Source organism: Oncorhynchus tshawytscha, linkage group LG21 (assembly GCF_018296145.1).
Source record: "Oncorhynchus tshawytscha isolate Ot180627B linkage group LG21, Otsh_v2.0, whole genome shotgun sequence".
In the NCBI taxonomy this organism is placed as follows: domain Eukaryota; kingdom Metazoa; phylum Chordata; class Actinopteri; order Salmoniformes; family Salmonidae; genus Oncorhynchus; species Oncorhynchus tshawytscha.
Genome location: NC_056449.1, coordinates 10,016,001 through 10,160,179, shown reverse-complemented (window position 1 = coordinate 10,160,179; position 144,179 = coordinate 10,016,001). Strand labels below are relative to the sequence as shown.

The 144,179-nt window shown below is 45.2% G+C and overlaps 4 protein-coding genes and 1 long non-coding RNA gene across 8 annotated transcripts in view; 4 read left to right on the top strand and 1 right to left on the bottom strand.

Annotated features, from left to right (window-relative positions):
• The window catches only part of arr3b (arrestin 3b, retinal (X-arrestin)), a 7,507-nt gene extending 3,958 nt beyond the window's left edge, over positions 1 to 3,549 (bottom strand). For 2 of the 3 annotated variants that reach the window (XM_024382824.2, XM_024382822.2), the window contains exons 1-8: positions 3,439 to 3,549; positions 2,360 to 2,393; positions 1,289 to 1,319; positions 994 to 1,054; positions 848 to 892; positions 543 to 736; positions 245 to 304; positions 83 to 159 (exon numbers count right to left, since the gene is read on the bottom strand). In XM_024382824.2, the coding sequence (XP_024238592.1) occupies positions 83 to 159; positions 245 to 304; positions 543 to 736; positions 848 to 892; positions 994 to 1,054; positions 1,289 to 1,319; positions 2,360 to 2,367 (476 nt within the window). In that variant the 5' untranslated portion in view covers positions 2,368 to 2,393; positions 3,439 to 3,549. Of the gene's footprint in view, positions 1 to 82; positions 160 to 244; positions 305 to 542; positions 737 to 847; positions 893 to 993; positions 1,055 to 1,288; positions 1,320 to 2,359; positions 2,394 to 3,287; positions 3,391 to 3,438 lie in introns of those variants that run through there. The other variant, XM_024382823.1, reaches the window with a different exon arrangement.
• Positions 3,550 to 13,642: 10,093 nt separating this feature from the next.
• LOC112220882 (phosphatidylinositol 3,4,5-trisphosphate 5-phosphatase 2B-like) lies at positions 13,643 to 39,901 on the top strand. Its single transcript, XM_024382821.2, has 26 exons — positions 13,643 to 14,955; positions 21,999 to 22,062; positions 24,221 to 24,501; positions 24,866 to 25,006; positions 25,128 to 25,215; positions 25,871 to 25,960; positions 26,059 to 26,325; positions 26,450 to 26,564; positions 26,663 to 26,763; positions 26,850 to 26,952; positions 27,177 to 27,373; positions 28,566 to 28,683; positions 29,257 to 29,353; positions 29,784 to 29,922; positions 30,071 to 30,170; positions 30,329 to 30,417; positions 30,962 to 31,043; positions 34,397 to 34,486; positions 34,590 to 34,703; positions 34,807 to 34,895; positions 34,985 to 35,072; positions 35,337 to 35,489; positions 35,931 to 36,012; positions 36,167 to 36,953; positions 38,419 to 38,528; positions 38,615 to 39,901. Exons 1-26 carry the CDS (start codon positions 14,822 to 14,824, stop codon positions 38,712 to 38,714), a joined length of 3,819 nt encoding a protein of 1,272 aa, XP_024238589.2. The 5' UTR covers positions 13,643 to 14,821; the 3' UTR covers positions 38,715 to 39,901.
• Positions 39,902 to 46,085: 6,184 nt separating this feature from the next.
• On the top strand, positions 46,086 to 49,059 carry LOC112220631 (P2Y purinoceptor 4). Of its 2 annotated transcripts, none has more exons than XM_024382471.2 (2): positions 46,086 to 46,201; positions 47,317 to 49,059. In XM_024382471.2, exon 2 carries the CDS (start codon positions 47,360 to 47,362, stop codon positions 48,458 to 48,460), a length of 1,101 nt encoding a protein of 366 aa, XP_024238239.1. In that variant the 5' UTR covers positions 46,086 to 46,201; positions 47,317 to 47,359; the 3' UTR covers positions 48,461 to 49,059. The 2 variants fall into 2 exon arrangements, with proteins under 2 accessions (XP_024238239.1, XP_024238240.1); XM_024382472.2 differs by having other exon boundaries at positions 46,107 to 46,197.
• A 19,248-nt stretch (positions 49,060 to 68,307) lies between these two features.
• LOC121840365 lies at positions 68,308 to 140,375 on the top strand. The gene is made up of 3 exons (XR_006079552.1): positions 68,308 to 68,612; positions 96,528 to 96,648; positions 137,577 to 140,375. It is a non-coding gene; the product is annotated as an uncharacterized LOC121840365 (long non-coding RNA).
• Positions 81,847 to 83,659, top strand: sox3 (SRY-box transcription factor 3). Its single transcript, XM_024382819.2, has one exon. The coding sequence runs from the start codon at positions 82,071 to 82,073 to the stop codon at positions 82,971 to 82,973; it is 903 nt and encodes a 300-aa protein (XP_024238587.1). The 5' UTR covers positions 81,847 to 82,070; the 3' UTR covers positions 82,974 to 83,659.
• Positions 140,376 to 144,179: the final 3,804 nt, after the last annotated feature.

Genomic DNA, 144,179 nt, shown 5'->3' with positions numbered 1-144,179 from the left:
CACAATAATCTGATTCCTAGCCACAGCAAATGGCATGTACTGTACAGTTGTGTGAAATTGGTAGCATTCCACTAATACATACTTCTTGCTAATTTTCTCATCAGGGTCATCTGCCTCATTGGCGATGTATGCTTTCACCTCATAGTCAACACCACAAGACTGCAGGGGTAGAAAACATTTGCCTTTAATGAAAGGTTTAAAACGAGAGATTGAAAGAGCGAGAAAAAGAGAGAAACTAACGTACCTTGCCAGCATCCTCTGGTGCGGGCTGAAGGCCAACTGAGCATGGCAGGTTGGTATCAATCTGAAATGGACAGGAAGGAAGAGGTGATGAGATGTGAATATATACAAACCAACAGTCTAGTATGTGCATTCCCTGAATGGGAATGTCCATGGTGACAAAGTCTCTGATGTGGTTTCCAACACCGTCTAAGAGAGTGGACTGTAATCACACATTGTGTGGCTGAACAGTGAGCTCTGCACTGACATATTGTGGGATGCCATGTGAAGGATGAGATGGAAGGCAACACAGTGAGACTCACAGTGAAAGTGAAGGGATGGCCTTGGTCCCCACATTTCTTCAGGAGGGCCTCCTGCATGGGGGTGTTGGCTGGATTGGTGCCAACAACAGGGTAGATCTGAATCCTTTTAACCCAGATGTCTTTTCTGAATGACAGCCCGATCACATCCAGGTCGTCACTACCATAACGGAAGGCGCATGCCAGATACACCCATACTGCAGAAAGATATAGGGCTTCGGTATTAAGACTGAACCTCGATTGGTTGAATGTGACTTCATGCATGTTTTCAGGGTTCAATAGATACAGTGAAATCAACTGATTGTTACCTTTCCTGCCTTCAAGTTCAGCGGGGTCCACCTTGATCACCCCATCTGCAAGAGAAGATGTAGATATAACACACACACACTCACATGTGCACTACTCTGTAAAGAGCAGTAACGCCTAAAGATATTCAGAAAACTTTATAACACACCGACGATGTCAACACTCTCCACATGGTCCACAAAGTCTCTCTTCCCCAGGTAGAGAGCAATCTAGGAAAAAGGGAAAAGGAAAGCGAGAGGTTACTTCCTGCCTGACATCAACACCATATGGATAGGCCTAATCTAAGTTATCTTGATGGAGCCAGAAGAATCGCAGTGCTGTATACATATAGGTTGGCTCTGTTGAAGAAAGCCTATGGATTCCTGCTCTGTTATGTGATAAGTGCATCAGAGCAGGCCCTGACCAGTGTGTCCCTCAGTGATGATGTCAAAGTGGGTTCTTACTGATTCGTTGCCGCTGGTCTTCTTGTAGACTCTACAGAGGGAGGGTGATAGGAAGAGTCAGGAGTTTAGATTCTAGATTGGATTCAACAAATCTGTGTCATAGCCGGACATCCCAGTACGTTGCTTGATTTATAGTGACCTACCTTAACTGACCTGTTGTCAGCTCCAGTTAAAGGATGAGGCCTATACTCCCCCCCCTCCCACTGAGGCTCTGGATGGATTAGGACCCAGGGTGGCATGGTGGCCGCTGGCATTACTGGTACAACCACCTAACTTTACGTAATACTTATGCAACCATAGATCTGTCTGAAGGGGAACCTGACCTACACTTTGCTTTGATCTGGTTACAACAGAAACACTACTGAGGAGTTGTTGACAATTACTTGGTTTGCATATTCATTTTCTCATATATGTTGTTTTCCAACGATATCTCATAATGTCTCCCGAGTAGCACAACGGTCTATGGCACTGCATCTCAAGGCAAGAGGCGTCACTACAGTCCCTGGTTTGAATCCAGGCTAAATCACATCCGGATGTGTGATTGGGAGTTCCATAGGGCGGCGCACAATTGGCCCAGTGTCGTTTGGCCGGGGTAGGCCGTCATTGTAAATAAGAATTTGTTCTTAAATTATTTTTTTATATAAATAATAGAATCCTATCTATTCCTTTTCTCCTATTTTTATATCAGTTTAAACATCAATATAATGTGCATTGCTTGCCTATTTACTTGCGTCTTTCCTTGCGTATGCTAGGCTCTGGGCTGTTAATTCTAAACTGCTCTATTCCGGATCTAATCCAGAGATGATCCATCCTAATCAGGATTTATCTGGATCCTCTTAACATAAAGCCCCAGAGGTGTCACACAGCCCTGATAGCCTTAGGCAATGTGCTATAGGTTAGGTGTCAGGGAGAGTTGGGATGTGCAAAAAAAACTAATTTCCAATTCGCACATCCGTATTAATACACACTTGTACATGTGTGAAATAGGACAAATATAAGCACCCACCTAATTATTATTATTATAAATTAGCCATCGTTGTTAGTTGATGGGTAAATTTAAAAGATACTCACTTTGCCATGTCTGTGGTGAATTGGATGAGGTTGTCTGTAGAGGTAGAAAAGAGTGGTTAATAAGCCAATAAGGGACAGCATTACAATACAATAACAAGTACAGTACAGCTCAACACAACAGAAAAGGCACTGTAACATTTTCCTAACTGAGATCGCAAGGAAGTTATATGGTGAAGCTGGACAAAGGGAGTAGAAAACAAACAAATTAGTCTTTGATTTGTCTAAACCAGTGTAGCTAATCACTAGGAGGGGAGATTAACATAACGATCCACTGGTCCCCTAATCTGAGTTGAGGTCAGATTAATCCCCCAAATGGCTGTCGTAACAAATTCAAGTCAACTTCAGAGAAACACTGTTCAAGATGCTAACCCTCCCGGGTTGTCTGAAGTTCTCCATAAGTGGCCTTAACCTATCAGCAAGTATTAAAGCTGTTCAAATCTGAGCTGGTCCGATTTAACTCTGTACACTGTCTAAACCTGTCCGAGGCTGCCAATGTAAACATGCTACAATGATTGCCAATACAGGTGATGGATGAATATATTTCAAATGGGCACATCACATGCCCTGTCTATTCAAAGGTGGTAGAAGTTGGTCAAATCCTTCCTAGTCTACAATAAATAAAACATTATACTCTGTGCCTAGTGTCAGTTCTAAAAACATGACATAGATACAGTATATCTGCAATGAAAAATTGAGCCAAAATGTTCATTCCATCCCAAGACAATAAGGCAAGGTGAGCAATTCCATCCCTAGGCAGCCCCAGAGTATAGGTTATTGTTCTAGTGCATCCCTAACCTGAGCACGATTAGAGCTAAAGCTTGCTCAAACTGAAAACTATTTTCCATCCTTGCAGTGAAGGCTACACTGCACACCCATCTATATATTCTAGTCAGTCATTCCTAAAATCAGCATTATAGTTATCACTTACGATACAGGTTAAATGCAGATACAGTTCTCTGAGATGTATACAAGATATGGTGTCATGCACGATATAATCCTCCATGCATGATGTCATCTTTCCCCATTAGGCTATGCTGTGGATGTAAAGCAGGGTCAGCCGGGGCTTGCAGTGTACTCACCTCCTCAGTGTCCTGACTGTGTCTTTTGTCTGAGCGTTTGTGAGCGTCCTTCACCTCCCGTCCTCCGGTCTTATAACTCGACCTCTCAACCTCGCCACCCTCCCCTCAGCTTCCCCGGCACGTTATAGGACACTACATTTAGGCCCAATCCTATTAATTAATTAGCTGGCTGCTGTTTTGGAGAGACAACAGGGTTAAAAATAAGCAGAGTAGGTGACTTAAAGGGATCAGCTCCTGAGTAATGTGTTGTTGAATGAGTGGGTGTGAAGAGTAGAGGGCATTTGGTTGGATTACAGGAAATGTATTGTAACAAGGGTCTTGCCCTTTGTCAGTCTACATCTCTGTGGGAGAGTTATGCTGTCTGGGTCCACTTTGGGCTTGTATTCTCTGTGGTTCTTTGGCTTGCACTATAAGTCAGAAGAGAAGCATACAAATACCATTGGCGATGCCACCGCCCAAAAGGGTACCAGCCTTTCCCCCTAGTGTGTGTATTTGTGGCATACAGGCCATGTGTCTTTCTTTCTGTCTGTGTCTTCCTGTCTGTTTTTCTGTGTCTGTTTGTCTGTCTTTATCTGTCTGTGTCTGTCTGTGTGTGTGTCTGTTTAAGATCTTATCATGAACCACTAAGTAAACAATTATGTACCAAATAGTGTTTTTTTTACTTAACCTTTTCATGTGGTTATGTCACTAAAACTCTTTCATGTGGTTATGTTACTTAACTCTCTCATGTGGTTATGTTAATACAACTATTTAATGTGGTTATGTTACTAAAACTCTTAAATGTGGTTATGTTACTAAAACTCTTAAATGTGGTTATGTTACTTAATAACTATCTCATGTGGTTATGTTAATAAAACTCTTTCATGTGGTTATGTTACTTAACTTTTTCCTATTTTTTTACCCCTTTTTCACCCCAATTTCGTGGTATCAAATTGGTAGATACAGTCTTGTCTCATCACTGCAACTCCAGTACAGACTAGGGAGAGGCAAAGGTCGAGAGCTGTGCGTCCTCCGAAACACCACCCAACCAAGCCGCAATGCTTCTTGACACAATGCCCACTTACCTCGGAAGCCAGCCACACCAATGTGTCGGAGGAAACACTGTACACATTGGCTGGGCCAATTGTGCGCCGCCCCAAGGGTCTCCCGATCGCGGTCTGCTGCGACAGAGCCTGGACTAGAATCCAGAATCTCTAGTGGCACAGCTAGCACTGCGATGCACTCGAAGCCCCACTAACACTCTTTCATGTGGTTATGTTACTTAACTCTTTCATTGTGCACAGTCCTGTCTCCACAAAGAAATGGCTCACCAGTGTTTCAAAGGGGAACTAAGAAAAAGCACGGTCTGGATTGCTATTTCTGATTGGCTGGTAAAGCCAACCAGGAACAATGTTCTCTCAAGTGGATGGTCTGTTTATTCCACCAAAAGGTGGACTAATGTTCAGTCTGGTTTTGTTTAACCTAATAGAAGCAAAGCTTTGAACCTATATTATCATATAAAAGTTATCAATGCATCAAGAATGTGGGCAGATGTATGTGTTTGTTTATTAAGACAGTAATAATAAATAAAAATGTCCCTCTTGTATGGGTTAGACATGGTGTAAAGTGGTATTAGGGCTTGTGTTTTGGTTTGTGTTGTTGCCAGGACGACAGATGGTTGTTCAGCCCAAGTCTTGTGCAGATGGCTGGCACAGCGAAATGTGAATTGATCTGTTGACTCCAATGGTGCAGCCCTCAACGTGACAAGGAGATTATGGGGTCTCTCCAAATTATCCCTCTGACTCTTGATGGTGTAGGTAGGTCAACATGAGGTCAACAAGTGAAAGGTATCTCTATTGTATTCTTACATGTTTGACACCATTGATATAATGGTTGACATCAGTGATACAATGGTTGTCAGATAGGGTTTAAAGCAGTACTGATATCCTCTCCACTATTATGTGGAGACCCCTACTTTTATGATCTTTCCTTGTATTGGTTGTCATTTCCACTTAAATGCACAGTCTGTAATAGCAATCTCTGTCCGAATTCACACAACACAGATGGTGACACTCAGGTAGCTAGATTGAATTATATCTGGCCTCAACAAGCTCTCACAGTCTCTCTGCAGAGTCAGACATCCAAACCCTTGTCCCTAAAGGTCAATCAACTCCATGGCGAACTGAATGGTTAAGGGTTCAGGTTTGGGATAGGGTTCAAAGAAAACCAGCACCTTGCACTGGGATTGAACACGCAAGCCTTGGAGCTGGAGCATGTGGCTTACACATATTTACCATTCACATCCACAACGCCCTAATAAAACCCAAGCAACAATGACAAGCTACTGGGGACTGACAATCTGGATGGAAAATTACTGAGGATAGTAGCAGACGATATTCCCACTCCTATTTGCCATATCTTCAATTTAAGCCTACTAGAAAGTGTGTGCCCTCAGGCCTGGAGGGAAGCTGAAGTCATTCCTCTACCCAAGAATAGTAAAGCCCCCTTTACTGGCTCAAATAGCCAACCAAACAGCATGCTACCAACCCTTAGAAAACTTCTGGAAAAAATTGTGTTTGACCAGATACTATTTGTTTGACAGATGCTATTTTACGGTAAACAAATTGACAACAGAATTTTAGTATGCTTATAGGGAAGGACACTCAACAAGCACTTACACAAATGACTGATGATTGGCTGAGAGAAATTGATGATAAAATGATTGTGAGGACTGTCTTGTTAGACTTCAGTGCAGCTTTTGACATTATAGATCATAGTCTGCTGTTGGAAAAATGTATGTGTTATGGCTTTACACCCCCTGCTATAATGTGGATAAAGAGTTACTAGTCTAACAGAACTCAAATATAATCCAGTTAGAATCAGGAATTCCCCAGGGTAGCTGTTTAGGCCCCTTGCTTTTATACATTTTTACTAATGACATGCCACTGACTTTGAGTAAAGCCAGAGTGTCTATGTATGCGGATGACTCTACACTATACACGTCAGCTACTACAGTGACTGAAATGTCTGCAACACTCAACAAAGAGCTGCAGTTAGTTTCAGAGTGGGTGGAAAGGAATAAGTTAGCCCTAAATATTTCTAAAACCTAAAGCATTTTATTTGGAACAAAACACTCACTAAACCCTAAACCTCAACTAAATCTTGTAATAAATCATGTGGAAATTGAGCAAGTTGAGATGACTAAACTGCTTGGAGTAACCCTAGATTGTAAACTGTCCTGTTCAAAACATATTGATGCAGTAGAACCTAAGATGGGCAGAAGTCTGTCTATAATAAAGCGATGCTCTGTCTTCTTAACAACACTATCAACAAGGCAGGTCCTACAGGCCCTAGTTTTGTGGAACCTTGACTACTGTTCAGTCTTGGTGTCAGGTGCGACAAAAAAGGACTTAGGAAATTTGCAATTGGCTCAGAACAGGGCAAGCGGGCTAGCCCTTGGATGTACACAGAGAGCTAATATTAATAATATGCATGTCAATCTCTCCTGGCTGAAAGTGGAGGAGAGATTGACTTCATCACTACTTTTATTTAAGAGAGGTATTGACATGTTGAATGTACGGAGCTGTCTGTCTAAACTACTGGCACACAGCTTGGACATCAATGCATACCCCACAAGACATGCCACAAGAGGTCTCTTCATAGTCCCCAAGTCCAGAACAGACTATGGGTGGCACACAGTACTACATAGAGCCATGACTACATGGAACTCTATTCCACATCAAGTAACTGATGCAAGCAGTAAAATTAGATTTAAAAAACAGATTAAAAAAACACCTTATGGAACAGCGGGGACTGTGAAACAACACAAAAATTGACACAGACACATGATAACATACGCACTATACATTCACATGGATTTAGTACTGTAGATATGTGGTAGTGGTGGAGTAGGGGCCTGAGGGCACACAGTGTGTTGTGAAATCTGTGAATGTATTGTAATGTTCTTAAAATGGTATAAATTGCCTTCATTTTGCTGGACCTCAGGAAGAGTAGCTGCTACTTTGGCAGCAGCTAATGGGGATCCATAATAAATACAAATATAAATGTTAATAGCGCTCACTGTTGCCCCTAGTGGCCATTTTGACATCATCTCCTGACGTCCTGCTTACCTGGAGGGACATCTAATTTCGCAGTGGATCTTGACCGATGCCTCTGCTGGCACCGTGGCACGGCCCTGCCTGCTGCCATTCATGTGCCAGAAAGAGTGGGATCTCCTTTAAGCGTACCCAGGCAGAGGCGCCGACCAGATTACATCTCCAGATCATGAGATGTTCAAGAGAAGGCCGGCCGAGGGTTAACCAAGGGTAACTGGGAACGTTAATACCTGTCTCCTGTACTCCTCCTCAGTGGCCTCACTACCTCTTCTGCTACTACACATATCACTGTAGCACAAAAATAGAATGATTCTATTTATATGTACTGTACACTTCCTTGAAAGACACCTGGTACTCCAGGAAAGATGATGTGGCAATGTGCACTGCAGCAGAGAAAGGCACATCTTTAGTTTCATTCAGGTGTTCCGTTTACACAACACAAACAATGAAGATTATTCCTCTAAAAAAAGTTCATTTTGGGTTCCACTGTGTCTGCAGTGAGCATGATTAGGTTATTTTCTCCATTGATTTGAGTATGACTCTAGTGTAGCTTATACGGCCATCCATATAAGGGGGATTCTATCTTATTGTAACGTCTGCCTTATAGTCATTCTGATAGTACACCGTATTGCTCTACTGATCAAAGATGCTAAATGACAAAAATGTCAAATGTAAATATAATGTGGCGGAACAATGAACATCTGCTCTGTGTACACTACCTAAAAGGAACCAACACTTCCTCATTCCTGTATCTCAGTGTTTATTGGTCAGGTCTGTGGTAAAGTGAATACTGTTTTAGGAATGATATATTTTTGACTAATATTGATACCATAATATAAATCTAAAGCAGTGTATACATTTAAACCAGTGTATACATCTAAAGCAATGTATACATCTAAACCAGTGTATAAATCTAAACCAGTGTAGCTAATCACTGGGAGAGGAGATTAACATAACAATGTACTGGTCCCCTAATCTGAGTTGAGGTCAGATTAACACATGCCACTTCTGCCTCTGTCCTCTCCCCTGTATTCAATGGCTGTCCTAACAAATTCAAGACAACTTCATGTACATAGACACACTGTTATACATGCTAAACCTCCCGTTTTCTTCTGAAGTTCACTCCATAAGTGGCAAGTAGTAAAGCTATTGTAGGAGATTTTTGCTAATGCCTAAATTAAATTGGATAGTGCAATGTAAACAGGTTCAAATCTGCATGAAATGAGCTGGTCCGAGTACACTGTCTAGACCTGACCGAGGCTGCCATTGTAAACATACTACAGCACATCGATTGCCAATAGAGAGCAATGGTAATGGCATATTACTGTAGCCACTAACTCCGCTATAGTTCATTCAAGCCTATAGCGAAATGAATGGAGTTTTTGTAGGAGTTTTGAATCAACTCTGAAAAGAAAGTCTGTGGTAAACACAGGCTTAGGAGATCTTAAATGTTTTGTTCTGAGATAATCTTAATCAGTTAGTCACTTTTTATGAATTTTAAAGCATTTATGTAATCAGAAAAAGCACATAAAGGCTTCATAATTCATAAAGTTCATGTTAACTGATATTATCTCATAGAACAAAAGGTATAAGATCTCCTAAGCATGTGTTTACCTCAGACCTTATTTTTGGCACTTATTCCAAAAACAAACCAGAGGCAACTCATTTCTGTTTTTTAGGACTACAAGTTGGCGAGCTCTGTACAGGTGACAGATTAATGTATTTCAAATGGGCACATCACATGTCCTGTCCATTCAAAGAAGTTGGTGAAATCCTTGCTATTCTACAATAGTTTTTTGGGATTATACTCAGTCCCTCGTGTCAGTTCTAAAGATCCCTGATAAATAATATCTGGAATGAAAGGTTAAAGCAAATGTTCCTTGCGTCCCATGACAATAAAGCAAGATAGGCAATTCCAAATATTGATATCCTATCCAGTGTGTGACTTCTTTATCGATGAGATACATTGTTTGGACTCAGGTCACATGAGAAGCCAGGACAACAGTGTCTGTGTGCAATCATTAGATGTGTCTCATCAGTAAGCCTCTTATGCCTTGCTCTTCTGGCAACCTGATTCTCCACTCCTCAAGGAAAGCCTAAGATGCTATAAGTGTATAGCAAATCACTTCTCTTCACACATTCACACTGGGTTTAACTGGGCTTAGCCCTGCTTTTAGACACTGTGAATCTAAGAACAGTCAGTGGGTGGACTGGGATGAAATCGCCATGTGCTTTTGGTACTGTATGGTCCATACTTTGCATTGTAAGTATGCATTACACCAATCAATTCAATCAATATGTATTTCATATTTATCTCCTATTTTTAGCAGGTGACAAAAGATGTATGTCGCGTGACTACGGTAAAACAAATATAAGCTTTGTCCAGGGTTAATTAATTCCATCTATTTCCAGGCCTCTTCCTTTGGTATTCAATTACTTTCCTGGGTGTTCATCTGACAGTTTCAGCTGAAGGATGAGATCACAAAATAGCTTATGTCTTCATCTAATCCCCTTACAGCTAAGCTCTCTCCCATTTAGCCCCCATGTGGCTGAAACTATATATAGATACACAATAAATAACTGAATCATTGTCCCAGACCAGTGGCGAAACCGGTACCAGTTATAACGCACCAGTACTGCACCATGCAGGGTTATAAAAGCCACAACAAGTGACGTGGAGAGTCAGAGACACTGAGGGGGAGATGGACATCGATATGAAAGGAGACTAACGTGTCTGGCTGAAGCAGAAATATGGGATTTTAGAAAATATTATCATCTACAAAAGGACCAGTTCAAACAGTTGTGGTGCAGCGCTCTGTGTTGACTGTATATTGAGCTATACGCTATATTGATACACTGTATAGTCACCCAACTAAAGTAAGAAACTTAATCAGCCATGATGTTCATATGTTCGTGTCCTCACATGGTTTCTCAGTGGTGATGGGCAGGCACATAGAAACGATTTACTTCCTGGCATGGGTACACTCAAAATGGCTGGCATTCCACCCATCACACCATCATTGACCATATTTCTATGGGCAGGCAGGTATTAGCTATGTGCTATACGGTGTCGCTAAATGATCAGATTAAAGATGAAGAATACCAGGCTTGGAGAAGTGACAGGGCAAAAAAAAGTCTGATGCCTCTATTTTATTATGTACACAGCTGCCTTGAGATAGCTAGGCTCCCAGCATCAGTGTAGAACTGAGAGACAGCAGAGAAGTGAAAGCAGATAACTAAGTTACCAGAAAGGGAAGGTTTTCTGTCAGATATTTCTGTGTAATTCAGCGCTTGCATAAACATAGCAGCCCTGGTAATTGAATGGACAGCAACAGTAATGGGATGAGCCCAGGGTTATAATAAGACAGGGTCAGACAGGAGCAGAGCATGCTGTCTGTGTGTTCGGGAATGAACCTTTATTTTTTACACCAATTGAAATGACCACATACAAAATGCTAATGATGTGCTGAACCCAACTCCAAATGTCAGTGAAATTGTTAGCAAAAATGAGCACAAACAAAACCTGGCCTGTCCCAAATTTAAACTGTATGATCAATTAGTATTAAACAATATTATACAGTATACATATGATTCTAAGCAAATATCTCCTTACTATACCTGCAGTATAGAAGGAGGCAGTACAGAGTCTGCAAGGGCCATAGGATTGATAGGAGTCTGTGTGCTAAATCACTACCCAGCAAACATGTCCACATTGGCACGAGGTGGGCCTAATGCGGGTTAAAACCCTGGACCCATGTAGCCTACCCACATTGGTACGATGTTGGCCCAATGCGGGTTAAAACACTGGACCATGTATTCTGCCCACATTGGCACGATGTTGGCCCAATGCGGGTTAAAACACTGGACCATGGATACTGCCCACATTGGCACGATGTTGGCCCAATGCGGGTTAAAACACTGGACCATGTATACTGCCCACATTGGTACGATGTTGGCCCAATGCGGGTTAAAACACTGGACCATGTATACTGCCCACATTGGTACGATGTTGGCCCAATGCGGGTTAAAACACTGGACCATGGATACTGCCCACATTGGCACGATGTTGGCCCAATGCGGGTTAAAACACTGGACCATGTATTCTGCCCACATTGGCACGATGTTGGCTCAATGCGGGTTAAAACACTGGACCATGTATTCTGCCCACATTGGTACGATGTTGGCCCAATGCGGGTTAAAACACTGGACCATGTATTCTGCCCACATTGGCACGATGTTGGCCCAATGCGGGTTAAAACACTGGACCATGTATTCTGCCCACATTGGCACGATGTTGGCCCAATGCGGGTTAAAACACTGAACCATGTATTCTGCCCACATTGGCACGATGTTGGCCCAATGCGGGTTAAAACACTGGACCATGTATTCTGCCCACATTGGTACGATGTTGGCCCAATGCGGGTTAAAACACTGGACCATGTATTCTGCCCACATTGGTATGATGTTGGCCCAATGCGGGTTAAAACACTGGACCATGTATTCTGCCCACATTGGCACGATGTTGGCCCAATGCGGGTTAAAACACTGGACCATGTATTCTGCCCACATTGGCACGATGTTGGCCCAATGCGGGTTAAAACACTGGACCATGTATTCTGCCCACATTGGCACGATGTTGGCCCAATGCGGGTTAAAACACTGGACCATGTATTCTGCCCACATTGGCACGATGTTGGCCCAATGCGGGTTAAAACACTGGACCATGTATTCTGCCCACATTGGCACGATGTTGGCCCAATGCGGGTTAACTTAAAACGTTCTCATATGTCACATGCGCTTATCTAAGCCTTTTTACAGACTGTGTACAAGATAAACGTTTATGTTGACATCACACAATAGAACACTTAAACTGGAACGACACTGGGCTGGTGTGGGATTGCTGCGGGCTAGCCCCTATCTACCTTGCCCACCAAATACCCAAACGGGGCCATGTTTGCTGTGTACCCTCTTCTGACCCACTTACATCTGTTGAGAAACACAACAGAGCTGTAAGAACAGACTACCTCAGGGACAGCAGTAAGGTTTTAGATTTGGGGGTGGGTGAGGGTTTGGGATGGGTGAGTCAGCAGTCACTGACCTCCTATAAGAAAAAGCTACAGGGAGCAACAACAATGACTGGTTTGTGGCCTTTGGAAAGTCGTGAGATGGGATTAGGCCTGTAATAAACAGAGGAATTGAGAGGGCGGGTAATGGAATGGGCTTGTACTGACGTCAGCTTGTTTGTGTATGTTATGGGTTTGTGTGGTGGGGGTGGTGGGCAATGGATTTCTGCTGAGTTGTAAGAGGCAGCACAGCAAAGCTGGAGCCAAACAGCTGCCCACAAACACAGTTCCACCCACTGGGTGAAGAGAGGAGGGGAAGAAGAGGAGGAAGAGGGGCGTTGTTTGCATGCCAAAAATAAGCCTCCATATCCATTTGGAGGCTGCTTTTCTGCCGGGAGAGAAAGGAGGGATAGAAAGGAGGGAGAGAAACGAGAGAGAGAAAGGAGGGAGAGAAAGGAGAGAGAGAAAGGAGGGATAGAAAGAAGAGAGAGAAAGGAGGGAGAGAAAGGAAGGTGGAGAAAAAAAGGAGAGAAAGGAGGGAGAGAAAGGAGAGAGAGAAAGGAGGGAGAGAAAGGAGGGAGAGAAAGGAAGGTGGAGAAAAAAGGGAGACAAAGGAGAGAGAGAAAGGAGGGAGAGAAAGGAGGGAGAGAAAGGAGGGAGAGAAAGGAGAGAGAGAAAGGAGGGAGAGAAAGCAGGGAGAGAAAGGAGGGAGAGAAAGGAGGGAGAGAAGGCAAGGAGAGCAAGGAGAGAGAGAAAGGGATGTTAGGGAGAGTAACAAAAGAAAAGGGCGGGGAACGGAGAAAGCGAGAGGGGAAAAAGCTAGCCAGCACAGTGGAAAAAAGGCTGGAAAAGAGGACAAGAACGCAGGAGTGAGACAGACAGAGGCTGTGCCAAGCCTCCCACCTGAGTGTGCACGGCGCGGCTGTGTTTTGTGTTTGGGATTTCAGGGAAAAGGAGGAGGAGAAGGAGGGGAGGAGGATGGAGCGTGGGGTGGGCCAGAGAAAGGAAGAGTCTGCTGGCAGCGTTGGTTTCACACACCAGTGATGAAGTGAAGCCCCTCGCAGGAATTCTTTCTGCTGCTGCGTCAGTTTTTTTCTCTGCCCTCGCTTTTCCTTCTTACTCACATCTGGAGCGGGGAGTCACTTCCTCTGTCTGTGCTGCCCCGCGTTGTGTTGCGCTTTAACAGGGCTAGTCCTCTCATCCTCTAGCCCCCCTTCACCTCCTCTTTTGACGACACTCTAGGGAGATACGGAACACACCACGCCAGGGGGACGGGACGCTCCCAACACACTCTCTGCACGGGACCGACCAGGGACCCTTGACACCCCCCACCAACACCCCCGACCCACCCTCTGTAATCTACGTCTGACAACAGAGAGGAAGAGAGAGACTGTGGAATCTGGAGAGAACTGCAACCATCAGCTGAACTTTCTGCAGGGTGTTTGCCCTTTCCCTTATATGGCAAAACAACTGGAAAATCATTTGAATTGTCTGATATCTATCCACCACAGCAGGCTGTGCAGCAGGGTTTCTTTGTATGGCTGACTGACTTCTCTTGGTTCTTCTTTCCTGTGTTGTTTGCATGCAGGGCTTTTATTGAGGGGACAGCAGCATTGTCGGTCTTTGGGGTGAGACTGCAGGCACTACCCCCAGGGGTGGTTGGCTATATGCATCATTGCTCCTCCCTCTCTTTCTCTCTCTTTCTCTCTATCTCTGTCTGTCTGCCTGAGAGGAACATCCAGCTGTCTGTCTACCTGAGAGGAACATCCGGCTGGCAGCAACCTGCACACAGACACTGAGACAGTTGTTCTCTGTGGGGGAACTAACAGCAAGGTGAGCCAGAGTTCAGCAACTGTAGTTCTGGATTCTGGACACAGAGAAATCGGTGGGAGGGATATTGACTCTGACTCTACAACGACAACAATCCTCAAAGGCAACAGGATGTGTAACCCAGTAGGACCCTGGAAGGCGTGCCTGTCTTAAATGAGGAGGACTATTGTTGTTGTCCTGTGTCGACCTTACTAATGAGGACGAGGATGCTGGAGAAGCCGTGAACACTCAAAAGGACTGAACAACGAGAGCTGGAGGGTCTCGTGGTGCCATGACACAGGTGTGGGACAGACTGTGTGTGTGTCATCTCTGACCGTACACCTTGTTGTGGATTACCCCGTTGGACGGACAGACACTCCACTGACTGACAGGTGGACAACAACAGCATCGGTTGTCATGGCGGTGGCGTGGTACCACCGCGACATCAGCCGCGTGCATGCGGAGGACTTGCTGGCCCGGGCTGGGAGGGACGGCAGCTTCCTGGTCAGGGACAGTGAGTCTGTGCCTGGAGCCTACGCCCTCTGTCTGCTGTGAGTAGCCTTCCACCACACACACACACACACACACACACACACACACACACACACACACACACACACACACACACACACACACACACACACACACACACACACACACACACACACACGCACGCATAAAATTCCTTTCCATCTCTGAGTGTGTATGGTCAATATCAACTCAGTGATGCTCACAGTCAGTGGAAAGGGAACTAACCTCACATTCACAAGTGCTATAGCGTGTCTCAATTTCTGCATTGTAAATAGATTCAGCAGCCTGTCTCTCTGTCATCTTTATCATTGTCACTCTGACCTGGGACAGCGGGCAGGGAGAAGGCTGTGGCTCACAGGGCTGCTGGAAGTCTATAGCTCCTGAACACTCAGGTTGCCCAGTCCCGATACAGCCCAACCAAGCCTGGCCAGTGTCCGTCTAACCCTGGCTTAGGGCTCCTGGTCCCCCACTCTCCTCTCCTCCCCCCTCCATTCAGTCTTCCCTGGGGCCCCTGGAAGAGGGCGGGAGCTACAGTGACCACACGGCTCTCTGTGCACAGCGGCCCGAGCCAGACACATTCCTGAAAGCTGAGCCCCACTGCTGCTCATGCTGCCCCCCTCCCTCCCTCTTAGCTGTCTCATTCTCTCTCCCTCTTAGCTGTCTCATTCTCTCTTTCCTCATTCTCTTTTCCCTCTCTTTTGCTGTTGTTTTCTATTCCGTGTTTTTTCTGTCCCTCTGTCTCTGTTCCTCTTCCTCCTCTCTATGTTGTATGTAGGCCTAGTGTATACTAATCTAATCTCCACATCAATACAGGTCTGCTGTCATTACAGGGAAATATGAATTCATTCTAGATGAATGATACCTATGATTCTCTACCAGGCATCACAAGGCCATGCTTTCAGCAGGGGGCTTTCAACTGGTGTCTTTTCAACAGGGGGGTTACAGGCATTTACTGTACTGTGTTAAGAGATAAAGTAGAGATAAAAGTTAGCCATCTATTGGATACTTGACACAGACTAGTGGTATGGTTTTGCTACCAAGTGATTATTATCGAACATGAAGCCCACATGCGGTCCAGATGAGTCACACCCCTCTGTCTAGTTTGTGTAGGTTGTGTAAATAGTGGTGTGTAAAAATGTGAGATGTGTGGGTAGGTTCTTTATGAGCACCAACATGTGACATTAATGGGATCATGTCAAAATGGGTGGCAAAAGAATACTAATTAAGAGTTTCTATATTTTTTTAATTAAAGCATATATACATTTTACAAGACTTTTCCATCCTTAGAATATGGAATAAGCATAGGCTTTAATTCCTTGTCAAACAGATGGAAAAGGAGTCTGAGAAAACATCTATCAGAATAAGTCTTAAAAGGTATTAGAAAATACATCTAAACACAATAATGCTGAAGTAAAAACCCCTGCCAACTAATATCAACACTTGTATTTAGGTTAGGAAAACATTTTCTGCTTTCTGTAAGTTGAAGAAACATTGCCTTGTGCCTTGAAATTCTGTTACCAAAAACCCACATATTTTAAATATATTTTTATGTGGAGGGAGAGTAATGAAAGTTCACAGAAGTAACCAGTAAAGGTAGACATATCAATTAGTTATAGAGTTTTTACCAATATCAATTATGTTAATGAATTGGCAACAGAATTTCTGAAAAATCTGCCACAGAATTTCTTCCTCCCTTCCACTGTCATGTTGATAACTGTTTTCTTTCACTTTCTGTCATCTGATGGTCAAAGCTAATGTGTCTGGACAACCCCTCCCCCAGGTCTATTTATTTCTGCAACAACATACTAACTCATCACAATTTGTGAGCAAGCTGGTTACAGTGCCTCCTATAGACATGATTGACATCGGGAAAAGGGGGTGGGCTTGCTGATCAATAGGTGCCTTTCTTTGCGAGGCATTGGAAAACCTCCCTGATCTTCGTTGTTGAATCTGTGTTTGAAATTCACTGCTCAACTAAGGGACCTTACAGATAATTGTATATGTGGGGTACAGAGATGAGGTGGTCATTCAAAAAAATCATGTTGAAACACTATTATATCACACAGAGTGAGTCCATGCAACTTATTATGTGAGTTGTTAAGGACATTTTTTACATTTTTACAGAACTTATTTAGGCTTGCCATAACAAAGGGGTTGAATACTTACGTATTTACTCAAGACATTTTACCTTTTCATTTTTTATTAATTTGTAAAAATTTCGAAAATCATACTTCCACTTTGACATTATGGGGTATTGTGTGTAGTCCAGTGACACAAAATCTAAACCTCCCAGTAAAGCAATAAAAACAATTAAGCATCCCAGAAAAGTGCAAAAAATAGCCCACGTTAACATATGTAGGTTAAGAAACAAGGTTCATGAAATCAATCATTTGCTAGTAACAGATGACATTCATATTCTGACAATCTCTGAAACTCACTTAGATAATAGATTTGATGATACAGTGGTAGCAATACATGGTTATAAAATCTACAGAAAAGACCCAAATGCCAAAGGTGGTGTGGCCGTTTTCTATTCAGATACACATTTCTGTAAGGCTTAGAGAGGATCTCATGTTTGTCACGGATCCCTCCGGAACTGTCATTACGCACACCTGGTCCCTATTCCCATTGATTAGTAATTTAATGAATGTGCCCTTTGATCACCATTATTCGGTCGATTATTGTTACAATGTCCGTTGGTCGTGTGAGTACCTGTGCTATGTTGTTTTGGCTTTCGTGCCGCACATATGGCGCAGATTATTACGGGTCTCATCCCGTATGGTATCATTGTGCGCTTGTGTATTTATTTGAGGTACTCCTCGCTCTTTTGTTTGGGTCTCAACCCTGTGTTTTGTATACGTCTTTGTTTGGTAGAAATTTGGGTCAATTACGGGTTTACAATTACGCATTCCTGCACCTGTCTCCTTAACAGTTATACCAGTGTGACAATGTTAAATACTGTTGAAGTAAGATGGCTACAGGTTCATCTGCCTCACCTAAAGCCCATTCTGGTGGGAAGCAGCTGTGGACCACCAAGTGCTAGTCAGTATCTGGCTAACATGTGTGAAATGCTCGATAACGTATGTGATATCAACAGAGGTATATTATCTGGGTGATTTAAAAATTGACTGGCTTTCATCAGGCTGCCCACTCAAGAAAAATGAAGGAAAATAAATTGTGTATATATGTATTTTTTCTAAGTAAACAAAGCAAAAACAGAAATGTCCCTTTTTCAGGGCCCTGTCTTTCAAAGATCATTTGTAAAAATGTCAAATCATTTCACAGATCTTTATTATAAAAGGTTTAAACACTGTTTCCCATGCTTGTTCAATGAACCATAAACAATTAATAAACATGCACCTGTGGAACGGTCGTTAAGACACTAACAGCTTACAGACGGTAGGCAATTACGGTCACAGTTATGAAAACTTAGGACACTAAAGAGGCCTTTCTACTGACTCTGTAAAAACACCAAAAGAAAGATTCTCAGGGTCCCTGCTCATCTGCGTGAACGTGCCTTAGGCATGCTGCATGGAGGCATGAGGACTGCAGATATGGAGAGGCATGAGGACTGCAGATACGCCTATGGGCACAAACTCACCGTCGCTGGACCAGACACGACTGGCAAGAAGTGCTCTTCACTGACGAGTCGTGGTTTTGTCTCACCAAAGGTGATGGTCGGATTTACGTTTATCGTTGAAGGAATGAGCGTTACACCGAGGCCTGTACTCTGGAGCGGGATCGATTTGAAGGTGGAGGGTCCATCATGGTCTGGGGCGGTGTATCACAGCATCATCAGACTGAGCTTGTTGTCATTACAGGCAATCTCAATGCTGTGCGTTACAGGGAAGATATCCTCCTCCCTCATGTGGTACCCTTCTTGCAGGCTCATCCTGACATGACCCTCCAGCATGACAATGCCACCAGCCATACTGCTCGTTCTGTGCCTGATTTCCTGCAAGACCCCCTCTTTGTTCAGGGACACATTATTCCATTTCTGTTTGTCACAATCTGTGGAACTTGTTCAGTTTATGTCTCAGTTGTTGAATCTTGTTATGTTCATACAAATATTTACACGAATAAACACAATTGACAGTGAGAGGACGTTTCTTTTTTTGCTGAGTTTATTTTTGTGCCACAAAAGCCAAGTAGATATACATGTTTATAAACACAGGGTCGCTACAATTATTGTAATACAGTACATTTCGATCTATCCCTTGAAGATGTCATGACGAACATGCGGGCAATGGGTTTAGAACAACAATAACAAAACTTAATACAAAAAAATATCTATACCACCCCCCAAAACGGCACATGGTGAGTGGAAGGGCAAAGGGGCATGTACTAGGCACAGGTTGACTCCTTTCTGTGCCCCTACCTACCAACACCTACCCATGAGCCCCCTCTCTTTCTTTCATGGATGTTGAAGAATTGTTGAAAACTGGTCAGTCCACCCTGGCCTTGATTTCAATGTCCACATATGCCATTTTTTGGTACGGCCTGGACCGGCTTTAATTTCAATGTCCACAAATGTTGATTTTTGGTCTGTTCCGGACGGGCCATGATTTGACTGAAACAAACGTGTCTGATTGGTTAAGATTTGGTCCACACCGAACAAATGAACCAATCATAGACGTCTATTTCTCACAAGTTTGGAGAGCGCATTACAGTATGGTAAAGTTTTTAAAAAATTGAGTAGAATATACAGTGGGGCAAAAAAGTATTTAGTCAGCCACCAGTTCTCCCACTTAAAAAGATGAGAGAGGCCTGTAATTTTCATCATAGGTAGACTTCAACTATGACAGACAAAATTAGAAGAAAAAAATCCAGAAAATCACATTGTAGGATTTTTTATGAATTTATATGCAAATTATGGTGGGAAATAAGTATTTGGTCACCTACAAACAAGCAAGATTTCTGGCTCTCACAGACCTGTAACTTCTTCTGCAATAGGTAAGCAGCTTGGTTTGAAGAAATCAACTGTGGGAGCAATTATTAGGAAATGGAAGACATACAAGACCACTGATAATCTCCCTCGATCTGGGACTCCAAGCAAGATCTCACCCCGTGGGGTTAAAATGATCGCAAAAATCCCAGAACCACACGGGGGGACCTAGTGAATGGCCTGCAGAGAGCTGGGACCAAAGTAACAAAGCCTACCATCAGTAACACACTACGCCGCCAGGGACTCAAATCCTGCTGTGCCAGACGTGTCCCACTGCTTAAGCCAGTACATGTCCAGGGCCGTCTGAAGTTTGCTAGAGAGCATTTGGATGATCCAGAAGAAGATTGGGAGAATGTCATATGGTCAGATGAAAGCAAAATATAACATTTTGGTAAAAACTCAACTCGTCGTGTTTGGAGGACAAAGAATGCTGAGTTGCATCCAAAGAACACCATACCTACTGTGGAGCATGGGGGTGGAAACATCACACGTTGGGGCTGTTTTTCTGCAAAGGGACCAGGACGACTGATCCGTGTAAAGGAAAGAATGAATGGGGCCATGTATCGTGAGATTTTGAGTGAAAAACATCATTCCATCAGCAAGGGCATTGAAGATGAAACGTGGCTGGGTCTTTCAGCATGACAATGATCCCAAACACACCGCCCGGGCAATGAAGGAGTGGCTTCGTAAGAAGCATTTCAAGGTCCTAGAGTGGCCTAGCCAGTCTCCAGATCTCACCCCCATAGAAAATCTTTGGAGGGAGTTGAAAGTCTGTGTTGCCCAGCAACAGCCCCAAAACATCACTGCTCTAGAGGAGATCTGTATGGAGGAATGGGCCAAAATACCAGCAACGAGTGTGTGAAAACCTTGTGAAGACCTACAGAAAACATTTGACCTCTGTCATTGCCAACAAAGGGTATATAACAAAGTATTGAGATAAACTTTTGTTATTGACCAAATACTTATTTTCCACCATAATTTGCAAATCAATTCACTAAAAATCCTACAATGTGATTTTCTGGAGAAAAAAAAAATCATTTTTTCTGTCATAGTTAGTGTACCTATGATGAAAATTACAGGCCTCTCTCATCTTTTTAAGTGGGAGAACTTGCACAATTGGTGGCTGACTAAATACTTTTTTGCCCCACTGTAGCTCAGTACAGTAGATTAGTATAGAGTAGAGTTCAGTACAGTACAGTAGAGCACACGAGTTGAGTACACTATACTGTACTCTACTGAGCTCTACTGTGCTGTACTTTGATGTCAAAACTTATAAAACATAGATGTAGATGATTGGTTCAGATTTGGTTTTGCTAAGTGGAGGAGCTCATTCAAATAATAGCCAGTGTGTAGAATAATAACCAAATATGCAAAGGAGGATTTTGCATATTAATACCTGAGTGTACCTATTTAGGATACAATGCCATGAAGATAATGACATTAATATCTATAATTATGCATTTCTGTGTAGTACAGATCAGGGACCCATGAAAGAATTCTGTTACCGCAATCCCGCCACTTACTGTGGCTCAATAACCAAAATAGATTTTGTTCAGAGTCAAGGTGTCATGGCATAGCTAACTTCCCATTCTTTCGGTAGACATCTTTTAACCATGAAAAACGTGGTCACGTGAAAAACGGAGGGAGATTTTACCGAAATCTTTTCACTAAACTTTGCATCTGCACAGTTCTTCCAGTAAATGTTTCTGGAAACTGTTCTGTGTAAATTGTTAAAAGCAGTCATTGTACATGGAGTTGTATGGTTTGTTTAACTTTGAAATCAATGGTTTTTGTTTGGCATACATTTTAAGTGAAAAATCTGAGTCTCGGCGCAGTTCCGTTTCCATGGAATTACCCAGTAGTAGTCATGTAATCCCACGCTGTGCAGTGGACCATGAAGTTGCTAAAATAACCATCTAACTGAGTCACACCATCAACAAATTAGCGTCTTGTTTATCTTTAACAAGGGCAGCACATCTGCTCATCCTTATTTCATTGTTACTTTAAAGCGTGTTTTGCCTTTGAATGTTTAATTCTGCCCATGACAGTCGTATAGTTATGTGTAGTGCTGTCTTGGGGTATACAGTACATTTGTAAATGTTATTTTCCCCTTTTCAGGTACCAACGGCACGTTCACACTTATCGTATTCTTCCTGATGCAGACGGCCTGTTGGCTGTACAGGTGAGTGACCATCATCAGTTTAACTTTCCAAACCCCCCCCCTCACATACACACATGACCTAATCCTGACAGTAACTAGGCTAATACTGTAGCATATCCTACATGTGCAAGCATGATATTATCCTCTTGTAGCAACCACTTTCGAGAAAGAATGGACTGTACAATACTGTAGTTGTTATCATTACAAAAGAGTTGTGTTGTTGTATGTTGTAAGGGAAACAGGAAGTGTCTTGTGTTCATATACTAGGCTCATTCTGTCTTAGGCCTTTTAGTTTCAATGGCATCTCTGCCATGCGGCTGCATGCTTGGAGAATGACAATTGCACAGAGGAGAAATTGCGTGTGTGTCTCACAGATTCCTGACCTACCCACTCATTGACCAGTGCTCTAAGGAGGATGGGTCTGTTTGTGCTTTGTGTGTGAATGTGCCGTGGACAAGGATGTGTGTGTTGAGGGTTAGTTGGGTGGGGGATAGGGATGGTTCGGATTAGTTTGTGTGTGGCGGTTGTATGGGTGTGTTTTAGATAGTGACTATAGGGGACGACTCCTTTCAAAAGCCACAGCTCCTGGTCCTAATTATCAGGAATGAGGAAAAAAACACAGTAACAAAAAACATTTGAGGCAGCCCGCAAACCAGCCTGTGCATTCCTTTACCATATCTGGTGCAAAACCAGCTGAATAACAATTGTCTCATAGAGACAGTCATTTAATGAGTCTTTGATTTGAAAACACCATGTAAACCTTCTTTTCAGATGAGGGCTGTGCTCCATGTACTGTATTGCTGCCTCGCTTGTTTTCCATGGAAGTCAGTAAAGTCCCCAATAAGCAGATTGTCTCACTGGCTTTGCTATTAAAAAACATTACCACATAGGGATTGCGTGGTTGCTTTCTTGTTTTTCTGAGGGGGCTATTTTATAGAAGGGATATTTTGAGCTAAAAGACAGGCCGTTTTTGTCTCCCTGAGTCGTTTAGTCTGTATTTTCTTTGTAATTACTTCTCAAGAGTTCCTCGAAAAAATGCATAAACCATTAGAGGAGTCCCTGGCAACTGGGGCAGGTAATGTCTGCCAAAAATGGTTTTTCAAACCACACAATGAAAACAAACGTTTCTAAAATAAGACGTACAGGAAAGGGGCTTTTAGTTTGCAGTGTTTCTGTGTGCGCCCTTTGGGTCCTGTGTCTGAGAGTGTGTCCGTGGCATCTAATATGTCTATGCCCGCGGTGTGTGTGTGTGTGTGACTGGCACTTAATGCGTTTGTCGATGGCTGTTGAATATGTGTTTCCCCTCCATGTTTACTGTACGTATCTGAGACAGCTGGCTGTTGGAGTGTTGTTTATAGCAGGCAGCGTTTGTGCGTGTGTACGGTAGACTGGCTCAGAACACAGAGGTTGGCTAGTAAACTGCTGGAACACTGTGACTCATGGCACCCAACCTTGCCAGTGACCAGAATTTGGGGGGTAGGTTTGTGACATCATCTCCTGTCCTGTGGCTGATTAGCAGTGGTTTCTGCAGCCTGCTTGGCAATGAGTGTTTGATGTGGTTCTTGTTCTGGCTATGCAAACAGAGGTGAGTGGTTGTGGCTTCTGTTTGGCACCTCCAGGGCCCAAGAGACCGCTCCTCTACTCCAAGGGATCCCCCTGAGTATATCCAGGTCCATTTTGTTTTGGTGGACACTGTTCGAACAACACATGCGTATCCTGAACAGGTTCATATGGATTTGAGACATTTGTACGGTCTTCCAAGCTTTAGGAACTTTAGAGAAACAGTTTATAAACATTACCTTGATGGACGGTTTGCAGCTCATTGTGGCATCAGTTCAGGGAATTTGTTCATCTATCCTGTACATAAAGGAAACTCTCATGAAGATCACTTGTGTTGTGTAGGTTCTGTATCATGTGTCTATGGTATTTTTGACCTTTCTGGTTAACCACAGCCCATGTATGTATAACCACAGCCCATGTATGTATAACCACAGCCCATGTATGTATAACCACAGCCCATGTATGTATAACCACAGCCCATGTATGTATAACCACAGCCCATGTATGTATAACCACAGCCCATGTATGTTCATTCTTACATGTTTGAGCAAATCGCTATGTCTATGAATGTCTATTTATATTATAATTCTGTCTATGCTGTATGTGTGTTTCCCCACAGACGTCTCAAGGGGTGCAGGTGAACTGTTTCCGTACACTGGGGGACCTGGTGTTGGGGTACCAGCACCCTCATAAGGGTCTGGTCATCCCCCTGCTCTACCCTGTGGGGAGGGACACAGATACTGGTGAGGAGAGCTCAGGTGATGATGAGAAGCCAGGGCTGGTGTGGAGTCCCAGCCCAGCCCCAGTCTCAGTCAGTACATCTCCCCCAGAAGGACCCCCAGTCACCCCATCCCCCCATCTCCTCTTCCTCCACAGGCTGCAGGAGCTCAACACACCCAGGTACACACTCCCTAACACCAATCACACATCAGGAGAATGCAGATATACTTCCAGTTCCACACATAAATAGGGAAAAATGTGCACTATTGGTCTGGGGCTATTTGGGGTACTTTAGCACTGTAGTATTTTCCTGTGGCATCTAGGTATCCCCTTTCCCTTCCTCGTCAGCTTGCCTGAGTGCTGCTTTCAACAAGGCTTACGTTTGCGAACACTCACGATAAACTGTGTTTCTTTTTAAGAGTGTGTTGAATTTTATTTATTTTTTTACACAAAGATTCCATTCCGTTAGTTTTATCTACTCTTTCTGGTAAAAATGATGGATAAACCACATAAATGTAGATTTTTTTTTACTGTGGTTTCACAGCATGGCAGGTGAGGTGGTTGGGCTGCTCAGTGAGTATCTGTGCAGTGAGCTGCCTCTGGATGTGGAGGGTCTGCGTAGAGGAGCAAAAGGCCTACTCCATCTACACCACACCCTGGGCACAGCATGCCAGGGACTCAACAGGTGGGTTTCAGCATTTTGCTACTGCTACTACAGTTAGTGCTGTATGTCATTTAGTGTTTGTGATGTGATAGATTTGTTAGTTATCACAGTGAGAAAACGAAACTGATTGTCTGATCCACAGTGAGATTGATCTGACCATGTCCAGTTTGGAGACGCTGGCCAAAGTGTTTGACCATCCCACCTGCCCTTTAACCTCCACCAAGTCACAGGTACATCCCATCTGTGATATACCCTGTCTGTCCTACCCGTTCTGTCTGTCCTTTTTTTTTACCCTGTTTTCTCCCCAATTTCGTGCCATCCAATTGGTAGTTACAGTCTTGTCTCGTTGCTGCAACTCCAGTACGGACTCAGAGGTGGCGAAAGTCAAGAGCCGTGCGTCCTCCGAAACACAACCCAACCAAGCTAAACCGCACTGCTTCTTGACACAACGGCCACTTAACCCGGAAGCCAGCCACACCAACGCGTCGGAGGAAACACCGTGCACCTGGCGACCGTGTCATCGGACACAAACCCTCCTCTAACTTGGACGACGCTGGGCCAATTGTGAGCCGCCCCATTGGTCTCCCTGTCACGGCCAGCTGCGACAGAGCCTGGTCTCGAACCTAGGATCTCTGGTGGCACAGCTAGCACTGCAATGCAGTGCCTTAGACCATTGCGCCACTTGGAAGGCCCCTACCCGGTGATGTCCTACCCTGTCTGTCTTACCCTGTCTACTCTACTATGGTCCACAATGGACCCACAAACAAAGAAGACAGAAAATGAATGGAAATCTGATCTGCTGCGCCCTCTAGTGCACTAATTGAGAAAAATAACTTTCACAGCGCATCACTACTTAATAATTAATATTACTGTCCCTCCTTTTAGAATATGGGTAGAGGTCCAGACATGGAGTTGGACAGCCTGCTGTGTAAAATCTCTGCCCTGGTCAGCCTGCTGTCCTCCCTGGAGAAGAGGGTTTGTACCCACATACATACACACACACTACCCCATGCAAACTAGTCTGATATTAATTTACTTTCCAGTCTAAAGCTCTCTCTGCTCTTACTGTGCAGGTGCTGAAAGCTCTTCAAGATGCTGTGACCAATCACAACCTGGCTGTGCAGCCTGCCCCTCTCCGTGAACCCGCCCCTGTCTCAGCTCCAGTCCCTGCTCCTGCCCCATCTCCAGTCCCAGTCTCTGCTCCAGCCCCAGTCCCTGCTCCATCCCCTGCTCCTGCCCATGCTCCAGCTCCAGCCCCTTCTCCAGCCCCAGTCCCTGCTCCAGCACTTGTCCCTGTAGCCAAGAACAGTGCCAGGCCCATACCTGTCCACTCCTTTCAGGTGACAGAGAGAGACAAAGGGCACTTCATACTTTTAAGGGGGCATACCAGCTGTTTAGTCATATTTGGATCATTTTTGTGGTACAGTATTGTATATCTTGTCTCATCTGTGTGTGTGTGTCTAGATTAAGATGGTGCGTTACGGCAGACAGACCGTGTCAGTGGACTTGGACACAGGAGTGCTGCTGTTTGACAGGAAGGCCGGGTCATTCGGAGCGGAGACAGTCTCACACGACCGGAGTAAGAGAATAACATCAACATCTGACATTACTTGACCGAGTTCGATGAAGAAGTGTTCAATGATCCTAACGATTCCCCTCTTTTCCCGCGCGTGTCAGTTCTGCAGCTAGTCAAGTTCCAGAGCAGTCCAGCCAAGCTGCGCATGGTAGTGGACAGTCATCACAACACCCCACGAGAGCTCATGTTTGAGAGTGCAAGGGTAGATACAGGTCTACATTCGTCTGTGTATGTTGCCACCTATTGGATTCCATTGTATTGACTGAGAACACTCTCTCTTCCCTCCAGAAACGGGAGGCGTTCTGCCAGCTGCTGCAGCTGATGAAGACCAGACACTCCCATCTGAGTGAACCTGATGTCATCTCTGTGTTTGTGGGCAGCTGGAATATGGGTAACTACGACATCAATAGAACCTCACTGTCCTAGAGTAATATGTCTTCCGCTGTCACTGTCTGACATCAGTACTTTTCCTGGTATGGCTACGGTTATTACAGGGTTATTACACTGGAAAGCAACAATTTTCTTATTAGAAACACTTTTTTATATTTGCAGCACTAGATAGTGGTCTATGCTGAGTTGGACCCTCACTAATGATCTTATTGGCTGTGTGTCCAGGTGGCTCCCCTCCCCCTCGCAGTCTGCAGTCCTGGGTGACGTGCTGTGGTCTGGGGCGAACCCCAGATGAGTCCACAGCTCTGCTGCCTCACGACATCTACGCCCTGGGTACCCAGGAGAACTCTCAGGGGGAGAAGGAGTGGACCGAGCACGTCAAGGCTACCCTACACAGCTACACTCATATAGAGTACAAACAGGTGAGCATCACTTTTTCCTCTATTGTCCTCCATTTAACTCAAAACAAATTTGGGACACGGACAATGTACAACAAAAACATACGTTTTAGAACACGGAGAAAGGAAATGTTGCACCAGATTTAGCAAACAGCTCATTTCCATCTGTTGTCCCCCAGTCCTCTTTTTCCATCTCTCTCTGCTTCTTTTTCTCCATCGCCATGTCCCTCTTTTCCTCCATCTCTACTCTATGTGCCGCTCTTTCGCCATCTTTCCATCTGTCTCTTTCTTTCTGTCCCTGTACCTTATTGGCCCTTTCTCCCAGCTTTCAGTGTCTCCGATTGTCATGTGTTTGCATTAAGTCATTATGTCCTTGCTCACCTTATAGGATATCTGTTCTGATGTACTTTTTCTTTTACCATTCATCCTAAAGCAATGATAGCTGTTTATCTCTCTGTGACAGTGACTTTACATGCTCGTTGTATTTGCACAAAGAGGTCATAAAAAAGGGTGTATAAACCAATGACGTATATAAACCCTGGATTGCCGATGCTATGTATTGGCCAATGAGAGGATTTGAAACCACCAGTGGGCCATATTGGCACTCCCTAGGAGAGAGGGTTCTCCATAGTAATGAATGGAATTCTAAAGTATTTCAATTAAATGTTTTAAGGACAAAATGACATCAATTTCAGTATTTTGTTGTTGTAGTGGGGACAGTAACATTCAGACTTTCAAAAAGTATTCTTTAAGGAAAATAATTGTATATATTTTACACTTTTTATTTGTATGTTTAGCTCAGATAATATAATGAAAAGTTTGCATTAATGTGTCTGTAATGGAATAAACGCGGCAAAAACTATGCATTTCTATAGCTTCCCCCCCAAAATTTTACAACAGTGGAGTGCCAAGATGGGGTGCGGTGGCTTCAAAACAGCTTCCCCTGTTAGTCATCTAGTGTATATATAAATTGTTGGCATAAACTGGAAGTCTAGAGCATCTTAAGGTTTATTGCTCATGAATTTACCTGATACTCACTGGAGTTAGCCTAGCAATAAAATGTCTAAAAACAATTGCTTATGTCTATGATTATGATAATTCCATGAGAAATCAAGACATTTATGTTATCATTACTTTAGCTTTTTTCATTCAGCAATACTGTAGGCCGATGTCTTGATTGCTCTGTTACAGTGTTCTGTGGTTATGTGTCCTGCAGGTGGCAGTACAGTCACTGTGGAACATGAGGCTGGCAGTGTTCGTGAAGCCGGAGCACGAGAGTCGCATCAGCCATGTAAACACAGCCAGTGTGAAGACTGGCCTGGGGAACACACTGGGTATGATACCAGGCCCCTACTTGGGTCATCTATGGGTCGGCTACCCATAACAACACACCCTCCTCCTCGTCTCAGAAAGGAATGCGTGGTATACACATACACACCAGTGGAGGCTGCTGAGGGGAGGACGGCTCATAGTAATGGATGGAAGGGAGTCAATAGAATGTCAAGGAAACCACATGTTTGATACCATTCCATTGACTCTATTCCAGGCATTATTATGAGCCGTCCTCCCGTCAGCAGCCTCCACGGACACATCCTGTATCTTTGGCATAGCCTACAGCCAAAGACACGTGTCAAACTCATTCCACGGAGGACCTATGGGTTTTTGCTCCTCCCTTGTACTTGATTGATTAATTAACGTTGCTAATTAGTAAATAACACCCCTCACGTGGTTGTCTAGGTCTTAATTGGAAGGAAAAAAACAAAAACCTGCAGATACTCGGCCCTCCGTGGAATGAGTTCTACATCCCTGATCTATGATATCAGAGCATGATCAACAGGAACGAGATGTTGTGTTTTATCAACTAAATGAGGTTAAAACCTTTAAATGTGAAATCTGTTTGTTTCCAGGAAATAAAGGTGCTGTTGGGGTTTCCTTACTCTTCAACAGTACTTCTTTTGGATTTGTTAACTGCCATCTGACCTCTGGCAGTGAGAAAGTAGTCAGGTATGTACATATTGTATACACCAGTGGAGGCTACTGAGGGGAGGACGGCTCATAATAATGGCCCGGAACGAAGCGAATGGCATCAAACTACGTGTTTGATGCATTTGATACCATTCCGCTAATTCCGCTCCAGCCATTACCACGAGTCCGTCCTCCCCAATTAAGGTGCCACCAGCCACCTGTGGTATACACAACTGTATACACACCTATTTCCAATGTTCAGCTCTTTGGTATATCATTTGGGTGTTAGTTGACAGATTAAACATTAGGGTAATGTTCAACACAACTATCATCAGATTGATGTCCACTGTGTCCGTTCTATATAAGGACATGCCAGGGCTGTAGAGTGTATACGTTTCCAATGTATGTACGCAGCATGTCTATGTGTGTGAGTTGATGTTGTCACTCCCTGTGCTTGTGGTCCTGTCAGGAGGAACCAGAACTGTGCGGACATCCTCAGACTGTTGTCCCTGGGGGACCGGCAACTCAGTGCCTTTGACGTCAGCCTGCGCTTCACACATCTCTTCTGGTGTGGAGACCTCAACTACAGACTAGATCTGGACGTACAGGTCAGACAAACCCTGTCTGCTCTCCGCTCTCTGTTTCGTTGTTCCCCAGCAAATAGATCAAATGTAGTTTTAACCCGAAATCAAGAATCTCCATAGATCCAGAGCGGTACCTTGAATTCTCTCATACTGAATTGGTATTGCTTTACAGGACATTCTGAAACATGTTTCCAAGCGGGAGTTTGATGAGCTCATGTGTGCTGACCAGCTGACGCGAGAACGACACAAGAGGAAGGCCTTCCTCAATTTCAGTGAGTAGCATCCTACTGACGTCATGTCCAACTGTGTGTTCCTGTGCGGGTGAAAATACCTGTGTTATTTATTCTTGTCAATCATTTCTCCTCTTTGTTGCTTTTGTCTCTGAATCTACCCCTTCTCTCTCCCTTTCTCTCACTTTGTCCTGGTTAAGAGGAAGAGAAGATTGCGTTTCCGCCCACCTATCGGTACGAGAGGGGGTCCAGGGACAGTTACCTGTGGCAGAAGTACAAGACCTCTGGCGTGAGTCTATCTCCTTGTGACACTCTCTGACACAACCTCTCAAAGCTACATTGTGTCCAAATCAGCGTGTTGTCTGAATTACATTCAAGCATAAATAATAATAATAAATAATAATAAATAATAATGATAAATAATCCACACAAAGCATCATTGTGAGCCTTGTGAAAGCAGTCAGCAAATAAGGGAATTGCATAATGCTAGGTTGGAAACGTTCGCTTTTGCAACTAATGTAACCTGCCCCCCTAAACATTCTACACAAAGAAGTATAGCTCACGACTGGATTTACTGTATGTGTAACCCAATCAGTCTCTATTGGGGTCACGGGGGGTGGGTGCTTTGACGGCAGCTGTCATCACGACTACTAAAACTACCTCAGAGTGAAATGGCTTGTATGATTGGAATGCAGTGTTCCCTACATTATATAATACAATTTTTCTAAATCAATTCTTTGTTCAATGTGTCCGCATCGAACACACACACACACACACACACACACACACAAACACACAATAAATATAGCCATTCTTCTATTCTGTGTCTACAGGTGCGTGTCAATGTGCCATCATGGTGTGACCGGATTCTGTGGAAGTCTTACTCAGAGACCCATATCACCTGCAACTCCTATGGTGGGTTTAGGTTTTACGACATGGATGATTTTGATGGGGCTGGGGGCCACAAAAACTCATCATGTGGGGCCGCAGTGGCTCATGGGTCTGCGTACCCCCCCCAACCCCATCCCCTTGTGAGAAAACATTTTAGCGGCCCCACTCATGACAGCCATGACCAATATTTACATTTGAAGGTGAATTTCCGGCAATTCAACACATTTTGCCACAGGGTGCAGGCAAATGTTTGCAGTTTTTTATGTGATAACTGATGATCAATGGGCCCCACCTCGGTTGGTAAAACTTGCTTACTACAAGTTTAGATAGCTGGCCACGAGACTAACTTACCAATCCTAAAAAAAATGCTGACGTGCTAATTGAGTGACTGCTGATGCACACCCAAATTTCTAAGTTGCACACTGTGGATTCTATTATTCCAACGCTCAACAGAAAGTTGAGACCCCGATTGAGTTCCAACAAAAATAGTATTTTTGTTATTATTATTATTGGGCCACAGGCCTACAAAAGGGGGGCTGTGGGCAGCTAGTTGCCCATCCCTGGTTTAGAATATAAACTCAGCAAAAAAAGAAACCGCCCTTTTTCAGGACCCTGTCTTTAAAGATAATTAGTAAAAATCCCAAAAAATTCACAGATCTTCCTTGTAAAGGGTTTAAACACTGTTTCCCATGCTTGTTCAATTAACCATAAACAATTCATGAACATACACTAAGACATTAAGACACTAACAGCTTACAGACGGTAGGCAATTAAGGTCACAGTTATGAAAACTTAGGACACTAAAGAGGCCTTTCTACGGACTCTGAAAAACACCAAAAGAAAGATGCCCAGGGTCCCTGCTCATCTGCGTGAACATGCCTTAGGCATGCTGCAAGGAAGCATGAGGACTGCAGATGTGGCCAGGGCAATAATTTGCAATGTCCGTACTGTGAGACGCCTAAGACAGCACTACAGGGGACAGGACGGACAGCTGATCGTCCTCGCAGTGGCAGACCACGTGTAACAACACCTGCACAGGATCGGCACATCTGAACATCACACAAGCGGGACAGGTACAGGATGGCAACAACAACTGCCCGAGTTACACCAGGAACGCACAATCCCTCCATCAGTGCTCAGATTGTCCTGAGCCGAGAGAGGCTGGACTGTGGAACTCAGTTTGATGTCTCAGTTGTTGAATCTTATGTTCATACAAATATTTACACACGTTAAGTTTGCTAAAAAATAAACACAGTTGACAGTGAGAGGACATTTCTTTTTTTGCTGAGTTTCTTTTTTGTTGGCTCATAACATTATCCTCATACATAGTGCCTTTGGAAAGTTTTCAGACCCCTTGACTTTTTCCACATTTTGTTACATTACAGCCTTACTCTAAATGGATTAAAGAAATAAAAATAGTCAGCAATACCACGTGATAAAAAAGCCAAATCTGGTTTTTAGACATTTTTGCTCATTTATTAATAAAATAAAAAAAACAGAAATACCTTATTTCCTTAAGTATTCAGACCCCTTTGCTATGAGATTCGAAATTGAGCTCAGGTACATTCTGTTTCCATTGATCATCCGGGAAATGTTTCTACAACTTGATTGGAGTCCACCTGCGATAGATTATATTGATTGAACATGATTTGTAAAGGCACACACCTGTCTATATAAGGTCCCACAGTTGACAGTGCTTGTCAGAGCAAAAGCCAAGCCATGAGGTCAAAGGAATTGCCCGTAGAGCTCAAAGAGACAGGATTGTGTCGAGGCACAGATCTGGGGAAGGGTACCAAAACATTTCTGCAGCTTTGAAGGTCCCCAAGAACACAGTGGCTTCCAACATTCTTAAATGGAAGAAGTTTGGAACCACCAAGACTCTTCCTAGAGCTGGCCGCCCGGGCAAATTGAGCAATTGGGGGAGAAGGGCCTTGGTCAGGGAGGTGACTTGGTCAGTCTGACAGAGCTCTTGAGTACCTCTGTGGAGATGGGAGAACCTTCCAGAAGGACTACCTTCTCTGCAGCACTACCAATCAAGCCTTTATGGTAGAGTGGCCAGATGGAAGCCACTCCTCAGTAAAAGGCACATGACCGCCTGCTTGGAGTTTGCCAAAAGGCACCTAAAGACTCAAGAGCATGAGAAACAAGATTCTCTGGTCTGATGAAACCAAGTTTGAACTCTTTGGCCTGAATGCCAAGCATAACGTCTAGAAGAAACCTGGCACCATCCCTACAGTGAAGCTTGGTGGTTGCAGCATTATTCTATGGGGAGGTTTCTCAGTGGCAGGGACTGGGAGACTAGTCAGGATTGAGGCAAAGATGAAAGGAGCATAGTACAGAGATCCTTGATGAATACCTGCTCCAGAGCGATGAAGACCTTCGAATGGGCCGAAGGTTCACCTTCCAACAGGACAACGACCTTAAGCACACAGCCAAGACAACGCAGGAGTGACTTCAGGAAAGTCTCTAAATGTCCTTGAGTGGCCCAGCCAGAGCCTGGATTTGACCTCAATCGAACATCTCTGGAGAGACCTGAAAATACCTGTGCAGCAACGCTCCCCATCCAACCTGACAGAGCTTGAGAGGATCTGCAGAGAAGAATGGGAGAAACTCCCCAAATACAGGTGTGCCAAGCTTGTAGCGTCATACCCAAAAGACTCGAGGCTGTAATCGCTGCCAAAGGTGCTTCAACAAAGTACTGAGCAAATGGTCTGAATGCTTAGGTAAATGTGATATTTCCATTTTAAATTTTTAATAAATTAGCAAACGTTTCTAAAATCCTGTTTTTGCTTTGTAATTATGGGGTGTTGTGTGTAGATGAGGTGAAAAAACAACTTAATACATTTTAAAATAAGGCTGTAACCATAACAAAATGTGGAAAAAGTCTAGGGGCCTGAATTCTTTCAGAAGGCACTCTAACAGCGTTGTAGTTTAGCATTCAGGCACAGCAAATTGGATATCATAGTATTATTTCTCGTGGCGTTCCTAAATTAGATATTTTGTGGCCATTTCTTTGATTGTTTTCCTGTAAAATGCGAGAGTCCCTGTTTAAGGTATGATTGGCAACTCCTACGTCCTCTGGTCTGTGGTCCTCAGACGAACAGTCACTTCCTCACTGTGGCCCTGACTCCAGGGCACTGCTTTTGACCTCCTTCAGCAAATACTCACCATACAGCATACCATACAGCATACTCCGTCATAGCCATTAGAGGATCATTAGTTTAGTCTATGCCGCAGGTTTTGACGAAAAGGTTGAATAGCATAGAGTGCTGAAGTGATCATTAGTGACATAAGAATGCTTGTATGATGGTACAGTTAACAGAATAAGGATAATGGACAAGGTTGTATCATTACGACTGAGATCTCTCTGTCTCCAGGTTGTACAGATGACATCTTCACCAGCGACCACTCGCCTGTTTTTGCCACATTCCATGTAGGGGTGACGTCACAGTTCATTTCCAAAACAGGTGATTGTGGTTATTTTGACATAAGAATTTGGATTAATATACGTTGTATAATATAACTGTGATACTTGCTTGTGAGCCTTGATTTCTTTGCACTACAAAACAGACCCAAACTCGAGCATGGAGAGGGCCTGGATGGAGTTGGAAGGTGTTGAGGCCATTGTGAAGACAGCCAGCAAAGCCAAGTTCTTCATTGAGTTTCACTCATCCTGCCTTGAAGGTGCTTTGTCCTTAACCCTTTCTCACCTAGTTCATCTAAAGTTCAATAACAAACTCTGTGACTTATGTGATGAATTATTTAAGTCGACATCTGTTTTGAGCAGAGATCCGCCGTTCCGTAGAGAATGACTCACAGAGCTGTGACGTGCCTGGCTTCCTCAAACTGGGCTGGTCCCCCAAGCAGCTGCCCAAGGTAAATACATCAATCTGGAGCTAGATGAGCAAACTCATACCAAAGACTCATAGCTAACCTGTTTGTGTGTGTGTGTCTACATATCATAGCTTCTCCCGATCGTCTCAGACATGGAGTACCTTCAGGATCAGCACCTCCTGCTGTCTGTCAAGTCATGTGACGGGTTTGAGTCATACGGTTGGTCATTACTCCCCTTCCTGTTCGTAACCACCACCATTCACTATTTCCCCTCTCATCAGTCACTTAGTCAATCAATGCCCTTTGACCGTAGTCATTGAGATGTTTAGATTTTTAAAGTGTATTTTAGGCACAGATGAAAGACCAGTGTACAGTCTTCAAATCTTAACTATTAGGAGAGAAAAAAGCTAAATTGACCAGAGATCAGTGTCTAGGCCAGGATCAGTGTCCACTCCATTGTTGATCCTACTGTTGACTCTGTAGGTGAGTGCTGTGTGGCACTGCGCTCCCTTATCGGCGCGGCAGAGCAGTTTGAGACGTTTCTGACCCACCGGGGTGAGGAGATGGGCTCCATACGTGGGCGGGTCAGGGTCCATGTGCCCAAAGACCGGCGAGGAACACGGGAGAAGATCTACGGTGGGTTCGCCTGGCTGCCCTCCCACCAACCTCATCACTGCTCTCCTCTCCTTCCTCTGCTCACACTATCACTTCCCGCTGGGCTTCTGTTGCGACAGTCAATATGCCCTCTGGTTCTCCTGTGTATCTCTCATTGCTTCCTCTATTTGGTTCCTGATTGATCCAAGGCTTGGCTTTCTCTCTCTGTGGTCTCTGCCCTGGCTTCCTCTTTTGGCTCCTCGCTGACTGACCCTGACCAGATGCATCCTGAGACATTCAAAAGACACACAGTGTGAGTGGGTGCCATTTGCCCTATAGGTCAGGCATTATGCATTGCCATGACAACACACATAAACACTGCCACCACACGCCACGGGCAACCTTTACCCCAGACAACACCGGACATATGGAGAAGACATTAGTTAGATGGTGTCCAATAAACATCTGTTTTGTCTTTTTCAGAATGGTTCTGCTTTGAGAAGGATGAGAAGGGTCTGGTGAGGGGATGCTTGTCTCCTCCGTCCACTCGGGCACCTATCAGCCGGTGAGGATCTTTTTGGTGTTTTTCAAGCCACTCATTGTAAAACTAGCCAACATACATTGTCAGCATATGATTCCGAGATATAATTAGTGATGGGAGTTTATAGTATGGTTTGTCATTTAGCCTACTTTCATTATTATCTGTCCACCCATTTCAGATCCTCACCGCCTCCACCCAAGCCAGCCCCTAGCAGTTACACAAACCCTGCCTACTTCATATTTGAAGGTGTGTCTGTCCTGGGAAGAGTAGAGGAGTCTCCACCCCCTCGCAGGGACCCTCAGGTGGTCTGGGCTGGCGACTCCGCGCTGCAGTTACCCAAACTCTTCGGGGGGCGTGGCTGTGACAGGAAGTCCCCTCGCAGGTCTGACTTCACTGAAATCGAGATTCCAGGGATCCTGCCCCACTATCCTTCCACCAATGACCATCATCCACCCCAGACTAACTCCTCCTATCAGCTCTTCCCAGCAAAGGACCCATCGCCAATCCCCCTTGCCCCAAGCCCCACCTCTCACTATCATGAACAACCCATACAACCACGACCAAGCAAAAACAATGTTGTCCAGGACTCCATCCTGCCTGCCAAGAACCTGAGGAACATGTACATGAACCACTCCGCCATCATCAGAGAGACCCCCAGGAGAGAACAGCCTAGGGTGCACCAACAGGAACAAGCCATCCCTGTACAGAGCAGCAAACTCCCAGCCTTCTACCCATATGTGTCCACCTGTGTACCCCACACCCAGGCCTCAGCACCGTGGGTGGTGGAGCAGCCAGTTGGGCCCCTTGGGGACCACTCCCTCACAGCCCTGCAGATAGCCAAGTCACTCAGCGAGGTAGACTTCTTCCCATTGGACCTTGAGGCTCCATCTACCCCATGCCAGAGACCGGCCCAGAGGAATGACCTGGCCATAGCTGCAGAAAGAGGATACTGCTGGGAGAAAGAGGTGGGTAGATATAAAATGTTTATTTTATTTTCTATTTCACCTTTATTTAACTAGGTAGGCCAGTTGAGAACAAGTTCTCATTTACAACTGCGACCTGGCCAAGATAAAGCAAAGCAGTGCGACAAAAACAACAGAGTTACACATGGGATAAACAAATGTACAGACAATAACACAATAGAAAAAATAAAAATCTATATACAGTGTGTGCAAATGTACTAAGATTAGGGAGGTAAGGCAATAAATAGGCCACAGTGGCGAAATAATTACAATTTAGCATTAACACTGGAGTGATAGATGTGTAGATGCTGATGTGCAAGTAGATACTGGGGTGAATTAGTTGGTTGGGCTAGTTACAGATGGGCTGTGTACAGGTGCTGTGATCGGTAAGCTGCTCTGACAGCTGATGCTTTAATTTAGTGAGAGATATATGTCTTCAGCTTCAGTGATTTTTGCAATTCGTTCCAGTCATTGGCAGCAGAGAACTGGAAGGAAAGGAGGCCAAATGAGGAGTTGGCTTTGGGGATGACCAGTGAAATATACCTGCTGGAGCGAGTGTTATGGGTGGGTGCTGCTATGGTGACCAATGAGATGAGATAAGGCGGGGCTTTACCTAGCAAAGACTTATAGATGGGGCGGCAGGGTAGCCTAGTGGTTAGAGCGCTGGACTAGTAACCGGAAGGTTGCAAGTTCAAATCCCTGAGATGAAGAGGTACAAATCTGTCATTCTAACCCACTGTTCCTAGGCCATCACTGAAAATAATAATTTGTTCTTAACTGACTTGCCGAGTTAAATAAAGGTAAAAAAAAAAAAATAGATGACCTGGAGCCAGTGGGTTTGGTGACAAATATGAAGCAAGGGCCAGCCAACGAGAGCCTACAGGTGGTGGGTAGTATATGGGGCTTTGGTGACAAAACGGATGGCACTGTGATAGACTACATATAAATTGGTGAGTAGAGTGTTGGAGGCTATTTTGTAAATGACATCGCCAAAGTCAAGAATCGGTAGGATAGTCAGTTTTATGGTGAGTGAGGTGGTGGTGAGGAAAGCACTTTGAAAGAATAACCGGGCATCCTCTACTGAAGGGATAAGGTCAATATCCTTCCAGGATACCCGGGCCAGGTCGATTAGATAGACCTGCTCGCTGAAGTGTTTTAGGGAGCGTTTGACAGTGATGAGGGGTGGTTGTTTGACCGCGTGCCCATTACGGACGCAGGCAATGAGGCTGTGATCGCTGAGATCCTGGTTGAAGACAGCAGAGGTATATTTGGAGGGCAGGTTGGTCAGGATGATATCTATGAGGGTGCCCGTGTTTACGGATTTGGGGTTGTACCTGGTACGTTCCTTGATAATTTGTGTGAGATTGAGGGAATCTATCTTAGATTGTAGGTGCCTAGTAATTGGCCCAGACCTAAGGCTTTATCATTCCGTTTTTTGACTAGACATTTGTTTTGGTGTTTGATACAGGTCCTCTATGGCGCTCCAGAGACAGTGCGAGAACTACTCAGCACCCTGGGTCTACAGAAGTACACTCTGGGACTCAGCCTCAACGGCTGGGACGACCTGGACTACTTCAGGTGAGAGGAGGAATAACGGTGGATGGAACCTGATTTGTTTGGTCTCGGTGGTTTGGATACCTAAATGACCTTTGCTCTCTCCACAGTGGCATCACAGAGGAGGACCTGCGTGCAGCCGGAGTGTCGAACCCGTCGCATCGCCGGAGGATCCTGGAGAACCTACCCAGGATCTGGGATTCACTATAGACCTACTCACTCTGTTTGAGTTCTCAAACTGAACCCAATAGACGTCGGTGACAGATGCCTGCCCTAATGGACAACTCGTCATCTCTTCCACTCACGTCCTTTTATATACAGTAAAAAAATAGTTTCTAGTAAGCACACACACACAGACATGGTGCCTGTCCCATGAAATCCTCATCTCATATCCGTTTCCATTCACGTGTCCACCTTAAAATGGTCAAACATTTTTTATATCCAATTTTAGATCCACATAGCTAAATATTGATTTTATGTCTCCCCAGCAGTCACCAGAGGAGAGTGTTTACTGAGCATTCACACGCATCACCTCCTCCCCTGCCCTTTCCACTGCTCTGCCGTTTATAAAGAACAACGCAGAGCTTGTAAAATCACTCAATAAGGGCCATGGAGGATGAAATGTACAGCTGTACATATTTACCAGTACACATTTTAACATGGCCTGGAAAGTTAATGATAAGGCCTCGCTTTCTGTTTACTGTCCGATGGTATTATTATCTTGTCACTGTGGTGTAGCTGTTAGTGATAAGAGGGGAATCCGGTGGGAGGAAAATGCGAACCCTGGGCTGGTTTATTTACATTCTTACTATTACATTGTACATGTTTCTCTATTCTCTCCCTTATCCCATAACTCTCGTGAGCTCACAAGATAATAAAGTGGCCCCCACCCATTTAAGATGAACATTACAGTCACTTAATCAATGCTTCTGTGAACTTAGCATTTTTTTTTACTGCCTTTTTAAAACGTTATTGTATAAAACTAACTGTTGACATATGTGGGTTCTTAGACACTGCTACTGTGGGAAGATTGAGTGCATAAAACTTGTGCTTGACGCCTGTGGTTCTATGCCAGTGGCGCTACTTTGGTCATCATCTGAGTTTTAGATATACATTTAACTGTGGATCATAGAACTTTTACTACTTTATTTGCTGAAGGTTGTTGAATTAAAGGTAATGAAGTGTTACATGCAGGTGATGTTAAATTCTTTCAACCAAATGGGACACCACGTGAATAAAACAATTGTTGTGTCAACATTATGAAATAAACTCTATATATTTATTAGGACATTTGGGACCATATAATCCAAAGGAGATTGAGCATGGGGAGGTTTCATATCCCAGACTGTACTATGGAATTATGTTTGTTTTGTCTTCATATAAAACTATAAACTAGCCACACTCTTAATGGTGCAGGCCTTGCTGGCACAAAAATACAATAGCGGAAAAACACATCGACCATGCCTTGATTTAACCATCAACCTAAAATGGTATACCTAGATACAGCATATAAACACAATGATATTGCAATCTTTATAGAAATGACAGAAATTCAATTGAATAGCTGTCTTAATTTGCAAAATTATAACAGGTTTAGTTATTATCTTTGCTAATTGTTATTTTTTCTTGAAGCCTTTGTTGGATATCTTCCCCAAAACTTCCTGTGTCTGGTTTCACACTATATTGCCAGTTACACCCACAAAAACCACACTACTCTGTCTCTTTGCTGTACTCACTTGTTCCCCTGACATGATTTGGGTCTTTTACATAATGAATGTCAATGTCAGTACCACACACTAGCTCAGTGGATGTTATCAAGGCCTGCATGTTTGAACAGGAGAAATACTTTTACTCTTATGAAAATTCCAATGTGAAGTGTACCCATGGAGCGACAGTCATTATGGGAAAATAAAAGGCATTTGTCCTTTCAGCAAATGTTCTATAACTACGAGCTGTATGTGGGTCTGATATAACTTCGGAACCCAGAACCATTTCCTGTCTGCGCTGGCCATGTAAGTTCTACTCGTTCTAACACAGGCAAGAATGGAGGACGCGTGTCCATGTGAGATTCTGAGAAATCTGTTGATATTATCGGCCTGTGTGTTTGCGTCCTGTGGTGGTGCATACGTACAAGTTAGTCATTCAAAAATGAGCCAACACATCCCTCTGTATCCCCTGACAGCAGGTATGTGTCAGTGACCCCCTGGCTGACCGTAGAGGCAAATGTGTACTGGTCTCCCCTCCTGGACTGATAAGACCCCCGGTCAGACTGGCTCCGGTGGAACTCTCATGATGTCATCACAGGACATCCCCAGGGGATTCTGGGACTTTTAGCAGAACGTCAACAGAGTGATCCTGTCTGCTCCTCTATAAACCCAACAGCCTTTGTCCACTACAGTAGGTTAGTTTAAAGCCAGGAACAAGATGACAGTGTGTCTGTGATTCCTTTCAAATCATTCTAATCCAACTTCTACTACTAATAGTAATAAGGCTGTGACTGCGGAGCTGACTTTTCCCTGACCTTTTTTTCCTGAGTGCATGTGTTTCTTTACCTCTACGTTATGCACATATTTTTCTGGTCTCCTTCCCTTCACATTTCTCGCTGCCAGGTGTGAATGATAATTCACGACTGGCAGCGTTTTACTGGTGAAACGTCCATGCAGCTTCTGCATACCAACCATTTGATCTCAAATCAGTTTCATTGGGATATGCGCTTAGATCTTCTTTAGTTATACTATACAGTGTGGTTTCGTAGTAGCCTACAGAACCAACCTTTTTATTTTGCCTAGCGGAATGACCTGTTGAGTTTTAGCCACATGAGAGGAAAATGTGGTGGTGTTTGTTGTCTTACAGTAACGCAATGCTATTTTATTAGTTTATGTAGAGTACTATCCTCATGGGATCTTGCAGACATTGATTCATCTTTCATCTTTTCTTTATTAAACAAGCACCATTCACAAGTTCTCTAAAAGTAGAGCACGGAGAGCACATAAGGAGAGAATTAACACATGCGCAGGAGCTTGGGGACCTTTAACGTTAGAGAAAAAAACGTCTGGGAAAAGTTGGATCCTCAGCCACTCCATAATAATAATACCCTGAATGTATAATGCACAGTGAGTGCGTTAAAATAAATCAAATAAAAAAACACAAAATAAGGGCACAAGTAGACAGGGTACCTGAAACAAAGAACAAAGGGACAAACAACAAAAAGCAGAGCTGACGCTACAAACACAACAAGGAACACGTCTACAGTGAGCGTCAAAATGATTGGGACAGTGACACATATTTTGTTGTTTTGGCTCTGTACTCCAGCACTTTGGATTTGAAATGATACAATGGACCTGTGAGGGGTAGAGCCTCGGTTTTGCGGCTATTAAGTTGAAGGGAGTTTTTCTTCATCCAAGCTCTTATCTCCTTAAGGCAGGTGTTTCGACGAGCACAGGCAGCAGAGAGACTTGGGGCAGTCTTCACCAGTGGGCGATCAGGGTTGTTTAAGATGAGGGAGGATGATACACATTTTTTATATATTTTTTTATTATGGGCATGGCCTTATTTCTATTACAGCATATTGGGTGACTGTCATTTATATTACATTCACCCAGCTCAATGTAACATCGATAAGTTTAGGCTACTACATGATACTCTAGTTTTCCCTATACGCTTCGTGAGGTTGAAAGTTTTTCAACGTAGATGCACAGGTCGAGATACATTTTGTAGTCAAGGTGACAGACATTGGCACATTCAATACCACCTTGCACACTTTTGCCTGAATCTAGCTGATCTAGGGTGTAATCATTAGTCTAACAGTTTCAAATGAGTTTCTATTGGACAAATTCAGGTTATGTTTATCCCCGTTTTGTTCTGTTTGCTTCCGTTTAAGAAACGTTTTTCAACAGAATCGGCGGGATGAATACACCCCTGATCACATGCAAACACAGTTCACTTTCATAGGAGCCACATAGAAACAGCATGATCCCTTGATCATTGTATAATTCCTTCTCGCATCCAGATGCTCTCCTCCTCTCACCTTTTCCCTTCGCTTGTGGACTTCAGTGTTCAAAACGTCAGCGGGCTGTCATGTGCCTTTTACTGAGGAGTGGCTTCCGTCTGGCCAATCTACCATAAAAGCCTGATTGGTGGAGTGCTATGGCCCTGACCAAGACCCTAATTCCCCGATTGCTCAGTTTAGCCAAGCGGCCAGCTCTAGGAAGAGACTTGGTGGTCCAAACCTCTCCCATTTAAGAATGATGGAGCCCACTGTGTTCTAGGGGATGTTCAATGCTGCAGAAATGTTTTGTTACCTTTTCCCAGATCTGTGCCTCGACACAACCCTGTCTTGGTGCTCTACGGACAATTTATTTGACCTCGTGGCTTTGCTTTTGCTCTGACATGCACTGTCAACTGTGGGACCTTATATAGACATGTGTGTGCCTTTCCAAATCATGCCCAATAAATGTAATTTAACACAGGTGGTCTCCAATCCAGTTGTAGAAACATCTCAAGGATGATCAATGGAAACAGGATGCACCTGAGCTCAATTTCCAGTCTCATAGCAAAGGGTTTAAATACTAATGTAAATAAGGTATTTCTGATTTGGATTTTGAATACATTTTCAAACATTTATAAAAACGTGTTTTCGCTTTGTCATTATGGCAAATTTTGTTTAGTGTAGATTTTATAATAAGCCTGTAACATAACAGAATGTTGAAAAAGGGAACGGGTATGAATACTTTCCGAATGCGCTGTATTTGGTGACGTGAATACGTATATTTGGTATAGATTTATCTAAGAAGGTTCACTTTTAAAAATATTTTCCTTTTTTTTTTATCACAGAGGGGGATGGTCCTCCCCTTCCTTCTCTGAGGAGCCTCCACTGGTTTTCACATATAGCTGGGTGTCATCAGCAGAGGAATATCATTGATATTATCTGTATGAGTGCTCATCTGATGCTAACTCATCACCCTGGTAGTCTACTACAGATGGTATTGGATTTGATCATTTAAAACAAAATACAATACACTGACTCTCTGTCATATAAAGCAAGTCAGCCTGTCCTTTGATTGGTACTGAGTGGGTTTCTGACTTCTCCATGAGTCAGAGGTCAGGGTTTAAAGGGGCTGCACTGACCCCAGGATATGAGCAGTAGAACTGCCGGCCGAACAGAAGAAATGCATAGTAAATTAGCACCATGACACCATGATACTGCAATGAGCCTTATTTGTTTGAAGAACCAAAGAAGCACAATTACCCTAAATAGTCACTTACAGTATAAATCCTCAATAGCAATTGTTCACACGTGAAAGTTATGTTGTTTTAACAAGGGCATCTGAAAGGGTAAAGGAAAATTCTATTCAAAAGCCTTTGGTATTTGTTTAATTACTCCACTTTTGATACAGTCCCAAAATGTTTTGTCAGTGATCAAGTTTTCAAGATGTAGAACAGTCAAAATACAGAAAGTGTAACAGTGTGCTGCGTTTGAAAACTTGAGCCATAGATATTCAAATATACAATCCCAACAGGGCCACACACATGGGCTCGTACACACACAGTCTGCATACCACAAGCTACAGTACAGGAATCAGGTCCCGTCTCAGAGTAGGAGCGCTGATTTAAGTTCAGGTCCCCCCTGTCCATGTAATCTTATTCAATGTGATCTAAAAGGCAAAGCTGATTCTAGATCAGCACTCCTACTCTGAGATGCTTTGTGAATACGGGCCCAGATCTGATGCATGCTATATGGAACTAAAAGCATAAATGTTGTAGTTTCTGACCGTCCTGTTTGGAGTCACGTGAAAACTGACATTCCCTGATAGATAACACCTGGACTATGCATCTCTGCCAACATTAGCTTAATGCTCATCCTGCCCACATTTATTTCTTTATGATCATGTTTTATCATTTTATCACTCACGTTTCCGGCAAATTATGACGATGACGTGGAAAGGTGGCCAGAGTCATTAGTACATTTCTCCTGTCATGCCAGGATCAACCGCTGTGTAAATGTGCTACTTTGAGACAACCATTTACAGAACTGTCTAAATATTAACCTTAAAGCTGTAGCAATGACCCACCGATATCAGGCTTGACTGGCAGTAGAGTAACATGAGAATGATGACAAGCAGGACAGAGTTGAAGAGAAACAGTAGCATACTTTTTGGTAGAATACAGTCTGATTAAACACTTTCACGGTATATTAACCTTAACACTCATTTGGAAAATCAAATACATAAACAAAGGCTATTTACAGTAGCGAGTGCATATATTTTCTTGGTGCCCTGTGGGATTAGAACCCACAACACTAGTGTTGCAAGGACCATGGGCTATCATCTGAGCTTCACAGGAATGGTATAAAAGTATCGCATTACTCTGCATATTGATACAGCTGCCCTGGTCAATTAGTAGGCTAGTGCAGTAGGCCCTACTGTAGGTCATTATACAACTAATCGCAGTTCATGTTAGTTCCACTTTGATTTATTACAGATTGTTTCCAATTTCATACACAGTGGGTCGCCGACGGTGTTGAGTCATAAGATTTTCGGCGCTTTTGGTTATGTGCCAGTTCTCATGAAATTGTTAGGGTTGATTCCTCTTCTATTGAAAGGAAGTTGCAGACTTAGGAGGTCAGACATGCACGCAGTGTCAACACATCTCATCAATTTTACTTCCCAATTTGGTCCCCGACACATCTCCATACGCCGCTTTGTTTGTGTTTTTCTACTTGATATGATATTTGTGGTTGCAGTTATATGTGAATAATTTATTTTTGAGAAATCACCAATTCCTGCAAATACACTGAGTGTACAAAACATTAAGGACACCTTCCTAATATTGAGTTGCACCCACTTTTGCCATCATAACTGCCTCAGTTTGCCGGGGCATGGACTCTACAAGGCGTCGAAAGAGTTCTACAGGAATGTTGGCCCATGTTGACTCCAATGCTTCCCACAGTTGTGTCAAGTTGTCTGGATGTCCCTTGGGTGGTGGATCATTCTTGATACACACGAGAAACTGTTGAGCGTGAAAAACCCAGCAGTGTTGCAGTTCTTAACACAGACCGGTGCTCCTGGCACCTACTTCCATACCCCGTTCAAAGGCACTTAAATATTTTTGTCTTTCCCATTCACTCTCTGAATGTCACACACGCACAATCCATGTCTCAATTGACGTAAGGGTTCAAACTTTTTTTAAATTAAAAAAAAAAAATCTGTCTTCTCCCCTTCATCTGCACTGATTGAAGTGGATTTAACAAGTGACATCAATACGGGATGACAGATTTCACCTGGATTCACCTGGTCAGTCTATTTAATGGAAAGAGCAGGTGTTCTTAATGTTTTGTACACTCTGTGTACATGAAGCAATATTGTGAAAATTATGCTACATCACTTCAAAAGGCACAAACTAGAAGTAATCAAAAAGTTAATATTGAGCACTATTTGAAATCAGTGTTATTATCATGCTAAAATATTGATTGAATATCGGGTTTAAAACGAATAACTTGCCTCAGTAATATCGGAGTTGTATTTCAGGGGGAAGGATGAGAAGAACCTGGCATATTTCCTTTAGACCAGACAGTCAGTCAGACGCATGCATATCCCATTTCTATCCAAGCCGTTTGCAGAGATAGTGCACTCACTGCGCTGAGAGCAGCGGTCACAAATCAAGTCCGTCTCGGCAAGTCAATTTTGTATCTACGGTGGGTAAGTTGTACATCTCAGTTCAACGTTGAAGTTAACCCTTATGTCCGGGTTATTAGCTATATTACAATTATTAAGACGAGTCACATTGCTTTGCCAGGTTTTCTAGAAGTGCGCATCCTCGTCAGTTTTTAAAATATATTTTTTAAATCATGCGCGCATTTCTCTGTAATCTTCCGCCGAACTATTTAGATTACAGATTTAGATACAATACCAATGTTCTCAGTTTATGGTTATAGCTCGATATTTGGGGTTCATTTCAGGATAGACTTTGTAGGAAATTAAAACTCTTTTTTTAGGTTAGGCAGAGCAGAACAGGCTCTCCTTTTCGGTTGGGGTGGCACACCAAACGGGCCTAATCTTTTAGTGGAACTCTTTTGACAGCTGAGAGAAAAATGTACATTTGAAAATGTATTTCATGCAGTTCTACACATAAAATGATCAACTGTTGCCATGTTATTTTCAATTTCTGCAATTATACCCATCTTGCCATGGGGTGGGGTGAAGTGTTTTTGCCGTTTAAAACGAATTTAAAGATATCTGAGCGAGAGTGACTAACAAAATCAATGTGCCCTGCGTGCCCGGTTAGTATTCAGCCATGATTACAACACGTTTAGATAACTGGCAGACTAACATATTAACATACCAAATTCTTAGCTGACATGGCTAATTGAGTGATAGTCAGTGACTGAAAAAACAAGAGAAAAACTGCTAATGCACAACCAAAATTCGAACTTGCACCTGGTCTATTCTATTATTCTAACTCTCAACAAGTTGCGACCCCGACTGAGTTCCTAAAAAAAGGCTATTGCTTATATTGCTTATGCCTGGAGCCGGCCCTGGCTATATGCAGTGCAGTAAACTTTTATGAGCATGTTGAACTTCAGTTCATTCTTCAAATATGTCAACAAGACATTTGTATTTCTAACACAACATGCTGTTAATATTTTTCTTTCCAGAATTTTTTTTATCAGGGACTGCTTCAAAATTAGAATTCATACTATATATATATATATATATATATATATATATATATATATATATATATTATTATTGGTGAAACTGTCATTTTCAGAGTCATGCCATGTCGATTCCAAATGTTTTCAATGTCTCCACAGATATTACAATCCAAGCCTTAGCTCTCTGCTGAAGAGACAGAAGATGGACTCAGCCATTAACAGCCACCTTGTGCAGAACCTGTCCATTCTTCTGAGTGCTGGTTATTCCAACGAGACCTGTCGCTTTGATGAGGAGTTTAAGTACATCCTACTGCCTGTTTCCTATAGCCTGGTGTGTGTTCTGGGTCTGGTGCTGAACTCTGTGGCTCTGTGGATGTTCCTGACCAAGATGCGACCGTGGAACACCAGCACCGTCTACATGTTCCACCTGGCCCTCTCAGACTTCCTGTACGTTCTCTCGCTGCCCACCCTCATCTACTACTACGCTAACCGCAGCCACTGGCCCTTCGGCGTGGCCGCCTGCAAAATCGTCCGCTTCTTGTTCTACGCCAACCTCTACAGCAGCATCCTCTTCCTCACCTGCATCAGCGTCCACCGCTACCTGGGCATCTGCCACCCCATCAAGGCCCTGACCATGGTGAAGCCACGCCATGCCCACGCCGTGTGTGGAATGGTGTGGGCTGCTGTCACGGCGTGTCTGGTGCCCAACCTCATCTTTGTCACCACCAGCCAGAGGGACAACGACACGGTGTGTCACGATACGACCAATCCCGAGCAGTTTGAGGAGTATGTGGACTACAGCTCTGCGGTCATGGTCCTGCTGTTCGGCGTCCCCTTCATGGTTATCATGGTCTGCTACAGTCTGATGGCACTGGCTCTGTGTCGGCCCAGACGGGGGCTCTCGTCCAGCCAGCAGAACTCACCCTCCCGCACCAAGTCCATCAAGCTAATTGTGGTGGTGCTGGTGGTGTTCGCCGTGTGTTTTGTACCCTTCCATATCACACGCACCCTCTACTATACCTACCGTGTACTGAATGCCAAATGTGAATTCCTGAACATCGTCAACTTTGCCTATAAGATCACCAGGCCTCTGGCCAGTGTGAACAGTTGTATTGATCCCCTCCTGTATTTCCTGGCTGGGGATCACTACCGCTCTAAGCTGGTCAAAGCTCTCACTGGAAATAGACCGACAACCACCAGCCTCTCTGCTGCCTGCCTGAAAAAGCGCCCCAAAAAGAACCATGAGATCATGCTGGTCTATAAGAACCCAGAGCCTAAAGCCAGCGTTGAACCTATGAGATAGTGGGTTATACATATGGACAACTATGGGGCATCATATAGATATGCCTAACCTCCATAATATAAACAGGAAGGAAACAGTTAATAGCCCTAGGCTGGCCACTACACAGCTGTACTTTCTTTGGATGCTGTTCTGTCATTTCAGACACGGATGACTACTGTCCAGGGTGAACGAAGGGGCCTCTTGCCAGAGCTCAGACCTGAGTGAGAAATTCAGTTCCTATAAGGCTGTTCGGTCAATGTCATGTTTAAGAGAATGAAGAAGTGGGAGTACGGTTGAGTTCAGAAAACAGTGGTGAAAAAGTACCCAATTACCATACTTGAGTGAAGTAAAAATGAAAGTCACCCAGTAAAATACTACTTGAGTAAAAGTCTAAAAGCATTTGGTTTTAAAAATACTTAAGTATCAAAAGTAAATGTAATTGCTAAAATATACTTAAGTATCAAAAGTAAAAGTAAAACTATACATTATTTTCAATTCCTCATATTAAGCAAACCAGACGACATCTTTTTCTTGCTTTTTTATTTATGTGTGTTTAGTGAGTCCGTCAGATCAGATGCAGTAGGGATGACCAGGGATGTTCTCTTGATAAGTGCGTGAATTGGACCATTTCCCTGTCCTGCTAAGCATTCAAAATGTAATGAGTACTTTTGGGTGTCAGGGAAAATGTATAGAGTAAAAAGTACATTATTTTCTTTAGGAAGTAAAAGTTGTCAAAAATATAAATAGTAAAGTACAGATACCCCCCCAAAAACGACTTAAGTAGTACTTTAAAGTTCTTTACACCGCACAGCCTCCTTATCACCACTAACACTTTAAAACAGTGTTATAAGTATGTAGTACCGTGAGACATCTACATTCCCCCTTGTTACCAAGAAGCTATGGCAGGTAGCCTAGTGGATAAGAGTAACTGAAAGGTTGCTGGTTCAAATCCCCGAGCCGACTAGGTGAAAAATCTGTTGAGCAAGGCACTTCACCCTTAATTGCTACGATAAGTTGCTCTGGATAAGAGCTTCTGCAAAAATGTAAAAGCCAAGTCTGTTTTTTACATGTACTGTACAGTCTCTTCCTACTTTGAATACTTGTCTATTAATTTAATTATGCCGGTTGCTGTGCTTGTAAGACAAGAGTTCAAATCCTTTCAACCAGGGGAACAAAACCGTTTATGTGCCTCTGTCTGAGCCAGACTGTAGTCTCATAGAATAAAATCTTAACTGGCTTGCCTAGTTAATTAAAGGTTAAATAAATAAAATGAAATAAAAATATTACCACAGACTGTTATGCAAAGCCTGTTATGCACAGTAGCTACAGGACTCTGAAGAGCAGGAGGAAATGTATGTAATCTGTCATCTGTCATCTGTTTGTTCAGATTTGTGTTATTATGGTAGCACATACTCAGAGAGAGGCTCTGTGGATGGGTATAACAGATTGGATTATTATGGATTATCGGTGAGTTACTGTGATCATCAAAAGCATCTCTTCCTATAACATTTTTTTAATATGATCCAAGGAGTTTGGCTGGTAAAAATGTCTTCCTGTCACGCCCTGACCTAAGTTATCTCTGTTTTTCTATATATTTTGGTTAGGTCAGGGTGTGACTAGGGTGGGTACTCTAGTTTTTGTATGTCTAGGGTTTTTGTATGTCTAGGGTTTTTTGTATGTCTATGTTGGCCTGATATGGTTCCCAATCAGAGACAGCTGTTTATCGTTGTCTCTGATTGAGGATCATATTTAGGTAGCCATTTTCCTCATTTGTGTTGTGGGATCTTGTCTATGTTTGGTTGCCTTAGTGCACATCAGTAGCGGCACATTTAGGTAGGTAGGTAGGTAGGTAGGTAGGTAGGTAGGTAGGTAGGTCGGTTGTTTTGTTCAGTGAGTTTCGATTTATTAAAATTATGTGGAACTCTAATCACGCTGCGCCTTGGTCCGATCCTTACGACGATTGTGACACTTCCAGTCAGAGTGGAGGTGACGTTACAATAATCAAAAAAACTCAAAGGTTGAGGCAAGCTGAAACAGTTCAACAGAAACAGTGTGTGGTATCCAAAAAATGTGTGGTAGCTAAAGCACTAGTCCTCTCCCAGCTGTTTGTGTCCTTCAGCACAGTCCCCACAGCTGTCTATCTGTCTGTGTCTGCTGTGAGGAAACCAGGGGAGGGACTGAATGGGTGTGTAGGCTGGAGTATCAACTCCATCCAACAACCCACATTTTGGATGAAGAGGAGATTTTCCTGCATTACTCAATTTGGATTCATTACTTGACCCAACATGGTCTTTTTCCGCATTAGTTTTGGTTGTTGTTGCTCTCAGAAAGACTGCCTTACTTTCCATGTGAAAGCAGATGTCTCTGTAAAGCAGATTGCAGGTCAGAGGTTTATTCCTAAGGGTATTTGAAGTACTATACTGCTGTACTTCATATTAAAGCTACTGGTCGTGTTTATAAAAGGCATTATAACTCAGGTTCAAGGTATGATAGGAAGGCACATGGTTCAATAGGTTTATAACAATATAATGCCATTAAATCTATTTTTATAAATCCACATTTGCTTACTGTCATTTGGTTATAATTTTATTTTGTTATGTGTTTTGTCAATATTTATCCATGACATTGGTTGATTAATAACCAAAATCTAAGTTGTGTGCGTATATCGAATTGAACTCCTTCATGCTGCAGTGTCTTGCAGACTTGATTGGGGTTATGATAGAGGGAGAGTGTGGGAAAGTAATGGTTGGTTGCGTGTCTCATCCAAACATGAGGCGTTATCGGATGTAGGTCCTCCATGAATCAGACATGGGTGAAAGTGAGGAGACCTGAGGAAGTGGGAGGACAGGATGGATGGAGAAACAAGAGCAGGAAGTGAGCTGGTCATGGTACTGGACTGTTTGGGTTTTTCCTTCCCTGGTCCGTGCCAAGAAAACCAAGCTGGCCCCACCAACACCCCATGGAAAAGATCTTGTGTTTCCACTTTCCAGCCAAGGCTCCATATTGATCATCCATCGTAATCATCCATAAACAAACTGATATTGACATCTGAAATAGGGGCCACAATAAGACCAACTCTCCAAAAAGCAAGAGATGGTGTTAAAATAGTCACAGTACACAGCAGGTGTATTCTCCATATTTCTGTAGAGCATTGTTAGTTGTTGTCAATGACAACTTTTACATCATTACATTCCTAAAGTAAATAATGTACTTTTTACTCCATACATTTTCCCTGACAACAAAAAGTACTTGTTATATTTTGAATGCTTAGCAGGACAGGAAAATGGTCAAATTCACACAATTATCAAGAGAACATTCCTGGTAATCCATATTGCCTCTGATCTGGCAGACTTACTAAAAACGCATGCTTCGTTTGTAAATTATGTCTGACTGTTGGAGTGTGCCCCTGGCTATCAGTATATAATTTTTAAAAAGCAAGAAAAAGGTGCCGTCTGGTTAGCTTAATAAAAGGAATTAGAAATAATTTCCACTTTTAGTTTTGATGTATGTATATTTTAGCAATTACATTTACTTATGCATTGTTTGTTGTACGCCTTCAGTTATTGGTTGTCCATTGTCATAAACTAGTCAAACTAATGTTCAACTAATTGTCTGCAAATTCAGTGTTTTGCAATGATTTAGTTGTTTTGTATTCCCCACTACCTTCATGCCTCTGCTCTCCTTTCAAACCAGGGTGCATTAAAGGGCATATTTAAATCCAGATGTTATGCTCAAAGAGACCAGCTAGTTGCTAAAGCCGTACACTGATGTAATAGCAAGCCCCAGGAAGAATATGATTCCCATGGATATTTATCTGAAGATTTGTAGTCTGGTCAGATTTGGAATCCCATGAGCACTAGCGCCACTCTGTGGGCTGACTGTGACAAAGCCGATTAGTGGTGTGCATTGGTGCCTCTAAGTATCTAAAATGGAATACAAATTATATCTAGGCTTAAATGTAGATGTTTAGTACTGATGTACCTATGCATAAAAAAAAACATTTCATTTGAATGACTTTTCATATACAAAATAATTTGTCACATAAGTCTTAGGCCCAACAGAAAAATGTACAGTCATGGCCAAAGGTTTTGAGAATGACACAAATATTAATTTTCACAAAGTCTGCTGCCTCAGTTTGTATGATGTCAATTTGCATATACTCCAGAATATTATGAAGAGTCATCAGATGAATTGCAATTAATTGCAAAGTCCCTCTTTGCCATGCAAATGAACTGAATCTCCCAAAAACATTTCCACTGCATTTCAGCCCTGCCACGAAAGGACCAGCTGACATCATGTCAGTGATTCTATTGTTAACAGAGGTGTGAGTGTTGACGAGGACAAGGCTGCAGATCACTCTGTCATGCTGATTGAGTTCGAATAACAGACTGGAAGCTTCAAAAGGAGGGTGGTGCTTGGAATCATTGTTCTTCCTCTGTCAACCATGCTTACCTGCAAGGAAACATGTGCCGTCATCATTGCTGTGCACAAAAAGGGCTTCACAGGCAAGGATATTGCTGCCAGGCAGGTTGCACCTAAATCAACCATTTATCAGATCATCAAGAACTTCAAGGAGAGCGGTTCAATTGTTGTGAAGAGGCTTCAGGGTGCCCAAGAAAGTCCAGCAAGCGCCAGGACCGTCTCCTAAAGTTGATTCAGTTGCGGGATCGGGGCATTAACAATACAGAGCTTGTTCAGGAATGGCAGCAGGCAGGTGTGAGTGTATCTGCACGCACAGTGAGGCAAAGACTTTTGGAAGATGGCCTGGTGTCAAGAAGGGCAGCAAAGACACCACTTCTCTCCAGGAAAAACATCAGGGACAGACTGATATTCTGCAAAAGGTACTGGGAATGGAATGCTGAGGATTGGGGTAAAGTCATTTTCTCTGATGAATCCCCTTTCTGATTGTTTGGGGCATCCGGAAAAAAGCTTGTCCAGAGTAGACAAGGTGAGCGCTACCATCAGTTCTGTGTCATGCCAACAGTAAAGCATCCTGAGACCATTCATGTGTGGGGTTGCTTCTCAGCCATGGGAGTGGGCTCACTCACAATTTTGCCTTGAATAAACAATGGTACCAACACATTCTCCGAGAGCAACTTTTCCCAACCATCCAGGAACAGTTTGTTGATGAACAATGCCTTTTCCAGCATGATGGAGCACCTTTCCATAAGGCAAAAGTGATAACTAAGTGGCCAGGGAACAAAACATCGATATTTTTGGTCCATGGTCAGGAAACTCCCCAGACCTTAATCCCATTGAGAACTCAAGAGGCGGGTGGACAAACAAAATCCCACAAATTCTGACCAACTCCAAGCATTGATTATGGAAGGATGGGCTGCCATCAGTGGCCCAGAAGTTAATTGACAGCATTCCAGGGCCGATTGCAGAGGTCTTGAATAAGAAGGGTCAACACTGCAAATATTGACTCTTTGCATCAACTTCATGTAATTGTCAATAAAAGCCTTTGACACTTATGAAATGCTTGTAATTATACTTCAGTATTCCATAGTAACATCTGACAAAAATATCTAAAGACACTGAAGCAGCAAACTTTGGAAATTAATATTTGTGTCATTCTCAAAACTTTTGGCCACGACTGTACTCTGTTGTTAGGATATATAACGTTGTATAAACCAACCATATACAATATAATTACCAATAGTATATACCACTGCACATCTTTACAGAAGATTCAATCTCATGTAGGATGTTCTCAGCTTGGCCAGTAGGTGGCCCCATCGGTTTCTTTACTAAATCATGGGCATCATGTGAAACTATATCAGTTAATGACCTATGGGCTTATCGCGTTTATTGAGATATAGGTTGAGATTGTTACGAGTGATGTTGAGTTGAAAATAATCTTAACCCAAAATAAAAGAGGGGAAGTTTGGCAAGGAGTTTCTTCGACTATATTTTTTTTCAGTGAAGTCAGTACCAAGTCAATTTAATTGTTATAGACATTTACTATATGAAGGGCCTCAATATTTTCTATAATAGCTAAACATTATGAATTTATACATTTTCATTGGTATAGTATAAACAGGCAAGTAAACAGGCATTGTATAGCTCACTGCAGAAGGTGTAATAAAAGCATAATGTTTATCATAAAGCAAGTTTAAGTAGCCTAGTCTCAGCAATTCATTTACAGCAGACGATATTTTAATGCTAGAACTTGGTCTAAAAAGAAGCTAAATACAAACATTATTTTTTTGAAACTTCTATTCAGTAAATATATGGGAACATATTGTCTCTTGATATAGGGTAACATTTGGGTAAAATATTGTTGTTCCTTTCAGACCTCAGTAATGAGAACATTTATTAATGCCATAAGTTCTCTGACATTTATGAATGCTGTTGGACTTGTAAAATGCAATGGACTTATAAAATAACTTTTGTAATTTGCAAATTGCATATTTTTATAGATGTAAATAGGTCTTATGTAAGTATTATATTGAGCATAGCACATGCATATGGAAACTATGCATTGAAAGCCAACATGCGTTTTAAAAGCTTGATGAGTTTCATAAATGCTAACTTATCAGCAGCCTATTTCATATATTTTCTTCAAAATACATAAATACGTTGAAATTGTACTGATTTAATTGAAAATGTATATTCCTTAAATAAACACAGGAAAGATTACAAATTGTCAGTTTTTTCCTGAATGTTTTCATTTTTCCCCACGTTTTTTGGGGGGGTAATCAAAAGTTATTTTTGACAATGCATGCAGTGTTTCAAAGTAATGCATGATACATATCGCTGTATTTAACTCTATATTGTACTGTAATCTATGTATTACTCTTCATACACTTATTAATTACACCATTAGAAAAAAGAGGGATCCGTGCGCCCCCCTCCCCCTCCCCTCCCCTCCCCTCCTCCCAACCTCTGTCGTCGATGCACACACATCGCGCACGCCTCATGAAAGGCGCCGCTGCTTCAAGGACATGGCTCTGCGCAGGTGAAGAACATCTGTGCTGAATACTCAGGGTCACAATATTGTAGACACCAGTCTATGTAAAAAATAAAATAAAAAAAAATACCCAACGGATAATACGTTTCTAATAATTTCTTGAAGTTACTCTGAGGACTGAGTAGTGTATTATATCAAGTATGAAAGGAAAGAGACGCATTCTGCACTGATTTGAGTTCTGCGGTTGAAGCAAATTATATTCTCCCCCCAAAAATTGTTGGCCGAGGAACAATGTAATTTTGTTACCCAACGTTTGTGGAGTCTCTCCCACTCTCGTCGTGTGAGATTATAACCTCTCACGATCTACGTCAGGGGTGGGAAACTCCTGTCCTCGGGGGCCTGATTGGCGCCACACATTTTCCCTAGCTCCAGCTAACACACCTGACTAATCATGATCTTCAGTTTAGAACGCAATTAGTTTAATCAGCTGTGTCTGCTAGGGATGAGGAACAAGTGTGACACCACTCCGGCGGGAACGTATATTTCAATAGAAAGGTACATATGTTTTATTTAAATAAGAATATATTACTAATAACAGGTTCACATTTTAGGCCTATGGAGGCTATAAAAAAGGGAATCTACCATAGGCTATCCATCGAACTCCACCCCCACCCTCAATGACAAAGGTAGCATCCAAATTAAAGGAGGTCTGAACTGACTGATTTAGGCTTGGTTTCAAGCCTCCTTATTAGGAAATGAGACTGAAAACGAGATTTGGGTCTTGGAGGTGTGATGGGTGTCATTATGTGTGTGTTTACATGTGGGAAGTTTTAGTTCATTCAGTCTGCCAAAACAGTACACAGTTAAATACATTTAAACAGTCTAACCAGATCTTGGGTTTGGAAGTAGCCTAGGCTAGCTAAGCAAACTAGCCAACTCCTTTGCAAATTTCCAAAGTTGGTTTGACTTTGGATAGTGGGGCTAGTTAGGGACAGTCAATAAATTACATAATGTAAATAGGACAATATATTCATATTGCACACATTTTAGTTTTCTCATTAAATACTTTCAATATGTGTAGACCCATAAACATTTCTACAACTTATAGTTGGAGGCTTTTAAGCCATTGACATTTGGAGCCATTCAAATTTTTTAAAATATATAAAAAATCGAATCAAATTTTATTTGTCATGTGCCGAATAAAACAGATGTAGACCTTACCGTGAAATGCTTACTTACAAGCCCCTTAACCAACAATGCAGTTCAAGAAATATAGTTAAGAAAATATTTATGAAATAAACTAAAGTAAAAAAAAAAAATTTAACTTTAAAAAGTAACAAGAAAATTACATAACAATAACGAGGCTGTATACAGGGGGTACCGGTACCGAGTCAATGTGCGGGGGAACAGGTTAGTCAAGGTAATGTGTAAAGTGACTATGCATAGATAATAAACAGTGAGTAGCAGCAGTGTAAAAACAAAGGGGGGGAGGTCAATGTAAATAGTCCAGGTGACCATTTGATTAATTGTTCAGCAGTCTTATAGCTTGGAGGAGAAGCTGTTAAGGAGCCTTTTAGTCCTATAGACTTGGCTGTCCAGTACCGTTTGCCGTGCTGTATCAGAGAGAACAGTCTGACTTGGGTGACTGGAGTCTTTGACCATTTTTTGGGCCTTCCTCTGACACCGCCTAGTATATAGGACCTGTATGTCAGGAAGCTTGGCCCCAGTGATGTACTGGGCCGTAAGCACTACCCTCTGTAGCGCCTTATGGTCAGATGCTGAGCAGTTGCCCTACCAGGCGATGATGCAACTAGTCAGGATGCTCCCGATGGTGCAACTGTAGAACCTTTTGAGGCTCTGGGGAACCATGCCAAATATTTTCAGTCTCCTGAGGGGGAAAAGGTGTTGTCGTGGCCTCTTCACAACTGTTTTGGTGTGTTTGGATCATGTTGAGATGTGTCTAACTCTGTGAGGCATTTATTTGGGCTGCCATTTCTGAGGCTGTTAGTCCAATGAACTTAACCTCTGCAGCAGAGGTAACTCTGGGTCTTCCTTTCCTGTGGCGGTCCTCATGAGAGCCAGTTTCATCATAGCGCTTTATGGTTTTTGTGACTGCACTTGAAGAAACTTTCAAAGTTCATGTCTTAAAGTAATGATGGACTTTTGTTTCTCTTTGCTTATTTGAGCTGTTCTTGCCATAATATGGACTTGGTATTTTACCAAATAGGGCTATCTTCTGTATACCACCCCTACCTTGTCACAACACAACTGATTGGCTCAAACACATTAAGGAAAGAAATTCCACAAATTAACTTTAAAAAAGACACACCTGTTAATTGAAATGCATTCCAGGTGACTACCTCATGAAGCTGGTTGAGAGAATGCCAAGAGTGTGCAAAGCTGTCATCAAGGTAAAGGGTGCCTGCTTTGAAGAATCTCAAATATAACATCTTTTTTGGTTACCACATGATTCTATATGTGTTATTTCATAGTTTTAATGTTTTTACTATTATTCTACAATGTAGAAATTAATCAAATAAAGAAAAACCCTGAGTAGGTGTGTCAAACTTTTGACTCGTACTATATATATATTTCTTTCTTTTGTGGAAAAAAAAAAATCACAAAAAGAAGTACACTGGGCCTTTACCGGTCCTGTGTTAGCGGTTCGATATAGCTGTCAAAAATAAACATCCACGACAAATTCTCAGCCCCCTCCAATCCCGATTCAAATGCAATGGCTGTTTACCATAAGGGATGGCTTTAGGACCATACGGGGAATTGCTCGTCGAGCAGCTTCCAGCCTGTGCACCTTTTCTGTCACTTTTAAAAAGAGTGCCATTTGCTTTTGTCGGTTAGCTGTTTAGGCAGTGCACCAATTGCTTTGAATTTGATGTCGGCATTTGATCTTGGCCTTGTAAACCTTATTGTAATCTGAGAGCCAGGGGTTCATTTAATTTGGAATTGGGAGGTGGGGAGCCCTCCTTGTTGCTATTTTATTGAAATTAAAATATAGGTTGTGAAAGCTGTAAGCCTAATTGTTATTTTCATTTATTTGCCCAGTAGGCTAGTGCAATTTTGGTTTCGTGTAGGCCTATTTTCTATTTCCCCAAAATACATGTCTTGTTTTTGGCTTCAAAGACAATAACAATTGTAGACTATAACAAATGTGTATTGTCATGCAGTGACATAACGATAATTGAGATAATACAAATAGTGAATAATTACCTAGTTGGGCTAACTATTTTAACTTCTTGCTGTACACCTACATCCTCATCCTCTGCCTTCATCTCTACCTGTAGTTTACCTGCCTCTGGTATAATGCATTTCCACCTCTCACTCTATCAGTCTTCCTTGTTCATCCTCTCGAATTAAAATTCTATATTGTAACAGGCCAATCTTGCTGGCAAAACGTCATTAAATATTGCTAAGTTATTTAACTATAGTGTGGATGTAGGGCTGTTTTGTTGTATATAATGAGCACCCAGATGCAGCGTAGGCAACACAATGACATCAGACAGAGCCATGCTGGCCAGGGAGAAAACGTTCGCGGGCCGCGAACGTGTTGGCTACTATGTTGCAATATGAATATTCTCCGAGAAGTCTAGTTGATTAAAAACGTTTCAATATTAGCTGAGCCGACTCGTTCGTTTATACAATGTTGGCTATGTGGGCAGGATTGAAATAAACCCAACTCAATGAAAACTGTTACGAACCCTATATTCTCGCAACTCGATGCTGACTTTGTGACCAACATGATCATATTTACATTTTATCGTTCATTCTGACACTAGAATAAATGTTTCTGACTCATATCGATACCACATAGACGGTTTTCGACTAGAGAAGTTGTTTGTTTTTGGTTCAGTTGCCTTATAAATATGTTTTCGAATGGTCAGGAAAAAAACGTTGTCTCATAGACAGGGTATCAAGGAAGAAGCCGCAGGAGGCCTATGAAATATTTAATTTGGCAAATTGCGAATATCATGTCTGGGCTCTACAAATTAGAATGTACAGTTAGGCCCATTTTAATTAATCTCCTATAAGACGGGCAAATCAGGAGACCGCCTGAAAAAATAGGCGCCAAAACAGCAGAATTGAGGTAGTGCTTGCCCATGCCCTCCAAATCGTTGACAACATTTGTTGAATAATTTCACCATTGTTTTTTGTTTTGTTTAATACTTTTGGAATTATACACGTTTAATGTTTATCAATTACAACCAATGTTCTTATAATTTGGTGCAGGGTGAGTTTGGCGGAGAAATTATACAAGCCATGAGTGTTGGAGAAGATAAGAAAACGGGTGCATTGCTGAACAGAGGTCAGTCTTGGAGGTCGGTGTTTTGCCTAATATGGTTATTTGTTAGCCTACTAGAAAGCATAAAATGAACAGTGGAGGCTATCTACCCTTTTTAGTTTTATTTAATGTATTTTCTAACCAAAAATTGTTTTTGGAATATTAGTCATGAGTTTATGTTTAGATTTCTAGGATTTTTATCAATATCCCATATAACAGGCCTATGGTATTTGTGGGGTTTCAAATCTCTCTCTCTCTCTCTCTCTCTCTCTCTCTCTCTCTCTCTCTCTGTCTGTGTTCTTGTTTGGAAGAACTATTTGGAAGAAATTCAAGATTTCAAGGATGCACGGATTTGAATTTAACTGGAGAGGCTGAGAGCTGAGGGGAAGAGTGACATAAAGAGGAGAGAAGTTCATTATCCAGCTGAAAAGGAAACCAATGGCTTTCACAGTCTCCATGGGAACCGGCCTTTCTTTTGCTGTCAAACCTATGATAAGGTACTTCACAGCATTAAGCACAAATGTTGCAAGGTAAAAAGAGGAAATATTGCTTTCAAATGCTAATAGATGTTAGATATTGATTGGCATGGTGATTCATGTAGAGCTGTGCCCTAAATGATCACCTGCTCTCCAGCCTTTTGGGAAATGGTGAGTTTTGGCGTGAGTAGCTCGGAGGTTATCCATGATGGCTCTGTGAGGCACTGAGGGTCTAGACTGCCCCAGATAAGTCTTTCTCTCACTGATCATAACATTTGGTAGGGAAAAACACAGGCTAGCCACACTAAATTCACTGGAAAAGGCAAGCGATTTGTGCATTCGTGTGGAAACTGAATTCGAGCAGAAATTCATAAGCCAAGGGTGATATCTGTTTACTTATTTTCTTTACTTGGTATGGTTAGGTACTTCCACTCTTTCATCACTAACATTGTGTAGACACAAATCTTAATTGGACCCGAAAAGAACAGAGGCAGATATTCAGCAACAACCAGACCCCCCCCACCACCCCTCCATCTTCTCTCCTGTTTTAAAATGTAAAATCCCATAAATACCAAAAACAGGCTGCTTCGTGTCATCAGCATGTCATCATGCCTCTCAGAGTGGCCTTCAATGAGCTCCACAACACAATGGTGTTCATAGCCCCGGGAGCAGCAAGGTCAGGCCCAAGCACAAGGGCAGGCTGTGGGGGGTGGTTGAGGCCTAGTTAGTGGGGACCAGGGATTAGCATAGCAAGAGGGAGGCAGACAGGCAGGGGAGCCGACGGACGGGCTTGCTTGCTGAGTGGGCGGGTGGGTGAGAGGGGGCTGTGGCACTCCTGGCAAATAGTTTTAACCCCTATTATAGCAACGGTATGGCGCCTCGTCTTATCTGGGCCACTGCAGCCACCCATTAATATTCCGGACATATGGCAGCGCTATCTGTGTCATTGTCTATTAATGGGAGGGATAATCACTCATTCAATTATCAGCCAAAGAGCAATCCCGTGTGTCTACCCTTGGTTCTCACCAGCGCTGGAGCCAAAACAGAGATGCACCAGTGAGAAGGGGAGAGAGATAGTAGGGATTACACCATATTAGCAACTTTAATTAGACAGGTGGCAGGCAGCATGTGAACCAATAGGAGTCTGACTCTGCCGGTGAACAAGAAGAACCTCTACAGGAATCAACAAAGATCCCCGCATGAAATGATAAAGTGCCGTCGCTTAAAAAAATATATTTTTTGTGTTAATCTTGAAACTCAGCGAAAGAGACGATCAATGTCTTCTTTGGCATTGGGCAGTGTATCGTTTTTGAGACAGCTTTTACAGTCCGCTTTAGAAGCATCAAAGTAAGTCAGATCCTGGCTTTACTCCTGGTCAGAAGTGGAAGCTGATGGATACGACTCTTAATTGCTTCCTCTGTCTGTCAGCCTGACCCTGGTCCCTGTGGACCAACGGTTTGTGAAGTGATCCACTGCAGCATTCATCCCTGTTGATCTCTTTGGGTTCCCGGATCCTGCTCTGTCTGTCAGCCTGCTGTGGGATCCTGCTCTGTCTGTCAGCCTGCTGTGGGATCCTGCTCTGTTTGTCAGCCTGCTGTGGGATCCTGCTTTGTCTGTCAGCTTGCTGTGGGGCTCGTGGCCTGGATATGAGAGGGCGACTAAGGGGCTACCACCATGATGACCTCTGGCCAGCTCCTGAACTCTGGATGGACTGTTGCCTTTACCCACACAGGCATGCACTTAAACACACAAGAGGGCAAACACACATACGCACACACGTCTCTCTCTCTCTCTCTCTCTCTCTCTCTCTCTCTCTCTCTCTCTCTCTCTCTCTCTCTCTCTCTCTCTCTCACTCACTATCGCAGTGAGTTTATTTAGTTCTCCTGTGTGCACCCATTCCCTTCAGAAGGTGGGTCATAAGATTGTGGTCACAGGGAAGCTGCAAGTAGGGAAGTTGTAGGGAGTGTAAGAAAGGTAGGAGGTGAAATGTTAACAAAATCATATAAAATCCAGAGTTTGATAAATTCTCACATTTTAAATTAACATAGGTGTCTGTGGCTGTGGAAGTCCTTTGTTGGAGGGCCCATTTTTTCCACTGGAGTTGCGCTCTCACAGGGTCAGCAAAGTTACGAAAGTAATTAAAGCTCCATGATTCACCACTTGCTGCAGTGAAAAGAAAGCAAGCTGTCATTCTGATTTAGAAAAATAAATTACAATTTTAATAATGGTGTAGGGTGGGGGTACGAGGACGTCTGGAGTCTTGCTTGGTTGAGAGGAGGTGGGGAGTTACACATGGGGGGGGGGGGGTCCAGGGGTTGCTGGCAGCCAACTTATCAATAGTTGCAATTTTTTAAAACCACATCGGTAGTACATTGCAGAGAGCACAAGTGCCCTTAAAAAAAGAAAATCCCGGAACATTAACATACTGATTTCATGTGCGTGGCAAAGGGCCTGAGCCAATATCAGAGAGGACTCAGCACTCCTATTGTCTGCAGAGACTCTGGTCCCCTCTGATATGAAAATTCAATTATTTTATAACTAGATCTGGCGCTGCGTTTCGACAGTCGACGGTAGCGCCTTGCCAGCTGCATCAGTGTGGGGGACCAGAGGCTCCTGATAGCGAGAGGGAGGCCTTTCACGCCATCGGCATGTTTTTGGGGGACAAGATTACCTAAATGTGTTGCATTTAATGAATGAAAGTTAATTTAATGCCCTGCCATTATCTCACTCAGGTAATTCCAATACCGTCCCCAATCTATGTTTACACACACTCACGCACTTGCGCACTCACTCATTCTTTAACACTTTGAATCTGATTCCCCTACACACTGTCTGCCTCCAAATATGTTATGTATATATTTATTTTTCCCTGGTGTGTATAAGCTTAGAAAGGTAGACACTATATCACACTGAAGTCCTTTTCTATGAGATGTCAGTCGTTTCCAGGAAGCAGTTTCATTGGTTTAGGATAAATGCAATGTGCAATATCTATATTTATTTTGAAGGTGCATGAACATTGTTCAAATATGCACACGTTTCCAGTTTGTTTACAAGGTGTCAAGGTATTTGTTTACGAGGCGATAAGGTTGTGAGTGCTTTTATTTAACGCATAAGGAAAAGGTTTTGGACCTTTACAAATCCAAATGTCCTTGAGAAAAGCAATATTGTAATAGGTGAAGTGTAGCGATTTACTGCCGGTAAGCATGTTAGTATCTTGTACCAGGCGGAAGTCTTTGTGACGTTACGGAGCTACAGAGCTGTATGTTGCTGCGTTCATTATCTAAAGGCCGGCCTTGTCCTATATTTTCCCATCAGATACAGCAGCGTCGTCACCGTTCTATATCCATGTGGTTGACTGAGGCTCCACTGTGCTGGCCCCCTCGACACCTACAGTCCCCCCCCCATCTTTACCCAACACTCCCCAAACCCCAACATGGACCTCCTTCTTTACCCGCCTGGAACATGGTGAAGACAAACCTGCCTCCTGCCTCTGCTCATTAGGACATGGTGGAGTACATTCAGTACTCACCCAGCAACATTAATTAGTATTCTCTGCAGGGGGACTGCCATTAGCACTTCATTAGCAGTAAGAGTACCATTCAGACAGGGGACAGTCAGTGTCCAACACAATATGTTCTGGCTCTGTTTCTGTGTGTCATGGCAAAATGCTCCAATGTGAAGGAAAAGGCCTCCTTTTGTTAGCACGTGTGTGCAAAGTCCGCGTGTGCTACGCTTTCTTGCCTGCCTTCTTGTCTTCATTGTTAGCTGAGGGTTAAGATTTTGTTTTAAATACCCAGGAACTCATATCCCCTCCAAACTACAGCCATGAAAGGGCTAATTTTTCCAGTCCTTAAAGAAAAGCTGGCCACACAGGTCTGTGCTGTGTAAGCGTGTGTTTATTTTAAGAATAACTCTCTCTGTCCTCTCCCTGCTCTGGTCTGCTGTAAGGCCAAGGGCTTTTCTATCAGCAGTGTGTAAGCTCAGATAGTGGGGCTGGTTGGTGTGTAAGCTTTTTACCTCCAGTCACAGGGAAGATCTGATGAGCAGGCATTCTGGTCCCCTTTTCTCTTCTCTCTACCTGCACACCAGAACTAGGGAACAGACATGGGGAAGAGACAGGGGAGTTCCAGCCCCCTCGCCTCACCCATCGAACGTACCGCCCCCACCATCAGCTCCCCTGTTCCCCATGGCTCAGGCGGACGGTGGCAGTGGTACCTTTCACTTCCCTAAATCCTAGAGGCGGAGAGCTGTCATTTGCCAATTTGGCCTGAATGAGGCGGCGGCGGATTGAATGTCGTTTTCCCACCAGGCTCCGCCATCCAGCCCAGCAGGAGAGGGAGGGGGGCAGTGGGGAGGCGGGAGGGCGGCAGTGGGGAGGCGGGGAAGGGGTGTAATGCTAGAGTAAAATGAGAGCTTTATGGCATCTAATAGTATGTGATGGTGTCACTGATGTGGAACTTCCAGTAAAGACACCGCAGGTTGTTTGCCTTGCTTTCTCTCTCTCTCTCTCTCTCTCTCTCTCTCTCTCTCTCTCTCGCTCTACCGGCTGGGCGCTGACACACCTGTAAGATTATATGGGCCCAGCCTCTCCTCTAAGAGCTGTAATTTCTCCCTGATCAATATAATTATAATCTCCACATCACCTTCTCTAATGTCAATGGGCCACGACTGGTCCTGTTCCATGTTGTTGATAAAGCCCCCTCAGCACACACACACACACACACACACACACACACACACACACACATACATACATACATACATATATATATATATATATATATATATATATATATATATATATATATATATATATATATATATATATATATATATATATATATATATATATATATATATATATATATATATATATATATATATATATATATATATATATACTACATCACCAAAAGTATGTGGACACCTGTATTTCATATTCAGTGTATTGCATTGGGGGCTATGTTGGGAAGGAGTAAAAACATCTTATTCCAAACATCTCATTCCAAAATCATGGGCATTAATATGGAGTTGGTACACCCTTTGCTGCTATAACAGCCTCCACACTTTTTTATTTTTTATTTTTTTATTTCACCTCTATTTAACCAGGTAGGCTAGTTGAGAACAAGTTCTCATTTGCAACTGCGACCTGGCCAAGATAAAGCGTAGCAATTCGACACATACAACAACACAGAGTTACACATGGAATAAACAAAACATACAGTCAATAATACAGTAGAACAAAAGACAACAAAAAGTCTATATACAGTGAGTGCAAATGAGGTAAGTTAAGGAAATAAATAGGCCATGGTGGCGAAGTGATTACAATATAGCAATTAAACACTGGAATGGTAGATCAGCAGTATAGATACTGGGGTGCAAAGGAGCAAAATAAATAAATAAATAAATACCAGTATGGGGATGAGGTAGGTAGATAGATGGGCTGTTTACAGATGGGCTATGTACAGGTGCAGGGATCTGTAAGCTGCTCTGACAGATGGTGCTTAAAGCTAGTGAGGAAGATGTGAGTCTCCAGCTTCAGAGATTTATTCAATTCGTTCCAGTCATGGGCAGCAGAGAACTGGAAGGAAAGACGACCAAAAGAGGAATTGGCTTTGAGGGTGACCAGTGAGATATACCTGCTGGAGCGCGTGCTACGAGTGGGTTCTGCTATGGTGACCAGTGAGCTGAGATAAGGCGGGGATTTACCTAGCAGAGACTTGTAGATAACCTGTAGCCAGTGGATTTGGCGACGAGTATGAAGCGAGGGCCAACCAACGAGAGCGTACAGGTCGCAATGGTGGGTAGTGTATGGGGCTTTGGTGACAAAACGGATGGCACTGTGATAGACTGCATCCAGTTTGTTGAGTAGAGTGTTGGAGGCGGGGCTTTCCACTAGATGGGAAGGCTTTCCACTAGATGTTGAAACATTGCTGCAGGGACTTTCTTTCATTCAGACACAAGAGCATTAGTGAGGTTGGGCACTGATGTTGGGTGATTAAGCCTGGCTCACAGTCAGCGTTCCTATTCATCTCAAAGGTGTTCAATGGGGTTGAGGTCAGGGCTCTGTGCAGGCCAGTCAAGTTCTTCCACACCGATCTTGACAGACCTTTTTTGTATGGACATCGCGTTGTGCACGGGAGCATTGTCATGCTGAAACAGGAAAGGGCCTTCCCCAAACTGTTGCCACAAAGTTGGAAGTACAGAATCCTCGAGAATGTCATTGTATGCTAAGATTTCACTCCACTGGAACTAAGGCCTAGCCCGAACCATGAAAGACAGCCCTAGACCATTATTTATCCTCCACCAAACTTTACAGTTGGCACTAAAAATTGGGGCAGGTAGCGTTCTCCTGTCATCCGCCAAACCCAGATTCGCTGTCGGACTGCCAGATAGTGAAGTGTGATTCATCACTCTAGAACGCATTTCCACTGCTCCAGAGTCCAATGGCGGTGAGCTTTACACTACTACAGCCGACACTTGGCATTGTGCATGTTGATATTAGCCTTGTGTGAGGCTGCCCGGCCATGGAAAACCATTTCATGAAGCTCCCGACGAACAGTTCTTGTGCGGAAGTTTCCAGAGTCAGTATGGAACTCAGTAGTGAGTGTTGTAACGGAGGACAGAAGCTATGCGCTTCAGCACTCAGCGGTCCCATTCTCTGAGCTTGTGTGGCCTACCACTTCGCGGCTAAGCTGTTGTTGCTCCTAGACGTTTCCACTTCACAATAACAGCACTTACAGTTGACCAAGGCAGCTCTAGCAGGGCAGAAATTTGACGAACTGACTTGTTGGAAAGCTGGCATCCTATGACGGTGCCATGTTGACAGTCACTGAGCTCTTCAGTAAGGCCATTCTACTGCCAATGTTTCTCTATGGACGTTGCATGGTTGTGTGCTTGATTTTATACACCTGACAGCAACGGGTGTGGCTGAAATAGCCAAATCCACTCATTTGAAGGGGTGTCCACATACTTGTGGCCATGTTGTAGGTTTGTGTTGTATTGGCTGTATAAAGCACACAGGGAAAGGGAAGGGGTCACAGGAAGTAAAGTGGTTTCCTTTAGGGTCATTGTAATCTTCATTAATCCCAGGTAGACTGGGAGCTTTGAGTGTCCTCCTCTCGCACTTCACTCCAACCTAGAGATACGGGGAAGATGAAACTTAACACTGGGACAAGGCTCAAGGCTATGAGCCTCCCCTCACCCCCAACACACACACACAGCCTACCTCTCACACACACACACACACACACACACACACACACACACACACACACACACACACACACACACACACACACACACACACACACACACACACACACACACACACACACACACACACACACACAGAGAGAGAAACACACAATCAAGCATTACACTGACTGCCTTATCGATTGCTAGCATGTTAGTCCAAAGCCCCATTGGGCGCTCATGCTCTGAGAGATGGGCGGTTAAAGGCTTCTTAAATGTCTATATCAATCTGCAGGGTTGTCACAGTGACAAAGACTGGAAACAGAACATCATTAGCTGTCAGCACGTGTCACGCAGGATCATCAGAACAACATCCTAGAAGTGGATGGATGGCCCTGACTGTCACTATCTCTATGGACATTAGGGCTAGATCAGCTTCTAATGGCATTGCTGTAAATTCTGTTTCTGTCCCCAAATGGTTTTTATAGTTTGAACTCAGATGATCACTAATGTATTTGTACTTAGTTAACCTGCTCAGATGACATGAGTATGTCTTAGAAATCCAGAAATGCATTATCCAGTATTACAGTGGATCAAATAGCACTGGATTGCATTGTTTCTCTTAATACAATCTGTTGAATATTAATATGCTTTTGACCCAGTAAGGGTATTGTCCATTCACGGCCACACAACGAGCATTGTAGTCCATTCTCCTGGGATAGGAGACATTTTGTTTTTGTGCTCTTTTCACACCAGCGCTCCCTTTTCCCACAGAAACCCTCTCCTTTCTCCCGCTCCAAGGCAGCCCTTTTCAAACCGGGAAGCTCCAGGTCAGTTTCCCTTTCCAAGTTTTAGGGCCTGCCATGTTGTCCATTCTGCTCAGCTATTTAAAAAATGTTGAATATCAACAATGGCTTTCACTGGTGTATTGTCAACTTTTGTATGAAGCAATCTTGGCTGAATGAGATGGGTCCCAGAGCAGGGAGGGCTTGGCTGCGGCATGCACCGCAACACCACTGGCGCCTGCCTGGCTCTCTCTCTCTCTCTCTCATTCTCTGTGCTGCAGGCAGGATCAGGGAGGCAGGAGCAGCCGTCCCTCTAGTCCCTGTCTCAGCCCAGCCGCTGGGGTCTGCATGGGGCTGGGAAAGCCACCCCCTCGTCAGTCCTCTCTGCGAACCCATCCTCATCCCAGGTTCCCCTCCCCCTGCCTCTGGCCCTGTCGTCTGGGAGCCCCTGAAGGTGTGACACCTCACACAGGAATCGGAGAGCAGGAGCCCGGGGGCCAGTCAGAGCTGGGTGAGTGTCTGTGCGTGAGCTAGTGGTGGTTGGGAGTTGTGAGGGAGGGAAGTGGGAGGGTGGTGTAGAGAGAGCTGGTGTGTGTCGCTCCGTTCTGTTCTCTGAGTTCGGTTCTCTATAGCTCTATGTAGTTCCGAGGTGGCAGTAAAGCTAAGGGCAACACGTTTTTGGCCTTCATGTTTCACAATGCTTTTATTTGCAAATCCTCACATTCCTACTCATCGAGTAGGAATGCATTTACTGTACGATAAATCATGGAAACATTGTCACGTCCTGTCTGCCAAAAATATCATATGACTACAGATATCTAATTCTCTGTAAAGGTATTATCTGTTGGTCCTGATGCCATCATTGTGTATTGTGTGTCTATTGAGTGACAAAGTTGGTAAAAATTGTAGGGCAAAAATTCAAGTCACATGGTGGACACGGCCAACAGAAGAAGTAATGTGATAAGTATGGCTTTCAGAGCAGGTGTGTTGCTTTAGATCAGAGCTCAAACTAATGGCAAGTTGGTGATATATAAATACAAATACAGACACAATACAGCTTGCTGACTGCAAATAAAATATATAAAGTGAGAGCGCTCCAGTTGGCGGTAGCTAAGTGTCACTGCGTTGCTGTCAGTGAGGAGTGGAGTGAGTCTGTGAGACATCTCCTCTCCACTGGAGCAGCAGCTTGTATCTGCCATTGACATGTCAGTCTCCGAGGCATTGAGCTGTCCTCATCTCACCCCTGTTGTGGGACACTTGTGTGCGGGCACTATGATTCAAGTCAGCACTGTCGTATGCGCAAAGTACAGTTGAAGTCGGAAGTTTGCATACACCTTAGCCAAATACATTTAAACTCAGTTTTTCACAATTCCTTTAATCCTAGTACAAATTCCCTGTTTTAGGTCAGTTAGGATCGATCACCACTTTATTTTAAGAAAGTGAAATGTCAGAATAATAGTAGAGAATTCTATTTCTCTACTTCTATTTCATTCATCACATTCCCAGTGGGTCAGAAGTTTACATACCCTCAGTTAGTATTTGGTAGCATTGCCTTTAAATTGTTTAACTTGGGCCAAACATTTCAGGTAGCCTTCCACAAGCTTCCCACAATAAGTTGTGTGAATTTCGCCCATTCCTCCTGACAGACCTGGTGTAACTGAGTCAGGTTTGTAGGCCTCCTTGCTCGTACACACTTTTACAGTTCTTCCCACAAATCTTTTATAGGACTGAGGTAAGGGCTTTGTGATGGCCACTCCAATACCTTGACTTTGTTGTCCTTAAGCCATTTTGCCACAACTTAAAGTATGCTTGGGGTCATTGTCCATTTGGAAGACCCTTTTGCGACCAAGCTTTAACTTCCTGACTTATGTCTTGAGATGTTACTTCAATATATCCACATAATTTTCCTCCCTCATGATGGGAGGAATTTCCTCCACATAATTTTCCTCCCTCTATCCACAACATGATGCTGCCACCCCCATGCTTCACGGTTGGGGTGGTGTTCTTTGGCTTGCAAGCCTCACCCTTTTTCCTCCAAACATAACGATGGTCATTATGGCCAAACAGTTCTATTTTTGTTTCATCAGACCAGAGGACATTTCTCCAAAAAGTACCATCTTTGTCCCCATGTGCAGTTGCAAACCGTAGTCTGGCTTTTTTATGGCGGTTTTGGAGCAGTGGCTTTGGCCTTTCATGTTATGTCGATATAGGACTCTTTTTACTGTGGATATAGATACTTTTGTACTTGTTTCCTCCAGCATCTTCACAAGGTCCTTTGCTGTTGTTCTGGGATTGATTTGCACTTTTTGCACCAAAGTACGTTCATCTCTTGGAGATAGAACGTGTCTCCTTCCTAAGCAGTATGACGGATGCGTGGTCTCATGGTGTTTATACTTGCTTCCTATTGTTTGTATTGATAAACGTGGTACCTTCAGGCATTTGGAAATTGCTACCAAGGATGAACCAGACTTGTGGAGGTCTACAATTTTTTTTCTGAGGCGTTGGCTGATTTCTTTTGATTTTCCCATGATGTCAAGCAAAGAGGCATTGATTGTGAAGGTAGGCCTTGAAATGCATCCACAGGTACACCTCCAATTGACTCAAATGATGTCCATTAGCCTATTCGAAGCTTCTAAAGTCATGACATCATTTTCTGGAATTTTCCAAGCTGTTTAAAAGACACTAAGTTGACTGTGCATGTAAACTTCTGACCCACTGGAATTATGATACAATGAATTATAAGTGAAATAATCTGTCTGTAAACAATTGTTGGAAAAATGTCTTGTCATGCACAAAGTAGATGTCCTAACAGACTTGCCAAAACTATAGTTTGTTAACAAGAAATGTGTAGAGTGGTTGAAAAACAAGTTTTAATCACTCCAACCTAAGTGTATGTAAACTTCTGACTTCAACTGTGTGTGTCATTCTGACTGAGATCCCCTTCATTTAATTTTAGGGCTTCCGAGTGGTGCAGTGGTCTAAGGCACTGCATCTCAGTGCTAGAAGCGTCACTACAGACTCTGGTTTGATTCCAGGCTGTATCACAACCGGCCGTGATTGGGAGTCAGCTAGGGCGGTGCACAATTTTCCCAGCATCATCCGGGTTAGGGTTGGCTGGGGTAGGCCCAGCATCGTCCGGGTTAGGGGTTTGGCCGGGGTAGGCCCAGCATCGTCCGGGTTAGGGTTGGCCGGGGTAGGCCCAGCATCGTCCGGGTTAGGGTTGGCCGGGGTAGGCCCAGCATCGTCCGGGTTAGGGGTTTGGCCGGGGTAGGCCCAGCATCGTCCGGGTTAGGGTTTGGCCGGGGTAGGCCCAGCATCGTCCGGGTTAGGGTTTGGCCATCATTGTAAATAAGAATTTCTTCTTAACTGACTTGCCTCGTTAAATAAAGGTTAAAGAAAAAATAAAATAAATGTTTTAAAAAATGATCCCCTGTACAAGTGAAAGGCACCGGCTCTCTGAACGTAGTGTAAACACAGGCCACAACCTGCACCATGACAAACCATCAGTATTAAAGCTTCCATGACTGGACCATAGATACATTATTAAGTCTATTCCTATATTGTTAGTACTGCTAAAAGCATATTACCCTCGGTCAGTAATGTTCAGAACCTAACGTCCTGTAAGTGTGATGCCATACTGTCTGTTTATTTTCCAGAATGGTGTCAGTTCTGATTTAATGCTCGTGTGGTGGGAAGTGTCTTTTTGAGGAGGTAGCTGTATTTTCTAATATAGGTTCCATGTTGAAACCACCTCAAAACATTTGTCCTCATTCCAGATGATGTTTTCTGCATATGTAGACCACAGGAGGCTGCTGAGGGGAGGACAGCTCATAATAATATCTGGAACGGCGCGAATGGAATGGCATCATACACATGGAAACCATGTTTGATGTATTTGATACTAGTCCACCTATTCCACTCCAGCCATTACCACGAGCCCGTGCTCCCCAATTAAGGTGCCACCAACCTCCTGTGGTGTTGACTATGCACACGTTCATGTGCTATTGCTTGTGTTGTACATGTTACCAAATGTTTTTATAAACTCTGTAGTTTGGGTCCTGGATGCTGATTGGCTTAAAGCCATGGTATATCAGACATGATAAACTGGGTGGTTCGAGCCCTGAATGCTGACTGGCTGACAGCCATTGTATAGTAGACCATATACCACGGGTATGACAAAACATTTATTTTTACCGTTCTAATTACATTGGTAACCAGTTTATAATACCAATAAGGCACCTCTGGGTTTGTTATATACAGCGCCTTAGGAAAGTGTTCAGACTCCTTGACTTTTTCCACATTTTGTTACACTACATTATTATTCTAAAATGGATTAAATAAATGAAAATCCTCACTAATCTACATACAATATACCATTATGACAAAGTGAACAGGTGTTCAGACATTTTTGCAAATTTATGAAAAATTTCAAAAATGATTACCTGATTTACTTAAGTATTCAGACCCTTTGCTATGAGATTAGAAATTGCCATCAGGTGCATCCTGTTAAGTTGATCATCCTTGATGTTTCTACAACTTGATTGGAGTCCGCCTATGGTAAATTCAATTGATTGGACATGATTTGGAAAGGCACACACCTGTCTATATAAGGTTCCACAGTTGACAGTGCATGTCAAAGCAAAATTTCGAAAAAACAGTTTTTGCTTTGTGATTATGGGGTATTGTGCATACATTGATGAGGGAAAAACAAACATTTTAATAAATTTTAGAATAAGACTGTAACCTAAATCTGAATAGTTTCCGAATGCACTGTATGGCCAATATACCATGGCTAAGGGCTGTATCCAGGCACTCCACATTGTGTTGTGCTTAAGAACAGCCCTTAGCCCGGTTATATTGGCCATATACCACAAGCCCTCGAGTATTATTGTTTAAATATATCACGGTATGATGCAAAATTATTTGTTTACTGTTCTAATTGTGTTGGTAACTAGTTTATAACAGCAATAAGGCACCTTGGGCGTTTGTGGTATATGGCCAATATAGCACAGCTAAGGGCTACATCCAGTCACTCTGCGTTGCATCGTGCATAAGAACAGCCCTTAGCCGTGGTATATTGGCCATGTAGCACAACGCCTCTGGCTTTATTGCTTAAATAGACCCTGGTTAATTTGTGAGTTGATATGTTGCTACCTCTGGAGGTCCAGCAGGGAGCACAATCCTCTGTTTCACCTCTCAAATTGAGCTAAGCTCATCCCTCCTTACCACAGACAAGGTGACCACCAGCAGCACCCTCTTCTGAGGCCAGCCCATCCATTATCTTGTCAACACGCCCACTTCCACACCTTACTTTGGGCTCCGCACAGAACAATGGCTGTAATAAAATCATCAGTAATCCCCCAAAATCATCTCGTCACGCTCAAGGTAATTAATGTATTTGGAGGGCGATGGCTAACTCTTAATTAAATTGTGCCCTTTTTTAATGAGACCATGACTGAGACAAAATGTATGGTCACTATCTCCATTATCAAATGCTTGGCGTGCAACAGAGATTTGTCATTTTCACCCAAATTATGCATAGATTAGGCATAATGACGCTAATGATTAATATATCAATTTATTCTTGTTTGTTTCTCTCTTAAAGATTTGTTAAATTACATTTTGTAATTACCTCAGCCACCTTTGGCTACTGTAAAAGCATCCATTTCTGCAATTAATGCACAAGGTATTCCTATTCCACATTTATTTTTGGGGAAAATACAGATAACAACTTCATGGTATTAATCATATTACAACATTGGGTTTATTTAATTAATTAAAGATACACTCTGCAAATTAATTTTGCATTCTCACAATACTATCTTAAACTAATGAAGGCTTGACAAAGAGACTGTTTCTTTTTTTTTAAAGGGGCTAGATTAGTGGTATCTCAATTATGGCTAAAACAAAAAGCAGCCACGTGCTGGGGCATGACGCGAAGCAAGAAAGTGACGATTCAGCACTTTCTCCGAAACAATAAAGGTGAAAGTTTCTATTGTTTTGGGAGAACTGTAGAACATGCCAATGATTCAAAAGATACATGGGAAATAATGAGTGCTGTAATTAACCATGAAGCAGGCAATAAGAGTCTTTAAAACGATAATGCAGAGTAGACAGAGGTGGTTCATAAAATGTGTTTTACAGGTGGCAACATCACTAAACAAGGAGGCATCATCAGCCTGCAGACAGACAGGGTATTGTGTTATAAAGCCAGCAGCCTAGGTTAGAACAACGACATTAAGCATACCTTACCCAGAGTCATATACACTCTCTATGGCTCTGACTGTACTTACCTCTCCGTCTCAGCACACATCTTTTGTGCTGACGGCATAGTATTCACCACATTACACATATAGTGAAGGCATCCACAAGACTAATAGACCACCACAGATACAGGGCTACAGTTTGTCCAGAGAAGAGATGGCTGGATATGATTTGCCCATAGGGTCAACTGAGATGACAGAGATTACAACAGATTATAATCTAAATGTTTTTTTTCAATTGAGGAAATTGTCAACTACAGAATCTGCTCTGAACAAACATGGAAGTAGTCATGTTAGGTCCTCATTCTAAAACAATGGGTTGTTAGAAACCCCGGCTTGACTCACTAGCTCAGAAGCAATGAGCATATTTATAGAAACGTTCTGCTTAATTAAAACTTAATCGAAATTAGCTTTCAATGGTCGTGATCTTATAATGCAGTGTAATTCTTCACTTAATGCACCATATACCAAATGTGTTCTTATGGCTGTTTTTTAAATCATCCATACTAAAAGTAAGGGATTATTGTTTTAAAATGACCTCCAGGGAGAAAAAAGAAATGGTATGTTCATTTGAAATGCTTTTTCTCTAATGCCTTTTTTGTGTGACATATGTTAATTATAACTTTGAGTTTCATTGGTTAATAACCCTTATATGAAATGCATATTTTGCTTAAAGGCCCAGTGCAGTCAAAAACGTGATTACCTATGTTTTTATATATATTTCCACACTATGAGGTTGGAATAAGGCTGTGAAATTGTGAAAATTATAATAATGCCCTTTTAGTTTAAGATATGTTTGAAAAGACTGCCTGAAATTTCAGCCTGTTTTGGTGAGATGGTGTTTTGCCTTCTATGGTGACATCACCATGCGGTAAATTAGTTAACAGACCAATAAGAAGGAGAGTTCCAAACCTCTTTCCCAATAAAAGATCATTTTCAGTTACCCCCTCCCCACACAAACAACTCCCAGGCAGTTCTAGCAAAATTCTTGCTTGAGAAATGTCCCTTTGCTAAGAGGCCATTTGAGTTTTTGACCCTTTTTAACCATTGAACAGTAAGCTACTTAATTGTTACCCAGAAATTATATTGAGGTAAAAACAGCTGCATTGGACCTTTAAGGAGTGACTAAATGATTTCCTAAACTCAAGTCTATTCAACTTAGTCACACATTAAGTGTGTTATTTATTCTAAAACACAAGTAAACAACCCATTACACTTTAGTGTTCAGGATATTCATTTGAAATAACCTTTTCCAGAGAGGAAGAAGCTATTGCTACAGTCCATTTAGACCTGAGAGTTGAAGCTCAAAGGTGAAGTGAGTTGTAGCTCCTCAGTGCAGGTGTGCGTGCGTGTCACACGTGTATAGGTGAGTAAGTGAGTCGGTGGGTGTGCCTGAGAAAATGTATTTATGTATGCAGCCACGAATACGACACCAAGTAAGACACATAAACCCAGAAGTGGCTAGCCTCAGGACACTCTATTGGCTAATTGAGATGGAGCAGAGAGAGTGCTGGGTGGTCACGCCTTGTCTGCTGATGACAGTGGTGGGTTAAAGAGATTACACCATGGACTGTGTGTGTCAGCAGCCGTGGCCCGGCCCTGCTCACACTGGAACACAATGAGCAAAGACATGCTTGGGCTGCTGGGGAAAAAAAGAAGCCTCCATTTCAGGCATTCCTCACAGACCGCTACAGGAGGGACATAACATGTTGCATGTTGTCTTTGCGTCCCAGCACAATTGAGAGGGTTACATTCCAGGGGGCATAACAAATCAAATCAAATCACATTTTATTTGTCACATGCGCCGAATGCAACAGGTGTAGAACTTACCGTGAAACGCTTACTTCCAGGCCCTTAACCAACAATGCAGTTAAGAAAAATAGGAGTTAAGAAAACTATTTACTAAATAAACTAAAATAAAACGAGGCTATATACAGGGGGTACCGGTTAGTTGAGGTAATTTGGGTAATATGTTCATGTAGGTAGGGGTAAAGTGACTATGCATAAAAAATAAACAGTGAATAGCAGCAGTGTAAAAAAAAAAGGGGGGGGGATCATTGCAAATTGTCCAGGTAGCCATTTGATCAGCTGTTCAGCAGGCTTATGGCTCGGGGGTAGAAGCTGTTAAGAAGCCTCTTGTACCTAGATTTGACGCTCCGGTACCACTTGCCGTGCAGTAGCAGAGAACAGTCTAGGGTGGCTGGAGTCTTCCTTTCCTCTAGAGGTCCTGGATGGCAGGAAGCTTGGACCCAGTGATGTACTGGGCCGTACCCACTACCCAAGGTGCAATTTGGACATAATATAATGCCTCAGAGCTGAGCCTCACCGGTGCAATGAAAACACAACAAGTGACTCTTCTGCAGCAGTGAAAAAATGCACCTCTCTCCATTAGCTCCAACAGACATATGAAACACCACTAAAGGTCATTGGCCCTCTGTGAAAAGGGGAAGTTAGTAATGTTCTGAGTGTTGGTTTTGTTTATTTTTGAAGGAGTCATGGACAGTCCCTCCATCTAATGACTGACTGGGTCATGGACATGGCTTTCAATGACATGATGCTCTAACAGTCACACACTGCCTCTCATCCTCTGGTTCACAATCACACAGCTTGTTTAGTCATGAAACCCAATTCCCCCAGCCCTCATTTACACCCACTATGTGATGCATTGGGAGCAGTGATGCTATACCTACAGGCATCCCTTGTATCTTTAGCCTATGGAGTGACCAAATGTTGAGGAGTTGTTCGATCTGTCTGTTCTCTGCAATGTGTTAACAAAATTTGGGCATTATATTGTTTTAGAGAGAGAGAACACAGTCTTTTGTTTTCTTTTGGAAATTGACCCTCACATATTTCCCAAATATGTATTTATAGATGGCATACAATCCTTGACATAGTCTGTTTTTCGAAATGTTGCTAATGTGACAGATAAATGCTTAAAGATGCCAGCTAAATGAACCGCTGCTCACTGTCGGCTACTGCTTGATATGCTTGGCAACAACAGTGACGTAGGAGTTGCCGCGCACAAGATGCAAACTGATGTGATATCGTTAGGATTAATAAACAGACAGTAATTCTCGTCTGCTGCAGTGATGCTGTTGCTCGTTAGTAAAAAAAAAAAAAAATTAATTATACGCACAATTGAAGAATATTGTCTGACACTGGCACACAGTTCGTGATAACCTTTGGTGTTCCATCGACTATTATGCATGGCACATTATGCCATTTTTAAATGGTCTACAGACAGCAGACTGAAAACATACTGTACAAAAATATGGAAATGGGAATACTGAGCCGGCTAAATGTAAATTAACATTCAGTTATAAATTAATTAACAATAATGTACGCCCTTTAGTTTTATTCATAGACATACGGAGTGTGTATCCTGGTTATTTAACTTTGCAGAAATCTTTCATTTGGGGGATTCAAAGTTGTGGTCATTTTGTCAATGCACATTATGTAATCTCTGGTGAAATGTGATTAGAAGCTAAAATGACCCTGCATTACATCCAGACATCAAACACATAAAAATATAGCCTATAGGCAGCAACGCATGTTAATAACATTAAACATCTACAGGAGCATGACTTCGTTCAAATGTTGTGACTTTTACAATAAACGAGGGTAATAATCCCACTGTACGGCCCTTCCTTGAAGTGACCCATGCATATTATTTTAGGACGCAGCCGTTCACACTGGCACAATGGGAACAGCAGACCGTACGTAAATTGCATCTTCATTTGCATTCCTGGTCCAAAAATCATGCAAATCTTAATGAGACAGTCTCTATTGTGGTTGTAATTGAAAACCCATTCTTTATTAATTACTGTTTCTCAAAGGCCTTGTCCGCAGTCACTGAGCTGAAACAAAAAAAAGTTATTGATTCCAGAGGCCGTGGGGTTTAAATGGACATCTAATGCAATAGTTTATAGTCCGTTTGAGGGGATATCCATATTTTCCCAGGCCAAATGTAGAGTTTTCCCTTATGGATTAAATAGAGAACTGGCGAATCAGTTTCACATTTGTAACAGTTATTTTCTCTTTCATTGTATGCCAAGCAACAAACCCTTATAGCCAGCACCTAAAAGCACCACAATTATTTATTTCCAGTGATATTGATAAGGCTAGTTAAATACCACAGATACACCTCTCTATTCAATTTGGGGGGTTTTAAATCAGCCAAAAGTCTTTATTCAAAAATGATAAAAACGGCCAAGTCTAATATATTTATTTCAGTGGGGATATTATGTTTTTCATGCGCCTTCCAGCTCCGCGCCAGCACATTGTCCGTCCTGAACTAAATTTCTCTGACCAACAGCTTTATTCAGTCAGTTACGCTAAGCTTGCATAGGGAACTGCGTCTCCTTTCAATGGGGGAATTCATGCAGCTTTTGTGTCAATTAGACCGAAGTAGAATGAATTTGAATTCGCCTAAAGCTCTGCGCAAATAGCGTTGTTCATTATATACTATTTAGTATATCTACCCCCTTATCATATTGTGCGGATATGCGATAGCGGGGCTTTCTGCCATTTTGATATTGTTTATTTACTGCTCATTAACCAGATTCAGATAATCACTGGAATAGAGATTATACAACATGAAGGGTTGCAAATGTATTAGTGTAGGCTATAGTGTTTTATCCTGAATTCACCATCTGGGGAATATGCTTTTACCCAATACATTTTATTTAAAAATATATATTTTTGTATACATTGGACTATAAAAAAACAGGCTCGGTTGGCCTGTTCTTGTCAATGAATGGGAGCTATTGGCCAATTGTTGATGACAGGGCTTCTGTTGGTGCTGGGGCAGGTTATCGAACGAGGCTTTAGTTGGATATTTCACAGAACATACCTGTGTGTGTCTTGGATGATATACTATATTGAAGACACTTTTATAAAAATAGTCTTTTTTATTTGCCACTCAATTGCTGCATCTATTGGTGATGCATGACAAGTTGATCAAATTAAAATGAAGGTCCTGTTCAGAAATAAACTATCAGATATGGCTACTATTGTTTGCATACTCGTTGTACATTACTCTGCATACTTGAAAGTATTTGGAGTACATTTGTGAACGTTCAACAGTGTGATTCTGAAAGCCGTGACGCTCTGGGGCCTGAGGGTCATGGAACTCGCTGAGGCCGAACACTGCCAGGCTTTGCTGGTGGTTCTCCTCGCCCTCCGCTGTCCTTAATTAGGAAATTAGGTACACATCATAGGTCCTCCTTACTGAGCCCCGAGTTTTTATTTTCCCGCAGTCTGGTCGATTTCCATAAAACGATTACAAGCGGATCCGTTTTTGAATCTTCCCAGATAAACAAATGATTGGTTTCTGAGAATTAGATCGGTTAACTCAAGCACAGAGGTTCAGCGACATGTCCTGTGCTCTGTTAATGGCGGACCAATCAACACAGCTTTTCACTGAAATGCGCGGGGTGAATTCTGCTCTCAATTGATTTAACGTCGAGGCAAATCAACATTTTGATCTATGAGCTGGATAGCAAGTGTAGAACTGCGTTTCTATGGCTATTCATTTATTTTGTCTTCAACTAAATTAAATGTACTCTTTCTCTGGCGGACTTGATTTAAATGTGGATTCCATTCAATATCCCCTATAGACACATTTTCAATGTTCGCCATCGTCAAAGGTATTAGATCAAGTTGTTATTATGTGGTAGGCCTATGGATACATTATTTAATGTCAGGCCTGTGTATTTTCAAGCCTTGATAATAATTGTTGAAAAAAGGTTACAATATTTAATGTTTTCGATTTTGAAATCCAATTCATAAGCATAAATATGCTTACACAACTCCAATATGTTAGATGTAAATTGAGATTTTGAACTTCTTTAGGTGAAATCGTGAAGTTAGTGTGGAGAATTCCTTTTCATGAATATTTGAAACCCTAGATTGCTCACAGATCTGTGGTACTCAATGTTGAGTGGCGGAGGTGTTAATTGAGGACGTTTTCGACTGGCGAAGGCTTGTAGTCATTAGCAGGTGTAAAAGTTTGCCTGAGGGCTGTAAGAGAATGTCATATCGGTTTAAATTGCTCAACAGGAGCGGAGTTTCGGGTCGTTTGTAAAGCAACACATGTAAATCAGTGACTATACGCGGTGTCCATTTTAATAACCATTAGCACTACAGAGCGAAAACGTTTTACGCACACGAGCTGTCGAATTTTACGACAAGGAAAATCAGAATATTAATTTTATCAGAGCACCATCAACCATTCAAAATAAACTTTTCGAGGAGGTACTTTGGTCGAGCTGTAGGCAGTCCTCTCTCCACAAGAGGTCGTTGATGTATCATGGTTTTGTCTTTCGCCGGTGTGCCTGTCCCAATGTTGGCTGTTTTTAGAACTGGCTACTGAGGTAAACCAAAACTAGTGGAGAAATAGCAAGTGAAATCGCACTTGCAAATATAAACGGACACGGTAAACTGACATTTTAATCCAGTCCAGTGTGACAATTACGCACATTTGCGTATTCCAATTAACCCACATTTATATTTCCAAAATGTTCAAGTTGATTAATCAGAATTTGTCAACATATTAACAATTTAATAAATTCATTCTAATTAAATTTATGACAAATCTCCACTTTGAAAATGATAATCAGACAACTTTTCAATAGGCCTTTTTTAAAACAGATTGGCGTCTGAAATTGGCTGTAATTGAAATGGTATTGACACAAACCCTTCTGTATGAGGGAGAACGATAACCTCAAATCCTATAGATGCCAGTCCAGCACAATAGTATTATCTTGATATTTAAAGGACGTGAGAGAATTCATGAATGAAGGGAGAGAATACCACTTTTCTGCCTCGATATTTGCCTTGCACTCATTTAGGCCTTTTGGAACCCCGCCTCCATGTCGCCACTTGAATGGGATTATTTGATTTCCACCTTTTTCTTTACCAAGACCGTTTACAAATTAAGAAATTACACCTGGCGCACTTGCTCTATATATAGACAGGGTTTGCCAGAATTAATTTATAATAGTTTTATACGCAAGTGTTACGTGTAAAATTGTAAAGCACTTACAAGTCTATACCATTTACAAACTCCAACCTATATATTGAACTATTAGGCTAATATATTTGATGATCAATTTAAATTGTCGAGGAGATCCGTTCCATCAATTGTATTCGTTTTATTTTAAAACGGTACAGGCTAAGATTCCGTTTGTTTCACTCCGGATTCAGACATATTCTACTACGTTTCGTGCATGTAACCTACATTTCGTGTATGTAACCCACATGTCAAAATACAGATATACATTTAGAGTACGCTTTAATTACTTAGATGAACTAAAATATAATTTAACTGCCTTATAACGTGTTCTTTATGTATAAAGTCGAATATATCTCTCTCCAACTCAGCCCAAAACAGAGCGCTGTGATTGGTCGAGAGCCACTCATTGTTACACTGTCAATCCAAATCACATGGCCCAGGCACTAATAACAGCTGAGGTTGGCGGACAAGTTTGCAGAGTTCTGTTTTAGAGCCGTGGTGAACAGAGCTTGCTGACGAGAAGTGAGACATTGGAAGCACCTGGCAAACTGGCAATACCTAAGCTTCTTTTGACAACTTTTTTTCCTCACATGAGACTGGTGGTCAGTACTATTTCTACCTCTCTTTTAGTCTGAGGGCATTTTGTTATACATTTTCCGCGCCTGAGAGTTTACATTTAAAAGCCGTTTGAATGTATAACATGATGGAAACCGAGATCAAGAGCCCGCTCCCGCAGTCCAATTCGGGCTCCGCTGCGGGCAACAAGAACAACAGTGCCAACGACCAGGACCGGGTGAAGAGGCCTATGAACGCTTTCATGGTGTGGTCCCGTGGACAGCGGAGAAAGATGGCACAAGAGAACCCTAAAATGCACAACTCTGAGATCAGCAAGCGGCTCGGTGCAGACTGGAAACTTTTGACCGACGCAGAGAAGAGACCCTTCATCGACGAGGCCAAGCGTCTGCGCGCCATGCACATGAAGGAGCATCCGGATTACAAATACCGTCCCCGCAGGAAGACCAAAACCCTGCTCAAGAAAGACAAGTATTCTTTGCCAGGAGGACTTCTAGCGCCAGGTGCCAACGCTGTTAACAACGGCGTCTCGGTGGGACAGCGGATGGACAGTTATGCACACATGAATGGCTGGACAAACAGTGCGTATTCCCTCATGCAGGACCAGTTGGCCTACCCTCCGCATCACAGTATGAACAGCCCTCAGATCCAGCAGATGCACCGGTATGAGATGGCAGGGCTCCAGTACCCCATGATGTCCTCGGCGCAGACCTACATGAACGCAGCGTCCTCGTACAGCATGTCCCCAGCATACACGCAGCAGACCTCCAACGCCATGGGCTTGGGCTCCATGGCATCCGTGTGCAAGACCGAGCCGAGCTCACCTCCACCGGCGATTACCTCCCACTCCCAGAGAGCGTGTTTGGGGGATCTGAGGGATATGATCAGCATGTACCTGCCTCCGGGTGGAGACGGCGCGGATCACTCTTCCCTTCAGACCAGTCGGTTACACAGTGTACATCCGCACTATCAGACCGCGGGGACTGGCGTGAACGGAACGCTACCCCTAACCCACATTTGAAAAAATGACTAAACTTAAAGTACTTCGGATACTTGAACATTTTGATTGCTAAAAAGAGTCGACGTTCGGTAGTTTTGTTTAAAACAATGAAATTGTATTTTTTATCTCAATGAGTTGTCCATGTTAAAAGCATTTTTAAAACTACATATCCTGGACTGAAGTTGAATGTTGAGCCCACCAGAGTAAATTGCATTGCAAAGAGTCTTTTATCATGAGTATACGCAATCAAATTCTTTAGGAGAAATGGACTTCTATATTTTAATGCCATTTTTTTTCTCTATGAAAAAGGCATATGGCCTCATGAAGACGCCATTGTATTTCAGAAAAGCTGGATGGAGAGTTGGATCATAAATGTTTACACTTAATTTGTAGAATGTCCGTTTGTGTCGGCTGTGTCAATCTTTGTAGTCTTTTTCTTTATGACCTAGGTTTTAATGAAATGTAAGACTGTGCGGGTCGCAAGCGCAAGTTTATTTATAGTACGTTGTTTTTTAAGCTTGTGAACCCTCTGTAGGCCTACGTCATGTTCCATTTTTTTTGTTTTGTGACAATTTCCCTTTCTGTGATGTTTTGACAGTGTCAGGTTACCCATATCATGGGCCAAGAGGTTTTATTTAAAACTGACGTTTCTACATTAAGACCATCCTCTATTCTTTAAATGATGAATAAATTTGTACGAAACAAGATTACCGACTCCTATGTTTTTTTGGTGATTGTGTGGGGGTATGAGCCACCTGTGTTGTACTTGTCTATAGGGGATATGACGTGAGTTTGATGGGTGAAATCTGTCAGGTGTCCTCGGAGATGCCGCCTCACAGAATGAAATGAGCAATAACATTGAACAGCGAGTGATTTATCTTAGACGATGGGTGTAACGAAGTGTGACTAATAAACTCAAACATGCTGGATGAACGCGGTCTATAACTCAAGTTTTCCTCAAATAGGCCTACTGTAGACAAAATGTGAAATCTAGGTCTAAAGTAGCGTAAAGCCCAATATTTTGGATAATTCTGTTAAATTTAATGACTAGCCTAATCTCTTCCAATTATTGAAATACTACAGGCCTATTTTAATTAATTTTGGTTGCAGAGTAAATTTTTGACTCCATGAATATGTAGCCCTATTCCTAAATAAGGGGTATCAATGCCTAGCCTACTGACTTGTACAATTTTTGTTGGGACATAGGAAAACAACACTGCACCTTTTAAATATCTCAATGTAAAAGATAATGGGCCTATAAAAAGTATGCCTAACCATTCCAAGTTATTGCTGACATTTTTCCATACTTATCTGAGAAGGGAAATTGTTTAATTTACTCTCTCCTGAATTTAACTTCTTACTTCTAGGCCTATTGGACCGCTTTAATCAATAGTTTAACCTCAGTTTCTTACCAACTTTTTCCATGTGGCTTCTTCCTTCAGACTTTATAAAATGATGACTTCTTCCTAAATATTTGGTCACATGATTAACTTCCTGTATGGTTTCCAAGAAACAAGGGGGGGTCAATTTACCCCTTTGGCTCAACTTACCCCACTCTCCCCTACAATAGTAGCAGATACAAATGTGGATATAGGTCTATACCCCCTATCACCAACATGTTCAATTGGTTGGATAATGAGTGTGAATATGCATATATTAGTCAATATGTTTCAAATAAATGAATTAACAAGCAAACATACAATTCATGTAGGAATTCATAGGTCTACACATTTTATTGACAAAGTATAATCTTCATTAAGGTTTTTTAAATAATTAATTTCCAGACAATTATTTTTATAATCTTTTTTTTGTCAGAATATTCATCCTTGTTTTGAATGTGACTTGACAAACTGAATAAACGCTTGAATATGAAACCGACTCATACACAGAAAAGGTTTCCTTCAGGTTTCTGCTTAGTTATTGCTGCTGTTAGGAAGTAAGATACTTAAAGAAGGGATTGAGTCCATTTGGATGTAATTCCTTACTCCTTATAACACACATACACACACACACACACACACACACACACACACACACACACACACACACACACACACACACACACACACACACACACACACACACACACACACACACACACACACACACACACACACAATCTGAGACCATGTTTCTTGGCATTCCAGTACACTCCTTCTGTCCAACACCCTTACAGCAGAGGTATGGAGCAAGCAGGCAGGTCTATACTGGTGCAAAGCACCCTGGGATAGGCCACCCTGGACACCAAGATGGCTGGAGCGTTGGCTGTCCCGCTGGCCTTCCCACACTCCCTGTGGGATTTGATCCACAGCTCAGCAAAGCGGCTTGGATTAGCCCCACACACCTTTGTGGAGGGAAAGATTATCCAGACCTCCCTGCATTCACTGAAAGGGTCTTAAATCACTCTAGTGCGCCAGCGGCCGCCCGTCAGCTAATCACCCTCTCCAAGTCATTTTTTTGCAATTAAGCAGCTTTTCCCTCCCCGGTCGGCCATGTCAGAGGTGTTTGCACTGAGCCGGAGTCAGAGAGAATGGTGGTTCTGTGCCATCTGTCAAAATGTGCTAGATCAGTCAGTTGGTATGTGATCCCCGAGCGGAGCGGCTTCCAGCCCTCATAGTTTGTTTGATAACCGGGGAGGGTTCAGTTCTATGGTACTTTTCCATTAGGATAGCAAGGCCCTACAGGAAACATGATGCAAGAGTTATCAAAGTTCTACTGCTGCATTTGATGTAAGAGTTATCAATGTTTTTCTGGTGCATTTGGGTGTAATGCATTGTTTTCCCATCTGTGTTCTTTGAAAACCGTATACAGTACATGTAGCCAAGTAGCCAAACTATTATCCGTATTGTTTCCCCCGAGGACACTTATAACATGGCTAATCCTGATTTAGTTCTGAAATTAGATCTTGGAAAAACGTAAACTGTACAGTAAGTAGTCAAACACTGATCTATTGATTGGGTGTGAATGTTCTGGCAGTGAGAACATTGTTGGTGTGCTGTTGGCCACCGTCAGCCCCCCCACACCCCCCTGCCCGCTGATCGCCCACAGGGCCTCTCTCAGGGCCTGTCATGTGGAGCACTGTGCACACTCAGCAAGTGCGGGCATATCCCCACTTCCATCTGCCTATGACCTCACTGGGCCTGTTTGTTTAACCCCCCTCTCCAAAACGAACCTAATTATACCCTGTAGAACACGGATTCAGCGGATTCCCAGAGGATTCTATTTGCTGCTGTGTGGTGCTTGTGCTGGTTTGTGTTAATGCGTGTTTAACTGTTTGTGTGTGTGTCGTCATGCTTGATATCATTTTTTTTCTGGGCATTTTTTTATTCTCTTCCACTTACGTACCTGTATTACATTTTTGTATTACAGAGCTTCAGTGTCAAATTTGAATTTCTATCAGTTTTTCCTGTTGTCTTTTCATTCAGTTGTGACAAGTCATGACACACTTATATGGGTGTCCTAGTATGTTAACTAGGTGTTGTGAGGGAATATGAGTAGGTGTTTTAGTGGGTTCCATCTACATCAATGTCATAAATGGAAAAGTAATTCTTAAAGTCTGTGACAGGCCCACTGACTGATGTTGGTGACATCACACGCCTACTATGTGGCCTGAACCTGCTCAGCAAGTCTATATCAGGACACACCTCGTTCCAAAAATGAACACACTTTTACATACTTAAATCAAGCTCCTACTCTTCAAACAGTCACTACTTGCGTCATCCAACATGGAAAATGGGTTAAGACTGATTTGTGCCATATAGTGTAGGTGACAGTTGCAGTGAGACAGAAACTCAAATGAGATGTTCGACTTAGTCTGTCTATCAGGCTCCATTCCAGTTCAGAAGCAGACTTAGGATGTATTGGCATTGATCTGCTATGTCTGGGATCTCCAGGAGGCCCTTCCCTCTGATCTCAGCTGGCCTGGCCTGGAGCGCCCTGTATGTCCAGCTTGGGGCAGGCCTGTCCGGAGTAGTGACACTCGTGTGGGTCCGGCAAGACTGACAGCCAGCAGAGGAGTGTGTTTGCGTGTGTCAGTCTGTGTGTGTATGTGTGCGGAGGTGTGGGGGTTGGGGCAATGTGGTGGGGGTTAATCTTTCTGAACTGGGGCAGATGTTGTTAACAAGCTCCTCTCAGGTTGGCTCCCTGCGTGGGAAAATGGCATCAAATCCTCCTGGGGTCAGGGCTTTGGGGCTGACCCTCTGAGAGCCATCCATCCAACCAACCCTCTCTCCTCCCCTGTCCAGCCACTCACACTCACAATGGCCCAAACTGACTGATAGACAGCCCTCAGTCAATAAACCAAAAATTTTATTTGACATTTTCTCTGTTCTCTCTCTAGTCCTACCCTTCCTGGGTGGATATTCAGTGTGTTCGCAAAGTATTCAGACCTCTTGACTTTTGCCACATTTTGTTACGTTACATCCTTATTCTAAATAGCTTTTCCCCTCATCAATCTACACACAATACCCCATAATGACAAAGCAAAAACAGGTTTTAGAAATTTTTGCAAATGTATAAAACAATAAAAAACTGAAAGATCACATTTATATAAGTATTCAGACCCTTTAATCAGTACTTTGTTGAAGCACCTTTGGCCGCAATTACAGCCTCGAGTCTTCTTGGGTATGTCACTACAAGCTTGGCACACCTGTATTTGAGTTTCTCCCATTCTTTTCTGCAGATCCTCTCAAGCTCCGTCAGGTTGGATGGGGAACGTCGCTGCACAGCTATTTTCAGGTTTCTCCAGAGATGTTCGATCGGGTTCAAGTCCGAGCTCTGGCTTGGCCACTCAAGGACATTCAGAGACTGGTCCTGAATACTCTCCTGCATTGTCTTTGCTGTGTGCTTAGGGTCATTGTCCTGTTGGAAGGTAAACCTTCACCCCAGTCTGAGGTCCTGAGTGCTCTGGAGCAGGTTTTCATCAAGAATCTCTCTGTACTTTACTCCATTCATCTTCCCTCAATCCTGACAAGTCTTCCAGTCTCTGCCGCTGAAAAACATCCCAACAGCATGATGCTTCGACCAACATGCTTCACTGTAGGGATGGTTTCATCAGACCAGAGAAAATCGTTTCTCATGGTCTGAGAGTCCTTTAGGTGTCTTTTGGCAAACTCCAAGTGCCTTTTACTGAGGAGTGGCTTCCATCTGGCCACTACCATAAAGGCCTGATTGGTGGAGTACTGCAGAGATGGTTGTCCTTCTGGAAGGTTCTTCCATCTCCACAGAGGAACTCTGGAGCTCTTTCAGAGTGACCACTGGGTTCTTGTTCACCTCCCTGACCAAGGCCCTTCTCCCCCGATTGCTCAGTTTGGCCCGGGGATCCAGCCCTAGGAAGAGTCTTGGAGGTTCCTAACTTCTTCCACTTAAGAATGATGGAGGCCACTGTGTTCTTGGGGACCTTCAACGCTGCAGAAATGTTTGGTACCCTTCCCCAGATCTGTGCCTCGACACAATCCTGTCTCTGAGCTCTACAGACAATTCCTTCGACCCTATGGCTTGGTGTTTGCTCTGACATACACTGTCAACTGTGGGACCTTATATAGGCAGTGTGCCTTTCCAAATCATGCCCAATCAATTTAATTTACTACAGTTGGACTCCACTCAAGTTGTAGAAACATCTCAAGGTTGATCAATGGAAACAGGATGCACCTGAGCTCAATTTCGAGTCTTATAGCAAAGGGTCTGAATTCTTATGTAAATAAGGTATTTCTGTTTTTCGCTTTGTCATTATGCGGTATTGTGTGTAGATTGATGAGGGAAAAAATGTCCTTAATCCATTAGAGAAATAGGCTGTAAAGTGACAAAATGTGGAAAAAGGGAAATGGCCTGAATAGTCTCCGAATTCACTGTAAGCACCAAGCCTCCAACAGACGTGTTCCGTAATGCAGATGTCTCTTGTTAATTATAGCTTATGGTTGCATTGCCGTGCGTTACACAAACACAAAGAATGCAGATTGGGAGACGCTTGAAAGGCAAAGCCACCGCCACTCCAGAATCAGAGTAGAGCCTTAAGGACCAAATGACTTCCATTGATGTCAGTCGGTAAAATGATTAGAATGAAAGGTTTATAGACATTGGATAGCAATCAGGTGTAAATGTGAAGACGTGTGTGTTAGGGAATGGTTCTTTAAATTAATCCAATTTAAAATAATGGTTTTATTTTTTTTTCAATTACACATACACACTGTGTATATTCTTTCTAGGCCTGTACCATTTTCTTACTGTGATATTCTATTAACAGGGCGAAAACAGTTGGCAGTCTTTGAGCGTGTTAATCTAGGATTGTTGCCCAACAGCTTCGATTGAGACTCCTGATAAGGTGTGTGGAATCTCAGAATGAAGACATACTGTCTCTGGCTTAGAGTGACTAATAATATCCAGTCATTCAGGGTTGGGGTAAATGTCAATTCTATTCAGGAAAAATATGAACGAAAATAAAAACAGGAAAATCGAAATTCTGATAGACAACAAGTGCAAACTTTATTTATGAATTTAATTTAAATTCATAACTTCAATTGGCATGCAATACTCAGCATAGTCCTATACCACCTGCCCACTCAGACATAGTTGGAAGGCAGGCCAGAGTATCTCCTTTTCACTCCTGACTTTATGCGTGCCTCTCCCATGACTCACCAGTGTGGGGGCGTGCCACGCTACCAGCCAGATTACCTTACAGATGCCTCAGATGTCACTAGAGCTACCTTTCCTCAACAACACCCAGCTCCCAATTTCAATATTTCATTATTTAGGAACCTAATCTGTCCAAACACTTTTTTTTGTTGCCATTTCAATTCCGATTAACTTCCTGAACCTTATTCTAGGGTTCCAGGGCGTTCAAAAAACATGAACAAAGACTCCAAAAACATCCAGGAAGAAGTGAGAATGACACAACTTCACGTGTACAACATCTAAAGACCTGCATCACTATACTGAGAGCTTTGCTGTTTGTAAAAGGATGCATTTGGAAGTTTTTGGAGTCTTTGTTAATGTTTTTTGATACCCGGGAACTCCAGAGTGAGGCTCAGGAAGTGAATTCGCTGGTGAGGTAAGTTTCTCCAAACCAAGTGAAAAATGTCTGGATCCTTCAATAAGATACCATTTATATAGAACATACAGATTAGGTTCCTAAATAATGACATTCTCCTGAATCCACAGCCCTGCTTGTTTTTGCACGGCAGGTGTGTGTGTGAATATGAGACTCATCAAACATGAGACAGGCTTTACAGTCCCTTTGTCCACAATGATAACAAACACAAATCACACCCAGGGCTGGGAAGGTACAATTCGCTGGGGGTGGTGGTTGTTGGTATAGCGAGGTGATATTTTTATAGGGTTCTCCCTACAGGGATTCTTTGGTTTGTGTCACAGAAAGCCCTGTTGTTGACGTTCACTTGAACTTGTTTGGGAGGATGACTGTATGTAATTGGTGGATGACACACATACACAGCCAATTGGGAAACAGGGTTAGGGAGCTACGTTAGCATAGATACACTATATATACAAAAGTATGTGGACACCCATTCAAATGAATGGATTCGGCTATTTCAGCCACACCTGTTTCTCACATGTGTATAATATCGAGCACACAGCCATGCTATCACCATAGACAAATATTGGTAGTAGAATGGACTTACTGAAGTGCTCAGTGACTTTCAATGTGGCACCCTCATAGGATGCCACCTTTCCAACAAGTCAGTTTGTAAAATGTCTGCCCTACTAGAGCAGCCCCTGTCAACTGCAAGCGCTGTTATTGTGAAGTGGAAACTTCTAGGAGCAACAAAGGCTCAGCTGCAAAGTGGGAGGCCGCACAAGCTCACAGAATGAGTTTTAAAAAATACTTCTGGAAGCACAAGAACTGTTTGTCGGGAGCTTCTTGAAATGGGTTTCCATAGCCGAGAAGCTGCTCACAAGCCTAAGATCACCATGCGCAATGCCAAGCCCCATGGGTTTCCCAGTCGTGGCCGGCTGCGACAGAGCCTGGACTCGAACCAGGATCTCTAGTGGCACAGCTAGCACTGCAATGCAGTGCCTTAGACCACTGCGCCACTCGGGAGGCCCCTTGGTGCTCACATACTTCTGACCATGTAGTGTACCTCCGTTATAACCTGCTTAAGGAAATCAAATAACATACAGTAGTGGTGAGTTGGTAAAATCACTGAGGAAGTCAGGAAAAAAATGCCATATTACAACCCATGTGTAATAATAATAATTGCGATGTTTGCTCTATAGCCGGTTAGTTCATATGCCTTGCCACTCTGATATATAGGCCTAAGGCAGAGATAATAAGAACACAGTGGCAGAATAAATTCAACCGCACCTTTGTTTCAACACAAAACCGGAAAGCAACATCTGTCCGGTGGATTCCAGAAAGCACATTGCATGTAACAAACCGTTACATGACCTACGACATGGTCAATCACGTTAATGTTTCTGACATTTTCGGACCACTAAACAGCTATTGATTTAGAACCGCTAGTTGTCTTTGAAACAGGAGCTGCCTCCACTATTCCAGCACCATTTCAACTTCAACATTTCAACGTCATCAAATCACCTATACTTAGTCTAATACAGTGACAACTGAAAGATACCCAAAACAATTGAGTCCAATAGACCTAAACTAAATATCATGTGGCTGTCCAAGGTACTGATTTCTGTGTGTGTGTGTGGGGTGGGGGGGGGGGGTTAAGTAGAAAAATACATGTTGACTCACCCTACTTGTAGAAAAACACCAAAGCCATCCTCCTCTCTTTCATGTTGCCAAAACGGTCTATCACTCTGTCATACAGTACACACTTTTAGTTGTGGTCTTAGGCTTCCTGGCTAAAATGCTTGCTCGCTAGCCTAGCTTCCTTTCTTGGGCAACAATTAACCAGCTTGTTAACGTTGGCCGACTACAACTAGCTACATATTGAACTTCGGTCCTCTCATGTCAGGGGCACAATGTATGAATTTAATGGTTGGATCAGAATCGCCATTATAGTCATTGGCCAGTACAGAGAATTAAGTAAAACCACAAGTGCAAATCCCTATCTCCATCCAGGAAAGAGCCAATTTGAGCTAGTTAGCCCGCCACCAGAGGATAACAACACAACAAGATACAAGAATTTAAGTTGTTTCTGTCAATGACGTTTGGCTTTTGATGTGATTGTGTGAATCCATATCCAAACTGGCTTCCCTTGACACTTTTTTGTTGGTGCGCCAGGACCATTCACAATGGAGCTCACTCAGTTAAGCTCAACACTGATTGGCTATTATTTAATATTTTTTATCAAGGGACGCCAAATGCTTGTTGGCTTCCCATTCATTCAATGCTATGGGCGGCAACAATGTCATACTCTTTTTGACCAGACCTATTGTACATGACCTAATATGTCCTATTTCACACTGTCTACGAACACTGGAGCATGAACCATGATTTCACCTAATTCGCAAAGAGCAGTAGTATTTACTCTGACCCTAGTTGACCCTGTCTTGAGAGCCTAGAAAACGGGGCCAAGTGTGTGTGTGTGTGTGTGAGTTAGGCCCGAGGTACATATGCGATATGTCCAGTGACAGCGATCTGATTACGGGATTCTATAGGGACGATACAGTTACAATGCAGCCATTGGGGCGCCGGGGTTGATGGAGGTAGGGGGCGACGCAAGGGGCAGATTAGGCCTCTCATCTAGGCCACAGATATTGATTAGGGGTGGTTGGGGGACAGTGAGAAGGAACACAGATTGACAGACACAATTGGCGCGCGGTGCCTTAGACCCATCAGATGGCTCCTGATCGTATTCATATTGTCACGATCTGTGTTCATTAAGCTCCTGGCTGTAACCTGTCTCAAACTCAATACCCATGCCGCCCCTCCATTCAACACCCTCCCCCACACACACACACACTCAAATCCCCCCCACACAACCCATACACATACAAAGCCCCCCCACACACACAACCCACACACATATATATATACACATATATATATATATATATATATATATATATATATATATATATATATATATATATATATATATATATATATATATATATACACACATAGACCCCTCCACAAACACCCCACCACCACACTAACTCCTGTGCAGTAGGGGATAAAGTTCCCTCCCCGAACTGTGAGGGGTTTATGAGGGTCCCCTCCTGTCCTGTCCTACGGAGGAGGGGAGCGTTGGTTACCCTGGGAACGTGGGGGGAGGTGGGACAGGCTCAGCCGCGGCTCAGTTCTGACTGACTCTGTCACCTATTGATTAGTTGCCATGGTGAGTTAGTCAGTGCTCTCTCTTTCCCGAACGGAGATGTGTCCTGGAGAGTCATGCAGTGCTACCCAGATGAGCCTCATTCTGCCATGGCTTTGTCTGGATGGAGCTGTGACCTCTCTCCTTCTCTCCACCTACTCCCTTTTGTCTTCTCTCACTTGTTTCTAGGACCGTGTCATTAGGCGAGTGTCTCTCCCGATGCTGGTTCAGTTCATCTGCACTAGAGCCCTGTCCATCTCCTCCATCTTGGTTACAATATGCATACAGCCAGTCTCATGGGGACGGATAATAATATAGATTGGAAGTAAATAGTCTCAAGTTATTGAGCTGTGAAATCCCCCTGCACCACAGGGTTGCTATCTTGTATGATCCCTCTTCACTTATCTATGTACTGTCCTTGTTATGGTCATAAGTGGGGCCATGAGTTTTTCTTGACTATACGATGTAACCAGAAAAACTCTGGGCCATAGCTTTAGGCAATGACTAGGGTCCAGAGTTTTTTTTCCAGGCAAGGTAATTTGAGATCAGGAAAAACTCCTGTCCCTGGTCATTAGTTCTGAGACAAAGGTATGGTAGACCCATTGGAGGACAGGGTCCCTGTGGTGTCAGGGTTCCACCTGCAGTAGCTAAAACCTACACAGTAGCTGACAGCCCGGTTGGAGCCCAGAGGCCGTCACCCACCAAGGGCCAATCTGCACTTCACACCTCAGGGGGCATTAGCATGCAGCAGGGACTTGAAGGGAGGCCTGCTATGGACATCCAGGGCCAAGGGCCCACAGGTGGGGAGCAGGAGACAAGAGACATGAAGGAAGATGGAGAGTACAAGACAGAAGATAAGGAAAGCCAAAGCACAGCTCAGCCACTCTGGAGTGTTTATAGTGCATTAGATCTTCCTATCACCTTCCTTGGTTCCTCTTTCTTCAAGGCTGCCATGAGTGTGTTAATGTGGGCTTGGCCTGGAGGCCTCACCTGTCAAAGTGATGAAGTGTAGTCTGCTTTATTTCCATTTTAGGAAAAAAGTCATGGGGAAAAAATCTGTTAAGTATGAGGCTGTTTTTTCTTCCTTATAAAAATCTTGGCAGCCTGTATTTAACTTTTTGGTTCTTCAAGAAATGCTCACTCTTCTCTCTATTTAGGAGCTGTGCACAGTTCATCAAGTTTAACCTGAAGCTTGTCCTCCCCAATATCACACCTCAGACGCATAAACATGCCAGTGCTCCCCATCTCACCCCACCCAGGGGGCCTCCCAGGGGGCCTGCATGGCTTTAGTGCCTGAGCTGTGACACCAATCAGGGGAGATGGTGGGCCCCTTTGTCATGCTAACACCAATCGCCTCTAGTTTCTTATTCAAATGACTCCCTCCCTTTCTCCTCTCCCTCACTCTCTTCCCGCTCCCCACCCTTCTCTCCCTTCCTCTCTCTCAAGTCCAAGTAAATCCACTACTGAGCGAGGGGGGAGAAAGAGTAATAGAGAGAGAGAGAGAGAGAGAGAGAGAGATAAGGGATGACAGAGGGAGAGTGCCTGTGCCCCAGGGCTACTGAGCTGATCTGATCTGTGGGAAACCCTCTCTCCTGGGGACCAGCCTGTGTCTCAGTAGTCTCAGAGCATGGGGCTGTTACCATACCCAACGGAGGCCAAACATTTCATATTCAAACGCTACACTCCAGGCCTATGACCCGCGGAGGGCTCTTTATGGCCTAGGCCCTAGATCAGGGGTCAATATGGTGATTTAATAGCCCAGGCTAAAGAAGAGAAAGAGCGGGGGAGTGGAGTGATTTAGGGGCTGAATGAGTATTAAAAAAGCATTTTTCCTAAGTTGTCATGTAAATTGGTATCCCTCTCTCCTCGCTTTCCTCCTAGCTTGCATAACTCCTCTGTGTTCAGCCGAGGACTTTCCTTTGAAAAAAAAGTCCACTTTCGCCAGTCTAGACGTCATTCCCGCCCGACTTGTCAGACCTGTAAACAGTAGCTGTGGAGGAGGAGAAGTTGATGATAGTGAAATGGACGAAGATTATAGATGGAGATAAAGAGATGTTAGCGAGGGCGTTTTAACACATCTGCTCTGTGCGGTGCCACCTCGTCTCAAGTTTCCGATGTGCTGCAGCTGTAGTGGCCTGTTATTCCGGTCCCTCTGGGTGTGTTCTCCTCTGCACTGGGAGAGGCTCCAGTGACATAGGACAGGTGTGTGTGTTTGTATGTTGTGACGGGGAATACAGGTGACTAATACCATTTTTCTGGCAGAGTTCCTGACTTGCAGATGTAATTAACATGCTGACTACACCGGGCACGCGAGCATGTTGATTTTGTCCATCCACGCCAGACGCGATCAAGACACGCAGGTTGAAATATCAAAACAAACTCTGAACCAACTATATTCATTTGGGGACGGGTTGAAACACATGAAACATTAATGGACATTTAGCTAGCTAGCTTGTTGTTGCCAGCTCATTTGTCCTGGGATATAAACATTGGGTTGTTTTCTTCATGGAATGCACATTGTCTTTTTTTTTAATGGATCGTTGTAGAACAAAATCATGTGATCTCTACTCCGACAATTAATCCACAGATAAAAGGGGAAACCTAGTGAGTTTCTAGTAATCTCTCGCAGTCTTCCTCTTCTGTGGACTTTATATGGTGGTTTCCAACTAACTTTAAGTTGCATTACCACCAACTGGACCAGAGTGTGGACCTCAGTTCATCTTTCAATCACCCACGTGGGTATATGCTCCTGAAAACCAATGAGGAGATGGGAGAGATGGGACTTGCAGCGCATCAAAACATCAAAAATAGAACCAAGTTCTATTTTAGCGCCTGGCTACGCAGACGCGCACGAGCAGTTTGGATGAAATGATTGAATAACATGTACATTTATCTTGCAACGCGGGCGGTGTCGTCAGCATGTAAGCCACCTCTGTTATCCTTTACCAAAACAAAATATCTTGTTTTTACCCTTTCCAGTTACTGCTCCCTCCTCTGTGGCTCCATACTGTCTAAGTGTTTGTGACTCATACAGCTTTCCTTCCCCCAGAGGCAAAAGGCCTTCCTTCATTATCACCATATCAGCTTATACGTAGTGCTGCAGATGAGGCTTTGATGGTGAGTGGATGTGAGGGAAGCTAGCAGAGGATAGATGCTGTCCTGAAAGACTTCTGTCACATATGAACTGTGGCGTTTCTGTCTACCTCGGCCTAGTACTCTCTTGAGGTTGTGGACTTGGCAACGGCGTCTAGCCTTTGTGCACACATCCTTTCTTCTTCTTCATGAAACGTTGTGTTTATTGCTACATTTAACAGGATATCGTGTAATCTGTTTACAGGTAGCCGTGCCGACCCCATTGGAGATGTATGTTTGAAGATAATTGTAGGAAATCCTCCACCCAACCCAGAGAAACCCTCTCCTGGTCATCAGCAACCCTGGAGTACCCTACTACCTGACAGGTGGGTTGTACAGGCCCACTCAGGCTCTGACATGGGCTTTGGTGGACTTCTCCCAAACCATAGCTAGGGTCAAGGCCATCTAAATTCCTGACAATTCAGAAACGGAGTTACTCTCCTATGATGAAATTAACTCTGATGACACAATGATCCTATCATGGTGGTCTGGGGTCAGGGGGGCTCACGGTTTTTGAGTGGTGAGTGTGAGGCAGGACCAGCGGGGCTCACGGTTGTTGAGGGGTGTGTGTGAGGCAGGACCAGGGGGGCCCCTCTCTCCCCTCTGACCATTCTGTTTCCTACCCTTCACCCCTCTCTTTCTCCTTTCTCCTCTTCCTTCAACCCTCTCCTCTCCATTCTCTCCCATGCACCTGCAGCACTTGTGTCCAGGCCGTAGAGCTGAAGGATTGGGGTGTTCTGAGGGTTGAGGGGGACACCGTCAAACAGCATGGGGAAGAAATTTCTAACTGCTGCCTTTTGATATGGGACAGTGTAATATCACATTTATTAGACTATATGTAATGTAGTTAGACAGAGAGGGAAGGAGTTTACAGTATTTTTTATGGCATGTCTTTCTAACTGTCCCATAAAGTAACCTTTGTGGGTTGGTGTCAATACTCATCTATAAGAAGTGACTTGCTAATAACCGATTAACCCTAAACGTGCCTGTCCTCTATACAATCTGGTGTTGCAGCTCAGGTCTGTTTAGCTTATAGCTAAAAATACAGTAACTTCATCAGATACAGTGGGGCAAAAAAGTATTTAGTTAGCCACCAATTGTGCAAGTTCTCCCACTTAAAAAGATGAGAGAGGCCTGTAATTTTCATCATAGGTACACTTCAACTATGACAGACAAAATGAGAAAAAAAATCCTGAAAATCACATTGTAGGATTTTTAATGAATTTATTTGCAAATTATGGTGGAAAATAAGTATTTGGTCACCTACAAACAAGCAAGATTTGTGGCTCTCACAGACCTGTAACTTTTTCTTTAAGAGGCTCCTCTGTCCTCCACTCGTTACCTGTATTAATGGCACCTGTTTGAACTTGTTATCAGTATAAAAGACACCTGTCCACAACCTCAAACAGTCCCACTCCAAACTCCACTATGGCCAAGACCAAAGAGCTGTCAAAGGACACCAGAAACAAAATTGTACACCTGCACCAGGCAGGGAAGACTGAATCTGCAATAGCTAAGCAGCTTGGTTTGAAGAAATCAACTGTGGGAGCAATTATTAGGAAATGGAAGACATACAAGACCACTGATAATCTCCCTCGATCTGGGACTCCACGCAAGATCTCACCCCGTGGGGTCAAAATGATCACAAGAACGGTGAGCAAAAATCCCAGAACCACACGGGGGGACCTAGTGAATGACCTGCAGAGAGCTGGGACCAAAGTAACAAAGCCTACCATCAGTAACACACTACGCCGCCAGGGACTCAAATCCTGCAGTGCCAGACGTGTCCCCCTGCTTAAGCCAGTACATGTCCAGGCCCGTCTGAAGTTTGCTAGAGATCATTTGGATGATACAGAAGAAGATTGGGAGAATGTCATATGGTCAGATGAAACCAAAATATAACTTTTTGGTAAAAACTCAACTCGTCGTGTTTGGAGGACAAAGAATGCTGAGTTGCATCCAAAGAACACCATACCTACTGTGAAGCATGGGGGTGGAAACATCATGCTTTGGGGCTGTTTTTCTGCAAAGGGACCAGGACGACTGATCCGTGTAAAGGAAAGAATGAATGGGGCCATGTATCGTGAGATTTTGAGTGAAAACCTCTTTCCATCAGCAAGGGCATTGAAGATGAAACGTGGCTGGGTCTTTCAGCATGACAATGATCCCAAACACACCGCCCGGGTAACAAAGGAGTGGCTTCGTAAGAAGCATTTCAAGGTCCTGGAGTGGCCTAGCCAGTCTCCAGATCTCAACCCCATAGAAAATCTTTGGAGGTAGTTGAAAGTCCGTGTTGCCCAGCAACAACCCCAAAACATCACTGCTCTAGAGGAGATCTGCATGGAGGAATGGGCCAAAATACCAGCAACAGTGTGTGAAAACCTTGTGAAGACTTACAGAAAACGTTTGACCTCTGTCATTGCCAACAAAGGGTATATAAAACAAAGTATTGAGATAAACTTTTGTTATTGACCAAATACTTATTTTCCACCATAATATGCAAATAAATTCATAAAAAATCTTACAATGTGATTTTCTGGATTTTTTTTCACATTTTGTCTGTCATAGTTGAAGTGTACCTATGATGAAAATGACAGGCCTCTCTCATCTTTTTAAGTGGGAGAACTTGCACAATTGGTGGCTGACTAAATACTTTTTTGCCCCACTGTATGTACTGTAGGTAGGACAGGTAGGTAGGACAGGTGGTCCTTACAGTACTGAAACATTCCTTATTTTTGAGCAGATTTTCACAGGGTAACACAGTGGTTTAATTAATCACATTATTAATTTACGGTACATTGTGTTTTATTACCTTGAACCCTGTGTTTGGATTTCAGCCTCACAACTTAAAACTCATGTAAATCATATCAAGTCATGAAATTCCCGTTGATCATCATATGCAGCGTTGCTCTCTGTCTATTCCCCACCTGTTGTAATGTTCAGTCATGGAGAACTTTTCACTCCCTCCCCATGCACGCCAGACCCCCCACACTACAATACAGCTATTTGGAAGGAGGGAAAAAAATATTCTTTTCGAAAGAAAAACCACGAAGGCTGACGAAATCACTTTAAACGGCCCTAATTCTGCCATTAGGCGAGCAGCAACGAGAGGCAGCGCTGAGGCGATTGGCTGGGCCTGCACTCCATATTCACAGGCCCAGGATGAAGCTGGGCGGCCTGCTGAGAAAATGGTGTCGTAATCAGGAGCCGCATGTTCTGCCTGATCCTGTATGCCAGCCCCCACCCCTCTCTCTCTCTCCTCGCCGCCCGTGCCTCCCTTTCCTTCCCTCTTTCTGGCTAGTAAGGAGATCCTAATGAGAGTTTGGATGTACTGAGCTCCTCATATGTGAGGAACTTGGCAGGAGGGAAGGGAGATGGGGCCTGAGGTGAGGGTGGGAGCTGGAGGTAGAGGGTTTGGAAGTTGGAGGGTGGGAAGGGAGATGGGGCCTGAAGTGAGGGTGGGAGCTGGAGGTAGAGGGTTTGGAAGTTGGGGGTGGGAAGGGAGATGGGGCCTGAGGTGAGGGTGGGAGCTGGAGGTAGAGGGTTTGGAAGTTGGAGGGTGGGAAGGGAGATGGGGCCTGAGGTGAGGGTGGGAGCTGGAGGTAGAGGGTTTGGAAGTTGGGGGTGGGAAGGGAGATGGGGCCTGAAGTGAGGGTGGGAGCTGGAGGTAGAGGGTTTGGAAGTTGGAGGGTGGGAAGGGAGATGGGGCCTGAGGTGAAGGTGGGAGCTGGAGGTAGAGGGTTTGGAAGTTGGGGGGTGGGAAGGGAGATGGGGCCTGAGGTGAGGGTGGGAGCTGGAGGTAGAGGGTTTGGAAGTTGGAGGGTGGGAAGGGAGATGGGGCCTGAGGTGAGGGTGGGAGCTGGAGGGAGAGGGTTTGGAAGTTGGAGGGTGGGAAGGGAGATGGGGCCTGAGGTGAGGGTGGGAGCTGGAGGTAGAGGGTTTGGAGGGTGGAGCGTGGGGGGTGGGAAGGCGGGTGTTTTTTTTGTTCCCACATTTGATTATTCAGGTTGGCTGAATTAAATTCTCGACCCATAAAATTCGTATCCCCTCTGGGGTCTATTTGCATATATTTCAACACCCCCCCACTTCCCTATTCCCCTTTTCACCCCAGAAAGTGAAAGAGATGGCGAAGCAACCAGGCCTGGCTAGGATTTAAGACGTCACCATGGTGTGAAATATGGGTGAACAAGCAGGGGCTTTGAAACTCAAACGGACCCCTCTTAGACCTTTTACACACACACACACACACACACACACACACACACACACACACACACACACACACACACACACACACACACACACACACACACACTTTTATTCAAATGATAATTTACAACATTCAATATAAATAATCACACAGGGGAATAGTTGGTAAGGGGTACATTATGCCAAAAACACTTATTTGAATCACAATGTATACGGAAACAGTGGTGTAACTTGACATGACATCATTGAGGTAAACCTACAGGAACATTATACAAGGGACATATTTCATAAATATGTCGAAAGTCCATTTTAATTGTCCCAATTTTACACTCAGTGGGAGAAAGTTGGGGATTCATTTTCAGACAGAAATGTTTTTTCGCCAGGTCTTAAAATTCCATTTGGGATCTGTGCCCAATAGCGTATATAAGATGAGGGGAACACACAGGTAGCTAGGCAATGGGCACATGTTCTGTCTGAGAAGCTAGCTGGCTATAAAAACAACAACAACACAAACCCATGCAGATAGCCAGCCATAGGAGACACCTGTTAGTTTGGCTAGCTGAGTTGAGCTTTTTGTTGTGCCCTGTGCCATGCTCTGGCCTAATGGCACTTGTTTTATCGCCCATCTGTGTGGAAATGTGATGGGGCATGAGGGCTGGAGTTGGATGGTTATGGCTGCGTAATTGATGGCATTTAGTCACATGGGGTGTGCTGTTGCTGTAACCCCCCTTGCCCGCACCCCGGTGCACAGGCAGAATGCAGTGTCAGGAGGCTGAGCACTGAGCGGCCATTGTGTGTGCTAACCAAAGCGGAATGGCAGGGTGACAAAAGGGGGAGGAGTGGGCTCAGGGCGCACAAAGCCAGGGGGAGGAGAGGAGAGGGTTAGTAGAGGAGAAGGAGGAGGTGTGAGGGGCGTAATGCTGGGGGCTAAATAGACCCACTCAGTCCCAGAAACTCCATGCACCCCCAAAACTCCCTACTACCCCTCTCAACCCCCTCTGTACCCCTCTCTCTGCTCCTAGGCTGTGTGTTGCCTGGGTAGGTTGCCCACTTGTTCCGAAAGAGAAAGGGGGAAATACAACACCTGAAATGGCAAACTCGTTTTTTGTTGTTTTTACATTCGTGAATCATGTCTTCAAACGGGCTAAAATACGTAGACAACACGTAGTAGTCACCATTGACCTAAATCCGAAATCAAACTGTCCAGTGAGCATTTTGTCTCACTAGCAGGTGTTGCTGGCATCCTAAAATAGACTCAATGACTTGCTGCTCAGTTCACCCACGTTCAACATATACTGTAAGTCTGGAGTAAAAAGGTAACTGATACACTGATCATTCAACATCATCTGAGATCCAATCTGACATCTGACCCTAGGTTAGATTGAGGAACTTGTTCTATATCCTCCTTTTAAAACTTCCCCCCAACACTGCCATGTGGATGTGATTGATTGCTGAGGGCCCTGTGGTGTTTGAGAGAGATGGAGAGAGAGAGAGAGAGGGAGAGGGGTCTGTGAATCTGTCTAAACCAACCAGTAACCCTCACCAACCCTTCATAGAGATACCTGAGAGAAGAGACCACTCTAAAACACACAACACCAAACCCCTACCCTAATACCATCATCCAACCCAACCAGAGTTCTATTAGTAATATCCCTCTGGCCTACGTCAATGGGCTTATTTGGAATCAACTAGATATCTCTCCGTCTCTCCAAAAGTGACGGTGGGGACAGCCAGCCAGTGAGATGTCTGCGTTAGATCCATGTCTTTGTGTTACCATGGAGATAACCTCAGATGGCCTCCAGTCATGGATATCCCCTGTCCCACCCCTTGGCTGGTCACCAAACCCACAAAGGGCCACAGGGCCACTTTGAAGAGGCCCCTCTTCCTTGTCGGGCCCTTCCTCTCCCCTCTCAGATGCAAGGTGGACTCAGGAACATCAAAGGGATGCTCTATAGAAACCCCCCTCCCTCCTTACCATTTGAAAACCTTCTTTATTGCTGCGAGCCTCACTCTTTTCTGTCTATTTACAAACCCCACTGTAGGGCCCAATAGCAGATTCCCTTTTTACTGGTTGTTTGCGGCCGGGTTAGGAAGTAGCTTGCTGGGTTGTTTTGCTTTGTCTTTTGTGATGTAACTAGAGGGTCAAACCCAGGGGCATGCATAGGTCATATAGCAGTAGTGAACTGGTCGGGTCAACCCTGGAACGCCACAGCACACATCCTTTCCCTACCACCACTCCTACAGGTGTGTGTTGTGCCCAGAGCTAGTACATACAGGTTGTCTTGGCCCTCCCTCACCTCCAGCACTGCAGTCAGAGCCCTCTCCATCAGAGCCATGACCTCCCCAGCCATTATCCCCATGCAGCCTGTAAATCAGCCTGCAATCAGGGCCTCTTGGCTCCCGGAGCCCTCACCTCGCCACTCCAGATGATTCCCCTGGCTGATTGGGCTAACTGGACTCCTGTCTGTGGAGGCATTAGCATGGATTGTTTTCTGGATGGCACACAGATGGAGCTGCGTTAGCATTCACACCTCACCTCCGCCACCGCTCAACCCCTGAGACTGATACAAGGGAGACATTTCTGTCATTTGTATTTACAATTCTGTCTTATCAAAGCAGGTGTGACTGCAACCCTACTATAGTAAGTATATAGTTCACTCCCCAACCCTGTGTCACATCCATGAGGGCCCCATAGGTACTCGGCAGCAATCAGAAACTGACCCATGGCATGCCTTACTGTCATGCCCAAGGAGAAGACCGGATAGACTCTGTGACTGTGGTATTAGATAGGTAGGGATGATAAAGTGAGGGAGAACATCATCTAGCTTTCATTCAGGCTGTCTTGGCCCTCCCTCACCTCCAGCACTGCAGTCAGAGCCTCTCCATTGAGTTGGTTTCCGTTCGTGAGAGTGTGAATCTGTGAGACAGAGAAAAAATCAGTGAGTGAGTGGTTGAGTGAGTCTGTTTGGCTTGTGATTAGTAGCCCTCCACACAGGTCCAAGAGGCTTCTAAACAGCTTCTAACCCCAAACCATAAAGACTCCTGAACAGCTAATCAAATGGCTACCCCGACTATTTGCATTGAACACCCCCCCCCCTTCTACACTGCTGCTACTCTCAGTTATTATCTATGCATAGTCACTTTAATAACTCTAACTGCATGTGCATATTACCTCAATTACCTCGACACCGGTCCCCCCCCTGCACATTGACTCTGTACCGGTACCCCCTGTATAATAGCCCTGCTATTGTTATTTACTGCTGCTATTTAATTAATTGTTATTCTTATCTCTTACTTTTTTTTAGGTATTTTCTTAAAACTGCATTGTTGGTTAAGGGCTGTAAGTAAGCATTTCACTGTAAGGTTTACACCTGTTGTATTCGGCGCACGTGACAAATAACATTTGATATGATTTGATACACACACACCAACCCCCCTCTCCCTGGATAAATTATGCCCGGCGACAGCCATTGTCTAGAGCCTCGTGGAATCCTGATCATTACAGTTGCCCAGGCTCTACTGCGCTTAGTGACCACTCAGCTCTGGCCCAAGAGAGAGAGAGAGAGAGAGAGAGAGAGAATGGGTGGGGCCAACAGGGGGATGAGAGAGAGAGAGGGTGGGGAGAGGTGGGAGGAGTGGAGAGAGGGGAGGAATGGGTGGGGCCGACAGGGGATGAGAGAGAGAGAGAGAGAGAGAGGGGGTGGGGAGGGAGGGAAATATAGAGAGGGATAGGTTGAGAGGTGGAGTATTAGAGAAAGAGGGGGTTGATGGGGGGTGTATTTTGTATGGTATGTGCTGTATGGAGGGAGTTAAGGTTCTCATACTCAGCAAAATCATTCCACAATGTACAAACATCCAGCAGATTTGTCTCCCACGTGGAAGACACCAAAGCTACATGTAGGGCAAAATGGGAAAAACAAACATTCTGTATTTAAAACCAAATCACCTTATCCATCTGGTAAAAGTTATGTCACTTACTCTTCCATTCTCATTCTCATCAGAAAAAAGACTAGCACTTTAGAAATTGAATAAACCACTTTTTTTATCTGCCGCTATCAGACATATCTGGTTAATCAATGACGGGAAACCAGGAGGGAAGCTGGTCTCATTTTCTACCTGACCGTAGAAAGAGAGGAGATACTCAAAGAATATCATTTACTTTCAGAGATATGAATCACACAGATCCTCTCTAGGAATTACTGCATGCGTACATGTGTGTGTGCGTGTGAGAGAGACGGCTAGAGAGAGACGGCTAGAGAGAGACGGATAGAGAGAGACGGCTAGAGAGAGACGGATAGAGAGAGACGGATAGAGAGAGACGGATAGAGAGAGACGGATAGAGAGAGACGGATAGAGAGAGACGGATAGAGAGAGACGGCTAGAGAGAGACGGATAGAGAGAGACGGATAGAGAGCAACAGAGAGTGACGGCTAGGGAGAGACTGCTAGAGAACAACAGAGAGAGACGGCTAGAGAGAGACGGATAGAGAGAGACGGCTAGAGAGAGACGGCTAGAGAGCAACAGAGAGTGACGGCTAGGGAGAGACTGCTAGAGAACAACAGAGAGAGACGGCTAGAGAGAGACGGCTAGAGAACAACAGAGAGAGACGGATAGAGAGAGACGGCTAGAGAGAGACGGCTAGAGAGAGACGGATAGAGAGAGACGGCTAGAGAACAACAGAGAGAGACGGATAGAGAGAGACGGATAGAGAGAGACGGATAGAGAGAGACGGATAGAGAGAGACGGATAGAGAGAGACGGATAGAGAGAGACGGCTAGAGAGAGACGGCTAGAGAACAACAGAGAGAGACGGATAGAGAGAGACGGATAGAGAGAGACGGCTAGAGAACAACAGATAGAGACGGCTAGAGAACAACAGAGAGAGACGGCTAGAGAACAACAGAGAGAGACGGATAGAGAACAACAGAGAGAGACGGCTAGAGAACAACAGAGAGAGACGGATAGAGAACAACAGAGATGGCTAGAGGAGACGGCAAGAGAGAGACGGATAGAGAACAACAGAGAGAGACGGCTAGAGAAAGACGGATAGAGAACAACAGAGAGAGACGGATAGAGAGAGACGGATAGAGAACAACAGAGAGAGACGGATAGAGGAGACGGCAAGAGAACAATAGAGAGAGACGGATAGAGAGAGACGGCTAGAGAACAACAGAGAGAGACGGCTAGAGGAGACGGCAAGAGAACAACAGAGAGAGACGGCTAGAGAGAGACGGATAGAGAGAGACGGATAGAGAGAGACGGATAGAGAACAACAGAGAGAGACGGCTAGAGGAGACGGCAAGAGAACAACAGAGAGAGACGGCTAGAGAGAGACGGATAGAGAGAGACGGATAGAGAGAGACGGATAGAGAACAACAGAGAGAGACGGATAGAGAACAACAGAGACGGCTAGAGGAGACGGCAAGAGAGAGACGGATAGAGAACAACAGAGAGAGACGGCTAGAGAAAGACGGATAGAGAACAATAGAGAGAGACGGATAGAGAGAGACGGATAGAGAACAACAGAGAGAGACGGCTAGAGGAGACGGCAAGAGAACAACAGAGAGACGGCTAGAGAGAGACGGCTAGAGAGAGACGGAGAGAGAGACGGATAGAGAGAGACGGATAGAGAACAACAGAGAGAGAGACAGCTAGAGGAGACGGCAAGAGAACAACAGAGAGACGGCTAGAGAGAGACGGATAGAGAGAGACGGATAGAGAGAGACGGATAGAGAACAACAGAGAGAGACGAGAGAGAGAACAACAGAGAGAGACGGCTAGAGAGAGACGGATAGAGAACAACAGAGAGAGACGGCTAGAGAGAGACGAGAGAGAGAGACGGATAGAGAGAGACGGATAGAGAGAGACGGATAGAGAGAGACGGCAGAGAGAGACGGATAGAGAGAGACGGATAGACAGAGAGAGACGGCTAGAGAAGACGGAAGAGAACCACAGAGAGAGACGGCTAGAGAGAGACGGCTAGAGAGAGACGGATAGAGAGAGACGGATAGAGAGAGACGGATAGAGAGAGACGGATAGAGAACAACAGAGAGAGACGGCTAGAGAGAGACGGCTAGAGAGAGACGGCAGAGAGAGACGGATAGAGAGAGACGGATAGAGAGAGACGGATAGAGGAGACGGCTATAGAGAGACGGATAGAGAACAACAGAGAGAGACGGATAGAGGAGTCGGCTAGAGAGAGACGGATAGAGGAGACGGCTATAGAGAGACGGCTAGAGAACAACAGAGAGAGACGGCTAGAGGAGACGGCAAGAGAACAACAGAGAGAGACGGCTAGAGAGAGACGGATAGAGAGACGGCTAGAGAGAGACGGATAGAGAACAACAGAGAGAGACGGCTAGAGGAGACGGCAAGAGAACAACAGAGAGAGACGGCTAGAGAGACGGCTAGAGAGAGACGGATAGAGAACAACAGAGAGAGACGGCTAGAGAGAGACGGCTAGAGAGAGACGGATAGAGGAGACGGCTAGAGAGAGACGGATAGAGGAGACGGCTATAGAGAGACGGCTAGAGAACAACAGAGAGATAGACGGCTAGAGGAGACGGCTAGAGAACAACAGAGAGAGATTGCTAGAGAGAAACGGATAGTGAAAGACAGAGAGAGACGGATAGAGAACAACAGAGAGTGATGGCTAGGGAGAGACTGCTAGAGAACAACAGAGAGAGACAGCTAGAGAGAGACGGCTAGAGAGAGACGGATAGAGAGAGACGGCTAGAGAGAGACGGCTAGAGAACAACAGAGAGAGACGGATAGAGAACAACAGAGAGACGGCTAGAGAGAGACGGCTAGAGAGAGACGGAAGAGAGAGACGGCTAGAGAGAGACAGAGAGAGACGGCTAGAGAGAGACGGCAGAGAGAGAGACGGCTAGAGAGAGACGGAGAGAGAGAACAATAGAGAGAGACGGCTAGAGAGACGACGAGAGAGACGGCTAGAGAGACGGCAGAGAGAACAGAGAGACGGCTAGAGAGACAGACGGCTAGAGAGAGACGGATAGAGAGAGACGGCTAGAGAGAGACGGCTAGAGAGACGGCAGAGAGAGACGGATAGAGAGAGACGGCTAGAGAGAGACAGAGAGAGACGGATAGAGAGAGACGGATAGAGAGAGACGGATAGAGAGAGACGGCTAGAGAGAGACGGATAGAGAGAGACGGCTAGAGAGAGACGGATAGAGAACAACAGAGAGAGACGGCTAGAGAGAGACGGCGAGAGACCAGAGAAAGACAGAGAGAGACGGATAGAGAACAACAGAGAGAGACGGCTAGAGAGAGACGGCTAGAGAACAACAGAGAGAGACGGCTAGAGAGAGACGAACTAGAGAAGACAGAGAGAGACGGATAGAGAGAGACGGCTAGAGAGAGACGGCTAGAGAACAACAGAGAGAGACGGATAGAGAGAGACGGCTAGAGAGAGACGGATAGAGAGAGACGGCTAGAGAGAGACGGATAGAGAGACGGCTAGAGAGAGACGGATAGAGAACAACAGAGAGAGAGACGGCTAGAGAGAGACGGCTAGAGAAGACGGATAGAGAGAGACGGCTAGAGAGAGACGGATAGAGAGAGACGGAGAGAGAGACGGATAGAGAACAACAGAGAGAGACGGCTAGAGAGAGACGGCTAGAGAGACAACAGAGAGAGACGGCTAGAGAGAGACGGCTAGAGAGAGACGAGAGACGGCTAGAGAGAGACGGCTAGAGAACAACAGAGAGAGACGGATAGAGAGAGACAACAGAGAGAGACGGCTAGAGAGAGACGGCTAGAGAACAACAGAGAGAGACGGCTAGAGAGAGACGGATAGAGACGGCTAGAGACGGATAGAGACGGCTAGAGAGAGAATAGAGAGAGACGGCTAGAGAGAGACGGATAGAGAGACAACAGAGAGAGACGGCTAGAGAGAGACGGCTAGAGAACAACAGAGAGAGACGGCTAGAGAGAGACGGCTAGAGAACAACAGAGAGAGACGCTAGAGAGAGACGGAGAGAGAGACGGAGAGAGAGACGGATAGAGAGAGACGGATAGAGAGAGACGGCTAGAGAGAGACGGCTAGAGAACAACAGAGAGAGACGAGAGAGACGGATAGAGGAGAGACGGATAGAGAGAACAACAGAGAGAGACGGCTAGAGGAGACGGATAGAGACAGAGAGAGACGGCTAGAGAGAGACGGATAGAGAGAGACGGCTAGAGAGAGACGGCTAGAGAGAGAGACGGCTAGAGAGAGACGGCTAGAGAACAGAGACGGCTAGAGAGAGACGGATAGAGAAAGACGGAGAGAGACGGCTAGAGAACAACAGAGAGAGACGGCTAGAGAGAGACGGCTAGAGAACAACAGAGAGAGATTGCTAGAGAGAAACGGATAGAGAGAGACAGATAGAGAAGACGGATAGAGAACAACAGAGAGAGACGGATAGAGAGAGACGGCTAGAGAGAGACGGATAGAGAGAGACGGCAGAGAGAGACGGCTAGAGAGAGACGGATAGAGAGAGACGGATAGAGAACAACAGAGAGAGACGGATAGAGAACAACAGATAGAGACGGCTAGAGACGGACAGAGAGAGACGGATAGAGAGAGACGGATAGAGAGAGACGGCTAGAGAACAACAGATAGAGAAGGCAGAGAGAGACGGCTAGAGAACAACAGAGAGAGACGAGAGAGAGACGGATAGAGAGAGACGGCTAGAGAGAGACGGATAGAGAGACGGCTAGAGAGAGACGGCTAGAGAGAGACGGCTAGAGAGAGACGGATAGAGAGAGACGGCTAGAGAGAGACGGCTAGAGAAGACGGATAGAGAGAGACGGATAGAGAGACGGATAGAGAGACGGCTAGAGAGAGACGGAGAGAGACGGCTAGAGAGAGACGGCTAGAGAGAGACGGATAGAGAGAGACGGCTAGAGAGAGACGGCTAGAGAGAGACGGCTAGAGAGACGGCTAGAGAACAGAGAGACGAGAGAGACGGAGAGAGACGGCTAGAGAGAGACGGATAGAGAGAGACGGCTAGAGAGAGACAGAGAGAGACGGCTAGAGAAGACGGATAGAGAGACGGCTAGAGAGAGACGGATAGAGAGAGACGGAGAGAGAGACTAGAGAGAGACGGATAGAGAGACGGCTAGAGAGAGACGGCTAGAGAGAGAGACGGCTAGAGAACAACAGAGAGAGACAGCTAGAGAGAGACGGCTAGAGAGAGACGGCTAGAGAACAACAGAGAGAGACGGCTAGAGAACAACAGAGAGAGACGGATAGAGAGAGACGGATAGAGAGACGGCTAGAGAGAGACGGCTAGAGAACGGCTAGAGAGAGACGGCTAGAGAGACGGCTAGAGAACAACAGAGAGAGACGGCTAGAGAGAGACGGATAGAGAGAGAGACGGATAGAGAGAGACGGCTAGAGAGAGACGGATAGAGAGAGACGGCTAGAGAGAGACAGAGAGAGAGAGAGAGAGACGGCTAGAGAGAGACGGCTAGAGAACAACAGAGAGAGACAGCTAGAGAGAGAGAGAGAGAGACGGATAGAGAGAGACGGCTAGAGAGAGACGGCTAGAGAACAACAGAGAGAGACGGATAGAGAGACAACAGAGAGAGACGGATAGAGAACAACAGAGAGAGACGGATAGAGAGACGGCTAGAGAGAGACGGATAGAGAGACAGACAGAGAGAGACGGATAGAGAGAGACGGCTAGAGAGAGACGGATAGAGAACAACAGAGAGAGACGGCTAGAGAGAGAGCTAGAGAGACGGATAGAGAGAGACGGATAGAGAGAGACGGATAGAGAACAACAGAGAGAGACGGCTAGAGAGAGACGGCTAGAGAGAGACAACAGAGAGACAGCTAGAGAGAGACGGATAGAGAGAGACGGCTAGAGAGAGACGGCTAGAGAACAACAGAGAGAGACGGCTAGAGAGAGACGGCTAGAGAACAACAGAGAGAGACGGCTAGAGAGAGACGGATAGAGAGAGACGGCTAGAGAGAGACGGATAGAGAAGACGGCAGAGAGAGACGGCTAGAGAGAGACGGCTAGAGAGAGACGGATAGAGAGAGAGACTAGAGAGAGACGGCTAGAGAGAGACGGATAGAGAGAGAGACGGCTAGAGAGAGACGGATAGAGAAGACGGCAGAGAGAGACGGCTAGAGAGAGACGGCTAGAGAGAGACGGCTAGAGAGACGGAGAGAGACGGCTAGAGAGAACGGATAGAGAGAGAGACGGATAGAGAACAACAGATAGAGACTAGAGAGACGGCTAGAGAGAGACGGCTAGAGAAGAGACGGATAGAGAGAGACGGCTAGAGAGAGACGGCTAGAGAACAACAGAGAGAGACGGCTAGAGAGAGACTAGAGAGAGACGGCTAGAGAACAACAGAGAGAGACGGCTAGAGAGAGACGGCTAGAGAGAGACGGATAGAGAGAGACGGATAGAGAGAGACGGCTAGAGAGAGACGGATAGAGAGAGACGGCTAGAGAGAGACGGCTAGAGAGAGACGGCTAGAGAGAGACAGGATAGACGAGAGACGGATAGAGAGGCTAGAGAACAGAGAGAGACGGATAGAGAGAGACGGATAGAGAGAGACGGATAGAGAGAGACGAGAGACGGCTAGAGAGAGACGGCTAGAGAGAGACGGATAGAGAGACGGCTAGAGAGAGACGGCTAGAGAGAGAATAGAGAGAGACGGCTAGAGAGAGACGGCTAGAGAGACGGATAGAGAGAGACGGATAGAGAGAGACGGATAGAGAGAGACGGCTAGAGAGAGACGGCTAGAGAACAACAGAGAGAGACGGATAGAGAGAGACGGCTAGAGAGAGACGGATAGAGAGAGACAACAGAGAGAGACGGCTAGAGAACAACAGAGAGACGAGCTAGAGAGACGGCAGAGAGAGACGGATAGAGAACAACAGAGAGAGACGGATAGAGAGAGACGGATAGAGAGAGACGGCTAGAGAGAGAGAGACGGCTAGAGAACAACAGAGAGAGACGGCTAGAGAGAACAGAGAGAGACGGCTAGAGAGAGACGGCTAGAGAGAGACGGCTAGAGAACAACAGACGGCTAGAGAGAGACGGCTAGAGAGAGACGGATAGAGAGAGACGGATAGAGAGAGACGGCTAGAGAGAGACGGATAGAGAGAGACGGATAGAGAGAGACGGATAGAGAGAGACGGCTAGAGAGAGACGGCTAGAGAACAACAGAGAGAGACGGATAGAGAGAGACGGAGAGAGAGACGGATAGAGAGACGGCTAGAGAGAGACGGCTAGAGAACAAGAGAGACGGATAGAGAGAGACGGATAGAGAGAGACGGCAGAGAGAGACGGCTAGAGAGACGGATAGAGAGAGACGGATAGAGAGAGACGGATAGAGAGAGACGGATAGAGAGAGACGGCTAGAGAGAGACGGATAGAGAGAGACGGCTAGAGAGAGACGGCAAGAGAGAGACGGCTAGAGAGAGACGGCTAGAGAGAGACGGATAGAGAGAGACGGCTAGAGAGAGACGGATAGAGAACAACAGAGAGAGACGGATAGAGAGAGACGGATAGAGAGAGACGGATAGAGAGAGACGGCAGAGAGAGACGGCTAGAGAGAGACGGCTAGAGAACAACAGAGAGAGACGGCTAGAGAACAACAGAGACGGCTAGAGAGAGACGGATAGAGAACAACAGAGAGAGACGGCTAGAGAGAGAGAGAGACGGATAGAGAGAGACGGATAGAGAGAGACGGCTAGAGAGACAGCAGAGAACAACAGACGGCAGAGAGAGACGGCTAGAGAGAGAGACGGCTAGAGAGAGACGGATAGAAGAGAGAATAGAGAACAACAGAGAGAGACGGCTAGAGGAGACGGCAAGAGAACAACAGAGAGAGACGGCTAGAGAGAGACGGCTAGAGAGAGACGGATAGAGAGAGACGGATAGAGAGAGACGGATAGAGAACAACAGAGAGAGACGGCTAGAGGAGACGGCAAGAGAACAACAGAGAGAGACGGCTAGAGAGAGACGGCTAGAGAGAGACGGATAGAGACAGAGAGAGACGGATAGAGAGAGACGAGATAGAGAGAGACGGCTAGAGAGAGAGACGGAGAGACGGCTAGAGAGAGACGGATAGAGAGAGACGGATAGAGAAGAACAGAGAGAGACAGAGAGAGAGACGGCTAGAGAGAGACGGCAGAGAGAAGAGACAGAGAGAGACGGATAGAGAGAGACGGCTAGAGAGAGACGGATAGAGAGAGACGGATAGAGAGAGACGGATAGAGAGAGACGGATAGAGAACAACAGAGAGAGACGGCTAGAGGAGACGGCAAGAGAACAACAGAGAGAGACGGCTAGAGGAGACGGCTAGAGAGAGACGGATAGAGAACAAAAGAGAGAGACGGCTAGAGGAGACGGCTAGAGAGAGAGACGAGAGACGGCTAGAGAGAGAGACGAGAACAACAGAGAGAGACGGATAGAGGAGACGGCTATAGAGAGACGGATAGAGAGAGACGGCAAGAGAACAACAGAGAGAGAGACGGCTAGAGAGAGACGGCTAGAGAACAACAGAGAGAGATTGCTAGAGAGAAACGGATAGTGAAAGACAGAGAGAGACGGATAGAGAACAACAGATAGAGACGGCTAGAGAGAGACGGCTAGAAAGAGACGGCTAGAGAGAGACGGCTAGAGAGAGACGGCTAGAGAGAGACGGCTAGAGAGACGGCAGAGAACAACAGAGAGAGACGGCTAGAGAACAACAGAGAGAGACGGCTAGAGAACAACAGAGAGAGACGGCTAGAGAACAACAGAGAGAGACGGCTAGAGAACAACAGAGAGAGACGGCTAGAGAACAACAGAGAGAGACGGCTAGAGAACAACAGAGAGAGACGGCTAGAGAGAGACGGCTAGAGAACAACAGAGAGAGACGGCTAGAGAGAGACGGCTAGAGAACAACAGAGAGAGACGGCTAGAGAGAGACGGCTAGAGAACAACAGAGAGAGACGGATAGAGAGAGACGGATAGAGGAGACGGCTATAGAGAGACGGCTAGAGAACAACAGAGAGACGGCTAGAGAGAGACGGCTAGAAAACAACAGAGAGAGACGGCTAGAGAGAGACGGATAGAGGAGACGGCTAGAGAGAGACGGATAGAGAACAACAGAGAGAGACGGCTAGAGGAGACGGCAAGAGAACAACAGAGAGAGACAGCTAGAGAGAGACGGATAGAGGAGACGGCTATAGAGAGACAGCTAGAGAACAACAGAGAGAGACGGCTAGAGGAGACGGCTAGAGAACAACAGAGAGAGATTGCTAGAGAGAAACGGATAGTGAAAGACAGAGAGAGACGGATAGAGAACAACAGATAGAGACGGCTAGAGAGAGACGGCTAGAAAGAGACGGATAGAGAGAGACGGCTAGAGAGAGACGGATAGAGAGAGACGGATAGAGAAAGACGGATAGAGAACAACAGAGAGAGACGGATAGAGAGAGACGGCTAGAGAGAGACGGATAGAGAACAACAGATAGAGACGGCTAGAGAGAGACGGATAGAGAGAGACGGATAGAGAGACGGCAGAGAGAGACGGATAGAGAGACAACAGATAGAGACGGCTAGAGAGAGACGGCTAGAAAGAGACGGATAGAGAGAGACGGATAGAGAGAGACGGCTAGAGAGAAACGGATAGTGAAAGACAGAGAGAGACGGCGAGAACAACAGAGAGACGGCTAGAGAGAGACGGCTAGAGAGAGACGGATAGAGAGAGACGGATAGAGAGAGACGGCTAGAGAGAGACGGCTAGAGAGAGACGGCTAGAGAGAGACGGATAGAGAGAGACGGATAGAGAGAGACGGATAGAGAGAGACGGCTAGAGAGAGACGGCTAGAGAGAGACGGCTAGAGAGAGACGGCTAGAGAGAGACGGATAGAGAGAGACGGCTAGAGAGAGACGGCTAGAGAGAGACGGCTAGAGAGAGACGGCTAGAGAGAGACGGCTAGAGAGAGACGGCTAGAGAGAGACGGATAGAGAGAGACGGATAGAGAGAGACGGCTAGAGAGAGACGGATAGAGAGAGACGGATAGAGAGAGACGGCTAGAGAGAGACGGATAGAGAGTGACGGATAGAGTGAGACGGATAGAGTGAGACGGATAGAGAGAGACGGATAGAGAGAGACGGATAGAGAGACGGCTAGAGAGCAACAGAGAGTGATGGCTAGGGAGAGACTGCTAGAGAACAACAGAGAGAGACAGCTAGAGAGAGACAGCTAGAGAGAGACGGATAGAGAGAGACGGCTAGAGAGAGACGGATAGAGAGAGACGGAGAGAGACGGATAGAGAGAGACGGCTAGAGAGAGACGGATAGACAGAGAGAGACGGATAGAGAGAGACGGATAGAGAGAGACGGCTAGAGAGAGACATAGAGAGACGGATAGAGAGAGACGGATAGAGAGAGACGGATAGAGAGAGACGGATAGAGAGAGACGGATAGAGAGAGACGGATAGAGAGCAACAGAGAGTGACGGCTAGGGAGAGACTGCTAGAGAACAACAGAGAGAGACAGCTAGAGAGAGACGGCTAGAGAGAGACGGATAGAGAGAGACGGCTAGAGAGAGACGGCTAGAGAACAACAGAGAGAGACGGATAGAGAGAGACAGCTAGAGAGAGACGGATAGAGAGAGACGGCAAGAGAGAGACGGATAGAGAACAACAGAGAGAGACGGCTAGAGAACAACAGAGAGAGACGGATAGAGAACAACAGAGACGGCAGAGAGAGACGGATAGAGAGAGAACAGAGAGAGACAACAGAGAACAACAGAGAGAGACGGCTAGAGAACAACAGAGAGAGACGGCTAGAGAGAGACGGCTAGAGAGAGACGGATAGAGAGAGACGGCTAGAGAGAGACGGATAGAGAACAACAGAGAGAGACGGCTAGAGAGACGGATAGAGAGAGACGGCTAGAGAGAGAGAGAGAGACGGCTAGAGAGAGACGGATAGAGAGACAACAGAGAGAGACGGCAGAGAGAGACGGAGAGACGGCTAGAGACAATAGAGAGAGACGGCTAGAGAGAGACGGATAGAGAGAGACGGCTAGAGAGAGACGGATAGAGAGAGACGGCTAGAGAGAGACGGATAGAGAGAGACGGCTAGAGAACAACAGACGGCTAGAGAGAGACGGATAGAGAACAACAGAGAGAGACGGCTAGAGAGAGAGACGGATAGAGAGAGACGGCTAGAGAGAGACGGATAGAGAGAGACGGCTAGAGAGAGACGGACAGAGAGAGACGGAGAACAACAGAGAGAGACGGCAGAGAGACGGCTAGAGAACAACAGAGAGACGGCTAGAGAGAGACGGATAGAGACGGCGGATAGAGAGAGACGGCTAGAGAGAGACGGATAGAGAGAGACGGCTAGAGAGAGACGGCTAGAGAGAGACGGCTAGAGAACAACAGAGAGAGACGGCTAGAGGAGACGGCTAGAGAACAACAGAGAGAGATTGCTAGAGAGAAACGGATAGTGAAAGACAGAGAGAGACGGATAGAGAACAACAGAGAGAGACGGCTAGAGAGAGACGGCTAGAGAGAGACGGATAGAGAGAGACGGCTAGAGAGAGACGGCTAGAGAGAGACGGCTAGAGAACAACAGAGAGAGACGGCTAGAGAACAACAGAGAGAGACGGCTAGAGAACAACAGAGAGAGACGGCTAGAGAACAACAGAGAGAGACGGCTAGAGAACAACAGAGAGAGACGGCTAGAGAGACAACAGAGAGAGACGGCTAGAGAACAACAGAGAGAGACGGATAGAGAGAGACGGCTAGAGAGAGACGGCTAGAGAACAACAGAGAGAGACGGCTAGAGAGAGACGGCTCGAAACAACAGAGAGAGACGGCTAGAGAGAGACGGCTAGAGAACAACAGAGAGAGACGGCTAGAGAGAGACGGCTAGAGAGAGACGGATAGAGAGACGAGACGGCAGAGAGAGACGGGCTAGAGAGAGACGGATAGAGAGAGACGGCTAGAGAGAGACGGCAGAGAACAACAGAGAGAGACGGATAGAGAGAGACGGATAGAGAGAGACGGATAGAGGAGACGGCTAGAGAGACAAACAACAGAGAGAGACGGATAGAGAGAGACGGATAGAGAGAGACGGATAGAGAGAGACGGCTAGAGAACAACAGAGAGAGACGGATAGAGAGAGACGGATAGAGAGAGACGGATAGAGAGAGACGGATAGAGGAGACGGATAGAGAGAGACGGATAGAGAGAGACGGATAGAGAGAGACGGCTAGAGAACAACAGAGAGAGACGGCTAGAGAACAACAGAGAGAGACGGCTAGAGAACAACAGAGAGAGACGGCTAGAGAACAACAGAGAGAGACGGCTAGAGAACAACAGAGAGAGACGGCTAGAGAACAACAGAGAGAGACGGATAGAGAGAGACGGAGAGAGAGACGGATAGAGAGAGACGGATAGAGAGAGACGGATAGAGAGAGACGGATAGAGAGAGACGGCTAGAGAGAGACGGCTAGAGAACAGAGAACAACAGAGAGAGACGGATAGAGAGAGACGGATAGAGAGAGACGGATAGAGAGAGACGGCTAGAGAGAGACGGATAGAGAACAACAGAGAGAGACGGATAGAGAGAGACGGATAGAGAGAGACGGCTAGAGAGAGACGGCTAGAGAACAACAGAGAGAGACGGATAGAGAGAGACGATAGAGAGACGGCTAGAGAGAGACGGCTAGAGAACAACAGAGAGACGGATAGAGAGAGACGGCAGAGAGAGACGGATAGAGGAGACGGCTAGAGAGAGACGGCTAGAGAACAACAGAGAGAGACGGATAGAGAGAGACGGATAGAGAGAGACGGATAGAGAACAACAGAGAGAGACGGATAGAGAGAGACGGCTAGAGAGAGACAGATAGAGAACAACAGAGACGGATAGAGAGAGACGGCTAGAGAGAGACGGCTAGAGAACAACAGAGAGAGACGGCTAGAGGAGACGGCTAGAGAACACAGAGAGAGACGGCTAGAGAGAGACGGATAGAGGAGACGGCGGATAGAGAGAGACGGATAGAGAACAACAGAGAGAGACGGCTAGAGGAGACGGCAAGAGAACAACAGAGAGAGACGCTAGAGAGAGACGGATAGAGAGAGACGGCTAGAGAGAGACAGCTAGAGAACAACAGAGAGAGACGGCTAGAGGAGACGGCTAGAGAACAACAGAGAGAGATTGCTAGAGAGAGACGGATAGTGAAAGACAGAGAGAGACGGATAGAGAACAACAGAGAGAGACGGCTAGAGAGAGACGGCTAGAAAGAGACGGATAGAGAGAGACGGATAGAGAGAGACGGCTAGAGAGAGACGGATAGACGAAAGACAGAGAGAGACGGATAGAGAACAACAGATAGAGACGGCTAGAGAGAGACGGCTAGAGAGAGACGGATAGAGAGAGACGGATAGAGAGAGACGGCTAGAGAGAGACGGCTAGAGAGAGACGGATAGAGAGAGACGGCTAGAGAGCAACAGAGAGAGAGACGGCTAGAGAGAGAGACGAGAACAACAGAGAGAGACGGCTAGAGAGAGACGGCTAGAGAGAGACGGATAGAGAGAGACGGATAGAGAGAGACGGCTAGAGAGAGACGGATAGAGAGAGACGGCTAGAGAGAGACGGATAGAGAGAGACGGATAGAGAGAGACGGCTAGAGAGAGACGGATAGAGAGAGACGGATAGAGAGAGACGGATAGAGAGAGACGGATAGAGAGAGACGGATAGAGAGAGACGGCTAGAGAGAGACGGATAGAGAGAGACGGATAGAGAGAGACGGATAGAGAGAGACGGATAGAGAGAGACGGATAGAGAGAGACGGATAGAGAGAGACGGATAGAGAGAGACGGATAGAGAGAGACGGCTAGAGAGAGACGGATAGAGAGAGACGGATAGAAAGAGACGGATAGAGAGAGACTGCTAGAGAACAACAGAGAGAGACGGATAGAAAGAGACGGATAGAGAGAGACGGCTAGAGAGAGACGGCTAGAGAGAGACGGCTAGAGAGAGACGGATAGAGAGAGACGGATAGAGAGAGACGGATAGAGAGAGACGGATAGAGAGAGACGGATAGAGAGAGACGGATAGAGAGAGAGACGGAGAGACGGATAGAGAGAGACGGCTAGAGAGAGACGGATAGAGAACAACAGAGAGAGACGGATAGAGAGAGACGGCTAGAGAGAGACGGCTAGAGAGAGACGGAAAGAGAACAACAGAGAGAGACGGATAGAGAGAGACGGCTAGGAGAGACTGCTAGAGAACAACAGAGAGAGACGGATAGAGAGATACGGATAGAGAGAGACGGATAGAGAACAACAGAGAGAGACGGCTAGAGAGATACGGATAGAGAGAGACGGATAGAGAACAACAGAGAGAGACGGATAGAGAACAACAGAGAGAGACGGCTAGAGAACAACAGAGAGAGACGGATAGAGAACAACAGAGACGGCTAGAGGAGACGGCTAGAGAGAGACGGATAGAGAACAACAGAGAGAGACGGCTAGAGGAGACGGCAAGAGAAAGACGGATAGAGAACAACAGAGAGAGACGGCTAGAGGAGACGGATAGAGAGAGACGGATAGAGAGAGACGGAGAGAGACGGATAGAGAGAGACGGATAGAGAGAGACGGCTAGAGGAGACGGATAGAGAGAGACGGATAGAGAACAACAGAGACGGCTAGAGGAGACGGCAAGAGAAAGACGGATAGAGAACAACAGAGAGAGACGGCTAGAGGAGACGGATAGAGAGAGACGGATAGAGAGAGACGGCTAGAGGAGACGGATAGAGAGAGACGGATAGAGAACAACAGAGACGGCTAGAGGAGACGGCAAGAGAAAGACGGATAGAGAACAACAGAGAGAGACGGCTAGAGGAGACGGCAAGAGAACAACAGAGAGAGACGGCTAGAGAGAGACGGATAGAGAGAGACGGATAGAGAGAGACGGATAGAGAACAACAGAGAGAGACGGCTAGAGGAGACGGCAAGAGAACAACAGAGAGAGACGGCTAGAGAGAGACGGATAGAGAGAGACGGCTAGACAGAGACGGATAGAGAGAGACGGATAGAGAGAGACGGATAGAGAGAGACGGATAGAGAACAACAGAGAGAGACGGCTAGAGAGAGACGGATAGAGAGAGACGGATAGAGAGAGACGGCTAGAGAGAGACGGCTAGAGAGAGACGGATAGAGGAGACGAGGCGGCTAGAGAGAGACGGATAGAGAACAACAGAGAGAGACGGATAGAGAACAACAGAGAGAGACGGCTAGAGAGAGACGGATAGAGGAGACGGCTAGAGAGAGACGGATAGAGAGAGACGGCTATAGAGAGACGGCTAGAGAACAACAGAGAGAGACGGCTAGAGGAGACGGCTAGAGAACAACAGAGAGAGACGGCTAGAGAGAGACGGATAGAGAACAACAGAGAGAGACGGCTAGAGAGAGACGGCTAGAGAGAGACGGATAGAGAGAGAGACGAGAGAGACGGATAGAGAGAGACGGAGAGAGACGGCTAGAGAGAGACGGATAGAGAGAGACGGATAGAGAGAGACGGATAGAGAGAGACGGCTAGAGAGAGACGGATAGAGAGAGACGAGAGAGAGACGGATAGAGAGAGACGGATAGAGAGAGACGGATAGAGAGAGACGGATAGAGAGAGACGGCTAGAGAGAGACGGCTAGAGAGAGACGGCTAGAGAGAGACGACGAGAGAGACGGATAGAGAGAGACGGCTAGAGAGAGACGGCTAGAGAGAGACGGCTAGAGAGAGACGGCTAGAGAGAGACGGCTAGAGAGAGACGGATAGAGAGAGACGGATAGAGAGAGACGGCTAGAGAGAGACGGCTAGAGAGAGACGGCTAGAGAGAGACGGCTAGAGAGAGACGGCTAGAGAGAGACGGCTAGAGAGAGACGGATAGAGAGAGACGGATAGAGAGAGACGGATAGAGAGAGACGGATAGAGAGAGACTAGAGAGAGACGGCTAGAGAGAGACGGATAGAGAGAGACGGATAGAGAGAGACGGCTAGAGAGAGACGGATAGAGAGAGACTAATAGAGAGAGACGAGATAGAGGAGACGGCTAGAGAGAGACGGATAGAGAGAGACGGATAGAGAGAGACGGCTAGAGAAAGACGGACAGAGAGAGACGGATAGAAAGAGACGGATAGAGAGAGACTGCTAGAGAACAACAGAGAGAGACGGATAGAAAGAGACGGATAGAGAGAGACGGCTAGAGAGAGACGGCTAGAGAGAGACGGCTAGAGAGAGACGGATAGAGAGAGACGAACATAGAGAGAGACGGCTAGAGAGAGACGGATAGAGAGAGACGGATAGAGAGAGACGGATAGAGAGAGACGGATAGAGAGAGACGGCTAGAGAGAGACGGATAGAGAACAACAGAGAGAGACGGATAGAGAGAGACGGCTAGAGAGAGACGGCTAGAGAGAGACGGAAAGAGAACAACAGAGAGAGACGGATAGAGAGAGACGGCTAGGGAGAGACTGCTAGAGAACAACAGAGAGAGACGGATAGAGAGATACGGATAGAGAGAGACGGATAGAGAACAACAGAGAGAGACGGCTAGAGAGATACGGATAGAGAGAGACGGATAGAGAACAACAGAGAGAGACGGATAGAGAACAACAGAGAGAGACGGCTAGAGAACAACAGAGAGAGACGGATAGAGAACAACAGAGACGGCTAGAGGAGACGGCTAGAGAGAGACGGATAGAGAACAACAGAGAGAGACGGCTAGAGGAGACGGCAAGAGAAAGACGGATAGAGAACAACAGAGAGAGACGGCTAGAGGAGACGGATAGAGAGAGACGGATAGAGAGAGACGGCTAGAGGAGACGGATAGAGAGAGACGGATAGAGAGAGACGGCTAGAGGAGACGGATAGAGAGAGACGGATAGAGAGAGACGGATAGAGAGACAATAGAGAGAGACGGATAGAGAACAACAGAGACGGCTAGAGGAGACGGCAAGAGAAAGACGGATAGAGAACAACAGAGAGAGACGGCTAGAGGAGACGGCAAGAGAACAACAGAGAGAGACGGCTAGAGAGAGACGGATAGAGAGAGACGGATAGAGAGAGACGGATAGAGAACAACAGAGAGAGACGGCTAGAGGAGACGGCAAGAGAACAACAGAGAGAGATGGCTAGAGCGAGACGGATAGAGAGAGACGGATAGACAGAGACGGATAGAGAGAGACGGATAGAGAGAGACGGATAGAGAACAACAGAGAGAGACGGCTAGAGGAGACGGCAAGAGAACAACAGAGAGAGACGGCTAGAGAGAGACGGATAGAGAGAGACGGCTAGACAGAGACGGATAGAGAGAGACGGATAGAGAGAGACGGATAGAGAGAGACGGATAGAGAACAACAGAGAGAGACGGCTAGAGAGAGACGGATAGAGAGAGACGGCTAGAGAGAGACGGATAGAGGAGACGGCTAGAGAGAGACGGATAGAGAGAGACGGATAGAGAACAACAGAGAGAGACGGATAGAGAGAGACGGATAGAGGAGACGGCTAGAGAGAGACGGATAGAGGAGACGGCTAGAGAGAGACGGATAGAGGAGACGGCTAGAGAACAACAGAGAGAGATTGCTAGTGAGAAACGGATAGTGAAAGACAGAGAGAGACGGATAGAGAACAACAGAATGAATAAATGACAACAATGACAAATGGTTTGATGAAGAATGCAAAAATCTAAGAAAGAAATTGAGACGTGAGGTTCTGGCACATGGTGGCTTGGATTCCCTACGTGTCCAGCCTCACTCTGCCTGCCTGCCCGCCCTCCTCCCACACTGAACTTTTGTCCCTGTTGACTCCCTGCACCTTATCTTATATACTATTTTCATACTTTCCTTCATTACATCTCTCTCTCTCTCTCTCTCTCTCTCTCTCTCTCTCTCTCTCTCTCTCTCTCTCTCTCTCTCTCTCTCTCTCTCTCTCTCTCTCTCTCTCTCAGCAGGTAGATCTGACAGCACCCTATACACTGTGCTGTGCTCTCGGTCTTCCCTCCCACTCCCAATCCTCAGGTCTCTGGGTCTTCCTTTTCTCCCAGGCCTGATCCTCAGGTGTCTGGGTCTTCCTTTTCTCCCAGGCCTGATCCTCAGGTGTCTGGGTCTTCCCTCCCTCCCAGTCCTGATCCTCAGGTGTCTGACTGACTGGGTCTCTGGGTCTTCCCTCCCTCCCAGTCCTGATCCTCAAGTGTCTGGCTGTCCCCCACCATCCATTCACAAGCCACAGGTGAACTCTCCTACACCGGGCAAACCTGACTTTCAAGTCTCCCACAAACATTTACACATACATATTGGGCCGGTCTCCTCTCACCTGGGCAAATAGAACTGGTTAGGGTGAGAGTGAAAGAGAGAGAGAGAGAGAAAAGAGAGGGGGATGACTGGCAGAGTGAGGTAGGGAGAGAGAGATATATAGAAAAGTGGAAGTTGAACAAAATAGAGAGAGAGAATGACAGAGGACAAGGGGGGATGACAGAGAGAGGACAAGGGGGATGACAGAGAGAGGACAAGGGGGAATGAGAGAGAGAGGACAAGGGGGATGACAGAGAGAGGACAAGGGGGAATGACAGATAGAGGACAAAGGAGGGAATGACAGAGAGAGGACAGGGGGATGACAGAGAGGGACAGGGGGACAGGGGAGGACATGACAGAGAGAGGACAAGGGGGAATGACAGAGAGAGGACAAGGGGGAATGAGAGAGAGAGGACAAGGGGGATGACAGAGAGACAAGGACAGAGGGGGAATGACAGAGAGAGGACAAGGGGGATGACAGAGAGAGAGGGACAAGGGGGAATGAGAGAGAGAGGACAAGGGGGAATGAGAGAGAGAGGACAAGGGGGAATGAGAGAGAGAGGACAAGGGGGAATGAGAAAGAGAGGACAAGGGGGAATGAGAGAGAGGACAAGGGGGGATGACAGAGAGGGACAGGGGGAATGAGAGAGAGAGAGAGGACAAGGGGAATGAGAGAGAGAGAGAGAGGACAAGGGGGAATGAGAGAGAGAGGACAAGGGGGAATGACAGAGAGAGGACAAGGGGGAATGACAGAGAGGGGACAAGGGAGAATGACAGAGAGAGAACAAGGGGGAATGAGAGAGAGAGGACAAGGGGGAATGACAGAGAGGGGACAAGGGGGATGACAGAGAGGGGACAATGGGGAATGACAGAGAGAGGACAAGGGGGAATGAGAGAGAGAGGACAAGGGGGAATGACAGAGAGGGGACAAGGGGGAATGACAGAGAGGGGACAAGGGGAATGACAGAGAGAGGGACAAGGGGGAATGAGAGAGAGAGGACAAGGGGGAATGACAGAGAGGGACAAGGGGGAATGACAGAGAGAGGACAAGGGGAATGACAGAGAGGGACAAGGGGGAATGAGAGAGAGAGGACAAGGGGGAATGACAGAGAGGGACAAGGGGGAATGACAGAGAGGGACAAAGGGGGGAATGACAGAGAGAGGACAGGGGGATGACAGAGAGGGGAATGAGAGAGAGAGGACAAGGGGGAGAGAGAGGGACAAGGGGGAATGACAGAGAGAGGACAAGGGGGAATTGTCTCTGTCCTGATCCTCAGGTGTCTGACTCAGAGAGAGAGGACAAGGGGGAATGACAGAGAGGGGACAAGGGGGAATGACAGAGAGGGGACAAGGGGAATGACAGAGAGAGGACAAGGGGAATGAGAGAGAGAGGACAAGGGGGAATGACAGAGAGGGGACAAGGGGGAATGACAGAGAGGGACAAGGGGGAATGAGAGAGAGGGACAAGGGGGAATGAGAGAGAGAGGACAAGGGGGAATGAGAGAGAGAGGACAAGGGGGAATGAGAGAGAGGACAAGGGGGAATGACAGAGAGGGACAAGGGGGAATGACAGAGAGAGGACAAGGGGGAATGACAGAGAGAGGACAAGGGGGAATGACAGAGAGAGGACAAGGGGGAATGACAGAGAGAGGACAAGGGGGAATGACAGAGAGAGGGACAAGGGGGAATGACAGAGAGAGACAAGGGGGAATGAGAGAGAGAGGACAAGGGGAATGACAGAGAGGGGACAAGGGGGAATGACAGAGAGAGGACAAGGGGGAATGACAGAGAGAGGACAAGGGGGAATGAGAGAGAGAGGACAAGGGGGAATGACAGAGAGAGGACAAGGGGGAATGACAGAGAGGGACAAGGGGGAATGAGAGAGAGAGAGACAAGGGGGGGATGAGAGAGAGAGGACAAGGGGGAATGACAGAGAGAGGACAAGGGGAATGACAGAGAGAGGACAAGGGGAATGACAGAGAGAGACAAGGGGGAATGAGAGAGAGAGGACAAGGGGGAATGAGAGAGAGAGGACAAGGGGGAATGACAGAGAGAGGACAAGGGGGAATGACAGAGAGAGGACAAGGGGGAATGACAGAGAGAGGACAAGGGGGAATGACAGAGAGAGGGACAAGGGGGAATGACAGAGAGAGGACAAGGGGGAATGACAGAGAGAGGACAAGGGGGAATGACAGAGAGAGGACAAGGGGGAATGACAGAGAGAGGACAAGGGGGAATGACAGAGAGAGGACAAGGGGGAATGAGAGAGAGAGGACAAGGGGAATGACAGAGAGGGGACAAGGGGGAATGACAGAGAGAGGACAAGGGGGAATGAGAGAGAGAGGACAAGGGGAATGAGAGAGAGAGGACAAGGGGGAATGAGAGAGAGGGACAAGGGGGAATGAGAGAGAGAGGACAAGGGGGAATGACAGAGAGAGGACAAGGGGGAATGAGAGAGAGAGGACAAGGGGGAATGAGAGAGAGAGAGGACAAGGGGGAATGAGAGAGAGAGGACAAGGGGGAATGACAGAGAGAGGACAAGGGGGAATGACAGAGAGACAAGGGGAATGACAGAGAGAGGACAAGGGGGAATGACAGAGAGAGGACAAGGGGGAATGACAGAGAGAGGACAAGGGGGAATGACAGAGAGAGGACAAGGGGGAATGACAGAGAGAGGACAAGGGGGAATGACAGAGAGAGGACAAGGGGGAATGACAGAGAGAGGACAAGGGGGAATGAGGAGAGAGAGGAGGGGGGAATGACAGAGAGAGGACAAGGGGGAATGACAGAGAGAGGACAAGGGGGAATGAGAGAGAGAGGACAAGGGGGAATGACAGAGAGAGGACAAGGGGGAATGAGAGAGAGAGGACAAGGGGGAATGAGAGAGAGAGGACAAGGGGGAATGACAGAGAGAGGGACAAGGGGAATGACAGAGAGAGGACAAGGGGGAATGAGAGAGAGAGGACAAGGGGGAATGACAGAGAGAGGACAAGGGGGAATGACAGAGAGAGGACAAGGGGAATGACAGAGAGGGGACAAGGGGGAATGAGAGAGAGGGACAAGGGGGAATGACAGAGAGAGGACAAGGGGGAATGACAGAGAGGGGACAAGGGGGAATGACAGAGAGAGGACAAGGGGGAATGACAGAGAGGGGGAATGAGAGAGAGGGACAAGGGGGAATGACAGAGAGGGACAAGGGGGAATGAGAGAGAGGGACAAGGGGGAATGACAGAGAGAGGACAAGGGGGAATGACAGAGAGAGGACAAGGGGGAATGAGAGAGAGGACAAGGGGAATGACAGAGAGAGGACAAGGGGGAATGAGAGAGAGAGACAAGGGGGAATGAGAGAGAGGACAAGGGGGAATGAGAGAGAGGACAAGGGGGAATGACAGAGAGAGGACAAGGGGGAATGGGGAGAGACAAGGGGGAATGACAGAGAGAGGACAAGGGGGAATGACAGAGAGAGGACAAGGGGGAATGACAGAGAGAGGACAAGGGGGAATGACAGAGAGAGGACAAGGGGGATGAGAGAGAGAGGACAAGGGGGAATGACAGAGAGAGGACAAGGGGGAATGACAGAGAGAGGGACAAGGGGGAATGACAGAGGAGGACAAGGGGGAATGACAGAGAGAGGACAAGGGGAATGACAGGGGGGGAATGACAGAGAGAGAGAGAGAGGACAAGGGGGAATGAGAGAGAGAGGACAAGGGGAATGAGAGAGAGAGACAAGAATGGGAGGGGGAGAGAGAACAAGGGGGAATGAGAGAGAGGACAAGGGGGAATGAGAGAGAGAAGGGGGAATGAGAGAGAGGGACAAGGGGGAATGAGAGAGAGAGGACAAGGGGGAATGAGAGAGAGAGGACAAGGGGGAATGAGAGAGAGAGGACAAGGGGGAATGACAGAGAGAGGACAAGGGGGAATGAGAGAGAGAGGACAAGGGGGAATGACAGAGAGAGGACAAGGGGGAATGACAGAGAGAGGACAAGGGGGAATGACAGAGAGAGGACAAGGGGAATGACAGAGAGAGGACAAGGGGGAATGGAGAGAGGACAAGGGGAATGAGAGAGAGGACAAGGGGAATGACAGAGAGAGGACAAGGGGGAATGACAGAGAGAGGACAAGGGGGAATGACAGAGAGAGGACAAGGGGGAATGACAGAGAGAGGACAAGGGGGAATGACAGAGAGAGGACAAGGGGGAATGAGAGAGAGAGACAAGGGGGAATGAGAGAGAGAGGACAAGGGGGAATGAGAGGGGACAAGGGGGAATGAGAGAGAGGACAAGGGGGAATGAGAGAGAGAGGACAAGGGGGAATGACAGAGAGAGGACAAGGGGGAATGACAGAGAGAGGACAAGGGGGAATGACAGAGAGAGGACAAGGGGGAATGACAGAGAGAGGACAAGGGGGAATGACAGAGAGAGGACAAGGGGGAATGACAGAGAGAGGACAAGGGGGAATGAGAGAGAGAGGACAAGGGGGAATGAGAGAGAGAGGACAAGGGGGAATGAGAGAGAGAGGACAAGGGGGAATGAGAGAGAGAGGACAAGGGGGAATGAGAGAGAGGGACAAGGGGGAATGAGAGAGAGAGGACAAGGGGGAATGAGAGAGAGAGGACAAGGGGGAATGAGAGAGAGAGGACAAGGGGGAATGACAGAGAGAGGACAAGGGGGAATGACAGAGAGAGGACAAGGGGGAATGACAGAGAGAGGACAAGGGGGAATGACAGAGAGAGGACAAGGGGGAATGACAGAGAGAGGACAAGGGGGAATGACAGAGAGAGGGACAAGGGGGAATGACAGAGAGAGGACAAGGGGGAATGACAGAGAGAGGACAAGGGGGAATGACAGAGAGAGGACAAGGGGGAATGACAGAGAGAGGACAAGGGGGAATGACAAGGGGGAATGAGAGAGAGAGGACAAGGGGGAATGAGAGAGAGAGGACAAGGGGAATGAGAGAGAGGACAAGGGGGAATGACAGAGAGAGGACAAGGGGGAATGAGAGAGAGAGGACAAGGGGGAATGACAGAGAGAGGACAAGGGGGAATGACAGAGAGAGGACAAGGGGGAATGACAGAGAGAGGACAAGGGGGAATGAGAGAGAGAGGACAAGGGGGAATGACAGAGAGGGGACAAGGGGGAATGACAGAGAGGGGACAAGGGGGAATGACAGAGAGGGACAAGGGGGAATGAGAGAGAGGGACAAGGGGAATGAGAGAGAGGGGACAAGGGGGAATGACAGAGAGAGGACAAGGGGGAATGACAGAGAGGGGACAAGGGGGAATGAGAGAGAGGACAAGGGGGAATGAGAGAGAGAGGACAAGGGGGAATGAGAGAGAGAGGACAAGGGGGAATGAGAGAGAGGGGACAAGGGGGAATGACAGAGAGAGGACAAGGGGGAATGACAGAGAGAGGACAAGGGGGAATGACAGAGAGAGGACAAGGGGGAATGACAGAGAGAGGACAAGGGGGAATGACAGAGAGAGGACAAGGGGGAATGACAGAGAGAGGACAAGGGGGAATGACAGAGAGAGGACAAGGGGGAATGACAGAGAGAGGACAAGGGGGAATGACAGAGAGAGGACAAGGGGAATGACAGAGAGAGGACAAGGGGGAATGAGAGAGAGAGGACAAGGGGGAATGAGAGAGAGAGGACAAGGGGGAATGAGAGAGAGAGGACAAGGGGGAATGAGAGAGAGAGGACAAGGGGGAATGACAGAGAGAGACAAGGACAAGGTGGAATGAGAGAGAGAGGACAAGGGGGAATGAGAGAGAGAGGACAAGGGGAATGACAAAGAGAGAGAGGACAAGGGGGAATGAGAGAGAGGACAAGGGGGAATGAGAGAGAGACAAGGGGGAATGAGACAAGGGGGAATGAGAGAGAGAGGACAAGGGGGAATGAGAGAGAGAGGACAAGGGGGGGGGAATGAGAGAGACAAGGGGAATGGACAAGGGGGAATGACAGAGAGAGGACAAGGGGGAATGACAGAGAGAGGACAAGGGGAATGAAGAGAGAGGACAAGGGGGAATGAGAGGACAAGGGGGAATGAGAATGACAGAGAGAGGACAAGGGGGAATGACAGAGAGAGGACAAGGGGGAATGACAGAGAGAGGACAAGGGGGAATGACAGAGAGAGGACAAGGGGGAATGACAGAGAGAGGACAAGGGGGAATGACAGAGAGAGGACAAGGGGGAATGACAGAGAGAGGACAAGGTGGAATGACAGAGAGAGGACAAGGGGAATGACAGAGAGAGGACAAGGGGGAATGAGAGAGAGAGGACAAGGGGAATGAGAGGGGGACAAGGGGGAATGAGAGAGAGGACAAGGGGGAATGAGAGAGAGAGGACAAGGGGGAATGAGAGAGAGAGGACAAGGGGGAATGAGAGAGAGAGGACAAGGGGGAATGAGAGAGAGAGGACAAGGGGGAATGAGAGAGAGAGGACAAGGGGGAATGAGAGAGAGGACAAGGGGGAATGAGAGAGAGACAAGGGGGAATGACAAGGGGGAATGAGAGAGAGAGGGACAAGGGGGAATGAGAGAGAGAGGACAAGGGGGAATGAGAGAGAGAGGACAAGGGGGAATGACAGAGAGAGGACAAGGGGGAATGACAGAGAGAGGACAAGGGGGAATGACAGAGAGAGGACAAGGGGGAATGACAGAGAGAGGACAAGGGGGATGACAGAGAGAGGACAAGGGGGAATGACAGAGAGAGGACAAGGGGGAATGACAGAGAGAGGACAAGGGGGAATGACAGAGAGAGGACAAGGGGGAATGACAGAGAGAGGACAAGGTGGAATGAGAGAGAGAGGACAAGGTGGAATGAGAGAGAGAGGACAAGGGGAATGAGAGAGAGAGGACAAGGGGGAATGAGAGAGAGACAAGGGGGAATGAGAGAGAGAGGACAAGGGGGAATGAGAGAGAGAGGACAAGGGGGAATGAGAGAGAGAGGACAAGGGGGAATGAGAGAGAGAGGACAAGGGGGAATGACAGAGAGAGGACAAGGGGGATGACAGAGAGAGGACAAGGGGGAATGACAGAGAGAGGACAAGGGGGAATGACAGAGAGAGGACAAGGGGGGATGACAGAGAGAGGACAAGGGGGAATGACAGAGAGAGGACAAGGGGGAATGACAGAGAGAGGACAAGGGGGAATGACAGAGAGAGGACAAAGGGGAATGACAGAGAGAGGACAAGGGGAATGAGAGAGAGAGGACAAGGGGGAATGAGAGAGAGAGGACAAGGGGGAATGAGAGAGAGAGGACAAGGGGGAATGACAGAGAGAGGACAAGGGGGAATGAGAGAGAGAGGACAAGGGGGAATGAGAGAGAGAGGACAAGGGGGATGACAGAGAGAGGACAAGGGGGAATGACAGAGAGAGGACAAGGGGGAATGACAGAGAGAGGACAAGGGGGATGACAGAGAGAGGACAAGGGGGAATGAGAGAGAGAGGACAAGGGGGATGACAGAGAGAGGACAAGGGGGATGACAGAGAGAGGACAAGGGGAATGAGAGAGAGAGGACAAGGGGGAATGACACAGAGAGGACAAGGGGGAATGAGAGAGAGAGGACAAGGGGGATGACAGAGAGAGGACAAGGGGGATGACAGAGAGAGGACAAGGGGGATGACAGAGAGAGGACAAGGGGGAATGAGAGAGAGAGGACAAGGGGGAATGAGAGAGAGAGGACAACGGGGGATGACAGAGAGAGGACAAGGGGGATGACAGAGAGAGGACAAGGGGGAATGAGAGAGAGAGGACAAGGGGGAATGACAGAGAGAGGACAAGGGGGAATGACAGAGAGAGAAATGGAAAGAAAAAGGGTGAAAAGAAGAGGTCTGCTGAGTTTTAGTTACAGGGCGGGGCCCAGAATACCTCACAGCTAAGCAAACCTCCTACCACAACACCTCACCTGGGCTCTCCTCTACCTTTCACTCTGTTTTCTCTCTCAATTTCTTGAACCGTCCTTACACTCATTAGAGAGTGGGAGAGAAACTTCCATGAACCCTCAAAAGGGTTTCTTTTTGAGGTTCAAGAGTTCATACATTTAAAGTCACTTTTTCAAATGCAAAATTTCACCCCTCCCTCCCTCCCTCCCTCCCTCCCTCCCTCCCTCCCTCCCTCCCTCCCTCCCTCCCTCCCTCCCTCCCTCCCTCCCTCCCTCCCTCCCTCCCTCCCTCCCTCCCTCCCTCCCTCCCTCCCTCCTGTCCTGTCTGTCTGTCCTGTCTGTCCTGTCTGTCTGTCCTGTCTGTCTGTCCTGTCTGTCCTGTCTGTCTGTTCTGTCTGTCTGTGTGCAGGTCGGGGCCTGAAAGATGTGCCAGACCTGCCAAACATTGGCCTCCACCTCGCCCTGCAGACATGGCTAAACTCAAACACACAGATCATACACACACACACACACACGCACCTTTCAACAATCATACCGTACTTAATCGTACAGACACACACAGTTTCACAATCACACCCATGTTCACATGAAAGAACACACATTTTTTACATTGACATTCTTTGTCATTTAGCAGATGATCTTAGCCAGCAATTAGGGTTAAGTGCCTTGCTCAATGGCACATCAAAAGATTTCTCACCTAGTCGACTGCCCAACACTCTGAACCACTAGGCCACATTCAGCCCACACACACGCACACCAGGTGCGCAACGTTCGCTGGGGACGGGGGGGGACATGTCCCACCCACATTCTGAAATTGCATTTTTGTCCCCGCCAGTTTTATCATTGGAATGTGATATAAAACAAGGCAACAGTGTGCTTTGGGACGCCTCCGAGCGGTCGGGTACAGACACACGTACGCACACAGTTTCACAATCACACCCATGTACACATGCATGCAAACACACACGCACACACACACGCACACTTACTCACTCACACACACACTCACACACACACTCACACACACACACACACACACACTCTTTCAACATCATTCCCCTTTAATTAACCAGGTTATTCTCGTTCAAGAGAGACATGGACACTAATTCCCATTCACACCCATGTAAACACACTGTCACTCCTTAACAGTCAACCTCCCACAGTTACATGCCACATCTTTCAGGCCCAAACATACAGACATGCTGCATTTTTCTGCATTCACACGGTCCCCCACACACCCAAACATAAACACTAAGCATGCACTCAGCCTCTCACACATAGCTTGGCCCTATATTTGAACACCAACACACTATACACACATTCTTCCATGCTCCAACACACCCACAGGGGCCCGGACTTAGTCGTAGACTCTCCTACCCAATAATGATAAAGCGAAACAGGTTTTGGGAATTTTGGGCCAATTTATAAAAAAATAAGGAACAGAAATACCTTATTTACATAGGTATTCAGACCCTTTGCTATGACACTCGAAATTGAGCTCAGGTGCATCCTGCTTCCATGGATCATTCTTGATGTTCTACAACTTGATCAGAGTCCACCTGTGGTAAATTCAATTGACTGGACATGATTTGGAAAGGCACGCACCTGTCTATATAGTCCCACAGTTGACAGTGCAGGAAGGAAGTGGAGCTCCAAGACAGGATTGTGTCGAGGCACAGATCTGGGGAAGAGTACCAAAAAATGTCTGCAGCATTGAAGGTCCCCAAGAACACAGTGGCCTCCATCATTCTGAAATGGAAGAAGTTTGGAACCACCAAGACTCTTTCTAAAGCTGGACACCTGGCCAAACAGAGCAATCGGGTAGTAGGACCTTGGTCAGGGAGGTGACCAAGAATTTGTTTAACACTTTTTTGGTTACTACATGATTCCATATGTGTTATTTCATAGTTTTGATGTCTTCACTATTATTCTACAATTTAGAAAAAAGTTAAAAAATAAAGAAAAACTATTGAAAGCGTGTCCAAACTTTTGACTGGTACTGTATGTTTCCTGAGCTTTCTTATATCTCCTGGATATAGGAAAGACACTTCAAAATCTTATTCCTTATGATACATTTTTTTAAATTTTTTTATTTTACTCCCTTTTCGCCTCAATTGTTAGTAGTTACTATCTTGTCTCATCGCTACAACTCCCGTACAGGCTCTGGAGAGACAAAGGTCGAAAGCCATGCGTCCTCCGAAACACAACCCAACCAAGCCGCACTGCTTCTTAACACAGCGAGCATCCAACCCGGAAGCCAGCCACACCAATGTGTCGGAGGAAACACCGTGCACCTAGCTGGCGCACACTGTGCCCGGCCCACCACAGGAGTTGCTAGTGCGTGATGAGACAAGGATATCTCTACCGGCCAAACCCTCCCTAACACGGACGACGCTAGGCCAATTGTGCGCCGCCCCGCTGCGACAGAGCCTGGGCCCCGACCCAGAGTCTCTGGTGGCACAGCTAGCCCTAGACCACAGCGCCACCCGGGAGGCCTTCTAATGATACATTGGTAGCGCCATCCTGGTGGCGCGGTGGACTAATTCCATGGATAGAGAACGGTAGATCATAGGTTCAAATCGCACTGATGCTGTGTCACAATAGAAAATACACGTGTTTGCATGATCAATTCCTAAGGAAATGAACCTACCTAAAAATATCAACTCTTGGTCGTTTTTTCATTAGTCCACTGTTGATGTGGTCCCAAAATGCTGCATCATCATGTTGATGTGGCCGGTGACAATGTGGTTCTTGAATGTCCAATATCTTGAAAACCTGACTGCTGACATGCAAAACATTTTGGGACTGTATCAACAGCGGACGAATGAATTTTATTTTTTTAAATGTAAAAATATGATCGACTAGTAACATCAGCATTTCGCTGCACCCGCTATAACACCAACTAAACTGTGTATGCGACCAATACACTTTGATTTGATTAAGCTGGATGCTTTTGGGAGAAGTAAAGTGGTAAGTCTTCTAAGCTATGGTGTGTCTATGTCTGTTTGTGTTGGTATAGCGGACTGAGTGTAGTGACACGGCTTGTTTTGATACTACTCAAACAATGTTTATGATAGTATTTCTATGAATGGTTCTCTCTGAGTGTGTTTGTGAGTGCAGTATCTGAGGTTATGTTGTCAGCTGTGTTTGTGAGGTTGTTATGTAATGGTTATGAGCTAGCTAAGGCGGTTGTGAGGTGGTTGTGAGGCGGTTGTGAGGCGGTTGTTGTTTTTCCACGGCCTCTGGGCCTTCCTGTGTGACAGTAACGTGAGGTAAACCCCAGTAAATATGTCTTAGTCCTCCTTCCTCCCATCTAATTCCTCATTACCTCACAGTAGGCTGTCTCAGGGGAGATTTAGAACGCCCCCAGGGCGGTGGTGTGTTTGGCTATGTTTTAATGAGTGTGTGTTAACCCATGCGGTGAGTGTGTTGGACCACAGAGGTTCACTGCGGGAAGCAGGTAGCCCTGCAGCCAGGTGTGTGACCGTTGAGCAGATGGGTCATGCAGGTGACACACTCTCTGGGGTCTTCTGAATATGTGTGTGTGTCTCTCTGTGTGTGGTTTCACAGCCCATTCGTTACACTGGCTTACGTAGGTCCACTGTGTCTCTGTCCTGTTCTATATAGAAAGACTCCATCCAGAAGGAAAACGCACTGACTTAAGTCTACTCACCAATCAAGCCCTATGACAGTGTTCGATACGGATGAGTTAGTCTCAGATCTTATCCACACTAACAATCTTTGTTAAACGTTTAGAGAGGACCAAAAGAGGTGCGAGTCGGAGACACACTTGTGTGCTCTGTTGATTGTTGATTTGATATTAGTGCATTTTTCTGGGGACTCGGGGGTTTTGCTCATCCTTTCAGCTTTTCTCAGCGTAACTGAACGCCCAGCTTCGTCAATCTACCCTCTCTACTTGTCTACCTGACTGTCTGTGTCTTCACCTTAGTCAACCCTTGTCTTTAAACAAACTCGTAAAATCACAGTTTGCTCCCAACACTGTTCAAACAAGGCCAAGGAAAAGACAGAGGGGACCTGAGGGAAATCTGTCAGCCATGTACACCAGCCCCCATCAGTGGAAGGAAGAAGTACTGCAGGATGGATGTTATGATATTTTGAAGGAGAGAGAGGATCTACATTTTCATGTGTGTAGTTGTTTTACAATCTTTGATATTTTTGTTATTATCAAATGTTTGCTTGTTATTCAATCTCGCAGGCTGATTCCCATCTTTGGAGGGGACAAACTACATGTTCAAGCTCAGCTTTGAACTGTATTACAATAGCCAATGTTATCAACGGCCAATGTTATCAATATCCAATGTTTTCAATAGCTAATATTATCCAAAAAATAGTCTTCCCGAACATCAAAATTGTATTCATTAGTGCATACCACGATACTACGACCAAAATAAATGTTCTGTTATCTTCTTTTAGTTCATTCATATCATTAACATTCCTTGTAACAAGAGCCAAAAAAAATTCCCTGTAAAGCCTTTCTGATGATATTCTGTAGTCTGACAGAGCCACGCTGTGTAAGCAACTATAGGCATGAACTAGTGGTGTTGAATTGAGTCCGTTTGCAATGTGTGTGATTTCTCCTCTGGCATTGTGTCTTCTACGACAGTGTTTACTGATAATTGAGTAATTAGGTGTAAAAGATAGCACTCCCATGGCTCAGTACAACTAATCTTACCTGCCCGGGTTCCACTGCAGATCAGGTTTCATCACCTCATGAGGTTAAACACTGCAGTTTAGCAGCAGCACCTCAACGCTTCCCTAAATGTGTGTGTGTGTGTTAGCGGCTTTAAAAATGCTTAACTGTCCTTATGCTATTCACTAAACAGGCCTCAGAGATGGGGCAATCAGTAACAAGAAAGTGTTTACAACTCATTTTCCCCTGAGAAAAAGATGATTGTTTGGCTTCACAATTGAAAAAAAAAAGTTTGACGATAATTTGACATTTCTTTTGTGAGTTTCAAAATCGCACCCTGAAAGGAAAGTTGTCGGGCACACTTCATATAGCTAGCAGCCTCACCCGCGTTGGTATTCCAAAGACAAACAACAATGCGTGCTCTTGGCCACAGACAGAGAAAGTGGTCATTCTTTTTTAGTTACAGTGGCCATTGAGGTTGTGAAAGTAGTTCAACATAATGTGCATGTCATTACGGAGTAAAGAGACTTTTGTAAGTCACTCTACTCCCCTTCCTGCTTTCGTTAGGCTCTCAGTTGAAGGGCTATACACACACACACACACACACACACACACACACACACACACACACACACACACACACACACACACACACACACACACACACACACACACACACATTTACCAAACAGCACACATACACACATTTACCAAACAGATCAGGCTCAGTCACACCTCTGGCATGGGAAGCCATTTAAGCACCATTACAGCACCATTACAGCACCATTACAGCAAACCCACAGAGTTATATGCTGCAGCGTCCCTGCACTCCACTAGCCTACTTTCTCTTCCTCTTTTTTACTTTCTTCACCAAATACCAAACTCCACCTGGGCCTCCAACCAGAAGTGGATTCGGTTACCGATGCATTTCCACTGGATTGTCCCAAAAGGGGACTCGAAGAAGTAAGCGGTATGACTACGGGGGATGATATTTATGTAACACACACAGTAATCCCACAGGACTTCCATTCCAAGCCACACCCAGGAGTAGTGGTAACAGGAGAACACCTTTCACAGGGTCAGATTGGAAGAGGTGGGAAAAACAGGAAGGCAGAAAGGTGCACACAGATTAGTTTCACCTATCCACACCTGCTATCCTCCTTCTGTGTGTGTCTCTCTCTCTCTAATCCACCTTTTCGTTCTCACTTTCTCTCTAAAGTTAGGGCTGCTGCAACATATCGGACCCATTTGAATATTCGTATCTGCTGTTAATTTGTGGTGCCCCCCCCCCATCGTGTTTGCCTAAGAGTTGGCTCCTCTCAAAGGGGACAGTAATATCCACTGATGTAATGAGTGAGATAGAGATCTTTTGTGCACAGCGTTATAAATTGTCACCGTAATGTGAGTGAGTGGGGAGAGCGGGAGAGAGGGGAGGATAAAGCAGTACGGCTGGAATCCACAGTGTTGTGAGAGCCCATACCTTTCAGCTTCATTAAACCAATTTCACGCCGAGGTGAGCTACGAGAGGAAGCTCCGAGTCTCAGCGGCAGCAACAATGGCGCATTGAAGGGATGAGGCGAAAGTAAATTAGGTACCACTTCACAGACGGCAAATTAAAATCTGAAAGTTGGATAGGAAAAGTTGAGGGGAGATGATTATGTCTTTATTGTGCCCCCCAATCTGAGAAAAACCCTCCTTCCTTTTACCAACAGTCTTTTGCCCCCCACCTCCCCAACCCAATCCTCAGAGAAGAAATTATCTATTTCTTGTCTGATAATTGGTTTTGAAGATGCCCCCACTCAAAGCCTTAGTAAATCTCAAACAGCAAGCTGCGTGTGGACCTCCTTTCAGACACATCATTTGCTTGAGCTTATCAGTAACATTTCATATCTAGGAAAATCCTATCAATTGAACTTTAATGTGCTGCTTATTTCTGTGCAATCATTGACCTCCTATGGCCATTGAGCTGTTCTATTGGGCAGAGAGGGCTGTTTCTCAGTCAGCCCCCTCAGGGTGCAGCTTTTAGCCGACAGACACAGCCCTCTCTGCTTATGGAGTTAGTATTACTATTTACCATGGCGTTACATGGAAATCCATATTTGTTTGTGTCAGATGTTGATTTGATACATGTACAAAGTATATCTCTTAAATTCCATTGACTCTAATCTGATATGTAAAGTTCTACTTTTTGACAGTGTTTTTCAGAAGTGCGGAGAGAGAGAGGAGCGTCAGAAACATGAAACCTAAGATAGCAGAGTGGAAGAAGAGAACAAGTCGTTAGCACTTTGAAACCAGACACCGGGAGGTATCAGATCCATTGGGTGGCTAAGGATCATGGGTATAGTGTGTGTGTGTGTGTGTGTGTGTGTGCGTGTGTGTGTGTGTGTGTGTCAGCGTGTGTGCCTTCATGCATGCCGTGTGTGTGTGAATGAGTGTGTGTGTGAATGCGTGTGTGTGTGTGTGTGTATGGGGAGGTGGATGCTGACAGGGTCTCTCTCTCTTTCTCTCTCTCTCTGGTTGACTGGGTCACTCGGGGGCCCCGGACCCCACACAATGCCCTGGCAGCAGTGTGGGCTTTACTGGGCCTCTACAGAGCAGCGCCGAGCTGCTAGCTTTACGAGAGACAGACGGATGGATCCCTTCACCTCGCGCCATAAAGCCACCAGTCGGGGATAAAAGAGGACAGATGCGAGGGGAAGCATTGAGAGCTCACCTGCACCCAGCAGGGAACAGCCTCTATCCAGCCAACCCAAGAGGGCCTCTACATTCAGCCTCCTCTCACTAACACCACTAATAGGGAACAGGGGCACTGTCAAATAAGTGGAGAATCCTTCCTTGTTTTGGATGGCCTGGGATCCTTATTAGCGGTTAGTGCTAGAACACAGCTATACTGGTGAAGAGTTCAGTGCAGTTAACACGGATGTTGACAGTGCAGGGCAGAGCAGGCTGCAACAGGTTGCTGCTAAAAGCTGTAATTACAGTATGATCTGCAGACTCTAGTTACTGGGAGAGTGAGAGTGGTGGGATCCTTGTGAAAAGTGCCAATTCTGAATGTATTTTTAAGAGGCACTTGTTGGAGGGAGAACATGGTTAGGTAACAGGTTGATCAGGAGTCTGACAGGGAATGGGACATACAGACAGACTAACTGACAGAGGGTCAGGATTGGAGACAGGAGGCAGGCAAGGTGGCAGATGGGCTAAGCGACAGACAGAGACAGGTAGGCATGGAGTCATGGAGCCAGGCAGTCAGGGAGGCAAGCTGTCAGCGAGGGCAGACCCACCCTGGGTAGCTTCTGCCTTCCCTGTTGGAGTGACAGATGTGTGGTGAATCTTTAGCTCTCCTCACAGCTCCTCACTCCCCAGTGTCACCGCATCTGTCCCCTCCTCAGTTCCCCTTGGCTCAGCCCCCTCCTGTGTAAATGCAGGACAACAAAAATGAGTTCAGTGGACTTATTGATTAGTCCAGCCTGCACTGGCTAGCTTCATTTAATGACCTCTGGGACTCATTATTGACAAGGCTTTGTCTTTGTGATTTGTTCAAAATTTCACTGGGCACATGGGAACCCTGTGTCTCACACAGTAGGACAATTTAAACAGAACATCTGTAGCCTAGCGGATCAATGCAAAAATGTGCATGTTGATCTACAGTGCAGAACTATGAGCATATTTGAATATGTTGACATAGATCAAGCAGATAAACAAACATTTGGACAATGATAAGTGGGTCATGTTTGTGGGACAACAACAACAGAAAAGAAGAGGTCAGCATATGCTCTCAACCGAACACAACGTCCTGTCTCATTGTCTGCCTTAAACCCCACTGTAAAAAACATATACTGCCTCGGCCATAGTAGATGGTAAGTAGCATTTTATCCTCACCAGTCTAATCTTCTCAGACGCCTCAATGTTAAAGGGTCTGGACTCGCCGTCCCCCCATCCCCTGTCCCTCTCCCCCGCTCAGCCTGGCCCTGGCGAGAGATGGTTTATTTCAATTGAAAATTAGCAAAACAAAACAAGGGCAAGAGGATCCCTGAATGGGGCCCCTTTCTCTGGGAGCTCCTGTGCTGTTGAATAATGCATATGGGAGAAAGTAAACAGCAGCCTCGGGCTCCGTCCAAGGAACAATGGGCCGCACACAGTCCAACCACGGCGCCTGATTTTATTACGGGCCCTGTCAGTCCCCTCCTCCATCCATCCCTCCCTCCAGTACCTCCTCTAGCCTGGGAATCGTGGAACGCAGGCCAGGCAGCAGCTGCTGACCGCTCCGCACTGACCCAACACACTCCGCAACCTGCAGGATAACTCCACACACACTCCCTCCCAACCAGCACACACCACCACTACAGTGCATACATATACTCAGTCACACCAGGCAGCAACTGGTTGGCCACATCCAGATGGTGTCTTGTGAGGAAATGTTTGAATTTGCTGAATGTTCGAAACATATGGAATTTATGTTTTTGTTCTTGTCATGAATGACTGACTGACTCATTTAGCCTGAGGAAAATATCAGACTTTACCAACTCCAACCCCTATTTCTGAGATCTTGGCTTGGACAGTGCCGGGTCACTTTGGCCACTTGTGAACTTTTCTCTCCACTAGAACATTCTGTCTGTGTGTGTTCTCTCTCTCTCTCCGATCAGGCTGGCATTGAGATTCCGGTCTTGCTTCTGGCTTCAGCCTGGGGCGGTTGCCATGCCGACAGGCAAATTGGCTAGCAGGATGAGTAGTGATGTGATGTGGCTGTGGCTTTAAAGTCCCAACAAAGACTGTATTACAACCCAATCTTTGCATAACACACTATTGTTGTCATGTGCTACTGATATTAATCCTCTTCCTGCTGCAGGAGACGTGTGTGTCTCTCTGTGGAAAGGTTTTGTGTGTATGTACGTGAACGTGTGTGTATGGCTGGACACCAGAAGTCACACTAAAGATTATCTACAGTCACAACGACTGAAGATACATACTGAATAAAATAAAGGATTTTGCAATGATTTTGTCAGTTTGTTGACATTGCTCTCTCTCTCTCTCTCTCTCCTCAAGAATGTTCATGAAACCTCCATACTCCCCACCTCACCTAAGCAAACATCCCTGGGCCCTAGGCCTGAGACAGGTCTATAGCAGCCTGGCCTTATAGACTCGTCCCTGAGTGTGAAGGGACATAAAGAGAGGTGGAGGGGGGTCCCTGTAGCAGGAGCGCATGACACCGGGGGGCTGCAGGATGTTTGAGTTGGTTGTGTTTGAGTTGGTTTAACAACATCCTCTGACAGTGAGGAGGGGACAGACACAGGCATGATCCAGGTTTTCACCTCTAGTCCATTGTTCCCCTTATCTCATCTACTGCTATCTGGGGAGGGGATGGAATGAGGGGGGATATTGGAGCATGGCCACTGATAATGAAGAAACACCACTTTTGTGTTTAGTGTGGACACACACGCACACATACACACACACACACACAGACATACACTGCAGCAGCCAGTAGTGAACACGGTGGTATGGGTCAGTGGTCAGCTAAGCTAGGATTGTGCTGAGTCAGTCAGTCGTTAGATGTTCCACTACTTTACACATCAAAAACAACATGGAGCCATGACTTGGCAAATATCCCAGCCTTGGCAGAGAACCTGAGATTTCAATGAAACACAGGATTTATCCAACTGAAAACCAAACTAAATATGATTCCTGTCAGTGTCATCTATGTCAAGCAGTAAGCGTGTGTTATTTTGTTGTGTGCAGGAGCTCTTAAATGGATTGTAGTGATGGAGCTCCCTGTCTCAGGCTGATGAGGCGTAAACTCAGGTGTATAACACAGGATGTCTTGTCTTGTGTTTCTCTGGCCCCGTCCTGGCGGTCAGGAGATAAGTGATCCATGGGGGTTATCAGCCTGCAATCCCCACCCCACTCCAGACTCTGGTGCGTGGGTTGGGAAGAGGGGCCTGCACCCCTGCGATACATCACTGTCGCTGTGGGATTCCACATCTATCAAATAAAGTTAGTTATTTGCCTGTGTGGCTCAGGTGACGGTGGGGGAGGGGACTGAGAGGGATTGGGGGTAGTGGGGTGGAAGCCCAGGGGTGACAGACTAACCCTGACCCTGCAGTGGTGGGGTGGGGGAACCAGAGAGTTAGCCAGCCCAGCAGAGGGAGGGAGGCCTCGGCCCCATGGCCTGGCCCCCGCCTGGTCCCTCTGTCCTGGAGGCAGACTGAGACTGTGGGAATGTTTCCTCTCTAACAGGGCCAGCTGGTCCCAGGGGAGCAGTTCCCCTTCCAGGAGCGACAGCAGCAGCTCTCCCACCCTCCTCACCTCAACACAGCATCACAGGCCTGGAAGAACCAGTTCAATCACCATCTAGATCACAATCACCATTGACTACGGGTCATTCTTGAATTGAAGAGGCATTTCATTTTTCTAGAATAAAAAATATATATATTTGGTTACTTCTTCCCATTCCAAATGAACTAATGACAGCTTAATTACTTTAAATAGTCTTTATCATTATGATAATATCAGTGCCACCAGTAGGTGTAGTAACACCAATGACAGTAACACCAATGATAAATTGGTAATTGAGGATTTTCTTAAATGGAGGCCACATATGCTCAAATCTAAGGTCATTAACCCTTTCAAGGTAATTTACAAAAGTTGTGATTAATCATTTTGCTCACAATTTAATTTCCCTTCATTTAAATTGGGTTACACCAATTACACTTTTTACTTAGCGACACCAAATTATCAATGGACTCCTCAAATGTATGACATACTAAAAGGGTGTAAAAAGCTAATAATTTTCTTTAAAGACCCGATAACAGTTTGCCACTGCAGGGAATGCTCAAGGTCCTTGTATATATTTATAATGACTGATTTTCAAGGTGGTAACACCAATGACATAAAACGTAGTGATACAGAACATATTATATTTGTAAAAAAATAAAAAGGTATTTTAATAGCCTTTGTTTTTATTGATCTATACAATATATTAAATACTCTGTTTACTTTCTAGCAATACAAATAATAGATAGCTAACTTTAAATCTCCAAAACATGTCATTACAACTCATCAAGTACTTTAAACAATGCATACACACACAGTTTTGCATTAAGAAGGACTTGATAAACAGTTCAGTATAAACTAAACGACAACTATTTGTCATTTTATTGTGTTTTTCATGGTCTCAATGGTGAGGGACACAAATGCCACCGTAAGTCAAGAATGACCCCTACAGCACAAGGATGGGATAGGGTTACAGGTATTTGTCTGTTGGTATGACTTGTAACTTATGTATTCATGTGTACACACACATACACACACTCACTATAGTACTGTTGTGGTTGATGACAATAAATTCATCAGGAGTGTTTTTGTTCTTGTTTCAGATCAAATATCTCTGGTTCCCACCAATGAGAAACTCAAAAAGATGAGACAATGAACGTAATGCATTTGGTAATTGTTGTTGTGAGAAACCCCAACTCATCTCCTCCTCTAAAGGGGAAGTCTCACTCTTGTGCCACTGGTGTCGATCTCCCCTCACAGAGACGAGAGATGGACATGGCATCACTCAGTTCCCCCTCGGGCTGGACAACAGTTCTTATGTAAAGGAGCAGAGTGGTAGTTTTTCTGTGTGTGTGTGTGTGTGTTCACATGTGTGTGTCTGCATACATGGTGGGGTAAGAGGTTTGTAAGCTGATCAGGGTGTGTAATGATGTGCTGTGATCATCAACTGTGTCTCATTTCAGAGAGAGAGAGAGAGAGAGAGAGAGAGAGAACTCCTGTCTTACTTCTCTGTAGGAAATATTTCACATATGAATCACCTACCGCCCCCACATGTATTATCCACATCAGGATAGATGGAATAATTAATTACATTCTAAAGCCATTAAACATAGACAGAACAGTTATGCATTTTAATTATCATCATTCTTTTAAACAAAATTCACATTTTAATTGATTTAGTTTCCATTACTTAAAAGTGTAGGAATAGTTTTCTTTTAAAAATACTTCCAGGTTTTGAACATTTCTGTCACATAAAGACGTATGATGTGTATTGAAACCCCACTCCCATAACTCATTGGGGTGACAGTGCCAAACAGAGCCGAAGACACCACGGCTTGATAAGCAGGATATACGGTTACACCTGCCGATATGTAGATAAGATTACATTTAAGACAGAGGGATGAGTGGTGGAGGTGTAGGAGGTGGGTAAGAATGGGGGGATGGGGCCACTCAGTGATGCATGAAGAACAACATCCAGGCTAGGGTAAGGTTGGGGTTGGGGTTGGGGCCGGGCGGATGGCCAAGGGGTCGCGGGGTTGTGTTTACCTGTGGTAGGTATTTCCTCTGGGAGCTGATAAGACCGACAGAGGGGAAGTTCTGCGTTCCAGGTGAGTGCAGAGGGTCCTGCAAAACGACACCAAACACCACCAACCCCCAACCTATACCTATACCTACCTCTCAGACTCCACCCCTACACCCACACACAGATCCCGCCACTCCTCGACATTCTGACGCACACCTCACGCTCTGGCACGTTCGCTCACTCACCAAGACACATTAAACACACATGCCGGGCATGGTTTCTCGCAGTCATTCACACCCTCACTGACACACATAGGCCACTCGTGTTTAGTCAGCCATGTTATACTCTGTCATACTGTTGTAATGGTGAAAAGGCAATGCAATGGGATTGCATCTTTATAAGATATCCCATACAATTCACTGTATCACATAAAGGTAGAATAGCTTATAGGTAAAATCCACCGTTGCTACATTCATTTTGGACTCATAAAGGAATTATATACTGT

What these genes read in the sequence shown, in the direction of transcription:
- LOC112220882 (XM_024382821.2), top strand. Translation starts at nt 14,822, where the DNA reads ATGGCGGTGGCGTGGTACCACCGCGACATCAGCCGCGTGCATGCGGAG. An exon ending in TGTGGGCAGCTGGAATATGG is followed by an intron (nt 26,953 to 27,176) that starts GTAACTACGACA and finishes CTGTGTGTCCAG; the next exon opens with GTGGCTCCCCTCCCCCTCGC. An exon ending in GGCAGTGAGAAAGTAGTCAG is followed by an intron (nt 29,354 to 29,783) that starts GTATGTACATAT and finishes TGGTCCTGTCAG; the next exon opens with GAGGAACCAGAACTGTGCGG.
- LOC112220631 (XM_024382471.2), top strand. Translation starts at nt 47,360, where the DNA reads ATGGACTCAGCCATTAACAGCCACCTTGTGCAGAACCTGTCCATTCTT.
- sox3 (XM_024382819.2), top strand. Translation starts at nt 82,071, where the DNA reads ATGTATAACATGATGGAAACCGAGATCAAGAGCCCGCTCCCGCAGTCC.